Source organism: Lagenorhynchus albirostris, chromosome 13 (genome assembly GCF_949774975.1).
Source record: "Lagenorhynchus albirostris chromosome 13, mLagAlb1.1, whole genome shotgun sequence".
Classification (NCBI taxonomy): domain Eukaryota; kingdom Metazoa; phylum Chordata; class Mammalia; order Artiodactyla; family Delphinidae; genus Lagenorhynchus; species Lagenorhynchus albirostris.
In genome coordinates this window covers 72,344,309-72,488,487 of record NC_083107.1, presented here as the reverse complement: position 1 = coordinate 72,488,487, position 144,179 = coordinate 72,344,309, and positions in this window count along the sequence as shown.

The following is a 144,179-nucleotide window of genomic DNA, read 5'->3' as shown; positions in this document are numbered from 1 at the left end:
AGCTCTGACCTGATTGGGATAGTGCCCATTGTCAGCCCTCTACATTCCACCTTTCAGATGTTTTAGTGGCTTCTGACAATGGCAAGTTACCCATGTTCAAGTGCATTCATTCTGATTCTTATACTCTTCCTTCATATTTATGGCTTCTGCCTTAAGATTCCATTCCAAGACAGAGTACTATGTCTTAACTCAAGCCACTGACTTCAGAATATCCTTCATATACTTCCCAGACTCCAGAGGGGAAAGAGCCTTTTTGGAAAGCATACATGAGAATAATAATTAGTGGCTGAGTTCCCATTTTATCCATGGCTACATGCTGGGTTTATATAATTTAAAAGATCAAAAAAAAATGTCGGTTGTGGTAAATGACTATTCTCTCCTCATTACCCAATAATCCTAGACCTAAAGGTTTAAGAGTGATGTGAATCCATAGCTTGAGATTCTGATCTTCCCCGTGAGCTCAGCTTCACTTCAGATTAAATATGCGCCCAAGGATTAGACAGTAGCCTGGCCAAATGGGAACACTGGGATTCTGCAGGCAGCCTCTCATCTGCAAGCCAGGGATTGTGCTGGGTAGAAATATCTGCACATGGTCAACTTTGTCCTTACCTTCTTGTAACTCCATCTCTAGGATACTAAGGACTTCTAGAAAATATATACTTCTGATACCTGACTTTAAGCTACTGCCCTACCTTGCAATCTCAGAGACAACTGTTTTTCAAGTATGACCCTTCCCCCTTGTAACTCCTCCAAGTTAATTTCTCTCAAATTAACCACGCACCCCCCCACTACTATATCAGTACCTGGCACACAGTCGGTGATTAATAATTATTAAATTAATAAATCAAAAGAAGAAGGGAAGGGGCTTCCCCAGTGGCACAGTGGTTAAGAATCCGCCTGCCAATGCAGGGGACATGGGTTCAAGTCCTGGTCCAGGAAGAACCCACATGCAGTGGAGCAGCTAAACCCGTGTACCACAACTACTGAGCCTGAGCTTTAGAGCCCTCGTGACACAACTACTGAAGCCCGCGCGCCTAGAGCCCGTGCTCCGCAACAAGAGAAGCCACCGCAATGAGAAGCCTGCGCACCACAATGAAGGGTAGCCCCCGCTCGCTGCAACTAGAGAAAAACCCACGCACAGCAACAAAGACCCAATGCAGCCAAAGATAAATAAATTAATTAATTAATTTAAAAACAAAGAAGAAGGGAAATGTTACAGTGTGATAAATGCATCATTCAGTCCTCAAGTGCTTCTTAAGTACGTATGTCCAAAAAGATCTCTGCCTTCATGGAATCTAGAGTCTTGGGATGAGGGAGTTAGAATAGTGGGAAAAGACATAGGCAGCTAAACAAATAAGTAAACAAGACAAGTTTATAAAGTTCTGAATGATAGAAAGAAAGTGAATTTTGATGCTGTGATAGAAAGTGAGTAGGGAAATGGGGAATTACTTTATAAAGGATAATCAACGATGTCCTCTCTTAACATTGGGATGATCTGAGAAAGATTATTCCAAGCCAGGGGTCAGAAATTAGGAAGATTTCCAAAGATTAATGGGTAATGTTGTGTCCAGACATGGAAAGACACAGTCTGTACCCTCCTAGAGCCCCGGGCCTACTCTGAGCTTCTCCCATAAGAACTGCCTGGATTACTTTTGCACATGGCTGTAGCAAACAGGTCTTGCCTTGCTGCTTGGCTTCCTCAATTTCTGCTCTATTCTTGTAAAACATTTAGAAAAATAGCTTCAGATGAAGAACAGTCTGATTTCCTCTGTGTCTGGTAGTGAGAAGAGGGCATTTCTGATGACAGTTCAAGGTGGACAGCCATCGTGCAGGACATTTCAATGGAGCTTGTTCTTTCTCTGCTCCTATAAACAAGTCTGAAAATCATCATTCTGGACTTGCTATTAGCCAAAGTTGAATGTAAATGATGGGATGTTTTTTTCACTACTGCATTCATTCATTCACTCACTCATTCATTCACACATGCCTTCATCAGGCATTTGGTCAGTTTCTCAAACACAATTCTGGGCACTGGGAATACAAAGAATACTTCCCTTTCAGAGGTGTACACACTAGTCTAGGGATAGACAGGTAAGCCCAAATCACAGCAATGTGATGTGTGCTCTGAGAGATTTGCAGAGGTTGGTGTGGAAACACAGAAGCATAAGTACTTAATTCAGCCAGGAAAGGTTATAGCAGATTCCTGAAGGAGATGATGCTTGGCCTCTCAAAGGCCACATAGAAGTGTGCTAGGTGAGCAAAAAAATGGGAGAGGATTGGTGTTCTACAGAAAGAGGGTGTTGTTTAGGCATGCAGGTATGACATGCATAGTGTATTCAGGGAACTAGAAGCCTGTCAAGGAGCAGTAAGAAAATTTAATAGGTGAGGGAAGGATGGAGTGGGAGTTTGGGATTAGCAGATGCATACTAATATATATAGAATGGATAAACAACAAGGTCCTACTGTAGAGCAAAGAGAACTACATTCAATATTCTGTAATAAACAACGATGGAAAAGAATATGAAAAAATATAAATTCAGTTAATATATATAACTGAATCACTTTGCTGTATAGCAGAAATTAACACAGCATTGTACATCAACTATACTTCAATAAAATAAAGCTTTAAACATTTTTTTAGAAAAGAATATTTCATGAATTAGAAGGGGAACATTGCCTCAAACGTCAGTTTTCTGTGGCCATCAATTTTGCACCCCTTGTTCTAACAGTTCATTATTTTTTTAAGACAGTCATTTCACTAGTTTCCAGCCTTGTCTGGCTGTGACACTGTCTCTTTTCCCTTGGGTGCTCACCAGCAACCTTAGCTCTTCTCTGCTCTCCCAGGAGGGAGAGGGGTGCCTCCAACATACCGGGGAACATGGAAGGGGCTTGACAACCATCACCTCATACTCTAACTGTGCAAGGTGGTTACCATTCTTAGAATGGAGGTGAGGAAGGGTTGGGCCACCTTGCTTAAGGTCACAGCACTAGGAAATGGCATGGTTATGATTCAGCCTCAAACTTGGTGCTCCTCAGATTACACTGGAGCAGAGCTGGTCGTAAGTCAGGCTGGCAGTCCACTGAGCCTGTGGTTTTGGCTGGTGTGAAGATGTTGAAGGAAGGTTTGTATTAAGATGCTCTGTGATTTTGGCACAAGAGCTGTGGAAGCTTATGGGCCCCTGGAGACGTTAGCAATATGAGCGAGAAATAGCAGGATGAGATTCAACTGGAAAAATGCTAACGAATACATCTGGAGACCAACAAGTGGAAACACACACAGTTAATGGGAAGAAGAGCGGCAGGGACCACAAGGGCTTGGAGAAAGTGGACACTTCATCATAAAGACATTGCCAAGAGGAGATGGGAGCAGACGTGCAGGAATCACTTGGGCTGTGAACAAAAAAGACTTCATTGAACCCAGGCAAAAGAAAAAAAAAAGTCTTCTGCGTGCCTGATATTTTGGACCTGCAATGGCATTTTCACTTTGGGTCTCTGTATTTTAAACAGGCCTCTACTAATGCTGGGGAATTCAGAGAGAGAGAATCATACATATGATTTAATACCAGAGTGGATGAACTCAAGAGGAACAAACAAATAAGAAAATAAGATCCTCTTACATCTCTTCAATTCTGAAAAAGGCAACTGTAAAAATAGCTGAACTGAGAATGTGCAAATACGAAGGTTAACAGGGCTCCTACCAGTACCAATTAAGGCCCTGGGTCTCCTCCGTTATTTGATCTTCTGCCAAAGATAACTGGGAAACTGTCTCCTAAAATGTGGGTGTTCCATGACTGAAGTCTGGCACCAGCCCTGTGGAAGCTCATTTCATGCCGATGCCTATAGAGGGAAGGCACTCAAGTCCTTGGAAGGCAGCCTGTTGCATTTCTGACCATCTCTTAATCTTATTTAATGACAGCTCACAAATGATGCCTATGGATGCCTTGCAGTATCTTCTCTAGATGCGATGCAACGGACCTCCGTTCCTGAGATACAGCCACAGGGCAGGGAATGACACCATTTCCCAGTTTTTACTCTGTTTTTTTCTCCTTCTGTTAAAGAACACTGGGTAGATTGGAAATGACCCAAGTGGCTGTCTTAGTAATTCCTCAACCAAATGTTGTTTTTCAATAACCATCTATCTTAGAAACCGTCTCTCCCATTATCTTTATCCTAACTGCTTGAAACAGATGGTACTTTGTACCTTAAACTCATATCCAAATCGTTTCAACTGCCACTGCCCTGTGATTTGGGACTCTAGACCTGAGAGGGGGAAAAGCACATTATAAAGTGTGAAAAAAATGCTTCAGTTTTGTAGGGGAACAGAAGGTACTAGTGATTTTGGTGTATCATGTTATGGGCCTCTAAGAAATAAAGGGTCATGTTCTTGGTGAAAATTCCCCATGTAAACCCTATGAGTACTGTGCTAAATTAGAAGATTCCCGAATGGAATTCCGGCATATGCTGATGTACCCTGGATGTGACGAGAAAAACGTTGAACTGCCACCCTACCGTAAGTTTTAGTTTCTTCTCATTCATTCAAGATTCTAAAAGGCAATATTCTCCTTTTGAACATAAGAAGTGCTTCAGAAACATTTGCTCAATGCATGGATGGGTGACCTCAATGATGGAGCAGAGTCAGGACTTGGCTGGTTTTGGTGCAGTGGAAAGTCCCAAGTTTGGACTTTAAAGTCAGACAGATCTCATTCAAATCTTGCCCTCACCACCTAAAAATTGTATGTTTTCAGAATAGTAACTTCAGTTTTATGTCCTTGATTTCCTCGTTGCTGTTGTTATTTTTGTTTTTAAGGGACCGTTTTACCTAACTCACAGGGCTCTGGTGGGGATTAAATGGAAAAAACAAAAAACAAAAACTAAAACATGTCTGATGATTCGCGTGATTCCTGGAGTATAGGAGAGGTTTAGCTAAAGTGCTTTTGCACCTTTTGTCACTGCTTTGGGGACCACCCGTGACAGTTTTCTGGCCAATATCTCATTTACTCCCTTCCTATCCATGGTCCAAAGCCCCAAGGGAACTTTCTTGACAAAGCTTCCCCTTCCCCGTGTGCCTTTCTCCTTTCCCAAAGCTCTTTCAGCAGTCAGTGTCTACATAATTCATTGAGACACTATGCATATCTAGCTGGCCGCACCGTATTCCTTATTTAATTGTTACTTTACAGATTACATGTATCAGTTATGTGTCCTCGAATTGAAAACTTGAAAGCAGGGGTTGCAAAAGGCTGAGTCCTAACGCAACGGGAACTTCATGGGATATAAATTTAGATAAGCGTTAAATGAACACAATATGTCACTCTTAAACCTTTTGAACCGGAGATTCATTTGTGAAGGATATAATATGTACTCTACTTACTTTTTAGTTGGGTTATAAGGATGAAATGAGATGATGTATGTGAAAAATTTTGTAATTCTTAAAGATTTCAGAAATGTATATAATTCTTCTCTTATGATTATTTTATCCTATTTATCCTTTAACTACAATTTCAAGTATGAAAAGATGGTTTCAGACTTGACTTTGAAGAACCAAGCCCAGAAAGTGTAGTTAGGTAGGCAATATCAAATCCAGTACTAATAGCTGGCTCCCCCATGTCCAAATACCTTCTTTCTACTACCTATGCTTATAGTCACCATATTATTTAATTAAAAAGCAGGATATGGGATTTTTTTAAAGACATGTCAGCACAATAGGAAGATATATGTATTGCCTATTCCTTCCCTCTCTACAGCATCCATTGCATATCTCTATTAATGGATATTATTTTATTGAAAAGATCCATGAAGACCTTCCAGCTGTGGCCCTGATACAGCATTTATGAACACACACACACAAACATTACCAAGTTGAAACAGTACTAGAAATTCTAAATTTCTCAATGCTCTGCCAAAACCCTGGAGGAATTTCTACTAACCAAAGCACAGATGAAGCTTTGACGGAATAAAAAGATGACTAGCAAGGGCAGATGTGGAGACATGGGAAATTGATGAATTTTCTGAATTGTAATTTCTGCATTATGGCAACAGAATGATCGTAGATTACATTAATTGTTCAGAAATAGGAACTCCTCTGTACCATCAGTTGATCAAACAGTGAAAGAAGATATAATTTTAAGTAAAGCCCAGGAATGGGAATAAAATAGACCTAGATTTGCAGGCCAACTTGCTACCTAGTAGCAGCAGGGCTTTGATAACCTTACTCAATAGTTCTAAAATTCAGGTTTTTTATTGATATGTAATTGACATATAACATTGTGTAAGTTTAAGATGGACAACACGTTGATTTGATACATTTATATACAGTGATATGATTACCACCACGACATTAACTAACACCTCTATCATGTCACATAATTGTCATTTCTCTTTTGTAGTAAGAATATTTAAGGTCTAGTCTTTTATCAACTTTGAAGTATGTAATAAACAGGGATAGTGTTAGTGATTCCTTTATACAGTCACTATGGAAATATATGTAACGTTGCTAGTATGGTGAGTAGAACAAGGTGAAGTTCAGTAATATTAGTTTTATTATTTATATTACTACTATGTGCTGGAGATTGTCTATCTGTATTCAGGCCTCCTCCCCCCAGCAAAAAAAAAGAAAGTTATACACATACATACATTCACACCCACACATACACATCTAAGCCTCACAAAGTCTGGAAGCCTGGAAAGCACCTTTCTCAGATTCACGGGTTCTGACTTAGATTCCATCAATGAAAGTCACCTACACAAAATTAGGAAGAGAGAAGAGAAAGAAAGCCATTATTCTCATCGTCCAGTGGCAGGTAGACAAAAGGGCAGAAGCAAAAGTGGGATTCACAACTTTCTGGGTCTGCTCCTATGAATCACCCACCCTAGAGCTGTGGGTCTTTGAAATCATGTGCACAAATTCCTGGAATTCCTACATTTCTTGATTTGCACAAAGTCAGCTGCTTTAACTGACCCTCACGCTTGGCTTCCCCAGCTTTCCCCAAGTTTTGTAAGTAGCTAATTTCCTATATTAAATCCTTCCCACTTAACATATCTAGAGTGAATTCTATCCTTCTGACCACATCTTGCATAATACATATTCTTTCAATACTCACAACTGTTGTTTGATTCAGCTGTGTCTACCAGGTAGTTCATGGGCAGGTATTGACAATTTGCACTTGAGCTGGCCTCCATCTCAATCTCTGAAGGAGAAAATCTCACTCCAGAGGCTTATTTCTCCCTAGACCTAGAACAGCAAGCTTGTAATGATCTTTCCTCATTAAAGGAAGAATAAGGAGAAGACAACAACAACCATAACAAATCAAGAAGTACAGCCAATAAAAGGTGCAGCAACCTTGCAACCAAGATGTGAACGAAAAGAATAATTTTTCTGATTGTTACAAAATTTTCTCCAATAAGCTTCTACTACCGACACAAAGGAAGGATAACACATTTCAAAATTAAATAATAGCCCAGGAAAAATAAAAGTGAAAAAAGACTTAGCTAATAAGGTTTGTACTCCTCAAATGATCTGAGAATTTGAGGAGGAGAGGAGGAAAAGCAGGAGGAAAACAATCATGTTTAATTGATATTCGTGTCCCAAGCACCTTGTGTAGATTCTGACACACATTTGCTGAACTGAAGGGAAGTTGGAAATCAGGATTAGCCTGTACTTCAGGACACAGGGAAGTTGGTGTGATCTGGTTAGTTCCAGACCAGCTGCAGAGCCAGTTTTCTTCCTCTGGGCTTTCCCTGCCCACCTTCCCCAGCTTTCACCCCTTTTAGACAGAGGTCCCTCTCTGTGTACAGAGCAGCGCCAACTCCAGGCTCCCTCTCCAGGCCCGCCCTGTGGATTTGCCTTTCCCATCCCCCCATCTGGGCAAGCGGGTTTTAATAAAGAAACTTTTCCAGATTGGCACCCCTACTTCTGATTCAGTACTTTTGGCATTCTGGGTTAGCTAAAATAAAAAATAATGATAATAAAATTCCAGAAAGCTTAATTATTTAAAAGATGTGCTTTAATTTTACTAGAAGCTTACAATAACATTTATTTCCCATTATAACTGACAAAACAACTAAAAGTTGTGAAGAGTGTTACAGCGTTTCTGATGAGATAAATCTTTATTCTCAAGGACATAATTAACTTCTCTGAGAAGGCACGCTAAGTCGAAAATTCAAGCACGCTTATTTTTAAATTTCCGAAGTTCTGAGATTCCACATCATCAATTCAGGCAATGCGTTTTACCTTCTGTTAAAATATTTTAACCTCCTCCTCCCATACATGAATTTTTGGTTCCAATGGTTGTTAGACCTATCCTTGAGAAACTATGGATTCTTTAAAGCTGACATACTTCTGGCTACAAGAGCCCAGAAAACAAATCCTCCATGGGTTTTTCATGACACTTGTATCTGGGAGATGGGTGAAGTTATCAGGTTATTAGTAAGGTTCTGTCCATCAAGGACAGAATGCCACTGACCCATGGCTATTTACTAAGCTTCCTGTGTACCTTGGGGGAGGGAGTGGTGGTAGTTTATCTACTTTTAAAAATATTTTCTTGGGCACAGAAGCCCAGACGCCACTCTTTGGCTCTCATTCCTGATACAGAGCACTACATTTAGAATGTCCATTCTCCACAGAGGTGACAGGGCACCTACTGCCACAAGACTGTTTTTTATAATTTAGAAAAAAAAAAACAACACACATCTTGCAGCTGAGTATTTAAATAAAGGAAGAACCATGAGGATAAGGGTTTCAAGGTGATGGATCATTCAATAATTATGGCAGCCAAAGCTACTAATGACCCCCCAAAAAACCTGTGCATAGACTACTGGTTTTATGTAACTTCACTGAATTCCGAAAAAAACCACAGTTATCATAATGAAACAGAAGATTAATGTGGCATTCCTTGGTCTCAGTGACAAAAGGATTGAAGGCATCAGTCAAGAAAGAAATGTGGGATATATAATAGATGCAGCCCAACTGCAGCTGTTGATGTCAGGATCTCTGAAATGAGGCTATTCTTCACGCAGATGCAATTCCATTCAGAACGTAAACAAGTGAACCATTTGGATTCAGGTGAGAACTGGAATTTCGCACTTCTAACGTTGCCATAATCCATCCCTGCTTGCTGCATGATTCATATACTTCTTGTACATGAAGTATAACCGTTAGAACTAACAACTTTGATGTTCACAGCTTCAGAATGCTTTTCAGTTTCTTAGCTTGAGATATAGTCCAATCTTAAACAAGCAGAATAGGAGTTAAACTTTGCATCTTTTAGTAAGGGATCCTTGTATTTTCTTTGTCTCATGGTGTACTATAGATTCTCTAAGTCAGGCATAGAGAGGGTGGGGATACTCTTGGCTCAAGAAGTTTAAAACTAGGGCAATATTTTTATGGATTAGAGACCCATCCTCATCTCAGATACATCCAGTGAATTCAGAGTTCCCTATAAGAAATTTGGGGAATTCTCTGTTTTTTCCAGTGTAGCCTGATCCCCCACAGAGACGGCTGCTGAAATCTCCATACTTTCGTACCCACTGAGCCCCAGTGGAGGCTACACGGATAGCCTAGAACCTGAGAGGATACTAATCCAAGCCTTTCATTTTGACGTCCCAAACTGGGGCCACGATCTGGGCCCACATGGGGATTCTGTGGGCTCTGAACGCTTGCCCCATCACTAACACTATCCTGTAAGTCCTGATGCCCATGTGAGAATTGATCCTGCTCTGCTGAGGATTTAACCGAGCTGAGATGAGCAAAAATCTGTCAATCACTGGGACAGATTGAAAGAGCTTGGGCATACCAGAGTGTGTTGCCACTGCTTCTGTATTGTAATGAAAATGACAATATATTCTACATTTTACACTGCAGTATGTCCTCTTCCAGAAGATATTTGCTATTGGTGAAAGCTACATAGGTCATTCAATGTCAAACTGTTTATATTACTTCAAACTGACAATTTCCCTTTCTTCAGCCATCAAAAAATAAAAAACATCCTCAACCTCCTGCTAAAAATGCAATGTCTAATTATAGCACCATTCATACAACCTCTGAAAAGACAGCCAAATCTGATAGTCACCAGACGTATTGCTTCCTATATTTGAAGTTATTGTTTCCTAATTCTATAGCTCCATCTCCCTTATTACAGGTATAAGGCATAAACTAAGTGAAATGTGCTGTGTGTTCTGGTCATGGCATAAGTCACCAGCTTGGCAGAAGCAGTTATTAGGAAATCAAAGATTATCATAACATCTTCAAAATAGCAACCATCTAGGAGTTCCCTAGTGGCCTAGCAGTTAGGATTCTGGGCTTTCACTGCCGCGGCCTGGGTTCAATCCCTGGTAGGGGAACTGAGATCCCACAAGCCGAGCAGCATGGCAAAAAACAAACAAACAAAACAGCAACCATCTGAACACTGGTATCTGGAAGTAAACCCTAAGGTAAAGGCAGCAGGAAGGGAGGACCTCAGATATTTAAAACCACATTTAATTATAAGAGCATGTCAGATCCCTGGTGGGGAGTGGTGCTGGGAGGTGCCAGGGGAGGGCTCATGACTTGGTGGCTACAGGATGTTTCCTGGAACCAGTGATTGTATCGTGAGTGTTACAGTGCATTACTCAGGGAGGAAGGAGGCTGTGGGACCTGAGAGTGTTCACGGTGGGTGGGCAGCATGGTGGGGGAGAGAGAAGAGTGCAGTTACAGAGAAAAGAGGATACTTAAGAAGTCAACACAAACTGGGTGAAAATATTCACAATATAAGTGGGACAGTGTAACAAAGGACTTGAATCACAAATATATAAAGAGCTCTGACAACTCAATAATAAGGCAACTTTTTACTTTTCATTTAAATTAGGATAAAATTTGAAGAGACACTTTAACAACAACAACAAAATATATGAATGGCCAATAAAGATATGAAAAGTATCTCAATGTCATAAGACATCAGGCAAATGCTAATTAACACTGTGATGAGATATTGCTTCACGCCCAAATAGAATGTCTCAATTTGAAAAAGATTTCTAATACTACGTGGTGGCAAGGATGTAGAATATGGCACTAGAATTGTCATGAATTTCTTGTGGGAATGTAAAATGCTACAATTATTTTAGAAAACATCAAGCAATTTCTTCTCAATTTTATAATATACATACTATAGAACTTAACAATTTCAGCCCTGGATATTTACCCACAAGAAGTGAAACAGCATTTCCACAAAAAGTCTTCTACCTGAATGTTCATAGCAGCTTCATTCATAATAGCCCCAAACTAGAAAATTCAAATGTCCATTGATAGGAAAATGGGTAAACAATTTGAGTTGTGCTTGTACCATGGGAAACTACTCAGCAATAAAAATGAGACATAAAATATCATGCTTGAATCTCACAGACATTTTATTGCATCCAATAAACCAGATATAAAAAGTATATACTCTAGGATTCTAGTTTAAGTGAAGTTCTAGACTAGGCAAAACCATTCTATGGTGACAGACATAAGATGAGTGATGGTTTGGAATGAGGAGTGTGGGATTAACTACACCTAAAATATGTATATTTTATTGTATGTAAATGATATCTCAAAAGTTATTTTTTAAACAGAAAAGCAAACCAAAAAAATACTACCAGATATTTCATAGGTCACTGTAAACAGGAAGAGTAAATATTTAGAGTCAAAGAACCAAGAAAGGGGGGTAAGAGTAGAAGAGATGGATAGTGAACTACCAAGTGGAGGGTTATATGTGTGGCTGACCTTTCTGTGCTCTCTACACCATGTGTGAGCAAACCAGCTATGTATGGAGGGGACAAGTCCAGGCTGGTGCAATATCCCCTCACATGTGCAACTAGCATCTCAGAACGTTCTAAACTGGACTAGATTCGAACTCTGGCTATGACCTGCTTAGCTGTATGATCATAAGACAATTGATTTTAAACTCAAGGAGCCTCTATTCTCTCAATTGTGAAATGAAAAGGATATTGGTTCTTAGGGTTATTAAAGGATTAAACTAAGAGAAGATATGTAAATTACTTATATACCTCAATACACTTAAGTATTACTTTTATCCTCATACTCAACCTACTGATGGGGCAGAGAGCAGCCCAGACTGAGATGGCCAAGAGCCCCGTGGGCAGTGTGAGCAAACCCAACAAACACAGTCTGAAGGACTGTGAGGCAGACTCAGACCACCGATCTTGCTCTTCTTGCTTTCTCTGATCTGTCCAATGATTGCAAGACAATTGGACACAAAGACACGGTGATATTGGAACATAGAAAAAAAAATCTTACTACTGTCCTACAAAAGAAAAATGCAAGCACATCATAGAATAATATTAAGCTCAATTTTATCTAACTGAAAACAATAAATTCAGATGTAAACATAATCAGCCGAGCCATTCTAAAAATAACCACAAATCCATCTGTCATTTACCAATGACTGGAAAATACTTAGAACATATTTGGCAATGTTTTGGACACCTTGCTCGCAGTCTTCATGCCTCTGGTTCCCCAGAGTGCTTTATGGTGCACGAATCACAGGTCCAAGGTAACAAAGCTTCTGTATTACCTCCTTTTAAGACCCTCTTAGAGCTATAGCAAAAGTTTGCCTGCTTCCCTCTGAGTTTTCAGCATTAGCTGTACTGTTTACCTCATGTCAGTTTAGTCATCCCAAAGCAAACAAATAAATCACTTCTCCCCCTATTACTTCAACCATGACCAAAAAAATAAACCATACATGTGATTTCAAAAGTACAGGTTCATTTCAGAACGTGGCTGCAAGGGGGAAAACCTAAGTGTGTAAACTATTATTAATTTGAAATGTTTGTAAATGTTGCTGAGAGTCAAAGTGCCTAGATTTTCCTACAGCCTCAATTACTCAGCCAAAGCATGGTGACCACAGCTCACTAAATCACAGGAAAGGGGGTACTTTTGCCTCTGAAACATCCAGAGGTTACCTCTAGGTTGTCCCTGGGATCAAGAAGAAACATGGAAATTAAGACACATTAAAAGGGGTTCTTCAACAATGAAGCCCATGGACATCATCCAGGAAGAACCCCAGACCAGCCCTACTGTAAACACCCTCTTTGGGGGCTTGTGAGCAGTCTGCCCAAGGGAATGGAGATAACTCTTATAAGAGCACAGAGCAGATAACTCTTATAAGAGCACAGAGTCACAGACAGAGGAGCCAAAACACAGGGCATTAAATAACATTTGGTGGTTTATCATCTCATTATAAAAGTAATAAGAATGAATTATAGGAAATTTTAATACAGAAAAATTTAATAAAAGAAATAAAAACCTGGCATAGGCATACCATCCAACATTAAATATTAATAGCCTCATCTAATTTTTTCTACAGATACACGTACATGCTTGCATGTACAGAGTATTTTTTAAAAGATGGATTAGGCTGTAAATATTTTGTACACTGATTTTTTTCACTCCTCATATATAATAAAAGCTCTTCCATCTAGTGCCTTCAGAGTTAGTAACTGTCAATTAATCAAAAAGTTCTGTAAAGCAGATAATCCTTAAAAAACACACACATTGCTTAAACATATTATTTTCACCTAAGATATACAAATGTGCATTTATTAGCTATGCTTATGTTGTAGGGCCAAAGTCTTTTCTTTGTGTTCAAGTCCTCTATGAGAGTTCCACAAAATTTTCTTACAAAAGCAATGTTCATGTTGCATGCTCTACAATTCTCTTTTTTGATATCTTTGAGAGTGAGAATGCAAAATCTCTGGAGAGTCAATCTGAACCAAGAATTCTAGAAGTTTACAGCTTCCCTCATCTTTTATAATTGTCTAACTATACCTAATTCCACAAAATTTTTAGCAACTTACCCTCCTAGAAAAAACAATCTGAAACATTTTTTTCTTGCACTTATGGCTCATTGATTTGCATAATATTTAATAGAGTTATGCAATTACAATGGCAAAGGCAACCGGCATAAACATATTTACTGACTCGTGATAAGCTCCCCAGCAGTGGTGGGAACAGACTGGCACAGGAACAGGGGTGAGGAGCCCGTAGGCCATGAGATAAGCATGCCTGGACACTGCTCAGTGTGTTTACAAACGGAGTGCGTGGCTAAATTATTCTGATGAGTTGGTTACGTGAAGGTTGGTTAGACATCTTCTGTAATGATCAACTTCACTATGTTTCAACAATGAAAAAGTTCCCAGACTCTTGAACCAAACGGAAATGTTGTATAGGGGTTGGAAGAGATGAGTAATTCTACACTTAGGTTTATACTACCTCTAAGTGGTCCACCTGTGGATTTGGTGATAGTGAAACCTAGCAGCATCAATCTATGAACTCCTTCTTTAAGAAGGAAGAATACAGTTAAAGTCAGGGAGAAAAGTGAAGCTTAACTCACAAGCAGCGATTCATCTTTTTGGCAAAAGATCAAGAGACCTGCTTCTATCCCATTTCGGTATCAATAGTCAACTTAACTTGATGGCTTTTGCATAATAATTCAGCAAGGGATGATGACATCATCTTAGATTAGGGGGACTTCATAGGCTTGCTGTTTTTCTAAAAGAAGCCTGATATTTCTACTTTTTGTTTTGTTTTGTTTTGTTTTGTTTTGCGGTACGCGGGCCTCTCACTGTTGCGGCCTCTCCCGTTGCGGAGCACAGGCTCCGGACGCGCAGGCTCAGCGGCCATGGCTCACGGGCCCAGCCGCTCCGCGGCATGTGGGATCTGCCCGGACCGGGGCATGAACCCGTGTCCCCCGCATCGGCAGGCGGACTCTCAACCACTGCGCCACCAGGGAAGCCCCTCTACTTTTTACTGCAATGTATGTTCTCACAAGAGTCAGCAGTGTTCTAAGCAAGGTGCCTGGGCAAAGTGCTAACAAGGAATTAACAATGCACTCATTAGTAAGGCAGTTAATGCCTCTGATGACCCTTAATCACATAATGAAATGTTTATTAGAAATGTTTTATTCCGCAACTTTTTCCAATCATTATTTATTATTAATTAGTGAGGAGTTGTGAGTGTTATCTTTTGATAAAAAGGAATTGTACAAAAGAACTAAAGAATTGCATGATTGGCAATCTTTCAATTTAATGCATATAATGTTTAATTCTATGTATCTGGAACCTTAGCGACATGACTCTTTTTCTCAATACAGGTAATTCTGTCTAAGACATAAATGCCGTATGTTTAAATATGGTCCAATTATTGCATTTATCCATTTTCCATTTAAAACTAATGCTCTCTTGGGCACCTTAGCCTGGGGCTATACATCTGTTAACCATTTAAGAAGTCAAGCTCTGTGACTGGGCCTCTTTGAAAGAATGCAGACACTCTGCTTAACTGGCACAGTTTAAAATTGATCAGTGTGGATATATATGTAAAATATATACTGTGTGTGTGCCTATATGCTATATATGTAGTATACATGTGTATTTTATGTGTGTATACTTAGATGTATATATATGCCTTTAAATAACTTTTAAAATAACTTCTCTCCTTTACCAGTAATCTTTGTTAATGGCTTCACCATCCATAGACTCAAACAAGCCAGACCTCACAGAGGCATTCACGATGCCTCTTTTTCATGTACCATATTTCATAAGTCAAGTCATTAGAATTTTACCTTAGAAATATCTCTTACATTTCTACTCTGCTTTTGTTCTGCTGCCATCATTTCTCATTTCTCATCATTTCTCTTAAAGAAAACATTTGTATCTTCCCTATTTGATATTCTTTCTGATTAAGAGAAGAATTAGAGCAGGTTGTGAATAGGGATGATGATGAGAGTAGGAGACAGTTGGGCCATAACGCAGGAGGTCATGTCTCAAGTTTCATAGGGGAAGATGGTGCTTGCTGGCCTACCCAGTGCATGCAAGAGAGAGAGAAAACAAGCTTCCTAAGAAAGTCTGATTTTCAGAAGTCATAGGTGAAACAAGTCCTAGAATCAGAGAATACTACACTTATAGATCTAAAAGGGGCCTCACCCATCATTCAGTCTAACCCCGAAAACACTTACACTTTGTTATGGGCTGAATTGCATGAATTCCCTCAAAATTCATAGGGCTTCCTAAATCACAGGGCCTCAGAATGTGACTATTTGGAGATCAGACCTTTATACAAGGTGATCAAGTTAAAATGAAACTAGGCTGGGCCTTAATCTAATCTGTCTAGTGCCATTATAAGAAAGAGCAACTTGGACACATAAAGAGATGCCAGGGATGCGCACACAGAGGAAAGACCATGTGAGACACAGGGAGAAGATGGACATCTGAAAGCCAAGGAGAGAGACCTCAGAAGAAAGCAGAGCTGACAGTACCTTGAACTTGGACTTCTAGCCTCCAGAACTGTGAGAAAATAAACATCTGTGGTTTAAGACCCCCAGTCTCTGTTATTTTGTTATGGCAGCCCTAGTTGACTAATACACTTTTATTGACTCCAGAGAAGGAATGCTATCCTTTCCTACATCTCAGCACACTTTACTTTTTCAGGCAAAACAATATAGGAAAGAATAATTTTCATACTGGAGAGCATTTAGGGCTGTGTAAATCTCATAGGAAAGCATGATAACAAGAGATTTGCAGCAATTAAACTTTAAAAAACCTCTCAAGATCTCCCAAATGTAATGTGCACATTTCAACAAAGCCAAGTGCTAACAAACACATCCCCTGAAGCAACACCACTAGAAAAACACCTTCTCTACTCCCTCGTGATTCTAATCGGTTACTTGATAACTTCTTATCTCAACCAAATTCCCAGCGTGGATTCGGACAGTGGCTGGGTTGAAGCTGTAATGTGCCATATTGAAGGTATGAATCTAATGTGAAAAAGGGAAGTCCTGTAGTTCAAAATGACGTATCATCAGTACTTTTAACACAAAATAGACAATCATCAGACACAAAACATATTTCACCCCAAGCCATTCTTTCAAGAATCTGATCTCTAGTCTGAATTATTGCTGTACTGAATAACTGGGTAAGGAATTGATTCTACTCTGAGTCATTGCTATCATTGTCCAAGGCCACCTCTCCTTCCCGGTGGCCAGAGGCTCAGAGACAGAAATATGTCTTCCTGTGATGTCTATTTCTGGCCTCTGGCTCTGAATAATATATGATTCAAGGTTCCCATCAGGGCCTTAGTGGCCTGAAGAGCCGTCAACAGAATGTACTGAGCATCAATCTGTACGATTCATTGATGACTAAAGAATCAAAGCTAAGTTACTCATTGGTGGCCCTTTCTGATATTTTCTCCTTCAATTTTGTAATTAATTTTCTAATCCAAGTAATATTCAGAGGTTTTTAAACTGAAGACTTTTGGACTCCTTATGGCTATAGATTAGTTTGGAAGGTACATTTTTTATTTAAAATAGATATGTATTTGTATATAAACATCAACACTTAGATGTGGATTATACACACTCTCGTTTGCCACAGTCCTCAGGGTCCTCACTATACTTCGCCCTCTTCATAAGATACTTGAAGGGACCCTAAAGTCATCTGAGTTTTTGTGGCCTTTGAGAGACATTTTGAGATCCCTTATCTGTAATCTAATTGGAGGACCCAAAGGTAAAAGTACTGTCTGAAATACAAAACTTCCAACAAGCAAAGCTGTTCTAAAATATTAATAAAACACAGGGACTGGTTAGGGCAAGCTCCTTGGATGCTGTACCACCCAGTCACCAAAAGCTGGGCCGTCTTCTAAAATCTGACTTCTATTCTCTCAGCAGCAAACTGACTCCAGTGTGATTTTCCCTAAAATTCCTTTCTAAAAAGAAAATATATATTCTGAAAAGAGTAATAAATTAATCTATGAGATCAGGGATCTTATTTCCCAGAGTATGAACCTACATATCACTTTTTCATAATATAGGACAGGAAAATACTGATTGAGAATTGAGGAGACCAGAATAAGAACTTCAGGGGAGGGATGACAGTGAACATGAGGGTAGAATTCACAGAGCCTGAGTGCAGAAAAGGGGAACCAGAGACAAATCACCTAATTCTCTACTAGCCTTGAAGTTAAGCTTTGTGTGGAAGGTGACCCTTGACTTCTGTAGACAAGGCAACCCTATAACTTGAATTTCCCTCTGATATCTTAGGGTTAGTCACTTTTATTCTTTAAGAAAAAGAAATACATGTTGCTGAATAAATAAATTATATACAAATTGAATTTAATTTTATGTCTGAGACTTTCTATAAAAGCAGATTATTATATCAGGAATAATAATTGATAAAATTAGATGTTTCTATTCAAGAAACATGCCCAACATGTTCTCATCTAGAAAACAGGCAAAATCATCTTGACCTGTTTAGTATCATTAAGATAATGCTAGGGAAGTACTTTGATTTATACAGATTTAGAAGGTGTTACCTTTACTGCTATCTTGGTTTATGGAAAGTACATTGAGTAACACAATGAAGATTAATTCATAAGAGAACCTAGTACTAATCTTAAGGGAGCATTAGGTGAGATTACAACCTTCTCTCTCATGCATCCCTGTTCTAGCATCTACACTGCTATCTAGATCTTCTTGCCTCCATTCCTGAATTTCCCTGGATTTCTAACTCCCCTCTTTCCTGTATGTGGAACAATTCATCTCTGTCCAAATTCTGACCAGCAGTCCCTCCTTATCTCCCAGTACCGAGTGAAACTAATGCTGTCCAAATGGCGGCTGCCACTCTCCTTAGAAAACTGTTTCATGGCTGTCCTTCACTACTTGTGTCCTCTTGTTGAATATCACCTCCCATTGCAAAATACTTAAGATATTTCTCTAAATTCTCACAATGCTCTCCCTAAGAGTAACCAAGGTGACTAAACTGTCCTCCATCTAAATATTTTAAAGTGCAGACAACCTCCATCCGAAGAGGGGGTACAGCCACTGGGAGCAAGATGCCAAGAAGATCCCAGAAGTGGGCAATGTGCTCACCCTCAACATGCCTTACCGTCCTCGCCACAGACTTCCTCTCACATCGAAACTTCAAGTCGTACACCTTAAACATATGCAATTTTTATTGTCAATTAAACCTTGATAAATCTAGGAAAAAAAAAAAAACAGCTCAGAAAACTTGACCCTGCTTGAACTGGAATGCAGTGGGGATTCCTATGGACTGGAAAAAAAAAACTGAGTTCATATAGAGATATGAAAGCTAGGAAGAGACAGGACCCATTCTGAGAACCCCCAGCACAGGGCAAGTGATGAGTTAAAAAGCCAGCTCTGCACCATCACCCAGCATTCCAGAGAATGAAGATGCCTCAGTACACCAAGGCTTCCCAAGATGTTTACTGTCTGAGCCCAAGCTCAGGGCTCACCGTCACTAATGCCAGTCCTCAGCCATAGTGAACCCTGTTCTGCTCTTCCAGTTTCCAACTCCTCATAACCCAGCATTAAAGTACACCTTTGAACCACACAAACCAACGGCTTCAAAATGCAATGTCATATTCTCCCCCTTTACCAGTGAGAGCAGAGAAAGCACTGTCCCTGGGGGCTTGGGAGAGAGGTCCTTCAGCCTCAGGACTGACTCCCAAAGGCTGCCACAAATTCATTCCTCACATAGTCACAGAGCCCTATAGCAAGGATGTTGTCATGGCAACCAAGAGACAGCCAGGAGCCGAATGGATCTTATCACCCCACAAGTGGTGCTTCAAGTCTCCCATCTCATCCCTCTTTCCATCTGACAAACTGCGTCATTAAGAGGCCCCAGACAGCAATTAATTACCAAGTGTGTCTCCTCGACTCCAAGTTTGGTCATGCCAGAATCACCCTGAGGATGAGTAAAAAGCAAGTTGCAGTTGCAAGGTCTAAAATTTCAGATTGGGATGCAAGGGAGGATACTAGGGAGAGAGATCCAGGGAGGGAGAATCCTGGAGGTCATGTCCCTCAGTGCCCACATTGCAGCCCTCTGTGTGAGCATGGTGATGAAAAATCATGCACTGTAACATCTGATTGCCCTTTTCAAATTCCCAGAACGAAGCAATATGAATCAGCAGTGTCCCCTGGAGCATAGGAAAGAGGCCTCCTGAGACAGTGGCAGAATACTGGCCAAGGTCTCTGAAAGTTTATTTATTCCCTGGCTCAGCCAAGGCAGGATTGGAGTGAAAAAACTGGGATAGCTAAGTCATCTGAGGGCAAGTTATTTTAATAAGGAACCCATTTTGTATCATTTAATAAATTCTATGCTTTGTCACTTGCTTTTTTTTCTTTTGCTTTCTATTTTTCCCCTCATTATCCTCATAAAAAAAGAGCCTCCTTATCTTTAGAGGACAAATGGAAGGTTCCTCTTTCCATGACTCACCCAGTAAAGCTTGAAGGTTCACAGTGTTATACAGTGTTATAAGAAGCCTGTTATCATGGCAGCAGGGATGGAGGGCCTGCTGAAGCAGGGGGTTGGGAGAGGGATGCCTACTGCCCCTCATCCTTCCAGGCAGAGGAAATAACATATTGGCATCCTAGAGAGTGGCAAATTGGTGTATCTTCACATACATCTAAATGGCAGAAACATATGTAATAGTAGTGAAATATTTGACAGCAAAGATAGGCAGAGTCTGGTTATTAAGCTTTATTGAGCTAAATAAAGAGTTTAGATTTTGTTTTAAAAGTATCAGTAGACAGTGATCAGATTAGTCTTAGCTAAACCATGCCACCAAGGCGAGGAAGGCAATTAAACCTAGGACTGGTATTCATGATGTCCCGAAAAAAGAGGAAAAAATATGATGGTTTTGAAGAATTTGGACAAAGACATTATTATTACTATTATTGTTTTTTTATGTGGTACGCAGGCCTCTCACTGTTGTGGCCTCTCACTGTTGTGGCCTCTCCCGTTGCGGAGCACAAGCTCCGGACGCGCAGGCTCAGCGGCCATGGCTCACGGGCCCAGCCGCTCCGTGGCACGTGGGATCTTCCCAGACTGGGGCACGAACCCGTGTCCCATGCATCGGCAGGCGGACTCTCAGCCACTGCGCCACCAGGGAAGCCCACAAAGACATTATTGAGAAGACTTGCTTCTATAGTGTTGTCTGAAGGGGTAAAATGTTCTCCTTACAGGTGAGATCAGAGCCATTTCTTAACTGTGAAAGGTCAAGTACCCCAGGGAGAAGGATGAAATAGATCCATTGAAGGTCAGAGTCACAGGACTGAGCTGGTAAGGGCAGAGGAGTCACAAATGAGAGCGGAATCTGCTCGTTTCCTTCTTCCTTGCTCCAAAGCAAAGCAACAGAATCTAGTCCAAAGTCCTAGGCTACAGATGGTGAAATAGCACAGCATATGTTTTGCAAGTACTTCCAAGAACCACCTATATCTTGGCACCTAAATACTTCACAACACAAAAAAAATGTGCTGATAATTCATATATTCAATACATGTTCATGTGTGTATATGTCCAACACACACACACAGAGACAATGCTTAGCAAACTGCACTCCTGAAACTCAGCTCATGAACCCTACTTCTCTTTCTTATGTTTTCCTTATTCCTAGTACCTTCGCACTCTCTTGGTGCTCCAGTCTTCAGCCCTGCTCTTGGGAAAAGTTTTAAAAACAGTTTCTTATCCCTCCAGAAGACTCCAAGCTTCCTAGGATGCTCAATTGTTAACCCCTGCCATACGAAAAGTTGCTTCCTACTAGAAAAATTTAACACATCAGTAAGCATGAAAGGGAGGGCCACATATTGACCTCACAGTCTATAGTCCACTACCTAAAGCCAGGAATACACACGTATGGGTACACGGTGTGTGCATACCCCATAGATACCAGGATCTATTCAATAAGCATGTGAAAATGCCTCATTCCGTTCTCCCCGTGTTTCCATCTTTAGTCTCCAGAGGCTCTGGCAAGTAGGACAATGGGCACCATTGTACCACATCAAAGCAGATAGAGAAAGTGATGCTGAGAGTACCCCAGATGGGAATTGTTTACCTTCCAGTTTTAGACTTCTGAATCTAATCACAACTCTCAGAACCAGCATCACTCAGTGGACTTAAAAATGTATTCATTCTACATTTTCAGAAGTAGTTTGTATTGTGTCTCCATTATCCATGTGACTCTGAGTAGGTCACCTCTTCTTGCTATGACCTCTTCTCCAAAACATCCCTAAGATCCCTGGGATGACTGCATTTATGGTAATTAAGTAGACTAGGCAGCAACTGCACAAATCTCTGGCTGTGTCAATCCTTTGTTAGCAAATGCTTGCCAGAATAACTGTGCACATGACAACCCCCAACTCCTCCTCACACACTGATACACATACCCACTCAACACACACTGCATAGACCCACACAGCCACATCCCCCCAAGACCTCCACAGCTATGCCCATCCCCACACAGATACATCTGCGTACATAAATGCACGCCCTGTATGCAAACACGATCCCCACATATATTTATGCATGTGCTTTATAAACAGCTAAATCTTGCTAATGCACAAGCCTCTTTGGCTGGCAGATTACTGGAGTGTGAAGATTAGAACTAAAGCAAATGATTACAAGGTCAAGGATAGCCCATTGCCAAACACATTCTGTTATTTTGCTTAGCATTGTAGTTTTGCCTTAATTTATGGTAATCCTGACCACGCTGCAAGTTAACGTACTGCTGGTTCATAAATGGAGTGCAATCTACTACTCCATTTTGGCTGGGAAGGAAGAGAAAACCGCCAGGTTTTTAAACAGTGCTTTAGAAAATGAAAATTACAGTTTTGCCACATATTAATGTGAGAATAGTTGAGATTCCTCACTGTACATATAGATGGTGTGTGTGGACCAATATATAAACTTGTAATGAAGTTCCAGTTCTGCAAGAACTCAGAACAGATGTTGAGTTTAATTTCTGTCATAACATATGATAGTTTGGTTCAATAAAAAAGAATTTACAGGCTTCAGTAACTTCATGTCCAAGGTCTATATTCTTTGCACCAACTGTCATTACCTCATCTTCTCTCTCCCCTTCATGCCATGTTGGACTTCAGACCCCACATTCAGTCCTTTGGCCATTTACCCTTTCTTCTCCAATGTAGGATCTGATCAAATTTCTTCAGTGTCTCTCTGTATGTGTGTGTGTGTGTATCTATCTATATCTATATGAATATCTATCTATATCTATGTCTTATCCGTATCCATATAAATATCCACATCCATATCTATATCACCTACAACATTCAGTACAGACTCCTTAAATTGGAGTTCCACCAGAACCGCATGTCAGCTACATTTTCCTCCAACTTCTAATCAGCCTTGTTTATATCTAAATCCAGGAACATATCCATAAATAGTCTACTTTCTTTAGTTTCCTGATTCTTTTTCACTGAGTTCAAATCTATTGATGCATCAATTTTTCTTAGCGTGAACTTGTTCCTTGACTTGGAACAAGTCATAATTTCTCTTTCCCATGCATAGAATTTCTGGTAAATAGAAAGTATTTCTACTCACTAAAAGGAATTTCCATCATTTCTAAATCCCAAGCCAACTTATGGGATAGTATTTTTTAACTTTTGTATGGAGGTGTAATATACATACAAAATAGTGCATGCATCATAAGGGTTCAGCTAGTTGAATTTTCAGAATTGAAATACATCTTTGTAACCAGCCACCTTAGCTCAAGAAGAATATTAGTAATATAACAGAAGTCTCCCCATGGCCCATCATAGTCACTACCTTCCAGCACAGGAGGTAATAGAAAATTATCTTATCTTCTGTAACCCCCAATTAATTTTCCTGTTCTGGAATTTTACATAAATGAAATCATGTGATATTTATTCTTCTGTGTCTTCCTTCTTTCAGTCAACATTACATATGAAAGGCAACCACCCTGTTGCATGTAGTTGTAGTTTGTTAATTCTCATTACTGTGCAACATCCCATTTTGTGAATAAACCACAATTTGTTATTCCTCTGTTGGTGAACATTTGGGTAATTATTCTATGGTATTATGAATAGTTCCACTGTGAATTCTTTTGTGCATGTCTTTGGTGAATATATATATATGAATTTCTATTGGGAAATTCCAGAAGTGGAATGGCTGAGTCCTAGAGTCTGATATGTTCAAATGCAGTAGATTCTACCAAATGTTATTTTAAAGTGGCTGTAGAAATTTATACCATCCCGTCACTGCAGGAGTGTCCCAGTGGCTCTACGTACTCACCAACATGCAGGTGTTTATGGTTCTATTTTATTATTACTGCAATTTTGATGGGAGTATAGTGGTATCACATTTTTATTAATTCACACTTCCCTGACTCATCACATTTTCATACATTTATTCATCATTTGGACATCTGATTTTGTGAATTGCCTAATGATTAATGAAGTTAAGTACCTTTGCATTTGTTTTTTGGCCATTTGGATATCCTCACTTGAGGATTTACTGTTTAAGTTTTTGCATATTTCTCTACAGCACTGCCTGCCTTTTTTCTTATTGATTTGTAGGAGTGCTCTATGTATTCTGGATAGGAGTCCTTATCGGATAAGTGTACTATGAATAACTCTTCCCAATTGAGGGTTGCCTTTTCTCTCTCTTAATGGCTTCTTGTGTTGATATATTATGAAATAATCATAATATAATTCAATTATCATTTTTTCTCTTATGGTTGGTGCTTTTTATGCTCCATTTAAGAGACCATTGCCTAATTCTAAGACAGGACATTTGTAAATTCTTTTGTATCCTTTAACTTGATCCTCAGAATCTACCTGTGAAGTGGGCAGAGGAGATATCATGATGCCCACATCAAAGAAGATGAACATACACTCAGAGAGGAGACCAAGTGAAACAGTTCTCAAGGTCAAGTCTTCTGACTCTAGCAGTTTGGCCTCTGAAAAACTGGACACTAAATTACATCCAAATCTCTTGAGATTTCTGCACTTGGGTCACTGTTCATACCAAACCCCACCTCTCCATGGCCTGAAGGGTAGCTGTTTGGGAAATATAATGCCAATAAGAAGGTGATGGTTATGAGTATTCACGGCAAGTGATTCACATTAAAACATGACAATGTTCCTAAACCCAAGGTCTCTTCTCCTCCACGAGGGTAGAGTAGAAGTTTTTAGGAAAAGTCCAAAGTCCATTTGGACTTACCATTTTCTCTTACCATTGAATGAGGCAGAGAGAAGAGAGGTCCCTTCTGGTTTTGGTTCCCATCACAGATATTCCATTATAAGAAAATAAGGAAATGAAGGAAGAAATAGAGGAAAAAGAGCGAGAAGAACAAGGAGGAAAATGGGGTGAGAAAGCACAGAAGGAGAGGCTGAGAAGAGAGAGATGAAGAGGGTTGAGAGGCAGAGTGAATCAGAGGAAGATAAAGGAAGTGAGTAAAAACAAAGAGAGGTGAGGTAGAAAGAGACAGAGAGGAAGTGAAAACAGGGAAAAAAAACATGAAAATGAAAGACAAAGAGCACTGTTATCGGTCCACACTGTGATCTTGGCCATGTTGTTTTAATCGTTTCAGTTTTCATCTCTGCATTTTTTATTATTTTTATACATCTTTATTGGAGTATAATTGCTTCACAATGCTTAGTTTCTGTTGTACAACAAAGTGAATCAGCCATATGCATACATATGTTCCCATATCCCCTCCCTCTTGCTTCTCCCTCGCACCCTCCCTATCCCACCCCTCTAGGTTGTCGCAAAGCACTGAGCTGATCTCCCTGTGCTATGCTGTTGCTTCCCACTAGCTAGCTATTTTATATTCACCAAATATATGTGTTATATGTGTTATATATATGTGTTATATGTGTTATATGTTGATGCTTCTCTCACTTCCCCCCAGCTTCCCCCTCTGCCCACCGTGTCCTCAAATCCATTCTCTATGTCTGCAAAAAATAAAGATATTTCTGCCCTGCCACTAGGTTCATCGGTACCATTGTCTTTAGACTCCATATATATGCATTAGCATACAGTACTTGTTTTTCTCTTTCTGTCTTACTTCACTCTGTATGACAGACTCTAGTAATCTCTATCTCATGTAATCTCTATCTCTATCTCATGTGGCTGCTATTGGAATAAAATGAGATAATTCAGGTAATCATATTTGCTTATCTACCCCTTCTCTATGATGGTTAAAATTTAAAAAAATAAACATCACATTGAAAAAGGCTTCAGGTGTGGCCAAATCCTGAAGTTAATGATGGGTAGTATGTTTACACTCACAGCCTACCAAATAAAATTCTTAGCTTTACCATTAAGAAAAAGAGATTTGATGACTCACTGTAGATGTGAATTGACTACATCTAGAGGTACCTGGACTCTCCAGGCTGAGCTTCAGGGATGATGAACAACTTCAGATTGAGCACCAAAGCTCCATAATGAGCTGAGTTTCAATAACACTCTTATTAATGATCAGATCACATGTTAAACAGGAAGATAATTACTTTGCTTGATGATAAACAGAGAGATGTCATAATCACCACGTAAAAAAAAAAAAATACCCCACAGCAAAAATATATAAAAAGAGGACCAAAGTGTAGCAATTTCCTTCTTTAGGTTCTTTGAAGGAAGTTTCAACTCAGCAAAGTTTGGCACGTGTGCACACACACAAACACACAACATATATATATATATTACTCCAGGAGATATGCCTTCTATTACAGGGGTTTAAAATAATTATGACATCTAGGAAATTTCCTAGGAAGAAAATACAGTGAATTTTCTATTCATGATCACAATGTCTGTTTTTCTAAGACTTGACATTTCCTCTAACCCTATTTGGTTTTACTATCCTGCCCCCCCTATATTTGCCTTTTCTATAGTTAGCACTCATCTCCAGCACTATCACCCAAAACATACTTGGTTAAAAATAAACCTGAACACTGCTGGAATTGAAAATATAAAGATAGGGGTAGGCTAGGAAAATATGGCCAATTTCTTTTGTGGAGCTCAGAGCCTAGCTCAGTGATAAAGAGATAGAAAAACAGATTCAAAGACAAGGAAAAGTCCTGTTGATATTTTGCAGCTCTACAAATGATGGTGACCATGAAGTGTTTATGAAAGTTGTCTCAGAAGCCTCAGAAATCATATTAAGACTTCCATAAACATTACAGCCATGGTCCTGGAGCCTGGAGCAACAAAAATTCCCAGAGATTCCTCTCTTCTATGCTCAGGGTAAGGTAATGTCAGGTTATTCTGAAGCACAGAACAACAGAGAAATTTCTCTGCATTGACTTCTTTCTGATGCTTACAAAATCTTCTCCTCTTTCTCTGCTGGTTGTATTCTCAGATGATGGAAAAAAGAGTTTCTTTCTTTCTTTCTTTCTCTTTTTTTAATAACATCTCTTTAAACTGCCAAGGGAAAGCCTAAAAAACTGGAAGCATTTTGAGGGTAACCTGTTGCAATACTTCAAAAAGTACAATATAAAGGAGATAGATGATGGATAGATAGATAGATTAATATAGATATTAGGAAACATTCAAAATATACAACACCTCAAGATAGCTATAACACTGAAGCAGAGGGGCGTTTTGAAATGAGAAAGGAAAAGAAAACCCGCTGTGCTCATGGGATACATTTGGGGAAAGATAAAGTGATTCAGATAGTACTGCTATGGCCTGAATGTTTGTGTCCCCTAAAATTCGTATGTTGAAATCCTAATCCCCAAGGTGATGGTATTAAGATGTGGCATCTCTGGGAGGTGATTAGGTCATTAGCTCCCTTACAGAAGAGGTCAGAGAGCTCCCTAGCCCCTTCCACCACGTGAGGCCACAGTGAACAGTCACCATCTGTGAACCAGAAAGCAAGCCCTTGCCAGACCTGATCTTGGACTTGATCAAGCTGCCAGCACCTGGATCTTTGACCGCCCGATCTTCAGAACTGGGAGAAATAAATTTCTTTTGTTTATAAGCTATCCAGCCTGTGATATTTTGTTATAGCAGCCCTAACTGACTTAGACACGTACTAGATACACTGATCCTGAATGTCAACTTAGAAGTGCGATTAGAGGCCTGAAGCTCAATGATTCAGGCTGGAAAAAAGCCAGACAGGGTCATCTTAGGAGTCGTGTTCTGTCTGATGTCTAGGGAGATGCTTTCTGTGGGAGTCTAGAAGTAATTCATTTCTATATGGTCCCATAAACTGATGGGGAACCCCATGATGAAGGAGTGCTGCCCAGAGTGAAGCCAGAGGGAGGATCTGTCCTCCCTGCCAGGCCCTTGTTGATCTCCTGTATCCCCAACCCACACAGTACAACCTACAGTGCTCTCTCTCAGGGCAGTCCTGGCTTCAGGCTCAGCTCTATGCAGACAGCACCAGAGCAGAACGCTGGCTCCATTCAGCTCTCCCTAGAAATTCCAGAAACTGACTCTGAATTTACAAAGGCCTGTGGGGTTGAGATTGAAGTTACCTTGGAAATGTCTCAGTGATAAATGGAAAGGATTTGAGTGGAAATCTGGGAGACTGAAGCACAACATTTGCTTAGGTATTGCTTGTCTATTTGCTTTGTGCTGTTTTGAATGCACAGTGCTCTCATTCCCAAACCTCTAGGGGGCCCATACAAACTCACAACTGCATCCCCTTTATGTGCATAGACACACAGAGAACAACTGTCCACTCCAGACAAAAGCATCACATTACAAAACTCTTAACTTCGTCTTTTTCTACCAAATCATGTGGTGGACAAGTTGCTGTAACTTAACTCCTTGTCACATACTTACTGATAATTTATTTTGATCTAACAATGCTTTTTAGTTTTTAAGCAAACATAATGCCTCTCGGTGGGGAATTATAGTCCCTTCTGGTTCCACAATGAAGTGCACAGCATATTGTCTTTAAGGGGACCTAACATCACCTCGTTTAAAATACAGGAATGGGCATCTGGCATGGAAAATAGGGATTAAATGATCCAGAAACATCATTTTCCAAGAATTAAAAAAAAGTTTCCTAAATTAGGCAGTGAAAAATCAGGCAGTGAAAGTCAGTTTCCTAAATTAGGCAGTGAAAATCAGAACCCCAGAAGTCCTTGAGGGTTTGCCTAGCTTGGATGCTTCTTCAGCACGGCAAGCTTGCAGTCAACTAACCAGTCTTTCTACCCTTAAGGCTACACCACCTACAATCACACTATGACAACTTTCTTTCTGAGATGTTCACAGTCAAAACCATCCCTTTTCTTAGGTCTCTCCTCTACAGAGTTTCATCTTCCCAGAGAATCAATTCATATTTCCCTTTCAATCAAAATGGAAGCATTGCCATCTTGCTTACTAATTTTCACCAGCAAAGGGGATGTGAGATTCTTCTTGGAAACTTAGGCTGGGGGTGGTAACAGGTGCAATCTAGGAAGCAGTAAAAGGTTTGCAAAGTACAACTAGTGTTGGAGGCAGATTCAAGATTACCCCAAGGCCTTCAACATATCCAAGTGTCATGCACATCTGAGCCTCTACTGGCCTTCTCTTCACACAGCTGTTATCAGAGAAGTCATATGGGCTTAATGTCACTTCTGCCAGTAAATGAAGATCCCCAGACCAACACTCTAGAACCCAGCATTACTACTGAGTTTTGATTTTGGAGCCCATGCTAGTGACTGGGCTGCTGCTTTGTTCCATGTTGAACACTAGTTGGATAACTGGATCCTTGTCTAGCAACTACCATCAGAGTCTTTGTGTGTGATCCAGACAGAGTCAAGGGCTCCCTTCTCTGGCCTATTTGCCCTTCTATCCTTCTTTTATCAGGGAGTATAATGCAGCTTATTGTCATTGACCTTTTTTTAAATCCTTCTCTAGTAAATTCTATATGTGAAGAAATGCTCCTTGCTCATCTCTACCCTTGGTCCCCAGACTGTTTCTCAGATAGGATAGTCTATTACAAATCACTTTATACAGTAACTTTTAGTTAATCTGACCTGGCCTACCCACCATATTTTGAACTAATTAAGAGAAGGAGTTGGGTCTTATTCATTTTCATTTAACTCAATTTAACGTCATGTCAAAAATGAACACACTCATCTCATCTAGTAAAACACCTTATGAAAACACATATTTTAAAATACATTTAGAAAATATTTGTGGTCAGAAATATGTGTGAAAATTAGATATGTGTTACTTTGTTAATTTATTCATTCATTCATTATATAGTTATTGAATCCTTACTACATGGCAGATATTGTGAATAGTACTTAACCGATTTAAGCTACTCACTTCTGGACCTTTCAATAGCATGATGTACTTATTGAAAATAAAATAAATATTTATAAGAGAAAGAAGCCCCTGAACATTTAAAATATCTCATTATCAATGGCAAATACGTCAACTCACTTTGATCAAAATCAAAGTATGAAAACAGATACTATCATGGAATCCCGTTTTCCATTCTACTTCAGACCAAATCTACTGTGTTATACTCAGGTATAGTGAACGCTACCAGAGTTGTCACAGTTCACAAGTAAAGCCTCTCCCATTCAGATTTCACTGGAATTGGAATCTGCTCTATTGTTAGCCAAGGCAATAATGTTATATCATGGTTGGAGAAAAACACTTGCTATAGTGTCCTTAAGGATAAGAGAAAGGCTTGTCTAAGTTGGCTCCCTTTCTGGAAGAAGGGATATAAGTACACAGAGTTCAAGTGCACAGGACACATCCTGACTCACCAAGATAGGGCTCAGCAGTAGAACTCACATGGAGGCCTGGCCTGTTGTTGCAGGAAGCCCTCCAGGAGCAGCCTCCCAGGCAACCAGTCCTTCCAGTGAAAATGGCCAAAATAATCAGTCTCTCAGTAGCCATCCCATGGCATGCCAGGCTCAGAGAAACAGTTTCACAGGACACTAGTCTCTCATTGGTCAAGTCAAATTAAAGCAGGCTAACAAGAACTGGCAGTGATTCATTCAAAACAAGGTGTTGGGAAAAAATCAAAGTTGGGGCTTCTTTTTCTTTCCTCTAAGCGATATAGACTTCCCTACAGCCTGTAATATATTAGAAGTAGAAGGAAAAGTGACCTTATCAATAATCAATGAAAGAATGATGAATGTATTCCCTCAGGATTTAGAAACCTTTAATACCCCCATGCCATCAAAATGGCAATGCAAACACCTGCAGCTATTCTTAGTCTATGGGCTCTCCACAGTCTCCACCTACTCCCCCAAATTCAGTATGAAGCACATGAGTCATCTCCCTAGAATGTGTCTCCCCTCCGTTCTTTATAATTTTCTATGTTCCCTTTGTTAGGGGAACCACTGACTGAAACCGCCTGCCCTTGCCAGGCAAGATAATAGCACCTGCATGAGTTATTTTACAGGAGGTCCTGGTAAGGAACGTGGAACTAACAAGCTACCACCGATGGGAAGAATTCGGGAAAGGTAAAAAGAAGAGAGGGGACACCAGTCCATATGTCCTACCGGAATCCATCTTGGCTGAGTGATGCAAGCGCCACCAGGAAGGACCCTGAGTCAGTGATTGGACAGAGACAACCGGCAAATAACCCCATCACAATAAAACCCAAGACTGCGAGCCACGAGGCAGAGCAGTTCTCCTGGGCTCCCTTACACTGCTGCTCTCCACCTGGGTGCCCCTTCCCAGTAAAGTTCTCGCTTTATCAGCACGTGTGTCTCCTCTGACAGTTGATTTCCGAGTGTTAGACAGGATCTCACTTTCAGGCCCTGGAAGAGGTCTGCCTTCCTGCAACACATTTAGCTTTAAAAGTCCATCCCAAGTCATACCTTCCCCTGGTCACTACACTGACCACACCGTTCACTGGATTCCCTTCCCCAAACTGGCAGAGCCACACCTAAACTACCAAGGCAGCCTTTGCCTAGTACTAGGTTTTGTAGGTATGCTATCCCCTCACAGAAAGCACAAGTCTTTCAAGGGTGAAAGCTTACGGTAGTTTCCTAGGGGTACTGTAAAAAATTATCACAAATTACGTAGTTTAAAACAGCAGAAATATATTCTCTCACAGCTCTGGAGGCTAGAAGTCCAAGATTAAGGTGTCGGCAGGGTCATACTCTCTCTAAAGGCTCAAAGGGAGGCTCTGCTCCATTCCTATCTCTTAGCCTCTGCTAGCATTCTTTGGCATTCCTCGTCTTGTAGCTGTAGCTACTCTAATGTGTGCCTCCATCCTTGCATGGCCATCTTCCCTCTATATTAGTGTGCTGTGTGTCCTCTCTTTTTCTTATACGAACACCAGCCATGTTGGATTTAGGGCCCACTCTGATACCGCATGACCTCCATCTTAACCAATTACATCTGCAAAGACCCTATATCCAAATAAGGCCGCATTCTGAGGTTCTGGTTAGAAATAAATTTGGGGGAACACTATTCAACCCAGGGCAGAGATGTACCCTCATCCTGCTTTTGAAGCTTAGTGTCTTCCTTTCACCAGGAGAACTGCAGGACTCAGCTGATAATTGTGACATTATACTTATGGAGCTTGCTTTGTATGAGGTGATATGCTGAGTTCTGCAGGGGACCCTTTCTGCACTGACTCAGCCACAGAAAAGCAGTAAAATTACTCTTCCTATACATCTTGGTTCTACTAAGAAAAAGCCAATCACTTTGTAATGGTAATTGCTTTTGACCTGCTCTTCTGGGAGGCCACTGATAGATACAATGGAGTTCACTTAAGCAAAGCTGTAGTATAAGAGATCAGGAATAATTAAGGCAGGGAGGGTGGGGAGAGGAAGCAATCATGAAGAAGCCTCATCTTAAAACATGGAAAATGCCAAGTGGATTCACTCTGTGTAAAGGTCAGCCTTAACATGCCAATCTTTTTGAATTTCATTTGAAGGGCTCTGTTTAAAATATCATGCTACAAATTTGCTAAAAAGCCATTCACTCTAGAAAAACATTTTATGTAGCCACAGAAGACAGAGTTACCACGTTAGAGTACAAAACTAAATAAAAACAATATAAAGTCCCTGAATTTCCAGGGAAACAAGTGAACGAACACACAAAACTTTAAATATCCAGGAGAACACTCTGGTAGAAGGGAGGCAAGCAAATGATAAACGAACAACACCACACTAGTCTTGGAATCAGAAAAATTTGTTTCCAGTTCCAGGCTGCTATTTTCTGGCTTTGCGACATTCAGCAAATTTAGACATGCCACCTTTCTCTAATATGGAGTAATGCTTGGTATACTTACTATAAATGATTACTTTGCAAAACAAAATAAAATCTTATGAGTGAAATGTTTTGTGAAGTCATTAATCACAAATATTTGTGATTACTCTGAGACCTTCAGATAAGCAGTTATATGTTACTTTAATGGATATCAAAGTTACAACCAAATATCGTCTGCCATTTTGAAATAAAACAAATTTGTTCTTGAGTAAGGTCCTAAGGGATCAACCCAAACTGGTTGCCTAGGAGAAGAGGCATTTAAGTAAAGGTTACGCAAAATTGAAAACGGCAATCAGAAATATAAAATTAGAGTTTTTAAAAGGTGATCTAGTCAGCAAACCAAAAAACATGCTGATTGAACACCTACTATATGTAGGTGTACTCTAAGATTGAAAGAGAATCAAAACTGAAAATAATTAGTACTCCTCACCCTGAAAAGATAACAAAGCAGCCATACACTATTAAAAAATATGTAAAATGTCAAGGTAACACATGAAGAATACAGACCCATGGCTGAATAAGAGCTGAGTGGCTTCAGGGAAAGGAGAGACCCCTGTGGATATACAGGTCAGGAAAACATTATGGAGGAAGAGATGGCGAACTGGACAATAAGAGACTTCTCGGTGGCAATTTTGAGTCTATGTTATGGCACAGACATTTAAATGTCTTGGATGGAGTGGAAGTTGGAAGGTTTGAGAGTGAGGAAGAAGGAGAAGAAAGAAAGAAATTTTTGTTTTAATCCAGGACTTTGCCATTTTAAGTATTCTTTTGTCACTGAGGTTATTATCTACAATATCAGTCTGGACCCTCATGTCAGACTGAAACAAAAGGGATTTTAGCAAATTAGCTAGACCTAGGAGAAGCCTTAATTTGAGATAGTATAATCTGCTCTGTTCATTCCAACAGGAAAAAAGATGAGGAGGTAAAGACTGAACTTATTTATCTTTAGGGTTCCACAGACACTTGGCCAGAATTCCCACTATTTATAGACAAATGAATCCATCCATTTGCTTTAATCTCCTTAATGCAAAAATATATACATATATGAAAATTCTTGTTATATACATATATATATACAAATAAGATATGACTACACTAGTATCTTTTGGAAAAGGGGAAGAGGAAAAGAACAACTTAATGAGAGATGAAGTATGAAAAAAAAATCAAAGTGGAATTTAAAGTTGCAAAATGGATGCTTTTTTCGAGGACTGAACGGGAGAAAATGATCAAACTGAACTTAGCTGGATTAGAACAATGCTTTCTAAAAAGTGACCTATTCAGAGATGGAAAGATCTTACCCCTTCAAGAAGAGACAATCAGCTTTTGTGTGCTGTGTCAGTGTAAAAGCTGCTTCCAGTGGAGAGGAGCACAGCCCAGCACTTGCTTTTGAGAGGAGATGGTTAAGATGACAGAACGATGAACTTTAATGGGCTATCAGATATTTTTTAATAGCCTTTTCCATTTTAAATGTGGATCCAAACCCAGTGCTTATAGAATGAGGGCTAAAAGCTTCCATTCAAACCAGCAAGGCCATCACCAGTATCTGCACCGAAAGCTCTCTGACAAAAATACACTTGATTTCCAACCAGCAAGAGACTAGTTATTCCATTTAGGGAAATGACATCGTGATGACCTAAAATTACCCTTGCAGTTTCTGCAGACTATAGCTTCAGCAATGCATCTATTCCAGGTTGTACAGAAAAGTTTGCTGAGGCATTTAGAGAACTCTCTCCAGGGGGATCATGCTTTCTCTGCTCCTTTGCTAAAGGTGATATGAGTATCTGTCGACATGGTGCTTACCAACCACCCAAGCTGGAAATTCATTCATTTAGGAACAGTTAGTGAATGCTTATAATGTGCCAGGCTCTGTGTGAGATGCAGGTGACACAAAAATTAAAGACATAATGCCTGCCCTCAAGATTTTATTGTCCTTTGGGGAAGACAACAAAGTAGACAAATAATCAGAATACAGTAAAGAGAGATGGCCGGTTAATTCCTTAAAGGGTGGTTGACTTTTGCAGCCTTCACCCCCTGCAATCTGGCCCAGGCCCTTTCCTGATATTAATCTCCCCAAGATCACCAGGACGACTCAACATTCCAATCTGATGGCCAGTTTAATCCTTACCATACCCACTTTCCAACAGCATTTTTCATTCTGTGTTGCCCACTAATTTTCTGAACCATCTCTTTTATCTGTTTCTAGGACTGTGCAATATCTTGATTTTTCTCCTTACCACCTTGAAAATTCCTTCTAAATTTTCTTGAGTAGTCTTTTCCATTATTTGGTCCTCAAATGTTAGGGCTACATAGAATAGGATTCAATTATCTCTACATGTGCTTTACTTATACAATCCCATCGCTCAGCCTCCCACACAAAACCAAACCTCCAAATCTCTCCCATATATAATCCATTGTCAATTCTGTTCATTAGATTCTGGAAATGTTTCCAAGTTTCCATTAGAGATGGTAAACAGAGCCCGTATATTTGACTACACCATTGCTAAATTTTCATTTATATTTACAATGTTATATAAAAATATGTATGTTTTAGAAAACTGTATCGGTGTGACCAAACAGGGAAGGATGCGATTCACATTCTCAATATTGTGAGAACATTTTCCCAAGATATAATATAGGCTTGAATTACTAGATAGAAAAATTACTTACTATGCTTAGATTCAATACATGGAAGGCAAACTCCCCAGTTCTTTGAAACACAGAGGCAGGGACTGAAGGGATGGGGGGGACCTGGGCAATCATCAAGTGAGCCTGAATCTCACAATGTGAATGACTTCACGATCGACGGCACGGAAAGGACTGAGGGCACCAGGCTTGGACTCTCCCTCCAGAGTGCTTTGGCAGCCACTCACGAAACACCAATTAAAATAGGGAAATTTCCTCAGCAACACATTAACAATGACTTGGCTGCTTCGTGCTCTTTTCTGCACTTTTATTTTGCCAGATAAAAATACGAGTTGTAAGTGAGGAGTGGGAAGGAAACTATTACTACATGCATTTGTTCAGCGAGAAAGTTTTACTCTTCTGACGTGAGCTTGTTTCTCTGTGTCTGTTTGTCATTTATGCTTGTTGTAGCAGCTCAGTAGAGAGCTGGTCCTTGTTTACTAGGTGGTGCAAATGTCCAGGTTGTGAGATGGTCTCAAGGCCTCCTTCTTACCAGGTGTACATCCACAGCAGGCTCTGTGCATCTCTGCCCTCGGTATACACCAATTCCATCTCCAAAAATTAAAATTTGCCCCAGTCTCTCCAACCCTTCTCCTCCAGCCCCTGCTGCCTGCCCTGATGAGTGCCTCTGCCTGATTGCATTCCAAAAACTGGAGAGAGCAATCTATGGTTAAAACAAAAACAAAAACAAAAAATCTTGCTGCTACTTGCAAAAACTTGGATGTATTTCCCTCTCAAGTTGGTTGTGACACAATGAAGTTAGTGGGGCTACTCCTCCCTCTCGTTAATGGACATGACTTTGTACATTAACAAATCCTCTTTAATGCCCTGCTTTAAACGGCATGTGTGTCCCATGCCGAGTATAATAAGGGAGAACCCGTGGTGTATCAGTAAATTGTTGCCACAATAATTTTGTGCGACAAGCAGCCTCAAGATCTTAATACGTTACCATAGCAAGCACTTATTTGTCTTACTTTTGTGAGTAAGCTATGGCTTTTCTGGGATAGGATGGGCTTGGCTGCAAGTCAGACTCAGATTGTCCTAAACATCCCTTCCTGGGACAGCAGATATCTGAGGTATGCGCTTCCCAGGGTGAATCACAGGACCACAAGATGGTGAGCCAAAGCAGAAGATATCAATACTTCTTCAGGCCCAAGCTTGAAACAGGTACACTGTCAGCACTGAATACATTCCATTGGCCACAAGCCCTATGGTTAAGCCCACCGAGGTTGAGGTGGATAGGACCCCAAATGAAGAAGAATAAAGGAGACAGGAAGGGGTAGGTAATGATCGAGGTGGTTGGCATATAGTTCTAACTTTATGAATTATTTTAGGAAAATAACAGATGTCTATGCAAGTTGTGGTTGGCCATGTATGATAAACTTATTTATTATTCCAAAACGTTCCCTTTGTCCCAGTTATAATCCTTTGTAATATGGCTTCCAATTATTGGACCTTGGGTTTATCAGTCCAGCCTTCAATTTGATACTGTCAACATGACACTTTGTACACAATTCTTTCTTTACTTATCCATGCTGAAGCAAATTTCTCTAATGTGTGTTTGTGTGTGTATATATACATAGACATGTACACATACACATATATACACATTTATATTCACTGATAGTTGCCTATATGCATATATGTATATATGCATATATTATATATATATACACTAACTAGATCTATTATATATATATATTCATATAAATGTGAATTTGGCAGAGAATGGAATTAAGTTAAATGCATAGGGCTCAAATTTTCATCTTGAACCAGAAGACTTATACGTGTGTTTTTTCCATATTTGTTTAAGTGTGTTTCTCCCAAAGGGACTATGCATCATTCTTGTATCCTAAGCATGTAATATTGTTCCTGGAAGAGTCATATAGTAGTATGTGCTCAACAAATGTTCAAACTATTACTTAGTCACATTAATGATTTGGTTCTTCTCTGTCCAAACATTTCATGATGATAAAAACTTAAACCTTGTACGGCAATCCTGCATTTCTTCATCTCCAGCCATTCTCTGACTCAGCAGCTTGATCCTGTCTCGCTCTCCCTTTACGTTCTTCAGTTCTTTGATGCTTCCTTTGAGATGGGATGAAATTTGGGCCTAATAACTTAGGTGTAAATGAACTGTTATCTGCTAACAAGGCAGAAGCCTTTCTGTGAGTTTCCATCACAGGTGGTGCACAGGGAAATTTAACATCAGTGGATAATGGTTCTGACTTTTCTGCCATTGTTATAGTTTTGGAAGCCACTTCACCTCTCTAGTCCTCAGTTTTTCCAGAAAAAGTGGAAATAATTTTTTAAAAGCTCCCTTCTCTTCCTTCCTTACCCTGCTACAACAAATGAACTGATGTTTGAGAATATGCTTTTTAAAAAAGTGTTACACAAACATGATCTGTGATTATTAAAACAGAAATGTAATAAATCTAAGAACTATTATTTAGAAAGTGTGTATGACTTGTACTTCTCAGGGCAATGAGAGGAGAGCAGAAGGAAAAATATGGAGAAGCTATTTTTGTCTGCCCCACCTCGATGAAATGGCTTTAAACAGTATACAATTGCAGAAAACGTACAGCTCCTCAAGATATAAAATGCTCCCCATCTTATCTCACCTACCACCCACATCAAAAAATCCAGAATGGAAACAGGCAAAGGGAAAAAGGGATCAGAAGCTACAAAAGGGCATTTATTGGGGAGTGGTATTTCAGAATCTGTCAGCCTCACTCAACCTTCAGCATGCCATCTGATGTATTTTAACAGGGAAGACAGCTTACCCTGATTAAAAGGATACGTTCATGTAGGGAGGTTTGGGGGAGCAGTGCAGAGAGGGAAAGACCAATAACCAGGACTTCCACAGTGTACAATTCTGGGCTGATGCTCCATCTGACTCCATAGAATACAGGGCATTTCTTTCAATGCCATCTGTACTCTAGGACTAGAAAAAAAATCACTTCAAAGATTAAACTCCATGCTGTGGAGCCAATTTCTCATAACAATAGCTAATAATGAGTCTTCTAGAAATCCCTTTTCCAATCAAAAGACAGGGATTGTCAGAACAGATATCACTATATTAAGGCCAGACTAAAAGCCCAGTCAGGACTTCTATGCTATGGATAAACCCACTAATAAAAGCAATTCTAAGATATTTCTGTGAGAGTTTCAGAAAGAACACTAATTAACCCAGACAGAGAATCTTCCAAAGATGCATTCCTTCTGTTGAAGAATATCCTGTATTGGCATTTTTGTGAATCATTCTTGACATTTTGCCAGTTCTGCTGTCAACTTTCAAGGGATACAGAAATACTCAGTGGATTTTTAAAAGCAAAATCTATAAAACAAAGTCTGATTACAAAACTACTGGCTAGCTTAAAAATAAAACAAAACACAGAGATGATCATTAAAAAACAAAACTTCTAGGAAAGCCTCTTGCGGTGAAATTGCTTCATCTAGTAGAGTAGAACTATGTCTGAAAGGGCCAACTTGGATTAAATTAGAGTGTTCCTCAGGTTATAGACTAAAATTATTTTCAGTTTTTGAGTGGTGTGTATGCAGGAGTGAGCAGACACTCATACATATACACACACATTTAGTCAATAAATGTTTATTCAATACCTACTATGTGTCAGCCACTACTAATAAGCTCTTAGAGCTACTGTTATTGTTTGATAAAATACTAGTAATTATTTTAAAAAATGTAGTTTATAAGTATTTAAATGTTATTTTATGTTTTTAGTAACTGAATTCTTTTAAAAAAAATAGAATATGTTTAGAGCAGTTTTAAGTTCACAACAAAATTGAGCACAAGGTATAGAGATTTCCCATTTAGTCCATGTCCCCACACATGCATAGCCTCTCCATTATCAACATTCCCCACCAAAGTGGTACATTTGTTGCAACTGATGAACCTACATTGACATCATTATCACCCAGAGTCCATAGTTCACATTAGGGTTTACTCTTGGTGTTGTACATTCTGTGGGTTTGGGCAAATGTATTATGACACGTCTTCACCATTACAATGTCATACACAATATTTTCACTGTTCTAAAAATCCTCTGTGCTCTGCCTATTCAGCCCCCACCAAACTCAGATCTTTCTATTGTCTCCATAGTTTTGCCTTTTCCAGAACATCATATAGTTGTTACACAGTATGTAGGCTCTTCAGATTGGCTTCTTTTACTTAGTACTATGCAATTAAGTTTCCTCTATGCCTTTTCATGGCTTAATAGCTCATTTCTTCTTAGTGCTGAATAATATTCCAATGGCTCCATTATCCATTCACCTACTTAAGAGCATCTTGGTTTCTTTCAAGTTTTGACAATTACGAATAAAGCTGCTATAAACATCCATGTGCAGGTCTTTGCCTGTATATAAGTTTTCAACTCCTTTGGGCAATACCAGGGAGGTCAATTTCTGGATCCTATGGTAAAAGCATGTGTAGTTTTGTAAGAAATCCCAAACTGTCTTCCAAAGTTATTGTACCATTTTGTAGTCTCACCAGCAATGAATGAGTGTTCCTGTTGCTCCATATCCTGGTCAGTGCTCTGCATTTTGTCATTCTAATAGGTCTGTAATGGTATCTTGTTTTAATTTGCCTTTCCCTAATGACATATAATGTGGGGCACTTCTTCATATGCTTATTTGCCATCTGTATATTGTCACTGGTGAAGTATCTTTTAAGGTCTTTAGCCCATTTATCGGGTTGTTTGTATTCTTATTGTTGAGTCTTAAGAATTCTTTATATATTTTGGATAATGCTCCTTTATCAGATGCATCTTTTGCAAATATTTTCTACCAGTCTGTGGCTTCTCTTTTTATCCTCTTGATCTTTTTTTATATATAATATAGTATGTGTAAGTTTTATGTGTGTGTGTGCATGTGTGTGTAGTGTACATAAAGTAGACTGTCTACTATTAAACCGGAAGTGAAGTGTCTATTCACTCATCCCAAACTGTCCCAGCCCCACTCACCACTTTCTGTAGAAACTCTAAAGTTTGATTTGAAGAACATTATGCTCAAACATTATTGTCACTCAGAATTTGCTAGTGGCTTTCAAAATTGACATAAATAACTTTTCACATATATACCCTTTCTCTTTACTCACATGGTATTTACATGACTCTGGAAAACAGTTTTCCTGCCTTCCTCACTCTATCCCATCCATAAGCAAATGCAGTAAAGACACAAGTTTCTAGATCATCAAAAAAATCAATTAGAGAGACAACATTTTGACTAAGAACTCAAGAAGTAAGCAGAATGGAGGACATGGTGTTTTTCTTTGTAGCTTGGAGAGTGGGGTCTTTGAGAAGCTACTACACAACCAAGGATAGAAGATTTGGGTATTAAAGTAGATCCTTGCTCAGCCAATGGCAGATGGACTAGAGAAGCTGATCCAGAAGGCTAGAGCCTGAGACTTGACCCTCATATGCTGATTCCACGTCTGTTTTTCTAAAGCAAACAAAAGGCAAAACAAACAAACAATAAACAGCCCAATATTGACCTACCACATGCTACAAACCACGGGTGTAAATTAATGAGTGAAAGCAGAATGATTATTTTTAATATGTTTGTATAGCATTTGGAATCCTCAGAGGCAGGGCCTGGGTAAAGATAACACAAATAGTGAGATGCCCCACAAAGCTCTGTGAGACGGTGGCTGCGGGGCCCCGCTCTCCCCTGGGTGTAACTGCCTCCTGTGGAACCCTGCATCACAGTCTGATGCGGGTGCCCCACCCTCGTTCGCCCTTCCTATCTGATAACCTCAGCAGGTGCAGAAGGGAATGGGGACTTCGGCAAGGTGGAGGACCTCTGTCCACCTCACTGCTTAGGCACTCAGCCCTTGGTCATCCACTAAACTCTCAGAGACCGTTGCTGCAGAAAAATGGCTCCTGGGCAGAGCCTGCCAGCAGGAGGTTTGGCTGAGGCAAAGAATGAAAAAGTTCCCTTTGAGCATCATATTTCTTCCTCTGCCTCAGTAACAGCAAGAAGAGTAAGTGACTGGCTGAGTAAGTTGTTTCTGGAATAAATGCGTCTCTCTCACTGTTCCTTTGTGTTCCCTGGCTGCCCCCTCCCCCCCGGCTCCTCCCATCCCTCCGCAAGCAGGAACACCTCCCTCCTCTCTTTCAGGTAAGACATACCTACTGACAAAGCTCTGGAACAAAACATCTATGTATATAATTTTCCTCCTAGCACATCAGGATGTAGCCTCCAGCTTTCCAGATCATGAGGTAGATGTGGTCAAGATAGAAACAATGTTCATCTTCAGATTCACGCATCCTACCAGCATGCAGGGGTCACACTTGCTTGTCACTGACCAGGTAATGTGGTCTAACTCCTGAGGCTTTTCCACAAATATTAGCTTGAAGCCCCTTGGCTGCTGAAATATGACCCCATACTGAAGAGAGAGTTGAATTTTCAGGCTGGGTACGTTCCACAGGAGGAAGTCGTTTGCTTTGTGGCCACGATGTGCTTTGCGACTGTGCACTCATGCCTCCTCCAGGTTCTCTCTCATTTCCAGCCTAGGTTCTGCTCTGGGAAAGCTTTCTCTAGACCTCTTCAAACACCCTTCTTATCAGCCACACAGATCCTGTAATCCAACCTTCTATGAGCTTGGCTCTCTCCAACTGTGGTTGAAATTATGCTGAGACACATCTTTATCTGGGAGATACTGCTGTGAAACTTCCTTTTCACCAGGGAAACCATGTAACTTATAAAGCAGGGTGTCTACTAAATTAATGAACACAGAAGACAAATGACAGAAGGTGGAATTATATGTGTCCCCTCTCTCTTCCACCCACATACACAAATGCCCCTTAACAAACAGCCTCTGCTGCCAGTTAACTCAAGACCTCAGGACTTACCTCATCTGAGATCCAGCCTTCAGGGACCTCTCCATGCTGGTTGCCTCATAGGATTGAAAGAGATTGAGCTTAACTTTCTGTGCTATTATTCTGTTTCCTATTGCCTGCAGCTCAACTTACACATGTCTAGGTGATGTGTTACTCCAGTTAATAACAAATTAACTGAGGTACGGAACTTATGCAAATTTTTTCCTTCCATCCCCAGTATTCAACACAGTACCTTTTTAGGCATCCATAAATGTTTGCTAATTAATTGATAGATTTATGAAATGACTATAACTGGGAATAATAATAATGATGATAAAAATCTCCTTTAAAGAATATTTATAGAATTGCCAGAAACGTCAATCGATGTTATACATTTAATCTTAATGATTAATTTAATTTATACAAAACGCTTATGAAAGAGAAAGAACATTCTCTCCACAGAATAAAACTGAATTTTAGAGAAAAGAAACAAAGAAACTGCCTCAGGGCTATGCATATAAGAGGTAGAAAAATTATTATATTTCTGCCCCCTAATCTCCAGAATGTTGGTCAAAGTGGGATTTTGAAGGCATCCTTTACAAGATTTTTCAATGCTCAGTAGGGAAGATTGAATTTTGCCAATAAAATTGATCTCTCCTTTCATAATCTCATCCAGAATTTCTTTTAGTATATATGTGAGTAATCAAGATTTGCAATGTGCATATCCAGGTGCTCACAGATTTTCAGTAAACGTCGTTTGTATATCACAGAATGCCTGAGTGAGAAGGACTCTAAAAGAGAATCTAATCCAACTTGGTTACTTTCAGCGTTCCATTTGATGTCTTTAAAAGCCTGTAGGTAAAAATGCTTTACAACTTGAGTGGATGGCACACTTCAAATGCTCCTGGGCAAAAACGATGCCATTTGGTAGAAGCAGTTGCATTTTGCTCTAAAGTCTACTATATGCATGCCTCCAAATATGTAGGCTATGTCTACTAATTCTCAATTGTTGGCTTCCTTTTTAGACTGTAACTTTCAGGATCACTTTTTTGCGGATCTTGGTGTCCCCCACTGTTACCCAGGTCAGGTCTAATCTTATCTATTGACTACAGTCTGGCAGCTAGTTTCATGAACTACTGTACTCCTCGCTTCCAATGTGGTTCAGTTATGTATGTTTCTGAAGCTTGGCAAGATAAGTGATTTGTTCATAAATTTAATAAGACGTGGGAATCAAACTGGATCTTCAATCCAGAAGTCATATTTTCTTTCTGTTGCACTATGCAGTAAAATGAAAGTTTCTTTGCCAGTGGAGAAGCTCTGTATTGATAACTGAATTAAGCACTAGATGAGAGGAGATATGGATGGATGGGATGAGGGAACAGAAACACATGAGCTATTTCAGGTTATTAGATAGTATGATATAATCATAATTTACTTGATGAGAATAAGCTAAACACCAGAGGTTTGACATAGTTTCCTACCTGGATTTAATTATTCCCAGGACCTATAAAAAATTCATAATTTGGGGGATCTTGACCCAAAAGAAAGAGGAACAAGGATACACGAAGATTTCTGGGGAAGTAGAATAAATTACCTTGACTATAATTAGTACTTTAACAAAAACAAAAAAATAAGCAACTGAACAAAACAAAACATAAAAACAAATCCAGAAAACCCTGGGCTGGTGCCTATTATATGAAGTCAGCTCAAACACGCACCATTATCAAAATGTAAGAGTGGATGACCCTCCTTATACATATCTTTTAACACCTGCTGCTCGCTCCCCTTCAAAGCTATTCTAATATCCATATAATATTCTCCCCTATGAGTGTTCAGAAGATGCACGGCCACTTCTGAAGACTAGAGGCACACCTAAGTGCCTTCAGGCCTCCTTGGTGGCCGTGGATCCACTCCCCCAAGCCACAACTCCACCTATTTGCCCACATACCAATCCCTTAACCAAACTGAAGTGTCTTTAAGTAATAAAAGATTACAGTTCTTTACATTGGCAGGATAAATAAATAGTTGTTCAAACATATGCTAACTTCTTTTCCTTTTGCAGATATTAGCCATTGTTTCTTTTCAATTTGTGGTATCTATGGATCCAGTGCCTATAGATTTTGAATAAATGAATGCAGTTTTAGCTGTTCACATTAAAAGTGAAACAGGGCTTCCCTGGTGGCTCAGTGGTTGAGAATCTGCCTGCCAATGCAGGGGACACAGGTTCGAGCCCTGGTCTGGGAAGATCCCACATGCCGCGGAGCACCTGGGCCCGTGAGCCACAATTACTGAGCCTGCGCGTCTGGAGCCTGTGCTCCGCTACAAGAGAGGCCGCGATAGTGAGAGGTCCGCGCACCGCGATGAGGAGTGGCCCCCGCTTGCCACAACTAGAGAAAGCCCTCGCACAGAAACGAAGACCCAGCACAGCCATAAATAAATAAATAAATAAATAAATAAATAAATAAATAAATAAATTTAAATCATATGGGCTTCTAAGAAGACCTCTGCCTAAAAAAAAAAAAAATGTAGAAAGGCAATGAACGTTTTGGCACATGACTCTTTGAATTATGGTTTTCTCAGGGTATATGCCCAGTAGTGGGATTGCTGAGTCATATGGTAGTTCTATTTGTAGTTTTATAAGGAACCTCCATGCTATTCTCCATAGTGGCTGTACCAATTCATATTCCCACCAGTAGTGCAAGAGGGTTCCCTTTTCTCCACACCCTCTCCAACATTTATTGTTTCTAGATATTTTGATGATGGCCATTATGACCGGTGTGAGATGATATCTCATTGTAGTTTTGATTTGCATTTCTCTAATGATTAATGAGGTTGAGCATTCTTTCATGTGTTTGTTGGCAATCTGTATATCTTCTTTGGAGAAATGTCTATTTAGGTCTTCTGCCCATTTTTGGATTGGGTTGTTTGTTTTTTTGTTATTGAGCTGCATGAGCTGCTTGTAAATTTTGGAGATTAATCCTTTGTCAGTTGCTTCATTTGCAAATACGTTCTCCCATTCTTTTGGTCTTGTTTATGGTTTCCTTTACTGTGCAAAAGCTTTTAAGTTTCATTAGGTCCCATTTGTTTATTTTTGCTTTTATTTCCATTTCTCTAGGAGGAAGGTCAAAAAGGATCTTGTTGTGATTTATGTCATAGAGTGTTCTGCCTATGTTTTCCTCTAAGAGTTTGATAGTTTCTGGCCTTACATTTAGGTCTTTAATCCATTTTGAGCTTATTTGTAGTGAGGTGGATGGACCTAGAGTCTGTCATACAGAGTGAAGTAAGTCAGAAAGAGAAAGACAAATACCATATGCTAACACATATACATGGAATCGAAGAAAAAAAAATGTCATGGAGAACCTAGGGGTAAGAAGGGAATAAAGACACAGACCTACTAGAGAATGGGCTTGAGGATATGGGGAGTGGGAAGGGTAAGCTGTGAAAAGTGAGAGAGTGGCATGGACATACATACACTACCAAACATAAAATAGATAGCTAGTGGGAAGCAGCCGCATAGCACAGGGAGATCAGCTCGGTGCTTTGTGACCACCTAGAGGGGTGGGATAGGGAGGGTGGGAGGGAGGGAGACGCAAGAGGGAAGAGATATGGGAACATATGTATATGTATAACTGATTCACTTTGTTATAAAGCAGAAACTAACACACCATTGTAACACACCATTGCCCACTCTCACCACTCTTATTCAACATAGTTTTGGAAGTTTTAGCCACAGCAATCAGGGAAGAAAAGGATATAAAAGGAATTCAAATTGGAAGAGAAGTAAAGCTGTCACTGTTTGCAGATGACATGATACTATACATAGAGAACCCTAAAGATGCTACCAGAAAACTACTACAGCTAATCAATGAATCTGGTAAAGTAGCAGGATACAAAATTAATGCACAGAAACCTCTGGCATTCCTATACACTAATGATGAAAAATCTGAAAGTGAAATTAAGAAAACACTCCCATTTACCATTGCAACAAAAAGAATAAAATATCTAGGAATAAACCTACCCAAGGAGACAAAAGACTTGTATGCAGATAATAATAAGACACTGATGAAAGAAATTAAGGATGATACAAATATGTTCTTGGATTGGAAGAATCAACATTGTGAAAATGACTCTACTACCCAAAGCAATCTACAGAGGATATGGGGATATCAGCCTCAGAAAGACATTTCTCCAAAGAAGATATACAGATTGCCAACAAACACATGAAAGGATGCCCAACATCACTAATCATTAGAGAAATGCAAATCAAAACTACAATGAGGTACCACATCACACCCATCAGAATGGCCTTCATCAAAAAATCTACAAACAATAAATGCTGGAGAGGGTGTGGAAAAAAGGGAACCCTCTTGCACTGTTGGTGGGAATGTAAATTGACACAGCCACTATGGAGAGCAATATGGAGGTTCCTTAAAAAACTAAAAATAGCACTACCATATGACCCAGCAATCCCACTACTGGGCATATACCCTGAAAAAACCATAATTCAAAAAGAGTCATGTACCTCAATGTTCATTGCAGCTCGATTTACAATAGCCAGGAGACGGTAGCAACCTAAATGTCCATCAACAGATGAATGGATAAAGAAGATGTGGCACATATATACAGTGGAATATTACTCAGCCATAAAAGGAAACGAAATTGAGTATTTGTAGTGAGGTGGATGGACTTAGAGACTGTTATATAGAGTGAAGTGTAAGTCAGAAAGAGAAAAACAAATACCATGTGCTAACACATATATATGGAATCTAAAAAAAAAAAAAAAAGGTTCTGAAGAACCTAGGGACAGGACAGGAATAAAGACCCAGATATAGAGAATGGACTTGAGGACACAGGGAGGGGGAAGGGTAAGCTGGGACAAAGCACGAGAGTGGCACAGAGATATATACACCACCAGATGTAAAACAGATAGCTAGTTGGAAGAAGCCACATAGCACAGGAAGATCAGCTTGGTTATCTGTGTCCAACTAGAGGGGTGGGATAGGGAGGGTGGGAGGGAGACACAAGAGGGAGGAGATATGGGGATTTATGTATATGTATAGCTGATTCAGTTTTTTATAAAGCAGAAACTAAGACACCATTGTAAAGCAATTATACTCCAATAAAGTTGTTAAAAATATTAGAATTGAAATAAATAAATATTCATTAAATATAATAAATAAATACATACATAAATACATAAAAGAATGCAAATTTGAGGATGAACTATGTTCTCTGTAGAAAGAACACTGGATCTGGGGTTTGGAGACTTACGTTTAAGCCTGGCTTATCCTCTTACCAGATGTTTCACCTAACCCTTCTGAACCTCAGTCAATTGATTTTTAAATTAAAAGGATCTTGTAGTAAAGGTCCCTTCCAATTCTACAATTCAATTATCAAATATGTCACAAACTCATATACCTTTCTGAAGATCAAATAAAGTCTTAGAATAAGTTATTCCTCTTCTATATTCAGTATAAGGTAAACCTTTGCTGGATTTTTTTCAACATTTGTATTATAAGTACATGATGCCTGTCCCCAAGTGCTTCCCCAAAGTGGTTAGTAATATAACTGAAGATAGAACTCTACATAGAAAATAATGACTTATTCTATCACCTTGAGGAAGCAAAGCTAGGGATCCCTAAGAGGCATTTAGGGTCACTCAGTACTATCTCTAATCTAGGGTGATGCATGGGTTATTGGTCTGTGGATGACACTTCCTATTAGAACGTTTGTGCCACACACCTCTGATTTCTAAATCTCATGCTTCCTTGTTTCTCACCATCACTTACCTCTGGTTGGATTCCACTTCTCTTTATTCATCTTGCCAATTATGTCTACTCTGTACCTTCAACTGAACAATAGAGAATGAAAGCACAGTGTTTTTAACATATGCTGACCTTAGCCCATTACATAGCTATAGTAGCGCATCAACCCTGGCCTCTGTCTGCTTCTCAAAGTAGACTACTGATAAAGACACAAATTATCAATATCAGAAATAAAATAAGGGTCATCAATACTGATCCCATGAACATTAAAAAGAAAATAAATACTATGAACAATTCTATGTCCATAAATTTGATAACTTAGATGAAATTAGCGAGTTCCTTGAAAGACACAAACTGCCAAATCTCACACAGGCTCTGCCCTCCTAAACCAGACTAGATAAGACAAGTAGTACAACATCGGCCTCAGCCCGTTAGCTGACGAGAGTAAGGGTTGGAGGTAGTGCAATGCCTATTAACAGTGAGTTTAGGGAGCTCTGGTCACACACTTTCACTCATCATCACCCATGTTGGTCAGCTTGCTTTCATGTCTAGTAACCGAGGTTCTCTCTGTGCCTACAATCTTGGCAAATGTCAGCATTATTTAGCCAAATTTTGACCTTCTCATCATCCTGTTCTCATGAGAAGGGTGCTCTCTGTACCCTTAGCTACTGATGGAGGTCCTGTCATAGCAGACTAATGGCCAGACCCCAGATGCCTTCTGTAGCTGCGTTCCAACAGCTCTGCCTCCCCACACCGTCCTAGTGCTGTAAGTAATAGATCCTACCACCATAAGACTAGACTTGCTAAAAATGGGTTTCTGGGATTTCTCCTCAGGAATCATAGCTTCCAACCAGATCGATTTCTCTTTTCATCCTCCTTATCTTTCGTTACTGCTTTCCTTTGTCCTGGTCCATCATGACAATTTCTAGATATTGCTTTTGTAATGACATAGTGTCTCTTTTTCTAGCTTTAAGCACAGTAGGAAGCAAAAAGCAGTTTAACACTTCAGCCAATCGGAGGTATGTCATAGTCATCAAGAGAGGCACAACATTAGAGGTAGACCTAGCTTAGATATCTGGTTTCATTATGGTATAATGAACTTGGACCATCACTCATTCTTTCTATTTCCTCAAGTCAAACCTGAGGATACAAATATCAACTTCATAGGGATGCTGTAAGATTAAATGAGATGACATATATAAAAAATGTAGCACAGAAGTTGCCATAAACACTCAATAAATAGAAATTAAAATAAAATCTGAACTATCATTTGTTTTATAGATACCTCTATCATCTAGTAGAAGCATCGTCCTTATTTTTTCTTATTCCGAAAGCACAAAACTATTTATCAGAGAGTTTACCTTTACGAGTATGAATGAACTTGGATCATAATTCTTGCTTTAAAGTACTTGTTTCAGTAGTTTTCAAAGTCTTTATTTTTTTAATTAATTTTTTTTCCAGACCAGCAAATATTTAAGTATTTTTAAGGTTCCATTTGTTACATTAAGATCAGATTTGTCTTGAATTTACTTTGATACAAGGTGTATGACATATAAACGTGTTCATGGCTTGCATATGCACTAATTTATTGATAAGGCCATCATTTCCCTACTGGTCTGAAATGCTGATATTATCATGCATGTACTTAAACATACATGTGAATCTACTGAAGATCTTTTTTATTTTTAACTAGAAGCATTTTAATTAGATCAGTCCTACTCCTCCCATTCCTCCTATCTTATATATGTAGAACTGAAAAGGCTCTCAGGGACCAGGTCTTCCCCTTTACTTGAGAAAATATTGCTTAATATTCCATATTTTATTGAAAGCAGAGTCAGGACTAGAGCTCAGGTCTACACTCCCAGGGTAAAGGATCTGGGAGGCTGGTTTGGGGTGGGGGACATGAGAGTGTTGAGGACTAGAGCACTCTTCTCTTCTGTGTGGAGCTGAAAGGAGGGCATAGGTCCCCCCAGTCCTGTTCTTTGCTGGATCTCATGTAAGACAAGAGTAGGAAGTAGCAGAGAGTCAAAGGGAGAGGAAAGTCCCTTGGTTATGAGTGCTTTAATTTCACAAATTAAAGGAAGCAGCAGAAAATACAGTCCCCAATGCAATATCCATTAATAGAGTTCTGAAATATATTAGCCAATTATACTTTTCTCAAGCAGCCTGGGAAACTTCTCCAAATATCCTTATCAACACAGTCAGGTACTAAGAAAAACAGCTGTGCTAGAGCCAATACACCTTTGAGTATGAAGGGCTGAAAATTCTCAGATTTAGTCCAAGACTAACTTAATTGTTTTTTTGGCCGCATTTTGGGTTTTCTTTGCTGCGCGTGGGCTCTCTCCAGTTGTGGTGAGCAGGGACCACTCTTAGTTGCGGTGTGCAGGCCTCTCATTGTGGTGGCCTCTCTTGTTGCAGAGCACAGCCTCCAGGCATGCAGCCTTCTAGTTGTGGCCTGTGGGCTCAGCAGTTGTGGCTCACAGGCTCTAGAGTACAGGCTCAGTAGCCATGGAACACAGGCTAAGTTGCTCTGAGGCATGGGATATCTTCCTGGACCACTGCTCCAACCCGTGTCCCCTGCAATGGCAGGTGGATTCTTAACCACTGCACCACCAGGGAAGCCCCCAAGACTAACTTTAATCAGGGAACTAATTTTACTTTTAAAATGGAAATCATGGAAGGAGAAAGGGAGAAAATTTAAGTTGAATGGTTGAAAATTAAATAGGATGTTGAAGGTTATAGAAAGCTGGCAACATGGAATTGACTTTCATTTCACACACAGACCAATTGCCTAAGGTCAGAATGAGTCTTCAGTGGCAAAAATACCTTGGTGCACCTAGCGTTTCTGTCTCTGGTTGTGTCTGGAACCCATTCTGCAATGATCTTCATTATGGCTAAAGTGCAAAACTGCCTCATGATTAGCTCCCCTGCGTGGGCCCCCTCTGAGTAGGCTGAGTAAGATGTTGTTGTCAGAGAATCAAGGTTATTACCATCATTCTCACCAGATGTGTACCAGAATCTTATTAGAGGGAACTACCTAGTATCTTTCCCACAGCTTTTTCATCACATATTGGCACCCTTGGCTCCCACATGCCTGCTCAACACTATCTTAGGCCTGAGAACAATCCTGTCCTATGGTGGAGAGAATTGATGAGTTCCCTATCTAGGAGCTTGACACTCACACCAACCCAGCCTGGCATCAGTTTTGGCTTTGGACTTGGACCCTAGTCCCAGGAAGACCTTTCACTATTTCTGTGGGCCAAGGTCTCCTCATCAATTTTAGTTCCACTTTTAGTAATGCCTCAGTTTTCTCTCCAGCTTGAGACTTTCACCCCCACTTTTCTAACTATAGAAACTGGCTTTGCTCTTACCAGTCCTTCTGGGGAACGGTCCCTGGATCTGTGGTCAGGTCTCTCCAGTAAGTACCACATTCCTCCCCCTGGACTGTCAACCCAGGACTGGATTCCACTCCCCATCAAGCTGTTCACCATCTAGTTGACCACCTACCACCTCCAATAGACCTCCCAGGCTCCAGTCTGCCTGAGCCACAGTCTCTAGCTGTTACCACCCTCCTTTCTCTTCCTGCTTCCTGTTACTTTCTCCTTTGATCTTCTCCTGATCACCCATTTCACCTGTCCAAAGCCCTCCATGTCCCACTTATCTAGGGATCACACGCTCTGATACGAGCCTCTTCACATCCAACTTTTCCTGCCTTCACAAAGGATAAATAATAAATCCTACTGCATTGTGATAACACCTGTAGGGGTGAGTGGGAGAGAGCCATTAGCTACGAAAATGAACTAACTTGCCTCCTGGTCTTAGAGTCTTAGCATTTCACTGGAAAATGTGGCAGCAAAGAAGTAAGTCACAACCTAAGGAAGCTCATACTAAAAAGCAATATAGGTGGCAGGTCAAAAATGGGCCATGTTCATAGCTTCCAACTCCTCTCCTCCTTTCATTTCCCCTTTGTATATGGCAAGTTCCGAACACATTTGTTTCATGAGATTATTACAGAACTTCCCTCAGCATCATTGCCCACCTCAACCCTGCCCATGGTACGATACTGAGAAAACTAGCTCGCAAGAAACATGAAAAAATCACATCTTTGACATCATGGCATAGCCTTCCTTCCCCTTTATTCAAAGTCTGGGATCTACATGCTGGGCCCAAACCCAAATATTACATATTTGCTTCATATTCTTTTGAGTGTTCACCTCACCTTGTGAGTGCTAAAAGCACCTCCTCTTCTTCCTCTCTTTGTATAATGTAGGACAAAACTTATTTCCATGTTCCATCTGATGTCTGCCCTCTACAAGAATCTATGCTCATCTACTCTACAGAGACATACAGAAATTTGACTTAGGAATGCGTCATGGATTTCTCTTTAAGCGTTAGATCAAAGGAGCCTGGAGAGCCTGGATTATCAGGGCATGTGTACAGAAAGGATACTCCAGATATAAGACAGCAGGTTTATGGTACAGACGCAAGAGGCTAGAGAAGGGACCTGGGTCCTTCATGCCTCTTCCACCCAAGGGCAGCGGTAGTTTGGAAGTGACAAACTATAGGGTGTCATAACCATATAAACCTGGAAGTGTGGGAGAGGGGGGCATGCAGGAAGTGACAAATGTTTAAAAAAATTTAAAAGGACATCAACAGCTGCTCTTAGCTGTGATCAGCCACTCATGCTTCCCATCCCTCCTCTGAGAGCTACATCCTCAAGGATAACCCATGGCTTGGAATTTTCATGACTCCATTGTCAATAGATCAGAGTCCTTTGTGTTTTTACCATTTCTTGTACAAACTTCTAATTCCTCTGTAACATAACCATCTGTTTCTGTTCCAGTGCCTCTTATTAGATTGCAAATTACCGGAGGGCAGGGCATGTGTCTCAGTAACCTACGCAAATGGGTACCTAGGACAGTGCCTGATGAGTGAGAGATGCTCATTAAATGATCACTTAATGACTGAATGCAAGGATAAAGAATGTGGTGTTTATTGGACTCATTCTGCATGAATGGAAATTTAGAGTTCTGGACCATAATGTTTTACTGGTTCTGAAAGGTCTCTGTTTTCCTAAGGAAGTGTCAGGAGTGAAGGGAGTCATAATTACTGAGACTTCTGAAGCTCTCGGTTCCCCCAAAGAATGTTTTCCTGTTACATGTTCCTATTACGTGGGGGAGTTTAACAGTTTACTTGGTTTCTATAGGGAAATTTACTTGATAACTAAAAGGAAGACAGTCCCACTAATCACTTGTCATTATTGCTAGTTGGTGACTTTAAATGAAATAACATTTAAATTTCTTGAACACCTACTCCTTTTTTAGGCACTTGCTAAGCACTTTATAAATAAAAACTCATTTGATTTTCCCCAAAACCCTGCAGTATAATTATGTCTGTTTTATAGGTGATGGAATTGAAGTACAGAGAGATTTTCACAATCACACAGATTTTAGCTACGTCTAGTAAATGACAGCCAGAATTTTTTTTAATGGCTCATGTTAACTAGACTCTTGACTCAGAGATTAGACTGAAAGTTTTGAATGATTGTCAGTGCAAACACATTTCCTGCTAATGATCTGTCACATTGTTTTAAATGAAAAATACTTTCTTTGACCCCAGGAATTAAATACTTAGTATTTGTTGTGATCAAAGGCTTGGGATATAAAATAAAAATATTCTCAGATATCAGTCATGACTGGGAATGAGATGATTAACATGTTACAATCAGAGATGGGAAAGTTGGTAATTACGATGCCATCTGACATATAATAATACATATCAGGACTGGACCCTCACTGATTTGGGGATGGCCAGGTAGTAATGATAATCACAATATTAATACTAACATATATATATTACATGCCATATTTGTTCCTTCATCTAATAAATATTTTTGGATCACCTACCTCTTATGTGCCAGGCACTGTGTGAATTGCTGGGGAATATATTCATTTAACCTCCTTAATGTTTCTATAATCATTTATTTGCTTCCTATACCCTCTGTTCTTGACGTGATCTGGGTTTTTAATTTGCTCTTCATTGGACAAAAATCTTCAATTTTTGGTTATAAATCTCTACTTGTTCTTATTGTATTCAGATTTGAGCCCAATCTTTCTCCCCCACTGCAAAAACCCAATTGTACTAGTCCTTCTTGAATAAAGTCTTCCTTACCATCTTTAACAAGTGTCACAAATAATCTTTTTTAAACACTACCCATTGCTCTTTGGATGACAGTCTGAACCTGTAACACGGATTATAAGGCTCCTAATAATCAGTCATCCTCATCTCCAAGGAGACCAAAGACCTACCTAAAACCTAAAGCTAGTTTAGTCAACTCTCTTTCTACTCATATACCCATTTCATACTATGCCAGGCTGGATTACAACTCCTAGTTAACTGTCAGTTTCCTAACCTCTGAACTTTTCAAGGAAGGGATTTAAATATATCTATCTTTGTTTCCATGACACCTCTTACAACACTTGGAGAACTACATGATTTTCAAAAGTCTGATGACTATTTAGACATGATCTTCACCTTTAGGATTTGTTCATTTAAAGTGATTTCATAAGCTCCACAAAGATAGAGGTATTTGATGGCACTGAAGCTGATGGTTATATGCCTTTTACAAGGTGTTATTTTGACTGAGTGATTATTTCAATGCACTTACTTCAACTGGTCACACTCTAATTTCATCAAGATGCTCTAGCCCTTCTGCACAAAGGCTTAGACATGGAAATATGCAGAATTCGTAGCAGTTAACTTCTACCCTCATTCCTTAGTCTGTTCACTTTTCTGCCTTCTACCTCCCTTTACCCTCCTTCTTGCTCTTTTCCATCCTTTTCTTTTTCCCTGTTAAGATTACTTGACTATTTGATTATTATGATAGAGTTTTCCGAAGATTCACCATCAGAATGATTCATCTGACATTTAACATATTATTAAGGAAGTAGGACATTGCTCGAAGGTCATAGTTTGGATTTGAAGCTTAAAGGTTTTCATAATGTTTAGTAAAGGTAGCATAAATGTCATCTCTCTCTAGAACTAGCTCTCCCATAGTCAGTGCCAATTGGATTTATTCAGGACTTAGATTTCTTGAGCTTTCCCAAGAAGCATTTGTCAAAAATGATTGCAGTTTCCAGGAAGTTATTTTGTTCAGCACACTTACTCCTTTAACTAACATGGTCAAACACATGATACCCATAAAAATACTCAACCATACAACGTGCTGTCAAACCAGAGGGAAGAGAAAAAGAGGTGAGAAATATGACAAAGATCTACCATGGTCCTCTCACCAGTGTTCATTAATTTCCATATCAATATCTACATAGGAGGGAAGATTCATAGATATCTAGGTTACCACAAGGATATAAAGTGTAACATATTAAATAAAATTGGAAATAACTGAAATATACAAATATTGTTTTGCAATCCATCATGTTTACAAAGATAAAGCCATCAAGACACCCAATAAATTAGTCTTGATGAGATTTGTAATAAGGCATTAAAGATAAGCTAAGTAAACTATTGAAATGTTAGAAAAATATATTGCTACACAACATATCTAGTCATACTCTATATTTTATGCAAATAATCAGACAAGAAATATTTTTAAACAAATAGAAATTTAAATCTTAAACTACACAAAGCAAATTTAATATTTTTGATTACCTAGTAGAGTTCAAAGCCATTAAACCCTGAGTAGGGATTATAATGGCTGGAAAGAAAACTTTTTTTTTTTTTTTGGTACTGAAATCCTTTGGTTCTGTTTTTATCACCAGTGAAAATTAAAGACTTTTAGTATAAATGAAGTCATATTCAGCTTTTTAAAATTCCAGGGCAGTATGGAGTTTAATATACTCCTTTGGTTTCTGGAGAAAGCTGCTCATTACAAGAGCTAAAAGAAGAAAAAAATAATTATTCCTATTGGTGGTTCAGTCGTGCACCCAGAAATATCATTTTGTAGAACTGTCAGAACTGTTGATAAGATTTTTAAACAGATCACAGAGGATCACTTTTTGCTCAAATATTCTCATTTCTTTAAAAAAGCCAAAGTGATTTTATTTTTTATAACTTGATAGAATTGCATAGGATAGCAAGCCTCAACTCCGTGATAGCAAATAGTTGCAAGAACAGTTTGTTATTTTGGGACAGAGTCTACCCCAAGTATCGTGGCCCTGTGGACTCACCACCACTCAATGAGGACAACCGCTCTGAGATGGAGTATGAAGGCTCTATACATTTCTGTAAGAGGACACAGAGGCAGTACAACCCCTCCCCCACCAAGTCACTGTTTTCAGGAAGGTGTCTGCTCTCAACATCTTATCTCCAAAACCTCATGGTATGCATGGGCATCCCTTTCCTCTGCCCACACAAAGAATGACATTTGCTTCACTTCGTTTTCTGCACTTCATTTTCCCCAGCACAAAGTTAATATCACAAATGGCAATGGGGAGCTGAAATTTTAGAGGGGAAGGAGGACAAATAAACTTTGGTCTAAGGTCTTCCTACATCATGGCCCCTGTTCTGCACAGCTGGAACTCATATTTTCCAGGAACAAAATTCTGGGTTTGGCAGAACTTTACAAATGTGCATATCCTTTGTGTATATTTGAAAATGCCAAAAGCGTCTCATTTTGTGCAGACTTTCCTGACCTCTGAGTCAGTTTCAAACCTCTATAATTCACGATCAAACCCAGTGAAAAAGGTAAAGGTTTAGAAGCTTATTTCCAGCACCCTGAGATTCAAACCTCTCTAATCAACCAATCTGGCCTCATATCTCAGGATAGCAAGCATCCTTGTGAGACTTTACAATGTTTTGCTCCCAAGTGAGCTGAAAACACTATAAGAATATGAGAATCACTTTCTATTTTTCCTCTCTCCCTGTGTGTCTGTATGTATTTTCACTGGATTTTGTAACTTTTGTCACTTTTATTGCAGATCATCATGAAAGATAAACATACGTTGCAGCTGGGGTGGAGAAACTGAAGGAGACAAACACAGAAGAGTCTAGAAATTTGAAAAAAACGGGTCTAAATGGGACACTAATTTTTTGCAGGTCTAGTGTTTCTTTTAAATTAGTTAAACTAAAATGTGCATGGGGAAAAGTAAAGTGAATTTAGGAAAAGAAAATGAGTGGCTTTGTTCTTACATGTTGGGAGAGGGGTCCTGTGTTGGAAATCTCCCAGACTGCCCTCCAGATGCAGTGATCTGCTAGAAGTACTTATAAAAAGTTCAAACTAGGGCTTCCCTGTTGGTGCAGTGGTTGAGAGTCCACCTGCCGATGCAGGGGACACGGGTTCGTGCCCCGGTCCGGGAAGATCCCACATGCCGCAGAGCGGCTACGCCCGTGAGCCATGGGCGCTGAGCCTGCGCGTTTGGAGCCTGTGCTCCGCAATGGGAGAAGCCACAACGGTGAGAGGCCCGCGTACCACAAAAAAAAAAAAAAAAAAAAAAAAAGTTCAAACTAGCAAAAGTATAATTCCAGGGGGCTTAGAGGAGCTCCAAAAATTTGGAACTCCCTACCAGACTCCCTGTTTTATATGCATGGTGACCAATGGCAGGGCACAGCCAACTTTATTAAGCCACTCTGACAGGGCACACTAATTTTTCCACCCACACTTTCGGACCCCAGGAATCAGAGGATAATGAAGTTCGTGCCAAGGCTCTAGTGTATTAATGCAACTTCCACTCTCTTCCCTCAAAGATGAATGGAAACAACTTTGGCCACGCTCTCCCTTCTCATTTCCATTCATCTGCCTAAGCTCCATTTTCTTCTTTTCTAAACTAACTGATTGTGGCAGAGCTTCTTTCAAGAAACCTTCCCCAAGTCCCTGCCTGCAAGTTCCCTTGCTCCTTTGAGTGCCCTGCCTCTCTTCTCTGTGCTTCAACTAGGATGCTTAAGACTGGTCACCTTAAAGGATCACCATTTAGGGATATGCAATCTATTCCCAAGTAAATATGCACTCCTGCAGGACACAGGCTCCCTGCAAGTGTATCAACCTGCCTGGCTGAGATAATGGCCTTTCAACTGTCACCTACTAAGTAACTCAGAGAAGCCATCAGCAAGAGAAAAAGAAAAGTTAAAATAGTTAAAAAGTTAAAATAGGTATAAACAGGAAAGCATGAGCAGACACCACACAGTCTTCTGAAAATTCGGACTTAGAGTTGGGGCAAGGAAGAGTGGAGTACAGCTCAACACAGAAGCAGATGGCTTTTCTAGGGCAAGCATAGAAACTCAACTTTGTGGGCAAAATCTGAGATCAAAACTACAAAAACAGATAAGAAACCAAAACAGGAGGTTTTACTTCCTAATATTTCCCAACTGATCTATGAAACATAGTCCTGTTTCAAGCTCCTCAGAAAAGAAAAGAAAAATTTCCATTTCCAGATAAGCTTGGGAAATATTCTATACTATATCCCCTACTCACAGCTATCTCAGGAATTATTTTAAATGCTCCCAGAAGACCTGCAATAAAGGTTAAATCTTCTTGACTAGAAATGCACCATCTTTTTGTTTAAGTTCTGTACTTTCATTGTTTTATTAACACAAATTAATGTTCCCCAGATCTGGGTTCCATGAAACATGCATTGGGAAACAGTATTATCCATGCATTCTCAGAAACACTATGCTGCTGTCCTTGGTCTCTATGAAATGTCAATCTATCAGCTGACTTATGTCCATCTTGCCTCAGAATTCACTTATTTCTCAACACGTAGTTGTTTTATGAATGAAATAATTAGTGACCTGGTGTCATGAGTACAGTGGCATAAAAAAGTCAGGCTCAATATTTAGACAATCTGAATAAAAGGATGGGTGAAAAGCAATCCCAAGAAGGAAAAAGAAATAAATTTGTTTGTTAGAATCTGTTCAAGGGCTAGAATGACTAACACTGTCAAAACCACTCACAAGTGATTAAGAGAGAATATCATCAGGTCCACCTTATCAGATGCCTGTGGGTCCCAGGTGGTGTAACCACAGTCTGACCCAGGTGTTCTTTCCCCAGCTTTGTGACTATTCGCTGTGAAGCCAAGTGTAAGCTACTTGGTATTACTATCTTTGGCTTACGGATCTATAAAATTAGGCTAGTAGTGCACACCCACGACAGGCATGGGAATGAAATTAACATAAATGATTTCAAGCTCTTTGCAAATTTGAAATACTAGTGATCTGCGCTAACTAGACTAACTCTGTCTTTATGCTCCATTTATCCTTTCCCTTCCCTCAGGGAGACTTGTGCTTGTCTAAGGGCACTGAAAAAACCCATCTTACTGAGAGGTCATTCTCTCTTTGTGTGTGTCCAACCAAACGTGAGGTCCAACTAGAACTCTGGCCTATTCAAATTGAGCATTAAGTAAAAACAAGGTCTCTCATATAGCCATTCGTATTTCTAGTCTCTTAGATAGCTATTTGCTTTTCCATGGATTTCAAATAGGTTTCAAAGTCTTTCTGCAATTATGACAACTTGATCACCTCAACAGCTTTGTGATTTGGGTAGAACCAGCATTAGATTCTTAGAGATTTGTATTTGTTTTTCAGAGAAGAAAAAATAAACTCAAAGGAGTTATGGGGATTAGGTCAGCCAAGAGTCAGGAGTACTGGCCTCAGATTTGGCTCCTGAAAAAGAGACACTATCTCATGCACACATGTACCTGTAAGTGGTCTTACAGTAGTCCCATTCCACTTTATGAATGGACCATCAGGGCACATGAGTGAGGAGAAGAGGAGTCATTGCTTCTTAAGTATCTAAAAATATATCAGATTCCTGTTTCTTCATGGCTCTGCAGAACAGAGATCCCACAATCCTAATCTGTCACAGTCAAAACTAGCTGAAACAAAGGTTTTTGGAAACGTTAATAGAATCATAGACTCCTATATTTGAAAAGAATCTCATAGGTTATCCGTGTAGCTTTCAGGCCAAAGCATCTTATATGGTACCAATGCATCTTATATGGTACAAATGCATCTTATATGGTACCAGTGCATCTTTTATGGTACCAATGCATCTTTTATGGTACCAACGCATCTTATATGGTACCCTCTCATTCACTCAGCCTTTGCTCCTGATCTGACAACATTATCGCTATCCCACCATCAATGGCCAAAGTTATATGACAACTGTGCATGCCTAACCCCCTCAATAGGCAGCATGCTCTTTAAAGGTACTCATTTTATATTTTGCCTTTGTATTTCTAGGAACCAGCCAATGTCTGGCCCAGAAGATGTGTCAATAAATAATTTGACAGCTTCTCTTCTCACCCAAACTAAAGCAATAGCCTTCTATTAGTTCCCCTACTTACACCTAATGGTTGCCTTTAGTTCAACCGTATTATCCACAAAGAAAAGGAAGGAAGGAAGGGAGGAAGGGAGGAAGGGAGGAAGGGAGGAAGGGAGGAAGGGAGGAAGGGAGGAAGGGAGGAAGGAAGGGACTTTATAAAAGTAAACCAGACTATGCCCCCAGTCCCTGCTTAAAACCTATATATTTCCTTGAACATACAAACATAAAATCTAAACTCAGTACTACTATCTAGAAGCCATATCCTTTATTTTATTTATTTATTTATTTTTTGCGGTACGCAGGCCTCTCACTGCTGCGGCCTCTCCCGTTGCGGAGCACAGGCTCCGGACATGCAGGCCCAAAGGCCATGGCTCATGGGCCCAGCCGCTCCGCGGCATGTGGGATCCTCCCAGACCGAGGCACGAACCCGTGTCCCCTGCATCGGCAGGCGGACTCTCAACCACTGTGCCACCAGGGAAGCCCTAGAAGCCATATACTTTGAAGCTGAGATTATTACCTCTTTTGCTTGGTCTCTTCCCACCTTCCCATCACTGATGATGGTCTAGTCAGAGGGGCCACCTTCCCGCAGATAGAACACGCTACACTTAAGCCAATGGTCCTTTCATTTCTGGTTCCCTCTGCCAGAAACTCTCTTCCCCCAGTTCCCATAGGACTGGATGCTTCTGCCATACAGATCCTTGGCTAAAAAGTCTCTTGCCGGGAGAGGGCTTCCCCACCTACTCTAGCTTATATGCCTATTCACAAATACCTCATCACATTCTATTACGGTACTTGTTTTATCTTAGTGAAAAAAACTTATGCTTTTGGTTTGTTTTCTTGTTTATTGTATACTTCCTGCAATCTGGTAGAAGCCTGCTAAGAACAGAATCTGGCCTGCTCATTCACCAATCTCTAAATCTAGGCATTAAAATCAACTCTAAGCTTATAAAGTGGATATTCCACTCACTCTCTTCTGAAACAATGACTAAAGGAATTAATAATTCATTTAATGCTTAAACTCTCTCAAATACACTTACTGTTGTCTTAACCAAGTGTTACTCTTATTTTTCCTGGAGTAGAACATGATAAAAAACAAAACAAAAAAAACAGTGGTTCTCTACTTTATACCAATTGTTACCTAAGATTTCCCTTATGCAGTTGATGTTTGTCTTTCTGAAATATTCTTCTTATTAATGAATATTCTCACTCCTTATAAACAAAGCCAGTCGACGTTCTTTTCTCCATCACAGTTCTTTGATTACTGCCTTCAAATCCTCTGTACAGATTCTTTTATGCAGGCTAAGAACATCAGATCTTTCTTCTATTTCATACTTTGTACTTTCAAATATACCTAATTTTTCTTCTAAATATATTCCAATTTGTATTTATTTCTTACAAAGTATGGAGCTTTAAGTTGATAACAAAAATCAGAAGTGTGTTTTCATTGATACAGAATAGACTGTGTGTGTGTGTGTGTGAGCTCATATGTGTATTTGACGCCACTTAATATCACATAAACTTTGTTGGCAGCTACATCACACCAAAGACTTAAGCTGTTTATGAGCTAAAAAATCCCCAAGCCATTTTTAAAGACCTGCAGCAAGTCATGTATGATGACGGACCTCCAAGATGGCCACTAGTGATCCTGGCCTCCTAGTATTTAAAGCCCTATTGCAGTCCCCTGCCATATTGTATCAAGGCTGGTCTATGTGATCAGTACAATATGGCAGACGTGATGGTATGTCATCTCTGAGACTATGTTATAAAAGACATTTTTGATGTCTGCCTTGCTCTATCTTAACTCACTTGCTCTGGAGAAAGTGAGGTACTATGTCATGAGGACATACCATCCTCATGGAGAGACTCCAGTGGTTAAGGTCCTTCTGACAACAGCCATGTGAATGAGTCATCTTAGAAGCAAAACCTCCAGGCTCAAGTAAGCCTTGAGTTCAACTTCATGAGAAACCCTGAGCAAGAACCACCCAACTATGCCTCTGCTGGATTTCTACTCTCAGGAACTATGTGAAAATATTATTTTTTGTGTTTTAGCTGCTAATTTTAGGCTAATTTGTTATACAGTAACAGACAACTAACACATCATGTCTCCACCATCCTATACTCATACAGTTGTTTTTCAGAACTAAATCTGCATCTGTACATTTATTCTTAATAATTTCATAGCTTTATATCTGGTTTTCTCCAGTCTGTTTAGATATTTTTCAGTAAGTGTTTAGATAATCAACATATCTGACATAGACACCATCTTATAGAATTTTAAAAAATCTATTAACTTTCAAATTACTATTGCCTTTCAAGTTACTGATAGACAGGCTAAAATGGAAAATATGTTGGACTGCATCCTGGTGGCTTTCACCAATCTCTCTGGATTTATACTTTTACAAACTCTTTTCAAACAGACCTTCTACCACCTAACACTTCTCTTTATTTTCTCCTTTTCCATCCTATGTATCTCTTATCTATAAGGATATTAAAACACTTGAGTTATGTCAAGTTGCATCTTCTTGCACTGCCAGCCTTAGTATTGTTAAGTTAAAAAAGGAAAAAAGACTCTCGTTTGGACATGACTTCTTCTTAGAGAGCCCGTTTGATACCTGGAGATATTATTTTCCTATTTGTTTCTCTTTTAGGGGCTCAGAGGCCATTGTTCTATGGCTTCATAATAATGCCATAAGTTGGGATAAAGGTCATGCTTGTCAACTTACTATTCTATCTTCTTCCTTTTATTAAATATGAATATTCATTTCCAGTCCTGTGTCTACTCCCCCATTCTGCACTGCTCATCAAAGATCACTGTTTGCAACTCTCAGACCAGGACTCACTGGCAATCTCTTCATACATTTTGCAATGGTCACCTTGCTTCCCAAGGTAGTTCATTCCATCTATGCATATTTATTTTTATATTTCATTATATTGAGCCATTCTCTATTTCCTTTTAGGCATCTCCTTAACAGAATACCAATCTACAAACAAATAAAAAACAACAACAACAAAAGGAAAATACAAGGAAAGATAATATACTAACCACTCCATATTTTATAACCACTACAAACCCTGAGGAGTCACATCCGTTAAATTAGTGAATGAATGAATGAATGAACCAACAAATGTATGAAGTATCCTCAACCAGAAAATCCAATTCTGTTAATCAACACTAAAAATTCAAACACTTATATTTGAATTCAGTTAATATACTCTTTGCTTTAACACATTACGAGAAGGTGATAACATTTATTTTGCTTCACTTTCCCCTGAAATATATTAACATTTTCTGTCAAGTTTTAAAATCAATAAGCAGAATATTTCTTCAGTTACTTACTGTGCATGAAAAAAAGCAAGAAGACAGAAATAGAACACAGTTTTGAAAATTAAAGACTGATTTAAAAATATTTTCAGATATGATTATATTTTCCATTATTAGCTTTAAATAGATACCATCAAAAAAAGAAGCGTTCTGCCTGTAACCAAAGAATACTGTTATATGCAGGTAATAAGCCAATCTGAAGATATATAAAATAAGTTATTATGCAATAAGTGAGACATTCACAATTAATGTAGAAGGATAAGAACAATAAATAGAGCTGGAGTAATAAAAAGTTTATTAAAAAAATAGATCCTACTCTTAGACTATACCTCCAAACACATTACAGATGCAATGGGGAGCTAAATTCTAAAAAGTAAATAATAAATATATAAAGAATCCACTAATTAAAGGAGCAATTGATATGAAAGGATAGTTTGCCAAAATGGAAATAGAGCATTTTAACAAACCTATTGAAAGAAAAGTGTTTACCCTCATGTGGAACCAAATAAATAAATAAAATAGCAATACATATTTATTAATTCCAACAAATTAGCAATCATTTAAAGTTAATACACACATAGAAATGCCAGTTGGTAGAAGGTGAAAGAGGCACATTTATAGCAACAGAAGTGTGAATGCACATTACTTAATGACCTTATTGAAAAGACATCTGTCAATATCTATTTTCAAAAAGCCTTAAAAATATTCATTTCCTTTAACTCACTAATTCCATTTCTGGAAATTGCAGGAGAATTCTCTCCCCTTTTCTGTTTGGGGATATCTTGGCAAACAAATGTGTCTTCTTCCACACCCAGCCCAAGCTTCATTCCTCTTCTGAAGCTTACTGTCCTAGCACAGGAAATGTCTTCCTCCACCTTGTTCATGATGATCTGGCCTTGCAGGAGGGGAGGGCTCTGATTATTTAGAAGACACATCTCTGCGTGTGTGTGGCGGGCACAGGGAAAGGGGAGACAGGACACAGCAAGGAACTCACATTTCTATCAAGAGTAAATGAGATGCTCTTTGAAATAGTGAGAGGTCCTTAGGTCTTATGAGCAATATAATCCTGAATTACAGAAAAGCAAGGTCAAAGCTTACATAGAAAAGAGGAAAAAGGAGATGATAAGAAAGGTAAAAGTGTCTGTGTTGGTGCGGCAGATAAATGAGAAAGGCCAAGAAGATGAAATCAGGAATGAAAAAGATCCAGGTCAAAAATGTTGCTTCCAACTGGAGTGGTGAAATAGTATTTCAGGGCCAAGCTTAGAAAGGCAGGCAAGATTTTAATCAGGATGACTTGGTGAGCAGGAGTTAAGTTCCAGGCCATGCTTTTAGTGACACCAAGTGAAGGGTCTGATTCCAAGCTTCACAGGTTGGAAGAGAAAACTTAGACAAACGTCAGAAAAATTTACATAGGCATGGAAATGACCTGAAGCAAAATAAACGCAGGCACGCTTGTACACACATATACACACAAGTGTATTCACAGTTCTTTATTTCTTTGGTTTTTCACCTTTCTGGACCTAAGATACACAGAATTGAGCTATTTACACTTATTAGTCACTAGCACACTCTAATTAGCAGTCCAAGTAAGACCACTCCTTTCATCGTGTTATTTTTTTTAGCCTTTCATGTCCTATCACCAAATCCATTCCACTCTGCAGCCCCTTAAAACTCCCTCATATACTGATTATGTCCTTCATGTCTGTCTTCCATATGTTTATTTAGATATAGATATTTCCTTGAAAATATGAATCTGTTACTTCTTATCTTTAAAACTAATCTGAGGGAATTATTATAAAACACTAATTTTATACGGGAGATGCATAGATAAATTGATATTGTATTGCTCTCTATAATTTCCTGTATATTTGTATTATTTTAAAACTAGATAGATAGATGATAGACAGAAAGACAGTGGCTTACTATGGAGAACAGTATGGAAGTTCCTTAAAAAACTACAAATACGACTACCATATGACCCAGCAATCCCACTACTGGGCATATACCCTGAGAAAACCATAATTCAAAAAGAGTCATGTACCAAAATGTTCATTGCAGCTCTTTTTACAGTAGCCAGGAGATGGAAACACCCTAAATGTGCATCACCGGATGAATGGATAAAGAAGATGTGGCACATCTATACAATGGAATATTAGCCATAAAAAGAAGCGAAATTGAGCTATTTGTAATGAGGTGGGTGGACCTAGAGTCTGTCATACAGAGTGAAGTAAGTCAGAAAGAGAAAGACAAATACCGTATGCTAACACATATATATGGAATTTAAGAAAAAATAAATGTCATGAAGAACCTAGGGGTAAGTCAGTAAAAAAGACACAAACCTACTAGAGAATGGTCTTGAGGATATGAGGAGGGGGTAGGGTAAGCTGTGACAAAGTGAGAGAGTGGCATGGACACATATACACTACCAAACGTAAAACAGATAGCTAGTGGGAAGCAGCCGCATAGCACAGGGAGATCAACTTGGTACTCTGTGACCACCTAGAGGGGTGGGACAGGGAGGGTGGGAGGGAGGGAGACACAAGAGGGAAGAGATATGGGAACATACGTATATGTATAACTGATTCACTTTGTTATAAAGCAGAAACTAACACACCATTGTAAAGCAATTATACTCCAATAAAGATGTAAAAACTAAAATAAATTAATTAAAAAAAAGAAAGACAGTGGCTTTTTAATATACATAAATGGTATTACGCTACAATTCTTATACTTTTTTCCTACCCTTTTAAAAATGAATTTCTATGTTTTGGGGAGTTTCCCATGTTGGTTTACAGAAATATGTTCCTTGGGACTGGTACGTTATATTCTGGAGCATGCATATTGCATATTTTATTTATCAATAGCCAAGCTTCCAACCATTTTCTACAAAATATCTTGCTATGGATTTATGATTTTCTCTGTAATCTCGCTGAGCTCCCAGGTACATACATACTCAATTTTAACAAACCCTGCTAGGATGGCTATACCAGTTTATACTCTTAGCAGCATTGCATGGAAGTTGCCACATGATCTTATGCCCTTAATATTATGAAGCTTTGATTTTTACCATTTGGAAGTAAATAAAGTAACGTCTCCTTGTTTTAATCTACATTTCTCTGGTTACTAAGGGGATGAACATTATCTCAAGTTATTTGGATTTTTCTCTCTATTCGTATAGAATTGGCTTTTTATATTCTTTACTCAATTTGCCCTTTTCTTGCTTATTTATTGTTGTTTTTTCCTTTTCTATATAAGAAATAAATTGCCAATTTTACACTTTAAAAATATCATCACTTAGTTGTCATCCTTCTGTTAACTTTTCCCTGGTAGTATTTGTTGATTTCTTTTATGATGTATATATGACTTTTTTTTTAACGTTTTTAAAGATCTTTATTTTTTCCCATCCAAAGATGAAGAAATATTCTCCTACGCTTTTGTTTTATTAGCTTTATAATTTTTCTCTTTCACATTTAGTTTCATTTTATTTGATATGTTCTTATATAGGATTCTGTGACGTTGTGATTTGTAAAATATATATATGGTCTTCATCCTTGTTCCTGGCCAGAGCTCCTAAACTCTTGGTATTTCCTGAGTGATAAGAGTGATAAAGATTCCTTCTGTTATTAATTACAAACTCCTTTTAATCATACCTGAGTTTATATTAATGGGACAACTTTTGGAAGGTCCCTAAGGATGGGGGCTGGTTGCCAGGGGAACCAACCATGTGATTAGAGTGTTGGAACTTTCAGCCGGATTCCCCTATCTTTAGGTTGGAGAGGGAGTGCTGGAGAATGAGGTTATCACTAATGGCCAAAGATTTAGTCAATCATGCCTACGTAATGAAGCTGCCACAAAAATTTAAAAGGATAGGGTTGGGGAGCTTCTGAGTTGATGAACACATGCTGTTCTGGAAAGGTGGTGTGCCTGCAGAGGGCATAGAAGCTCCGTGCCCCTTCCCTCATACTTTGCCCTATGCATCTCTTCCATCTACCTCCTTTTATAATAAACCAGTAATCTAGTAAGTAAACTCTTTTCCTGAGTTTTGTGAGCCTCTCTAGCAAATGGTTAGAGGAGGGGTTTGTGGGAGCCTTCAATTTATAGCCAGTTGGTCAGAAGCACAGGTAACAACCTGGACTTGTAACTGACATCTGAGGGCAGTGGAATGGCAGTCTTTCATGTCCAGGTAGATGGAGTCAGAATTCAGCTAAACTGTAGGACATCCAGCTGGTGTCTACAAATTGCTTAGTGGGGGAAAACCCTGGCACATTTGACGACCAGAAGTATCAGTGGTGTTCTGGGAAGTGTTGAAAGAGAAGTAGGGTGTTCTGTGAGTAGATAGAAAAACGGGAGTTTTTCCTTTTCAAGTTCCAGTATAGTTTCACTATATTGTAAATCTTAACTACAATATATACTAAGCAACTTTTCAATACCATCGTCTAAATAATTCATTATTTCCTCACTTCTTTGTGATGCCATTCTGTACCACCTGTTCCCACATATATGTAAATCTCTCTCTGGGCTTCTAATGTGTTCAGCTGATCTACTTCATCCTGTGTCAATACTACACTCTTTTTATCACTATGCCTATAGAATAAGTCCAAAAAACTATGAGAGTTTACATTTACCCCCCAAACTAGCTATTTTATACGCTCTATTAGTCTATGTACTCCTTAGAATCTTCTTGTAACGTCCTCCCCAAATCTTGGTAGAACTTTGATTAAAGTTGCATGGAACTTCTATAGAATAAATTCAGGATAGTGACATCTTTCTAAGGTTAAATTTTCCACCCGTAAACAAATATATCTCATTATTCATTCAGGTTTTCTTTTATCCTCTTTAATTAAGTTAAATTGTTCCTTCCATGAAGGTTTTCTTTCTCTTTCAATCTTTATTATTTCTTGCCCTTGTCCTAGCATTTGCCAGGGGCTTCAGTACTACACTGAATATTATAGTATAAAAGTTTACAATCTATTTTAGTCCTATTAGGATCTGCTATAGAAAACATGAACTAAAATTTATCACGTAAGTTTACAGAAGGACAGAATGTCCAAATTCAATCAGAGGTGGTCACATTGTCTTTTGTATGACTTGTTCAAATCATAATTGATTATATCACCTGGATTAAGCATGCCTAAGGGAATACAAATGGGGAAATGATTTTTCAAATTTTTCCCAGCCCTGAAATTATACAGTTGAAAGATCATTGACTGTATTTTCTATATATCTTGAACACGGCTCATAACATGGCAGAAAACAAATCCTTATACACAGAGAAATTAGGGAAACTTTTGTTATTCTTGAACTACTTCCCCAAATTACCCTAAACCCTAAACCCATCCCTAAAGGGATAAAAATTCATCAACAAATTTCAGTCCTCTTCTTTTCAAGTTGTAACACTTATTTCCTTTGACTGGAGAATGGGAGCAAGCATTGAGCATTGTGGATGGGCAGATAAGACTGATTCTGAATGGCAAGAAACCCAGATGAGAAGATTTAGCCAAATGCACTTTTCTAGGCAATGTCCCTCCACCATGTTTTAAAAAGAGATCACTAGATTTTTGGCTAATAATTTCATCACCTTCAGAAAAAGAGACAGCCTTAAAGAGATCTCTGTGCAAAGCTGCAAAAGTTAAGTGGCACTTGAAATTAAAGGAAAGGATAGCATTCTTCTGGAATCATTTATGAAATGAACCCATGCATTTATTTGTACTTTCTAAAACAGCATCATTCACGGAGACTGAGACTGGCAACTTAGCTCAGGGAAGCCTAAGGAAAGGAAAGCTAAAATTGATTAATAAGGAAATAAAAGTTTACTCTTAAGAAAAAGAATCACTTTTTCAAAGCAGGGATGGATCCCAAAAGAACTATGGTTCTTTAGAGTTACTGAAGATTTACTAATGTATAGCCAAGGAAGTAACATTCTAACAACCAAGGAAATTCTATTATATAGGCTGCTGGTTCTATTTTTAAAGAGTAAAGTTAGGCAATACCATTAGGAGAATGTGATCCCTAGATTATACTGCTATGCAGGGAACATTCTCTCTTGGTATAACTTTAAAATGCAGCCTCATGCATCGCAAAAGACAAGCCAAAGGCCAAGAAAGGGCAATTTCACACCAGAGCAAGTACTCAAGTGTTCTCTCCAGGCACTGTGTCTACTGCACGTGGTCCTCCTAAGGGAGAGATGCTTAAATGGAATGGCTTCCTACATCACATCTGCAGGCCTGGGAAAAGCTACTCCTAAATTGATCAACTCAGTGGTGGATAGAATGAAGTTTTGATGTGAGTCCACCCGATTTTACTTTTTTAACCACAAAGCCTGGACTCCATAGCTACAGCCTTATTGTTCGAATACGTGTTCTCTACGATCGCTAAATGACTGCTATTGCCAACGCTTTCCCATAAGAGTGACCAGAAGCCAAGAGATCACTGACCTTGAAATACACCCTCTTCAAATAAGTGTGTGTGTGCTTAATATTTAATTAATTTTGAATTTCTTCCAAATGGCCAAAGAGCAAAATTTCATGTCTCTGTGAGGCACCCAGCACTGTGCTAGGCGCTGAGGTTATGCCGACGTATACGACAAGCACAGTCCTTGTCAGCAGTGAAAACAGATATTTAAAACAGTGGCACTAACTACAAATAAGTTCTTAGATGATTCAAATGAACAAAGTGCTGAGAAAGAGAAATACGGGATTTCTGGGGCCCATTATGTGGCCTTTAATCATGGCTGGAGGTAAAAGGAGCCAGAAATGTAGTCCTGGCCACTTCCACAGACACTGAAAGCTGGGCATGTGCAGAGGAGAGGGAAGAGTATTCTAGGTACCCAAGAATCCCACTTGTGAAGACCCAGAGGTCAAAGAAAATGAAATAGTTGTCATGGGGTTTCATAGATGCTGTGCTGCCTGTTCCAAAAGAGAAATCTGATTCTTTCACCTTTACCCAAGATTACTCCATCCCAGGCAAATTTTAATTGACATGATCCATGTCTCAAGGATTCAAGTTCTAACATAAAACTTTATGTTCGGATCAAATTCATTATTTTTTAACTCCAAAATAGCTTTTCTTCTTATTCCTTCTTAAATTCATTTTATAATTTCCCTAACAGAGCCCAATTCTTCTATCTTAGCATAACTCCAGATCAACCACCTAGGATTATCCAATGGAGTTATCTGCATGAAGTAATTACTTTCTTCTTTTGTGACCCCATTTTCATATTCCAAGATAAGTCTTTAGACTTTAAGGCATGCACTTACAGTTTGCAAATTTTCTTGGAAGTTAAAAGTGAGGAGTCAGCAATTTACTTCACTGACTAAAAAAGAAACTTGAAAGAACCATCCTACCTATGCATCTTTAGACACCTACAAAATCGTGATTAATTTCTTAAGATGTCAAAACTGGCAGCGAAGTGTGTGCCTTTTGTTGAAGACGAGGAACCTTTGTTCAGGGCATTTGAATAATAGTTTTATGATAATGTACAACTGTGGTGAGTACAAGTCACATTGAATCATTCACTCCTGAGGTGAAAACTAGGGAAGTGTCCTGCCTGCTGAAACAATAGCAAAGTGACTTGTGAAGTGATACTGAATGTAAGGCATTTTATTAAAAATCCCTCTGATAACAAGAATAAAAGATGGAATATATGGCTGAGAATACATTTTCTTTTTCATCAGTAATTCATAAGTGCTTACTAAATTGACATTTGAATTTAGATATGCAGGTGTGTCTTGTTTCACACAACAGATGTCTTCCTAAAAGGATACACAGAAATTACTGAAAAGGAACTCACATTTTATATGTGCTGGGGAAACTTCCTATTAAAAGGCAATCTGATAGACTCTCCTCTGCAAATATAAGGATGTTGCTGATATGTAAACAATCCCTATTAATGGACTTGTTTCATGAGTTAATAGGCTTATATATTAGGCTTTGTTTAAAGTGTGCATAAACAGTATGGAATGTCAATATGATACAAATGTTTCAGGTTTCAGAATTTACATAGACTCTAAGAAAAATACACTTTTGTTAAAGAAGAGGGAGAAATGAAGGGGGAGAAGAAAAAGAGAGAGACAGAGAGGAGGAGGACAAAGAAAAAAGAGGTGGAAATGATTTAAGACATTCTACTTATGCGTTGAGCTTTAAAGCAGCCACAGGTACCGTTCTCAGATCTGTCTAGAATCTGTTGGCGCTCATTTGTTTTTTCTTCACATGACATCTTTGTGTAGGTGTATGTTTGTTCAGAAAAGCCTGATACACATTTTCAATAGCTCAGGATGTCTGAGCTGGGCCAAGAGGTGGCATACACAGAAATGCTTATCAACTTCGTCTGAAGTAACCTGAAATTACCTAAAATCCAAATCAAGCACACATACACACACAGAAAAAAACCATGATGAAAACAAATCTCATTCTAAGACTTTAGAAGCTGCCTGTATGGAAGGGGAAGGGCACAGAGCCATAGAGATTTCCCTGCCTTTCCATTTGCCATTTTCTTGACAATGGCCAATCCCTTTGTGACAACATTGCACTAATCATCTATAATCATCACTCTTAATAAAAAGCTCTGATACTCTCCAGCCCTTTCAATCCCTGTGTTTTTAAGTAATCATCTTGTTGTCCCAGGTAGGCTGTGTGCCTTTGATAGTAAGATTCAAAATATACCTACAATTTTCAGACCCCAAATTATGCACCAAGAACATCATTGTGCTTTAAACAGTGCAGTCATTCATGTAATGCTCACAAACCTAAAAATAGGTATATGTGTATTGTTTTCATTTTTAGAGTAATTAACTAAGGCACTGAGAATTTAAATAACTTGTCCACCCTTTCATAGCTAAGTGGCAAAGCATGTTGCATGTTGGAAACATGATAGAAAAATGAGTCTATACTTGAAGGAATGAATACATGAGTAAAACAAAACAAAACACCAAAACACTGACTGCTACTCAGCAATTATCAAAAGAAGGAATCAAAAGCAGAATTATAAAACTTCCATGTGTCAGTGGAGGAAAAAAAGAGATAATAATGGTTTATCTGGAAAATAGTGCCCTCCCTTCCCAATCTCATTCCACAAATCCCCCAACCCAAGTGATGACTCAGGATGGGAACAGGCTTTACAAGCTTATCTTTCACATACCTTAAACCTCTCTCTTATTCCTGGCTTCCTTCCCTAACCTACAGCTCTCCCCAGGCCATCCGAATCCCTGCCCTTTGTTATGTATTCTCCTAGTTAGCTCCTCAGTTCAGTTCTAAACTGAACACTCATTTAAAACAACCACATTTTATTTTTATTTGTGTCCACTTTCTATACTATGTCCCAATAAGGTACTTCCCTCTCAGAAGAGTCTTAATGAATATCTGTCAAATAAATGGATAGGGAAATAAATAACATATTGCTTAGTCTTTCTGTGCTGCCTCGTTGTTTTTTTTTTTAAATTTATTTATTATTTATTTATTTTGGCTGCAATGGGTCTTAGTTGGGGCACGCAGGATCTTCATTGAGGCATGTGGGATCTTTTGTTGCGGTGTGCGGGCTCCTCTCCAGCTGTGGCATGCGGGTTTTCTCTTCTCTAGTTGTGGTGCGTGGGCTCTGTAGTTTGTGGCACACGGCCTCTCTAGTTGAGGTGCGCAAGCTCAGTAGTTGTGGTGTGGGCTTAGTTGCCCCACAGCATATGGGATCTTAGTTCCCTGACCGGGGATAGAACCCATGTCCCCTGCATTGAAAGGCGGTTTCTTTACCACTGGACTACCAGGGAAGTCCCTGCCTTGTTTCTTAGAGTGTTGTGCCCTCAGAGAATCTGCAAGCCTCACAGGGCAGAGGGCACATGCATCATGCATTCTTTTTTATGTCCCTCTCTGAACCTAGCTCATAACTGGGTGCAGCGTACACCTGGCTGTTCTATAGACAAGGTAAGTGCATGTTGGTGGATAGGTAGGTTCCATATTTCAAGACCTGCAGGAACACTATCAGGAGGTCTTTAGTATGGTTTTCAGTTACCAGGATCTCCTTCTGAGCCCTTCCCCACTCTCTGATAACCCCCCAGAGGGGTAGCCCTAAAGGGCTCCTGGACCCTTTACCCTACCAAAAGTCACTTGGGAAGGGTTTTCATTAGTGTAATGAGTGGAGTTGGTAATTTCTCTTGAGCAAGTTCCCACCTATGATCTTCATGGAAGGAAGGGCCTCTCTCCTTTCTCCTCCCAAGAGAGACATTTCCAGATCTATTCAGAAATAATGGAATACTCTGGGGGCGTGGATGACCCTTTGCTGTAGTCCTGAAACACAGAATAAAGGGCCACCAGCTACAGTCACCTGTAATTCTTCTTGATTGAATTAACTGAGAGGAACAAAAGTTGTCACCCAGACCTGAATTAACCAAGAAACTGCATATACACTGGCAACCATGTTTCATTTGCTTTGTTTGGTTTCTGTCAACCAAGCCAGTACCCACCCTGAGTGTCTGACAGCAAGAGTGTACAAGCTCACAAGACTCAACTGTGAAACCAAGGCAAGAGGCCAGCAAATACTTATCTCTAATAGGCTTTGCAAGGCTTAATTAACTCCTGCACTAGGAGTTCTTTGTGATGTGTGCAGATTGCCTATATTCTCAAAGGTCAAAGATGATGAAGACGGAAAGGAATAATGACTTACTAAACACTCCTCAACTGGCTCAGAAGGACACTTCTAATACTTTAAATCTTAGTTACTGTTTTATTACTAAAATTCTAGAATTGACTGATTGCCTGTAGAAAATATATCTTGTAAGTGGTAGTTTTTTTTGTTTGTTTTGAAGGTGGGTGTAGATGTGTCTGTAGCACAAGGAGGGGTGCTAAGAGATCCCTTTTTTTCTCTTTCAGGTTGTTTCCATAGATGGGGACTCAGAACCCCAGTTAACATATGTAATATCTGAGCCTGGATTTCCGAGGTCTTTCTCACTATACAAGTGAATTCACAGTGTTACAGAAGAACCTGTGTTATTGCAGTGTTCTGAAAGTTCCCACTGACATCACTGAGCTTCTGGAGCAGGCTGAAGGAGCATTCTGAAAAGGATTTACATCTGTTATTTAATTAATATCATTTTCTTTATTCATTCATTTCAGTCAAGAAAATACATCTTATTCAAGAAAATAAATACCTGGTCATGCCAAACTCTGGGAAAAGAATGGTAAGGTAGACACAATCTTCCCTACAGTCCTCCTAGCTCCCTAGGAGACTGAGAAGTGTGATACATGTGATGCAGGGAAGTGTGATATGTGATATGGGAGTGCAAAGCGTCATGCTGAGGCTCATTGAAAGCACAGGTCAATGAAGTATTGGTGAGAAAAGGACATGCTACTCAGATGAATGAACCTTTTAGCTGAAAACTGAAGGAAAAAGAAGAAGCCAACCTGATAAGAGAGGACTGAAATCACTGTAGTCAGAATTCAGTTATGCAAAAGCCTTAAAGTGAGAGAGAGCATGGGACTTTCAGAAACTCCAGGAAAGCCACTTGCACCAGCTTACAGAGAGCCTGTGGCAAAAAGAGAAGGAGCTAGAGAAACAAATAGGGACCATTCACAAGGGCACTTCATCTTGAGGCTCCTTGGGGTCACTTCAATAGTTTAAAATTTAAAAGTAAACACTTAAAACAGCACTTTAGAAGACCAGTGATGGCTTTGAAGGGAGTGGTGGTGGGTGGAGAAACCCCAGAGGCAGTGAGGAGACCAGTGAGGAGGTGATAAAGGACTTCTGGAGGAAGTTAGACTTTTGCCTGAGAAAGTATAATGCAGAGGGAGGGCACAGGAGAGGAGGTCGGTTTTAAGGATGTCAAGATATAGAATTAAGGGGATGCTCTGTTAGACTAGACAGAAAGGAAGATGGAAAGGGCAAAGATCACTCTAAGTCTCTGGCTTAGGGCTTCTACTACTAGCCGTTGTGGTGCCAGTCACTTGGGCTGGGCGTATAGGAAGATGGGGGAACTGCCCAGGTGGTGCTGGTGGTGGTGTTTGGGCAGTGAAAGGAGGAGAGTGAACGTGTTCAGTTCTGTTGAATTTTTTTTTTTTTTAATATTGATCTAAAACATGAATTCCACCAAATTCACCCTTCTCGCATATTAGCCTCTGGATCCCAAAGCCCTAACTCAGCACACCATCTTCTATCAGGTAGTAGTTTGATCAGTAGAGTTACTCAATTAGACCTTGTTATTTACCACTTATCTTAAAATACAATTAATGTACAGTTTATTATGTCCTTAACAGCTATTATATGATTAGTTTCACTTTTTAAAGGGGCTAGGATATTTTCAATAATCCAGAAGTAAAACTCACCGGAGTGTTTATTTTTAAATTAAAAGCTACATATCAATCTTAATTTAAATTCACAAAAGCTCTGTGATGAAGACAGTGTATTATATTATATCATTGTACTGTATTATATTATTTCGAGTTATAGTGGATGAAGCCCAGCATCTAAAAGGTTAATGACTTGGCGAGGATGATCCACATCAGTGTTCTTGCCTCTGGAGCTCAGCCTTTTTGCTCCCAGTCTGGGGCTCACTACTCTCCCCCAGTGGCTGCAAAGGGCATGCCCAGATGTTGAGTTCAGCAAAGATGCATATTTCATTGGTCATTAGAACTTAGCACTATTACTATCATCATTATTATTTTGCCTAGGAAAGTTCACTGCTCTGACCAATCTTCTGGCGAATGGAATTGTCCTTATATTTTAAAGCACAATGCGTTTTTTTTTTTTTTTTTTTTTTTTTTGCGGTACGCCGGCCTCTCATTGCTGTGGCCTCTCCCGTCGCGGAGCACAGGCTCCAGACGCGCAGGCTCAGCGGCCATGGCTCACGGGCCCAGCTGCTCCGTGGCATGTGGGATCTTCCCGGACCGGGGCACGAACCCGTGTCCCCTGCATCGGCAGGCGGACTCTCAACCACTGCGCCACCAGGGAAGCCCCACAATGCGTTTTTTAAAAAGGCATGAAAAGAAATGTTATCAATGGTTTTCGTGAGTGTTTTCCCCTCAAATGCACTTTAGAGCCTGGTTCACCTACAAACTGTCCACATTGGGAATGCATTCTAATAAAAGCACATGCATTATGGAGGTGAGAACACTTGAAACAGTATTTGCATCTGCTATAAGACTTATAATGTAATGGATTTCTAACTAATTAGCATGATTTCCCAGACTGAATTATGCCACATGTAGGAGTAGCTGGATATAAAAATAAATTTGATTATAATGTGCATAAATTGCTCATTTCTTACAGAATTATGGCTTTTTCTTAAGTGAATGCCCAACTTCACCAAATTGTCAATGAAAACGTGTTTACAAATGGCTGCTCTTTTTGTGGCCGTGCTGCTTTCCGGGGGTTTGGGTACTCATGGCAGCTGCTTTGTTGGAACATGATACACACAGCACATCAGGCAATGACTGTGACCTACATTCAGGATGTTTATGAGTTCTGCAGAAATTGGGTAATTTCACTCACTATTTTGTTCTTCTGCTGATGTGAGAGGTCTTTGAGCACCATTTTGGGCAATAAGCCCTTGGATGGAAAGGGGAAAATACAGGGCTTACAGAAGGACAAGATAAAAGGCACAAATCCATAATGGCATATTTTTCCCAGTGCTGTGTCAGGTTTTGTTAGAATGGGATAAAATCAATGACAAACATGCTCCTCTATTCCTTGTAGCTGCCATTATATACAGACAATAATAAAACAAAGCAAGACAGAATAACCAAATGCTAAATGGCAGGGCACCAATAGTATATTCTGTAAGTCAGAGGAAGGGACATTCCTTTCTCTGAGGGCAAGTATATGGATGGCACTTAATCTGGGAAGGAGAATGGGTGGAATGTGGATGGCTGAAGTGTAGGAGACATCCTACATCTGTAACCTAGAATGAAGGTGAGCAAAGCATGTTTCTTTCATGCACAGATTCATCCATTCACTATTAGGCTTCTATTACATGTGGACTGTAGTGATTCTCTACGTGTGATGTATCATAAGTATAACATCCCACATGCAGTTTGTTAATAGGTATAGTAGACACACACACAAATGTTCCTTTGTCAATATGCCTGGAACGCAATGAGTAAACAAAGTTAAAGGTGACTATTTCAAGACTTCTTGGTATTCAGTGTTTTCCAAATTTTCAATGAGGAAAAGCTTGTTTTAAATTTTCAACCTACATAGATATTCAAGGAATTTTTAAAAAATCATACATAGCTTTTGTATAACCAAAAAAAAGTTATATAAGAGAGTAGTAAAAATTTTATGATATTAAGGGAAGTTTGACACCCTTTTCATCAATCCCAAATCACAATAACAATATATCAACTGTCGTTTACTGGTTATCTGTGCCAGGCATTGTACTAGGTATTGCACATGATTTTTGTGTAGCTGTCACGAAAACTTTCTGGATTATCTATAGCTATTTCTATATACAGATGAGAAAACTAAAGCTCAGAGAGATTAAAAATTTTATAGAAGGTCGCAGTTTGTAACTGGCAGAATCCATGCTGTCCACTTCTATATGTGGCATTTTGATAAATCATGCTTTATATAATTCTTTGCTTTGTGTATAAATAACTTGGAATGGAAGTTCCAAGAAGGACAGATATAGTCATGGAAATTTAATACAAGTGGTAGTTGAGCATCAGTCCATAGACAAGTTCAATCAATGTTTTTAGAGGGGAATGCACTTTTACATCCAAAAGGGGATATATGTAAGGACCAAGTAATTTTGCTTCCCATTCACCTGAGGAAGTTACTTAGGATAGGAGTCAATAGGTAGATAGGTAGATAGGTAGATAGGTAGATAGATAGATAGATAGATAGATAGATAGATAGATAGATAAGGATTACTCAAAAAAGAGGAAGACTTTGGATCCAGGAATAAGTAGGCCCAGCAAGGTCAAACAATGTAGAGGCCTGTATTTACCTTACTAAGATTCTACCTCCAACTTTAGGATTTTAGCCCCAAATATAGCGCTAGTAAAATTCTGCTCCTACGGGAATGACTGACTCATTTGCTCCAATCTTTTTTTCCCCAAACTAAAAACATTTGGTATTTTGTTGGTAGATGTAAAATGAGATCACTTTCTTACCCATTTCTTACATATCAGTTCTCATAAATCCCGATTCACTATTAGGAAATCAAGGTGAAGCTTGAGATTAGAGATCACAGTACGGATCACACAGGAACCCAGGACTCTTTGTAGCATAGAAAGACTAAAGTAACTGATCCACATGACAGGACAGAACAAAATTTGGTCAAATACCCCTTATCACAATAGCAGTACCTCTTACTCTAAATTGGGCCTGGCAAGCCCAAATAAATAGTTGGTTCTTTGGTGGGCCTCAGCAACAAAACCAAAAAGAAAGTTTGCCTTCAGCCTGGAGTGGGCAGCCACAATCACTGTGTAATTAGTGGTGACCAGCAGGAAGTTCAATTGTGTTTTTTACATGGTCTGAAGAGGCTGATTTGCCCTCATTCAGCTAACCCAATGGGGAGTGTTAGACACAAAAAACCAACTGATTCCCAAATCCCATTTTAATTATTTGTTGTAGGCCCTAGTGGCCAGTTTCATCAGAGAGTTTGATCCATTTTGGCAAGAATGCTTACTCAGAGTACCACGGAGACTTCATTCCAGAGGTTGCAAAAAACTGTGTACTCCTGAAATGAAACCTCTCCGTTATTCACAGAAAATATAAAGTCACTGCTTCTATTAACTTTCCAGCTATCACTGATTTCCTTTAAACCAAAATATTAGATTTGATCTATTCACAATACTGTGTTCACAACATAGTTATTGCTTTGAATTGCTGGTTTTCTACCTACTTCATTTTAGTACTTAATTTCTTTTATTTTTAACATGTTACACCTCAGTATTTTAATTATACTCAGCCAAATGTATCTGAATGCTCTCAACATGCTTCATTATTTATATTAGTAGAAAAGCACATAAAATCAAATTGCATGCTGACATTCTATAATTTGTACTTGCATATCTCTAAAGTAGATTTCTATAGATACAGCAACTATTCAACAGTGGCTCAAGATATGCTATGATTTTAAAATTTAACTGAATTTTAATGTATTCGGAAAATAAAATTTATGAGATTTTGCTAGAAAATGTCTTATCTGATTATCCATATTCTACAATTATTAACTGCTCCTATTCTGCATTTGATTGAATTGTAAAAACGATGAATTCCTTCCCTTCTTCCCTCAGGCATTAAGCTGTAATTTCTGCACATTTTGAGTTTTCCATATCTAAACTGGAAATTATGTTAGATCTACTGAAATATCAAGTATAAATGAAATATAAACCTTTTTTTAATTAGAAATGGACATTACTATTTAATTTACTAAGGAGGTCTATGGTCACACTGCCTTTCTCACAATAAATTTTTTCTGGGTTAAGGAGACACTCTTTATCAAAAGTTGGTTTAAATTCTCCCCTTTTTCATTTGGAATTAAGAGTCAGAAGTCCCGGAAAGAATTATGAGAGCCTATGCTTTTATTTTTAGTACCACTCTGAGAACTCAGCTATGTTCTTGAATCTGGCAAAATTACCTCTCCATCAGCTTCATCTGAGACTAGGATTCCCCAAATAGATGCTTTGATTTGGTTTTTAGGCTTATTCTAAACATAGAAAAGGCAGATTAATAGCAGAGAAAGCTGACAAAATGTATGCTTCTTCTTTGAATGATCAGGGGCACAGAGGATATTAGTATAAATTTTCTCTCTTGTTAGAATCTCCTCTAACATGCCACCCATTGTGAGAGAAAGAGGAGAATCCATTGAGTTGTGGATTTCAGGGAGGAAACTGTAAGTCCTTAAAGAATGAGGAAAACAATAAGAGGCAGAATTAGCAATATAATAACATTTTAGGTGAAGAGACTACCTGAACAATTTGCTGAAAGAGGCTGAAAGCATATTGTAAATTAAAACAAACAAACAAACAAACAGTACAATTGTAAGGGAAGTATTAAAATGGTCTAGGTATGGTTAAAACACAAAGCTAGTATCTTGAGTAAAGAGAAATAGAGCTTATCACCTCAGAATAGAGAGCCCTTGCACTGGTGAGGAGCATGGCCACATCTACGTAACTTGAGAGGTGGTGGAAGCTTTTGAATATTTGTGTTTGGAGGCTAGAGCTGATCAGGATGGTGTTACAGGAAGGTGGATCTGGCAGTGCTTGAAGGATACTGGGGATATTAACTGCAGGTAGAGCAAACAAATGAGAGGCTATTAGAGCAACCCAGGAAATGGCTGATTCAATTTAAGTCCAATACAGCAATTCTGTAAATGCCTAACTTGAGAAGGGCACAGTGCTAGACACTATGTAGGCATCAGTGATAAGACAGTCTTTGTTGCTTTCTCAAGTAACAGAAAGTTTATGTATTTAGGTGTTGGGAGAAACAAGAAAGCAGACAGATCAGGAGGCAGGAAGCAAGGTAACATGGAAGAAGAAGGAAACATGGAAGAGAAGATAAAAACCAGGCAGAAAGTAAGGAACGATGGGTCTGAGGAAGGTAAGAAAAGGACGTAACCATAGACAGAAAACAATAAATAAAAAATAATCCATACAATTCTCCCCTAACACCTCTAATTATTTTAAAGCATCATATCATTTCCTAGAAAAATAGAAATGATTAAATTAATCCATTTAACAGAGAATATCAATGTTCATAAATACCTATGTTCTCCTCTTCTTTCTGATCACAGGGATGGATTTGAGCATTACCTCGCGGCCCATAATAGCCTCCCACAAGTGGTTCTCTGTCTCCTCACGAGCTAGCTAAACAAATCAGTTCAGAATCTATAAGAGGGCAAAACTACACAGTGGAAGGAGCACAGAACTCTGAATGACAGGGGAGCACAGTCTCCCCCACACTGATATGCATCATTAGATAGTGACTTGAAGGATGATTAAATGCTTGTTGTGTTAAGCTCTTCCAGTACATTAGCCTACCCTGACTGACACGGAAAAATATGTCCAAGAACTACCAGTGAGACACTGATTTGATCAGTAAGATAAGTCTGTTCTGCTAAGTCCTCAAGAAACAGATAATTCTGAATAATAATTAAAATGCCTAGGTTTTGAGAAAATACCCCAATCAATTATAAAAGCTACCAAAGGCTGACAATATATTTATATGTGTTTATGAAACAATATAATTTATTAACACAGGTGTTCATAAATGTGATATAGCTATAATTTTATAAATAAAATTTTAGGGATGATAATTTACAACTGTAAAATTTATTCTATGCAAGAAAGGATGGTACAAAATTATAAAATCTAAATATATTTTATTACCTTCTTATTAAATAAGAACTACAATACCATCTTAAAGAAGATCAAAAGAGAGAAGAAAAGAAGATTAAGATATGATAGAAGATAAAATTTATCACTTAATGAAAAAAAATTCTCTTAGTAAAAAAGAACAGGATGCCATTAATATGATAAAGAATATATACATGGTACTAACAGTGAATATCACAATAGAGTCACTCACATATATTTAAGTCTAAAATGAGATAAGGGTGCTTCTTATCACCATTACTATTTTGTAACTTTACGAATTTTCCAGGTGAAAAAAAGATAAATAACACAAGAAAAACCAGAAGATCAAATTTCAATATTTATAGATATGATTGGTATCCTATACAAGATAATCAACTGAAAAAATAAATGAAATTCCTATGTAATATTTCTGGACACTAGTTGCTTAACAATAATAAATTCTTCAGCAGCTGACTAAGATATACACATACATGTACCCCCCCCAACACACACACATACACACAAATAAACATGAAATATCCAAAATCATTTCTAAAACAAAAAGTCTATGTAGGACACTGAAGTTTACTGAAGAATATATTAAAATGTATTGTAGGGCTTCCCTGGTGGCGCAGTGGTTGAGAGTCCGCCTGCCGATGCAGGGGACACGGGTTCGTGCCCCGGTCCGGGAAGATCCCACATGCCGCGGAGCGGCTGGGCCCGTGAGCCATGGCCGCTGAGCCTGCACGTCTGGAGCCTGTGCTCCAGAACGGGAGAGGCCACAACAGTGAGAGGCCCGCGTGCCGCAAAAAAAAAAAAAAAAAAAAAAGTATTGTAGGGCTTTAGTAATTGAAGTAAAGAATGGGTCATTTCAAATAAGAAAGGTAGATTTTTAAATGATTATTATTGACATAAATAGCTGATGTTTAGAAATAAAATAACATCCCTACCTCATACATTATTTACATGTAAATTTCTAAATGAAGTAATATGTAAATGCAAAAATGAAAGAATCAACCAATACAAATGCATTCACTAGTGTAGGGTATTTCTATAATACTCAGGATGGAGCGAAAAAGATAAAATAATAACATAACAATACTTTAGAAACTTCTTCAAATTAAAAAAAGACAGATAGGAGCCTGAACCAAGATGGTGGAGTAGAAGGATGTGCTCTCTCTCTCCCTTGAAAAAACACCAGAATCACAACTACCTGCTGAACAATCATCAACAGGAAGACACTGGGAACTCATCAAAAAAGATACCCCACAACCAAAGAAAAAGGAGAAGCCACAATGAGACGGTAGGAGGGGCACAATCACAATAAAATCAAATCCCATAACTGCTGGGTGGGTGACTCACAAACTGGAGAACACTTGTATCACAGAAGTCCACCCACTGGAGTGAAGGTTCTGAGCCCCACGTCAGGCTTCTGAACCTGGGGGTCCAATAATGGAAGGAGGCATTCCTAGAGAATCAGTCTTTGAAGGCTAGCAGGATTTGATTGCAGGACTCTGACAGGACTGGAGGCAACAGAGACTCCACGCTTGCAGGGCACACACAAAGTAGTGTGCGCATCGGGACCCGGGGGAAGGAGCAGTGACCCCACGGGAGACTAAACCAGATCTACCTGCTAATGTTGGAGGGTCTCCTGCAGAGGCAGGGGGGTAGCTGTGTCTCAATGTGAGCACAAGGACACTGGCAGCAGAAGTTCTGGGAAGTACTCCTTGGTTTCAGCCCTCCCAGAGTCCTCCATTAGCCTCAAAAAAGAGCATGCAGTCCCCAGTGTTGGATTGCCTCAGGCCAAACAACCAACAGGGAGGGAACACAGCCCCACCCATCAGCAGACAAACAGATTAAAGTTTTTCTTCTTTTTTTTTTTTTTTTTTTGGTGGTACTTTGCGGAGCAACAGGCTCCAGACGCGCAGGCTCAGCGGCCATGGGTCACGGGCCCAGCCGCTCCTCTGCATGTGGGATCTTCCCGGACCGGGTCACGAACCCATGTCCCCTGCACTGGCAGGCAGACTCTCAACCACTGTGCCACGAGCGAGGCCTGCAGATTAAAGTTTTACATAGCTCTGCCCAACAGAGCAACAGCCAGCTCTACACACCACCAGTACTCCTGTCAGGAAACTTGCGCAAGCCTCTTAGATAGCCTCATCCACCAGAGGGCAGAGAGCAGAAGCAAGAACTACAATCCTGCAGCCTGTGAAAAAAACCCCACATTCACAGAAATATAGACAAGATGAAAAGGCAGAGGGCTATGTACCAGATGAAGGAACAAGATAAAATCCCCGAAAAACAACTAAATGAAGTGGACATAGGCAACCTTCCAGAAAAACAATTCAGAATAATGACAGTAAAGGTGATCCAGGACCTCGGAAAAAGAATGAAGGCAAAGATCGAGAAGATGCAAGAAATGTTTAACAAAGACCTAGAAGAATTAAAGAACAAACAAACAGAGATGAACAATACAATAACTGAAATGAAAACTACACTAGAAAGAATCGACAGCAGAATAACTGAGGCAGAAGAATGGATAAGTGACCTGGAAGACAGAATGGTAGAAATCACTGCTGTTGAACAGAATAAAGAAAAAAGGATGAAAAGAAATGAAGACAGCCTAAGAGACCTCTGGGACAACATTAAACACAACAACATTCACATTATAGAGGTCCCAGAAGGAGAAGAGAGAGAGAAAGGACCTGAGAAAATATTTGAAGAGATTATAGTTGAAAACTTCCCTAACACGGGAAAGGAAATAGCCACCCAAGTCCAGGAAGCACAGAGAGTCCCATACAGGATAAACCCAAGAAGAAACACACTGAGACACATAATAATCAAATTGGTAAAAAATAAAGACAAAGAAAAATTATTGAAAGCAGCAAGGGAAAAAAGACAAATAACATACAAGGGAACTCCCATAAGGTTAACAGCTGATTTCTCAGCAGAAACTCTACAAGCCAGAAGGGAGTGGCATGATACACTTAAAGTGATGAAAGGGAAGAACCTACAACGAAGATTACTCTACCCGCAAGGATCTCATTCACATTTGATGGAGAAATCAAAAGCTTTACAGACAAGCAAAAGCTGAGAGAAATAAGCACCACCAAACCAGCTCTACAACAAATGCTAAAGTGGGAAACACAAGAAAAGAAAAGGAGCTACAAAAACAAACCCAAAACAATTAAGAAAATGGTCATAGGAACATACATATCGATAATTACCTTAAACGTGAATGGATTAAATGCTCCAACCAAAACACACAGGCTTGCTGAATGGATACAAAAACAATACCCATATATATGCTGTCTACAAGAGACCCACTTCAGACCGATTGACACACACAGACTGAAAGTGAGGGGATGGAAAAAGATATTCCATGCAAATGGAAATCAAAAGAAAGCTGCAGTAGCAATACTCATATCAGATAAAATACACTTTAAAATAAAGAATGTTACAAGAGACAAGGAAGGACACTACATAATGATCAAGGGATCAATCCAAGAAGAAGATAACAATTATAAATATATATGCACCCAACATCAGAGCACCTCAATACATAAGGCAACTGTTAACAGCTATAAAGGAGGAAATCAACAGTAAGACAATAATAGTGGGGGACTTTAACAGCTCACTTACACCAATGGACAGATCATTCAAAATGAAAATAAATAAGGAAACAGAAGCTTTAAATGACACAATAGACCAGACAGATTTAATTGATATTTATCAGACATTCCATCCAAAAACAGATTACACTTTCTTCTCAACTGTGCATGGAATATTCTCCAGGATAGATCACACCTTGGGTCACAAACCAAGTCTCAGTAAATTTAAGAAAATTGAAATCATATCAAGCGTCTTTTCTGACCACAATGCTATGAGATTAGAAATGAATTACAGGGAAAATAACATAAAAAACACAAATACATGGAGGCTAAACAATACGTTACTAAACAACCAAGAGATCATTGAAGAAATCAAAGAGGAAATTTAAAAATATCTAGAGATAAATTACAATGAAAGCACGATGATCCAAAACCTATGGGATGCAGCAAAAGCACTTCTAAGAGGGAAGGTTATAGCTATACAAGCCTACCTCAAGAAACAAGAAAAATCTCAAATAAACAATCTAACCTTACACCTAAAGGAACCAGAGAAAGAAGAACAAACAAAATCCAAAGTTACCAGAAGGAACGAAATCATAAAGATCAGAGCAGAAATAAATGAAACAGAAACAAAGAAAACAATAGCAAAGATCAAGAAAACTAAAAGCTGGTTCTTTGAGAAGATAAACAAAATTGATAAACCATTAACCAGACTCATCAGGAAAACGAGGGAGGGGACTCAAGTCAATAAAATTAGAAATGAAAAAGGAGAAGTTACAACAGACACAGCAGAAATACAAAGCATCCTAAGAGACTACTACAAGAAACTCTATGCCAATAAAATGGACAACCTGAAAGAAATGGACAAATTCTTAGAAAGGTATAACCTTCCAAGACTGAACCAGGAAGAAATAGAAAATATGAACAGAAAAATAACGAGTAATGAAATTGAAACTGTGATTAAAAATCTTCCAACAAACAAAAGTCCAGGACCAGATGGTTTCACAGGTGAATTCTATCAAACATTTAGAGAACCACTAACACCCATCCTTCTCAAACTCTTCCAAAAAACTGTGAAGGAAGGAACACTCCCAAACTCATTCTATGAGGCCACCATCACCCTGATACCAAAACCAGACAAAGATACTACAAAAAAAGAATTTTACAGACCAATATCACTCATGAATATAGATGCAAAAATCCTCAATAAAATACTAGTAAACAGAATCCAACAACACATTCAAAGGATCATACACCACGATCAAGTGGGATTTATCCCAGAGATGCAAGGGTTCTTCAATATATGAAAATCAATCAGTGTGATACACCATATTAACAAATTGAAGAATAAAAACCATATGATGATCTCAATAGATGCAGAAAAAGCTTTTGACAAAATTCAACACCCATTTATGATAAAAACTCTTCAGAAAGTAGGCATAGAGGGAACCCACCTCAACATAATAAAGGCCATATATGACAATCCCACAGGAAATATCATTCGCAATGGTGAAAAACTGAAATCATTTCCTCTAAGATCAGCACCAAGACAAGGATGTCCACTCTCACCACTGTTATTCAACATAGTTTTGGAAGTCCTAGCCATGGCAATCAGAGAAGAGAAAGAAATAAAATGAATACAAATTGGAAAAGAAGAAGTAAAACTGTCACAGTTTGCAGATGACATGATACTATATATAAAGAATCCTAAAGATGCCACCAGAAAGCTACTAGAGCTAACCAATGAATTTGGTAAAGTTGCAGGATACAAAATTAATGCACAGAAATCTCTTGCATTCCTATATACTGATGATGAAAAAACTGGAAGAGAAATTAAGGAAACACTCCCATTTACCACTGCAACAAAAAGAATAAAATACCTAGGAATAAACCTACCTAGGGAGACAAAAGACCTGTATGCAGAAAACGATAAGACATTGATGAAAGAAATTAAAGATGATACCAACAGATGGAGAGATATACCATGTTCTTGGATTGGAAGAATCAATATTGTGAAATTGACTCTACTACCCAAAGCAATGTACAGATTCAATGCAATCCCTATCAAATTACCAATGGCATTTTTTACAGAACTAGAACCAAAAATCTTAAAATGTGTATGGAGACAGAAAAGAACCCAAATAGCCAAAGCAGTTTTGAGGGAAAAAAGGAGAGCTGGAGGAATCAGACTCACTGACTTCAGACTATACTACAAAGCTAGAGTAATCAAGACAATATGGTACTGGCACAAAAACAGAAATACAGATCAATGGAACAAGATAGAAAGCCCAGAGATAAACCCATGCACCTATGGTCAGCTAATCTATGACAAAGGAGGCAAGGTTATACAATGAAGAAAAGGCAGTGTCATCAATAAGTGGTGCTGGGAAAACTGCACAGCTACATGTAAAAGAATGAAATTAGAACACTCCCTAATACCATACACAAAAATAAACGCAAAATGGATTAGAGACCTAAATGTAAGACCGGATAGTATAAAAATCTTAGAGGAAAACATAGGAAGAACACTGTTTGACATAAATCACAGCACGATATTTTTTGATCCACCTCCTAGAGTAACGGAAATAAAAACAAAAATAAACAAATGGGACCTAATGAAACTTCAAAGCTTTGCACAGCAAAGGAAACCATAAAGAAGACGAAAAGACAACCCTCAGAATGGGAGAAAATATATGCAAACAAATCAATGGACAAAGGATTAATCTCTAAAATATATAAACAGCTCCAAAATATATAAACAGCTCCAACAGCAGTTCAATATTAGAAAAACAAACAACCCAATCCAAAAATGGGCAGATAACCTAAGTAGACATTTCTCCAAAGAAGACATACAGATGGCCAAGAAGCACATGAGAAGCTGCTCAACATCACTAATTATTAGAGAAATGCAAATCAAAACTACAATAAGCTATCACCTCACACCAGTTAGAATGGGCATCATCAGAAAATCTACAAACAACAAATGCTGGAGAGGGTGTGGAGAAAAGGGAACCCTCTTACACTGTTGGTGGGAATTTAAATTGATACAGACACCATGGAGAACAATATGGAAGTTCCTTAAAATCTAAAAATGGAATTACCATATGATCCAGCAATCCCACTACTGGGCATATACCCAGAGATAACCATAATTCAAAAAGACACATGCATGCCAATGTTCACTGCAGCACTATTTACAACAGTCAGGTCATGGAAGCAATCTAAATGCCCATCGACACACGAATGGATAAAGAAGATGTGATACATATATACAACGGCATACTACTCAGCCTTAAAAAGGAACGAAATTGGGTCATTTGTTAAGACGTGGATGGACCTAGAGACTGCCATACAGAGTGAAGTAAGTCAGAGAAAAACAAATATCGTATATTAACGCATATATGTGGAACCTAGAAAAATGGTAAAGATGAACTGGTTTGTAGGGCAGAAATTGAGACACAGATGTAGAGAACAAACATATGGACACCAAGCGGGGAAAGTGGCAGTGGGGGGGTGGTGGTGGTGTGATTTATTGGTCGATTGTGATTGACATATATACACTGATGTGTATAAAATTGATGACTAATAAGAACCTGCTGTATAAAAAAATAAAATAAAATTCAAAAAGAAAGAAAAGTAATAAAAGAATAAATTAGCTATACATGCAACAAAGTGGATACATAAAAGAAGTGCTGAGTGATAAAAGCCATATACAAGAATACTTCATGTATGTCTCCATTTATATGAAATTAAAAATTACATGAAATCTTAAAAAAAGACAGACAATTGAAATGAAATGGAAAAATACTATTTTCCATGTAAAAATTTTGTAACATATATTCAGTCCAAGGAGTTTTTATGTTAATACATTACTGTATTATTATAAAGATGTATTGCTAAGACGTAAGATAAATGTAAACAACCCAAAAGGATTAAAAAGTTTAAAAAATAGAAATATTCGTTACGCAGAAGACCTATAAACATATAAAAACTATACCAGTGCAATCGTAATAAAATGAATGCAAATTAAGACCATAATACACTATTTTTCTCTGTCAAACTGTCAAAGACAAGGAAAAAATAACTGTCAATGCTGTCAAGGGTTAGAGAAAAACAGAAATGCTGCCATAGTACTGAGGTGTAAAAGTCATCACAACATTCTTTTTTTAAATTTATTTATTATTATTTATATATATATTAACATCTTTATTGGAGTATAATTGCTTTACAATTGTGTGTTAGTTTCTGCTTTATAACAAAGTGAATCAGCTGTACATATACATATAGACCCATACCTCCTCTCTCTTTCGTCTCCCTCCCACCCTCCTTATCCCACCCTCCCTATCCCACCCCTCTAGGTGGTCACAAAGCACCGAGCTGATCTCCCTGTGCTATGCGGCTGCAGGCACAACCTTCTTGAGTGGTCATGTGCAACACAGTTTTTAAAAGACTACGAATGTATAGTCTTCTGATTAGCAATTTTTCACTTCAGTTGATTAGTGATACAGCTGTAAGTAATAATTTACAAATACCATGACAAGGTTTTTTCTAGCAACATAGCTTATATAGCAAAAAAAAAAAAAAAGGAAACTTATTACATCTTCAGTGTTACCATTGGTTGAATAAATGTTGGCATATCATGTAATGGGAAAATATGCAGCCATTAAAAATGGTATTATAGGGCTTCCCTGGTGGCGCAGTGGTTGAGAGTCCGCCTGCCGATGCAGGGGACATGGGTTCATGACCCGGTCCGGGAAGATCCCACATGCCACGGAGCAGCTGCGCCCGTGAGCCATGGCCGCTGAGCCTGCGCGTCCGGAGCCTGTTGCTCCGCAACGGGAGAGGCTACAACAGCGAGAGGCCCGTGTACCACAAAAAAAACAAAACAAAAACAAAAACAAAAATAACAAAAATGGTATTATATAAAAAATACTTAAGGGCCTGGAAATATTCTCATGATATATATTTTAGGCTTAAAGATTTGGGTAATACATATCATAAAATGAAATGCTCTCAATTTGCATGATGTACACAGGTGGAAGTATAAATATATGCATACACACACACACACACACACACACACACACACACACACACCCCTCATATGTACCAAAATGGAATCATAATGGAAGGAAATAATTCTGTGATTAGTTCTGGGAAGTGACTTGTAATATTTTTTAAAAAATATATTTTGCTAATGTCTATTTTATAAGTTTTCTAAAGTACACAAACTAGTTTCACATTTAGAATAACAAATACGTTATTTTAAGAAACAAGGCCAGAAAAGATGTTCTAAGGGAACAGTTATTATGTTCTCATATGGTAAAAATACCTGACTTGGGAATAGAAATATCTAATTCATTGGTGGTCATGAATTCTTTTTTAACTGGATCAAGTTAGGTTATGCCCTCTGGCAAATCACTTCCTGTTTCTAAGCCTCAGTTTATTCTTTTGCAAAAGGAGAAGATTCAGCTAGATAATCCCTGAAATCCTTTGAGAGTCCGTGATTATTAAAAATATTTTGTGAATAGGCTATATTCCGTTATAAAATAAAAAGTTAAAATAATATTTTGTGCACACACATAATTTATTTGTATTGGTTTAAATCTTCTAATTTTTTTCCTACTTCCATTGTAAGCTCCTATACCCTGATTCTTAGATGATGGAAAAATTATGCTTCCTGTTTTATGATCATATTATAAGACCTGGTTATATAGGAGGGTCCAAAACAAAATTTGTGAGCCCCATCTCCACTGTTCTAGTCAGACAGTAAAGAGAAGAGTCACACAGAGGATCAGGGAACCTATGTGTCTGTGAATGGCAAGCTCAGAGACTGGTGTGTTATAGGAAAAGGAAAGCAGAGATGTATTGGGACCAGAAGAACTGAGCAGTATAAATTGTATGACCATATATTTTATGCTATGAACAGGGGACTTCTGAGAATGAAGGAGGACTTACCAATAATTATGCTGAAACAACAGGTAAAATGAGACTGTCCAAGGAAAAGCAGGACTTATGGTCATTCCAAATATAAGTCCTGGAGTTTGGAAAGAGAATGTTATTCTTTCTGAATCAAATCTAAGAAAGGAGGTAGGTTATATTTGGGTGACACAGTCTATCAACTAAGAATGTGCCATCCTTACAGCAAACTGGAGATCTGTTCAACTTCCCAATGATGTTGGGAATTCTTGATTCTATTCCATGATCATAAGGAGGCCTGCTTGCTTGAGCATAATTCACACTTCTGGTAAAATTTTAAGAACTCGAGAATGATGTTGTTTACTATACTATCATACTACATTAGGTCACAAATGTCACCCTTAGCAGTGGTTGTCGGGTATCCAGCACATGATGCTGGGTGACCAACCATTCTGATTTGAGAACTTTTCCAGGGTATAGGACTTTCGGTGCTAAAACCAGGCACACGAGGAAGGTTGGTCACCCTACCAGCTGATCAGGACCTCTCTCATGTAAGGTATTCAATGCATCCCCCCTCTATTCATTTCTGTATTGATATTTTTGTTGCCTAAATTGTGTATAATTTGTGCATTGAACATTGTTATGGACTGAACTGCATTCCTCCAAAATTTGTATGTTGAAATCCTAATCCCCAGTACCTCAGATGTGACTGAATTTGGAAATTGGGTCCTTAAAGAGGTAATTAAGGTGAAATGGGGTCATTTGGGTGGGGCCCAAATCCAGTACAGCTGGTGTCCTCATGAGAAGAGGAAGGGACATCAGAGACACACAGAAAGAAGGCCCTGTGAGGATGTCTGAAGGACAGCCATTTACAAGCCAAGGACACAGGGCTCATAAGAAACCAACCTTGCCAAAACCTTGGTCTTGGACTTCTAGTCTCCACAATTGTGAGAAAATACATTTCTGCTAAGTGCCCCAGTCTTCGGTACTCTGTTATGGCAGCCCTAGGAGAGGAATACAAATATACTATAAAAGTAATTTTGTTCTTAACCTCATTGCCCAGGAAACTTGAAAATCTAAATTCTCTAGAGGAATGGTTTTCCTGGTTGTTGGAAATATAGTAATCTATCTTGCCTCAATGTAATTTTTTTCAGTAATTTGTACACTAGGAGTAGCTATCCAAATTTTGCATAGGGCTTTAAATTGCATTTCATTTCTCTTTCATTAAGAAACCCATCATGATTTGCATTCTGTCCATCTGTACAACTTCACTTCATCTCTCTGAGGAGCTGACTGTCACTTTATGTTTAGTACACATAATTATTTTTGATGTCCATGTTAGATCAAGTTTAATTATCAGGTGGCCAATAGTCCCCAATGGCTTACTTATTTCAAGTTTACTCATTTAGAATATATTGTTATTCCACAACACATCAGGACTGAAATTATCCTAGTTAAAGTCTGTCATTTAAGCCTTTACAAATCACACCCACAGTACATTAGGGTTTTGTTCACTAATTACTAAGTATATTATGAAAAAGCAAATTAACGTTTTGAAAAAAAGTAGCATTATACTCTCACAAAAATGGAAAAAATACATTTTTTTCCCAATTGGGAAGATTTTAAATTTAATCCTTTTATTTTTCCTTTAATATTTAAAACTTATAGTGAAATAGAAACAAAGGTTTTTGGTCTCAGGAGATGAGAGAATCCCTTACTTCACTGAGAACCATCAGACCCAGACCAAGGTAACTAGTGACCAGGCCTGGTGTTAGTTCTATTCTCTGCTTCCACATCTAGTAGCTGAGGTCTCCTCAACAGGTGGGGTGATCTCAGGCATTCACTCCCGATATTGATACCTGCTGTTTTTTTTCCTCCCAGTTCACCATTTGTTGTAATAAGAGAAATTTCTCTTTCTTTTTTTCTATGAGAATATTCCTTAAAAAAAAGGTCATGCACTCAGACAAATACTTGCTCATCTATAAAATGGGGCAACAGAGGTTCACATTATTTAAGTGTAATTTCCAAAAAAATTAGAAGGGTGTTAAACATTGGGTTGACTGGTTTTTAACATGGACTTGAATCCTTTCTCTGGGTTATTTAGACTGTACAGACCCAATAGATCCCAACCAGGGCCTAGAATAGCCCCCCGCATGCACTAGGCCCTTGATATACACTTTCTGAATCCACTTAGCTAGTATTTTAAGAACAAGTACTGTAAGAAAGTAATTTGGCAGAGGAGACCATCAACCTTAGATGTCACATACAGTCTGAACTCTTCAAGTGGAACTGAAGTACAAATGACAGTTAGATGACCGTGAGGGAGAAGCACACTCAGTTCCTCATAAGGACAACATTGCAGGAGATGAGGTCAGGGTAATAGACTACAGGAATAGGAGACCTGTGGGCAGCTAAAAGTGAGCAGGCAGACAGTTTTGAAACCTCAAGAGTGCAAGCAACCAAACTCAGGAGAGTCAATGCCTGTTGAATATGTCCATTTAAGGCTCAGCTTTGATGCAAGTTGCCCTCAAACGTCGGAACTGGCACAATTAGCCCTGCATGCCTCGGCCTGTCCAAAGGAGCCAGGAGTTGAGGCCTGCCTTATAGGCAGTTGTGATGGTGGGGTCATTTCTTCTGTTGCAGGCTCAGGTATTAGGCTTTTGATTCAGAAGCAGTTTGAAAGAAAAATATAAACATGATCTAACTGTGAACTCCCCCTTGAGCTCTTCAAGACAACATGCTGACTTTGTGCAGGAGAACATTTATAATCACATGACATTATTCTTCAAACTCAGATGACACGTTCTCTTTCATATTTTAAAAAATGGTTCATAACATAATGCCTTAGAATCATCTAATGGAATCATCTATACTTTCAATTTGTTTTGTTTTGTTTTAAATTTGATTTTTTTCTTTATTCTTTACATATTTAGTTATGAGATCATTTTCATAATACATAATTCATACTACACTAAAAGATGGAATAAATGGTCTTAAATGGAAATGAAAGTCTCCCATATATCAAATTTGTTTTGGTGAATACTTTTATTTTGAGAACCCTATTTTATGAATTATACCTTATTTATAGAAAAGTTTGCCTTAAAAATCACTTACTCGATTGGAAGACATTTTATTGGCATATGTGGTTTCTATTTTGATGTCTTCTGAAACCAGAAAACTTGCTAATGTTTAAACATCTTTATTTCTTTTAGGACGGGTATCAGTTAGGATTACATTTGGCAGCAAGTAAGGGAAAAAAAGACGCTTGAGGAAACAACGGCTTAAATAAGAGAGCAATCATTTTTCTCTTTAGCAAAATAAGCTCAGTGATATCCAGGGTTAGCATAGTTGCCAGCATGGACTCAGGCTACTTCTAGAGTTGCACTAGGCTGTGGCATTTATCCTCCTGCTCCAAGATGGATGCAAGAGCTCAGGACCACATCCACAGCAGGACAGATGCAGAGAGAAAGAAAAGCATGCCATCTCTCTCTACCTTCTAAGAGGGGGTCCCAGAACTCCCATGCAACATTTCTCCTTACATCTTATTTACAAAAATGGGTCTCAGGACCACATCTACATTCAAGGGAGGTTTGGAAATACACTTTTGGGTAAACACATAGGCAGCCAGGAAAAATCAACAGTACATTTCATGGAAAATCAGAAGAAGAGATACTGAGAGGCAATTGACAGTTTCAGATACAGGAGACTTAAAGAGATGTCTGTCGTCATTAGGAGGTCACGTTGAATGATCAGGGCAACAGCAGCAGATGGAACCCAGGTCAAAATAAGAGAAGTAGGCAGTTACGTGCATGAGAGATAATTTCTGAATGAAGAAATGAATGATAAAGTAATGTCTTGCAAGTAACAAATATTTGACTTGACCCTGTTCTGTTTCGAGAACTCCATGACCAACCCTCACCCTATGATTGTTAAATGCCATGAGGTCTGGCTGAGATTTCACTGGCACTGGAATCAATAGTTGTTAGTCTGGTCACAATTCTGTCCCTACTTGCTAAGTGACCTTGAGTTGTTTATTTTTATTGAGACTGGGTTTCCTCACTTATAAAATAGGCATAAATAAAATACATATTTATTGATGTATCCATTCATTCACCAGATATTTATTGACTGGTTATTAGGTACTACCCCTGTGTTGGATACTAAAGACATAAAGAAAACACAGTGCATGCTCTCTTGGAGCTTAGCAGAGAAGATAAATACTTAAAATAATGTACCAATAAATATATTTTTGCAAATTATTATAAATGAAATGTAGGGTGCTATAAAATATAACGGGAGTCCTTAACTCACAAGGCTTTTGTAAGGATAATATGTATTATAATATGTAACTGTTATGGGACCTGATAGCTAATGAATGTTCAATGAATGTTTGTTCTTTCTCTTCTTTCTTTAAGTTGGAGAAGTAAAAACAAACACAACTAATAAAGCACAGCATTATCCCTATGGCAGGAAGGACCAACACTACTGTACTGTATTCAATTGTTTTCAGTGTATTCAGTTGAAGGATTGAGTCTACCTGGAGGAAAAAGGGGAGTAAAGGAGGATTTGAAATAGGATAGTACATTTAAAACAGGTCTTTAAGAATGAAGAGTATTGAATCAAGAAGAAGGAAAGGAGAAGAATTTTTAAGAGAAGGAAGAGCTTGAGGTGCTCCAGTCTGAGTGTTTCCTGGCCCCCCCTCCACAGAAATGGGAAGTCCATGACATGAGTAGCTTCTCTCTCATCCTGTCAGGAATTAGTGCCCTCAGATTTCTCCTTCCTTATCCCTTCTCAGAAAAAAAAAAAATCTGATTGAACCCAATCACACTACAAAGTTCATGATATACCCGCTTGAAAACTCTTTAATGGAACAGCCTAATAATAGTTCTAAAATCCAAACCGAGGACCTAACAAAGTCAATGCTATTTTGAAATTAAGTGCTGAAAACTTCAAAATAATTATAAGCTAAAAATTATTACTTTATTTGCTTATTCTTTCCTAAAAGCATTGCAAATCTCATGTCCTATTTAAAGTGAAACATGACACATGTATCAATTGAATAAAAATCAGACAGTTCAATTACAATTATAGAACCCAATAAAATGTTGAAACTATTACCTAAGATGATTAAACCTAATCTCTTAGGGGGAATGAGTATGTGGCTGTATATTGTTTTTTAAGAATTATAAGAATTAAAAAGTATTAAATAATTTATTAAAATCAAGGTTTCTATCTAGTGGGCCAATTTTGTAAGGAAAAAAAAAGCACATATAAAAATAAGGCATTCGTCCACCTACATGTGATGGAGTAGCTTAAATAAATAGGGATGAAAATATATTATAAAGGGACAACATGCAAATGAAAGGAGTAAAGTCAAAACAAGGAATGGGTTCTGAGTTGGATGCCAGAGGAATGGTGTAGGAAGCCAAGGGGTAGTCTGTGAAAGAAATTAAAATTCCAGGCCATGTTCAGACAAGATTAGTTAAAGAGTTGCAGAAGTTTGGGAATTTAAAGCATGAGCGAGAGGACTGAAGAGATGTTTGGAGAGCAATGGGCCTGTGTGTCCCAGAAATCATGTTTACATTGGTCTTCTCCCCCCGTGAGGCTGTGAGCAGCACCACATTATAACCATTGCCTGTGTCCTTGTTTATTAAATAATTTATTAAAATCAAGGTTTCTATCTAGTGGGCCAATTTTGTAAGGAAAAAAAAAGCACATATAAAAATAAGGCATTCATCCACCTATATGTGATGGAGTAGCTTAAATAAATAGGGATGAAAATATAGTATAAAGGGACAATATGCAAATGAAAGGAGTAAGGTCAAAACAAGGAATGGGTTCTAATTCCCCATCAGACTTTAAGAAGGTGCTCAGAAACATTAGATGAATGTGTGCACGATGCAGAATATATCAGACACCAGGGACCCTGGGACATGTATCTGTTACACCTAAACTCCATTACGTATAGCCCACTGCATTAGTGCCAGAACTTGTTTGGTGTTATGTCAAAGGATGCCCAGGAGTTTGAATTGGTGCTGTTTGTAGCAACCGATTTATTAAATGATTTGAGTAAGACTTCCTTAATTGAGTATGTACTGGACATAGAGAAAAATATTCATCACTATAACTGTGTTCTACAAATTTCACAAAACCTTTAATTCCATACAGTGCATACCAGAATGCATACTGCTGCTCAACCAAAGGGCGTTTTTCTTCTATCTTGCTTGTCAGGCAGAAACTTTACGATTCAGTTTATTAGTGAGTAAAACAGATTGTGACAAAATATTTCCACAGGCCAAGGACAACTGGGCATAATCACCATTTTTAGGAAATCTTTCTCTTGTCTCAAATACTCCCAGAGGTCCTTATAGAGATCAGAACAAATGATTATTTAAAAAAATAAAAAATCCTAGAGAGAACCAAAAAGGATAGTGCTGGCAGTGCTATGAATGTTTAGATAATGATGGCATGAGAAGAAATATATGAAATAGATTTTCTAAAATAAATTGAAGGTAACATAATCTAATTATAACCTATCCTACAATTGCACCTGAAAGGCAGTTTAGAGCTCTTTGATATCTATTAATTTATGTATGTGTTCAATTTCACTTATTTATATAGTTAATGAATTGACATATAGAAGTAGGTTTATTTTATTCCCCTTTATCTGTTTCCTTCAAATTCTGAGGGAACCATCTGGACTGAGTACAGTAATTCATTAGGACAAAAATGATAATGATTTTGATGAAATGAAATAGCATGTCCTAATTAGGATTCTTTGTCAGTATAATTTTATATACTACCCATTAATTATTGCTTATGTTCTTTAAAATATATTATCCAGAAATTATATCCACAGAATGCTATGATGATGTACAGGCAGCATCACCAGCTCTTACCTCTTCTTAAAACCATTTGAGTTTGGGTATCTTATTTTGGTCTCATTCCAGAAACACATTGTTTCCTAACTGGCATGCTAGTATTCTCCTGGCACAATTCCTGCATTCAACGCCATATCTGTTTTTCATATCTGAGATTTCTATTTATATATATATCAGATCAGATAACTGATTTTGTGTTTTGCTATTATTTTGTACATTCTGCTCCATTTTGTTAGGCACCTCTAAAACTTATGTTTTTAATCTTAATTTTTTAATCCCTCTTACTTTACCTCTTTATGTGATTTCATTTTTTTTTTTTTAACAAAATGATTGTCATTGAATTTTCTCTGCTGGTATTATCATTCAAATATCCTTGAATTTTAACTTTCATAAATTTTTAAAGTATATCTGGTTAATAAATTATTTATGGCCTACTTTTTAGCTGGAGCATCATTTTCACAGACTGTCCAGCTATTCCTTGATGAACCTATAGTGAATGTATCATTTATAGGTACTATGGCTCAAACCTGAGTGATATTCTCAGCAGTGGCCTTGAATTCCCTGCCAAAGGGCTGCTACCTTGGTTAGAAGAAGGCTTGAGAAAATATGGAAAAGATTACCCAAGGATTTCTGAAATATCAGCAGGCTACCATCATTGAACTGTACTAGCCTCAGCATCCCCAGATACAAAGGAATGATAACATTAACAAATAACAGAGTATTCCCGAGGACATGTGTGCAAATTAAAACTTAGAGCAAATATCAACTTGAAAATGAAAAACATTTTGTAGCACAAAAGAATAACAAGAATGGATGGACCAGAGCTAACTTTCACCTTGGAAAGATTTTCCATACTATATACAAAAGACCTTAGAGATCCTCTGAAATCTATCTTAAAGAAACAAAAGAACTCATTGGCACTATTCAACAAGAGAAGGCAATGCATTTTTACAAATAAAAAATATGCAATAGAACAATTAGCATAATCATTGGAAGCATCAAAAAGTATAATGAGAAGTACAGAAAAACAATAGAAAGAAAAAAGGAAAATGCCAAACTTTAAGTCATGGAGAAAAGAATGTGGGTGTCTAACTCATGAATAATACAAATTATTTTAAAAAGAGAAAAAAACTAGAGAATTAATAATCATAATTAGTTATTTAAGTGTTCTTTGCATCATTTTCATAAAGGATTTCAGGCAAAATACAAAGGTATTACATACTAGGCTTTTACATTAAACAACATGACTGCTCCAGTTATGTGTCTGGTAACTTACAATTCCATTTTTACAGCTGTATTTATACTGTTCTCCTGCATCTCTTATTAAGAGCATTTTCATGTATTTTACATTTTTGTTGCTAATGTGAGTGAAATATCAGTTTCCTATTTTTTCTAGCAGATTGCTGCTTTGGAATACGTATCATACGAACTTCTTGATATATTAAACCCATTGCAAAACCCAATACATTTTAGCTTATTCTTGATATTAATTTGACATACTGTACTATTTAAATCATCCTTTTGAAATTTATCATTAGTCTTTCCATGTTTTAATCTAACAATTAAAAATTTTTAAAGAATTCAATAAGAATAATGAGACTAGAAGTGATTTTTATGCGTCTATTTTCAAAAGGAATGCTTAGGATTTTACTCTACAAGTTAAAAAAAAAGATTCATGATTTAACATACATCAACTTTATCACCTTATATAAGTAATGTATATCTTTCAGATGAATTTTTGTTGTTAACAGCAGTTAAATTTTACCAAATTATTTTGTACTGGAATGTGTATTTTTCTTCTAGAAGCTTATTAATTATTAGCATATTAGTAGATTAGAGATATCTCTAATTTACTATTTTGTATTTGAAGTATTTAGAAATTGAGCACAGTCCCATTAAAATCCTATAGGTACTTTTACTTGCTTGTTTTTGTCTCTTTTACATGAATAGATAAAGCAAATTTTATTTTTATTTGGAAAAGATAATCAGATGAGAATGTAAACATGAAGGAAGGTAAAGTAACCTTCAAGCTTATATTGTAAAAGTATAATAAATACATACTAAAATATATCATAAAAAATAAATAAAAGTATATAACAAGCACAAAAATAACATGACAGTGAGAGAAATTAGAATAAAAATTGGATCATGTATGATAAATGATAACTAAAATAGTTAGAAATACATTAATAAGATCTGCTACAATGAAATAAGAATAATACTTTGTTGTGAAACTGCTACCAACCCAAAGAATTCTCCAGGATCTGAGTTACCTATTTCTTTCTCTGACAGTTCTGCACTATCCTTACTAGCTAAAGGGGTTTATTTTTTTTTAATTCTAAGCAATAAAAAGTGTCTTCTGTAAGCTTGTTTTTGTATGTTCATGTATGCTGTGTTTTCCTTTCTGATAGGGGGTGTGTGTGTGTGTGTGTGTGTGTGTGTGTGTGTGTGTGTGTGTTTGAGAGAGAGAGGGAGAGAGCTCCCACCCATGTGTCTGGCATCCAGGCTGCCTAACAAAACTTCTTACTCCTATCAGCTTTTCTATTTCTGAAGGTCTTGCAGAAATAGAGGTTATAATTTAGACTTTAGTTGTTATTCTTTAAATGCCCTCAGTCTAACTGATCTCCATCTCCAATTTTATCTTCCCAATGGATAGTCTCTTGTACTAACTTGGCATCCTCTGAAATGTTCATATTAGCAGTTTGATCCAAAAGGAAATAAGCATGTATCTATTTGGAGTAAACCAGACACATCAAGTCTTCTGGATTATTTACATTGTTTGCTCCTGTTTGAGGGTGATACCTAAGAGTGGGAAATAGTGCCACTCACTAAACGTAACAGTAACAGTTGAAACAGGATAGGGTGGGGGACAAACAAACATGCCATGAGTAAACACAGGTCCAGTAAGGTCTGATGAAATTTGAAGGTGCGTGAGTGAGGGCCAAGAGGAAAGGAATGTCTTTGGTAAATGTAGACTTAAGCTATACTAGTTGGGACAAGAGAAAAGAAGGGTTTGCAAAAGTACAGAGAGAAAAGCACTGGAAGTTACCCCTGTTCTACCCTTTCTCTTCATTGAAAGAGAGATTTTCCTTTCAAATTTAATTACTTAATATTTCTTAAAGATATTATGGAGGAGATAAGAGTGAAAAATTGGACGAAGTAAACAGGAACACTTGAGAAAATATAGACAAAGAGGGGATGAAGAAAACAGTAAGAACGACCAGTCCCTAAAGAAGGGAGGAAGACTTGGCTGAGCTGAATTAACCTACTGAAACATGGGGCAAAACCTCCTGTAGATATTTTTCTCATGTTACAGGGTAAATTCCCTACAAGCAGGGGTTGTATCCTTCTGTGTCATTTTGGACAAAGACATGACACAACATGCACGCATTCATTCTTTCAGCAATACTGAACACCTGCCATGTCTCAGGGACTGTCCAAGAAGTTCTAGGTACACATCAGTGAATGGAATAGATAGAAACACTTGACCTTGTGAACTATACATTCTAGAGCTGGGAAACCTACAATAAACATACTCAGTTACATAGTATGTTAAAAGGTGCTCACTGCTATGGAAAAAAAATTAGATCAGGTTAAGAGAGAGCCAGACTTGCCAAGAACAGGGATACAATTAAAATATGGAGTTTTTAGGGAAGATCCTATTGGGAAGGTGATATTTGGGTAAAGACGTGAACATGTTGAGGGAGTAAAGTGCAACTGTCTGAGGAAATTTAATTAACTATCTTTCCAGGATGTCAATTTCCAAAGTAAATTGTATCAATTTTTAAAATAAAATAACTGCTATACTTAAAAAAACAGAATGTGTATTTTGAAAGAAATCACTTTTTAAAAGTCACAGTAAAGGCATACTAAAATCTGTCTTAAACCTCTTTCCTTGGGAAAATTCATGCATTTTTCTCATCTGAATAATGGGCTTTCAAATAGGATCCACCATTTAGGTGTATGACACATGAAAAAACTCTCCTCACAAGGCTTGGGAAACAGTGCATATTAAATAAAAGTGAGTTTTCCATTCATACAACAAATATTTATAGAATGATAATAATGATCATGAATTAAAATAATTCTGTTCATGGTACTCTGATCTTTTTCCTTTTCAGTAGAAAAATTCTAAATAGTTTGAGAGTTTCTAACATGACCATTACATAACAAGATACATTCTCTTGTCATGTTTTAATGTACCAGTCAGGAATTTATCATTAATTATTTAAATTTATTTTAATTCTAATTTTGTTCCAATTCAGATACAGTATTACCCTTCATGAAGAGACCCATTCATTAGTCCACTTATTCAATCAGGTTTTATTCATTCTACCAATACTGCTTCAGTGACCTCTACCTCCACCAGTCCCTTACTGGTTGATACCTACTAATCATCCTACAGTCTTTAATCTGTTCAACCTTCCGTTCTGCTGGAAATTATTGTCCACATTCTTCTAACACGGAAGATTAGATCACCAAGGTTGACTTCTCCCAGTGGATAAAGACTTTATGACCTAGCCTTGGAAGTCCATGGCACCGCTTCTGCCACATACCCTATTGGTCAGTCACTAGCTCACCCAGATTCAAGAGAAGGCCAATTATAGCCTTTTCTTGACAGTAGGAGTATCAGAGAATTTACAGGCTATGTTTTAAAACTTCCAGTCTGGCCTCTGGCCATCAGTTATTTATATACCTCTCACACACAAAATACTCTCACCCCCTGAGGACGGTGGAACTCCTGGCACAGCACGACTCCATTCAAACCTCTGCATTAAGAGAGGACCGAGCATAAGGCTGTGTCCTAAGATGACCGCAGGCTTCCAGTAAAATGCCTGCCTGAGAAAGCACAAAGCTGTGTCCCTGGGATGGCCCCAGCCCTCCATTAAAATGCCTGCCTGAGAAAGCTCCAGGCTGCCAAGAGAATTTACTGCTTGTCCTAGCCAACACCTGAAGATAGGCCCCAACCTCAGTTTCCGACAGCATTTACTAGGAAGGGCTCACAGTAGTGAATCCTTCCTGTCTTCCTTTGAGATGGATATGCATCTCTTACATCTCAGGAGTGCCTTCTGCAAGGACCTGAAAGAAGCCGCTCCTTTGAAAGGTGAACATCAGGAAGGATAGGGTCTCTGTCTCCCAGTCTCTGTGGGAGGGCAGAATTCCTAACTGCAGAAATTGCAAGGTTAGCAGGCACAGCTGGCCTATGAGTTTTCACTTGCGCCCCTGCTCTCTCCCTTCCCTATTCCCTCACTATACCTTTAAAACACCCCATCACATCTGCACACATGGGAATGGAGCTCAGTTCTCCTTAATGTCAGCAGTGACTGAATAAAATCTGTTTTCACCACTTTAATTAATGTATAGCTTTGTTTATCTTTGACATCCCTCCTTCAAGATCCCAAAGTCTCATCCTATAACAAATTCCAGGATCTTGTCATTTAAATCAGGTCTAGATACAATGAGGCATTTAGTACTGTAGCTCTCAATTTGAAGAACTGTAAACTAAAAAGAACAAATCATTTTATGCATTCACACCCAAAACACAATGTCGGAGCAGACCGAGGTAACTGCTGTACACACTCTGTGGGATGCACGCGACAGTCACTTGTTCAAAGCAATTCTGAAATTCAGCTGGACACAGGTCTGTTCTTTGGATAAGGCGCAGTCCTCCTACCAGGAAGTTATTTGCTCTGATCCTTAGTCCCACATCTTGGATTCTTGGTTTCATCCCCTGGGCCAACTTTTTTTTTTTTTTTTCCCATAAGAAAGAGCCTATGTTTACTATACCAGGTAGACTTCTCTGCCTGCATCCTGCATGTCAAAAGCTGAGAAGGGTGGTATCCCAAGTCTTCTTTTTTTTTTCACCTTGTACTGTCTTTGTCTCTTTTAGTTCAAACTGAGTCTAAAAATACCTTTAAAAACGTTGTGGATATTTTGTGTATCCATTTATAGTCCACTCCATCAAACAAAACTCATATCCACAATTCTCTTATCAATAGGTCCTTCTCTTACCTTGGGCTTCTTACGAGGCAGTTGTGGTGTAATGCCTTTAAGGTTCTTTGAAAGTCTACTGTTGAGAGGCTAGAGATCCTTAGAAGGCCATTTATTTAATTGAAAGGGTTTATGAAATCTTTTCGTCAAATCTTTCTGAGGTTCTAACAAAGAGTTTTACAGTTATACCTTTGCTTTATCTTTATCCTAAGATATATTTCTGATATCACCCTGGGTTTTATTTTTTCCTGAAGTCCTTTCTAACTTTGAAGAAAAAAAATTTGGACCCTAGGGACCTCCTGATTCCAGTCTGGCATGTAAGAAGCAGGGAAATCACCACTCCATCCTAAAAATTTTTAAGTAAAAAGTTTAGCAAATTGAAAAATGACTGTATCTGGTACTATAATGTTGGATGCAAGTCATTATATATTTGTCCAAATCCATAAAATGTGCAACAGCAAGAGTGAATCCTAATGTAAACTATGGATTCTGGGCGATTATGATGTGTGAATGAAGACTCATCAGTTGTAACAGATGTACCACTGTGATGGTGGATGCTGATAATGGGGGAAGCTATGCATGAGGTATGTGGAAAATATCTGTACCTTCCACTCCATTTTGCTGTGATGATAAAACTGCTTTAAAAATAAAGTCTATTAGAAAAATTTGCTGAGAGAGGGGGTGAAAAATAGTTTTGTTTCTGAGGGTAGCAAGTCTTAACTCCATTATCCTTGCTCTAAACTTTGCTTGAAAATGTAAAGAGTTTCTTCTTTTTTCTTCTCTCTCCCCTCTATGTCTTCTTATACCCAGCTAAAAGAACTCAGTGGGTACTCTCAATAACTGCCTGAAAATTTACTGAGCTAAAGCCATTGATTAATATATGTAAATATTATATTTTTCACATCAGCACAGATGATGGTTTTGCTAAAATTTCTGTCACTACTTCACAAGGGTCCTTTTATTTTCCACCCTCCAATAACAATTTACTCCCTATCCTAACAGCCTTGACTTCCAATCTTTCTGAGACCCTTTTAGATGTGATGAAAGGTCTTCTCAAGTTCCTCCTTGTTTTAACTAACTTACTAACTTGCATAACTATAATTAAAGGAGCTTTCAGCCTATACCAGGTGCCCAGCTCCAAAACCAGTACTACATGTTCTCAGTTTTGCAATAGCACAATCCCACTTATGGTACTAAATTTATATTTTAAGTTTATAATAATTAACTTAGCAGCTTAAAATAATTCTTTTTTCCTTTTTTTTTTTTTTTCTTTTTCTGGCCATATGGCATGTGGTGTCTTGGTTCCCTGACCAGGGATTGAACCTGGGCCCTCAGCAGTGAAAGCCTGGAATCTTAACTGGGGAAGTCCCCAAATAATTATTTTTTTATGGTCAAAGACTTTGTAAGACAGGAATGAAGACAGAGCTCAGTGAGATTTGTTGATCTCTGCTCCGTCATGTCTGCGGTCTCTGATGGGAAGCTATAAAATCGGGAGTGACATTACAGCTGGGGACTAGAATCATCTGAAGGCTTGTTTACTCACATGGCTGGTGCCTTGGCTGGGATGGCTTGAATAACTGGGATGCCAGTCAGTGTGCCTACACATGGCCTCTCTATGTGGCTTGCCTTCTTCACAGCCCAGCAACTTTAGTATTGCTGGACCTCTTACATGGCAGCTTGAATCTCTAAGTGTGAATATTCCAGGAGTTAAGGTAGAAGTTGTGACATCTCTGATGATGAAGTCTTGGAAGTCACATAGCTACACTTTTACTGTACTCTTTTGGATGAAACTATCGCAAATCCACCCAGATTCCAGGGAGGGAAATTAGATCAATTATTAATAGACGTCACATGTAGAGTAAGAAATATCATTATGGCCATATTTGGAAAAAAATAACCCAATAATTCATCAATAAATTAGTCAAGTATGTGGTTAGTAGAAAATTAGCTTATTCATATCATACACACACACACACACACACACACACACCCATCTACCACACACTTAGCATAATGTAAGTTGCCCTAAGATATGTATGAGATTTATATTCAGATTGCCTTGAATAAATTTACAGATTAGTTTGTATTTTCTTATGTCAAACAGTCAAGGAAATTTTCAAGGAAAAAATAAAATTATAACATATAATGATAAATAATTTCAAGGAAGTAATCTACAGTAGCTAAGAGCATGAGCTTTGTAGTTCTAAGTCTGTTATGAAGCTATGAAACTTTAATCAACTCATTCAGACTCACAAAGCTTCAGGGTTTCTTTTGAACAACTTTACTGACATATTATTTATATAGAGTAGACTGAATCCATTACAAGCATAAACTTTGATGAGTTTTGACAGATATATATACCCATGAAACCAATGAAATTTATACTCTGTGAAACCAATGTCACAAACAAGATACAGAACATTACTTTCTGCCTCCTAAATTTTCTTATGCTTTCTTTCAATCCATCCTTTCTTCCACCCCTGGTTCTTCAACACCTGGCTCTAAGCAACTACTGATCTACTTTCAACAACTATAGATTAGTTTGCATTTTCTAGAATTTTTAATAGATAAAATCTTACATTTTATATATATATATTTTTACATCAGGCTTCTTTTAGTTAGCATATTGATTTTTGAGGTTCATCAGTGTTATTGTGTGCATCCATATTTCTTTCCTTTTAATTGTTGACCAGCATTCCATTGTACAGACATAACACATTTGTTTATCCACTAACTTACTGACAGACATTTGTGTTATTTCCAAGTTTGGGTTATTATGAATAAAAATTGTATGAATGTTCATATACAAATTTGTGTGTAGATACATATTCTCATACTTTTCCATAAATATCTAGAAGTGGAAAGCCTGAATCATATGGTAGATGTATTTAATTTTTTTAGAAAATTGACAAACAGTTTTCTAAAGTGCTTGTATCATTTTTATATTCTCACTAGCTGTGGATGAACATTCTAGTTGCACAAAATCTCAAATTTTGCACCTGTAAAATGGGAAATATATTGAATCTCAGGTTCTTTGAGAAAACTATGTAAATTAACATAATCAAATTGCTAGCACAGGGCTGTGTGCACATAGGTGATCACTAGCTGGGGATTATTTGTTCAGTGAGACTGTATGTAATAATTTAATCTGAGGTAGGAATTCAAAACAAGAAGGATACAAATAAGATAGGATGAATCAGGAAGTCTTCAAGGAGAGCTGGGAATTAAAGTTCATATTGAATACCATTACTATTAAAACAATGGTTCAAATGGAAACACATGAAAAGACACAGCAATGATTTAAGCAGGAAGTTCAGAGAGTGAAGATAAGAGGGTCTAGGACCAAACTCCAAGAAACCCAACTTTCTTTTTTTTTTTTTTTTTTTTTTTTTTTGCAGTACGCAGGCCTCTCACTGTTGTGGCCTCTCCCATTGCGGAGCACAGGCTCTGGACGGGCAGGCTCAATGGCCATGGCTCACAGGCCCAGCTGCTCCGCGGCATGTGGGATCTTCCCGGACCGGGGCACGAACCCATGTCCCTGGCATCGGCAGGCGGACTCTCAACCACTGCGCCATCAGGGAAGCCCAGAAACCCAACTTTTAGAGATAGAGGAGGAGGAGAAGCCAGCAAAAGAGGCTCAGAAGGAGTATCCAGTGAGGTAGTAGAAAAACCAGAAGAGATTTTTGTCAAAAGAGCTAAGATAGGTGAATATTTCAAGAGAGGATCAAACAATGAAAAGCTGAGTATGGTAGAGAGAGGGAAGAACTCTTCTAACGTGGAAATTACTAATGACTGTACAAGAACCATTTCAGTGGAGATGTGGTGGAAGGCAGATTAGGGTATATGAATAGTGGGGGAATGAAGAAAAGGACCCAAAGTGTGTATGCAATAAAAGCCAACATGACCATGGAAGGGAATAGAGATCTGCTAGAACTGTGTGACTCTGAACCCAGCTTCCAAAGGGCCCTGGAAGCCAGGGAAGGAGGTTATAATCGTGTTCACTAGGCAGTGAGAGAGCTATGATATTTTCCTGAGCAAGGGGATAATGAGGTGAAATGCTTGCAGTGTGTTAGTTTGGTCTACTTTTGACCTTGAGGTGGAAGAAGAAGAAAATAGAGAATGTGGCCACTTAGGAGATAAATGCAGTAATCCAGGAATGTCACAAGGACCAGGAGTTGGTGGTGGCTTCAGGAATAATGAGGGAATAAGACTCAAGAGATAGTTTCATGTACAGACTAAAAAACGCTGTTGATTGAGCAAATTTTATAGATAAAAATACAACTCTTTGTGTCCTGGAAAAAGCCCCTATCACCAGAAGAAAAGCTGGTTTAAAGAAAAGCATATTACATATTTGTGTGGGAAGCTATGACTGTTTTGTTAGTTTCTTTCCACCCTTGAAGACTTTCTAATGATCTGCTACATAAAAAAGCTGACCTTTGTGATTAAAAAATGTTAAATAGTCCTCTCCTCACTTCACTTCTCCCTTTGGTGTCACTCCCTTGAATAGCTCAAAGACAATTTAATCTGTTTTGGTTAATTAATTCAGGTTCAAAACACTAGGTGCAGTTGCTGCTCCCAATTAGTAAATCAGATAGACCGTGAGCTATAGGTTCTCTTCTATGTTCAGGTATATTAGAAGGTACAATAATGGATATTTACAAGCGCTCATGTGAAGCACCGTAATTGCCAAGGCAGTTTCCCTTGATACAAAAGACAGTTTAAAGTTAAGCTATACCTGGTCCAAATTTAATTAATTTGGGGTCCTATTTTCTCAAAGAAGAAATCAAACACATACAGAACTGACACTTGACTAGGTAAAGACATGCTTTTCTTCTTTCCTCTTTAAATGTTAGTGAAATTAAGAAAAGATAATATTGGTGAACCTAAACATGTCCATAGCTATTCTGCTGCTGCTGCTGCTGATAACAATGACAATGATGATGATGATGAAGACGATGATGACAGCCATTATGATGATGGCAGTGGTGGTAGAGATGGATTTCAGAGTGATAGAATATAAGATTTAGGAATCCAGTGATGTTAAACAAATTGTATTGTCAGCAGTGACTCACATTAATGGAGTCATTATCAGAAAATTGCATATAATTCCTGTTATTGCAAGTCCTCAGGATAATATGGCTGTTCTGCTAGGAGATTTAGAAGCTGCCTGCCCTGTGTAATTTTGGAAATTGCTCTAATCTAGCTCCTGTGGATACAGAGCTCAGGGCAGACCCATCACACGTGCTTGGGCTCCTCAGGACAGCACTCTTTGAGGAAGTCACCTGCCTGTTTGGCAGCACAGGCTGGCTCTTGTCCTCTGATAATAAATTCTCTCATTTATTTAGTACGCCCAAGTCTCTTGCCTGCATTTAACAGTGCAGAAGAAGTAACATGCTCATTTTACTCTAATAATGCTTTAGAGAATTGTCCCATTTCAAAATTATAATGTCAGAAATTACCTGCCACCAGGTCTTTGGAAGGAGAATGGTCAGCCCTCACAGACTTCTTTCAAATGCCAGCACCAGGCTCTCTGATTCTGTTTGTCAGACACTGGGCTATGGCGGTCTCTTAAAATCTTTTTTTTTTTTCTCTCTCTTTCTGAGATAGTATCTCCTGTTAGATAAATTCTGGTTGCAATATTTTACTATTTTTAATCTTCCAGGAGGGAGGCAGTAATGCCCTTCTCCCTGTCCTTCACACTGATTTGTCTTTGCTTTTCATTATAGAGAGTCTGCTTAAGTCGTGGTGCCTGCTGCCAGTTCTATTAAACTGCAGAAGGAACTGCCAGGTCACAATTTATGCTACAATATCATAAAATTAACTTTCATGCAGAAACCCTTTTTTCCATCTCTCTTATTCATTTTTATGCTTAAGAAATCCTGATGATTTCTGTTAGAAGGATTAGTTGTCTTTTTCTTTGGAATTGACAAATTGGGCAGAATTTTGGTCTTAAGAGCAAAAGAAAATAGAATAAGAGCTTAATTCAAATTTCCTTCCTAATGATTACCAAATTCTTCCTGCCTTATTGCACAAGATTTAAAATAGAAATGTGTGCTATGGAATCTGGTGGGGTGGGGGAAATGAGTCTTATTACGCAATGTGTCTATTACTCAATCTCGAATTGAAGATCTCCACCCCTTGTGTGCCTATTTCTTCCTGCTGCTTCAGGACCCTGTGGGAACTATTCTTCATTAACTGGGACCTGGGTGTCGTGCTCCTACTTCCTATTACATCCAGTGGAACCTGTGCTGAGTAGCATGTGTTCCCAACTGTCTTCCACTCCTCTCTTTTATCAGCCTGCAGGCTCAAAGCTGGAAATGCAACTTGGTAAGTCTAGGCCTTGAACTCCAAATGCACCCCATGATGTCTCCATGACATCTGCTGGGCCAAAACCTTGGACAGGGTTTGAGGAGTAAAAAATGGCAGATTTATGATTTTACTTTTCCTATAAGAACCTATTATTTTGCTCCTTAACAAATTATACTCCCCCTTCTCCAGTTCCCTTTCTTCTTAATCAAATAAAATATTATCTTGCTGGATATAGGATGTAAAAGTAAGTATGCTGTTGTCATCAAAGGGCTTTCAAGGAAGAAAATCCTTTTCTGATATTACAGATATCAATAAAAACAAAATGATACTTGTTCTTATAGCCAATCATAATAGTTCAACCTTAGAGTTACTCCTCAGCTATGAACAAAAATTTATCATTTAATTTGACAAATTTTTGTATAGATATTTTCTGATATTACAGGGTAGAGTGGAATAGGGAAACCTAATCTAAGTTGTCATCTTTACAGTTAGCATTTCTTTCTAATACAAGAAGAATGTTTTATAATGAATAATGACTATTGCAAAACTGATATCATATTTCCATATTGTATCATTCTATTTATTTTTTCTGAACGGTGGAAGAAGAATATCTACATATAAAAATATTAAATGGGGGCTTCCCTGGTGGCGCAGTAGTTGAGAGTCCGCCTGCCGATGCCGGGGACATGGGTTCATGCCCCGGTCCGGGAAGATCCCACATGCCACAGAGCGGCTGGGCCCGTGAGCCATGGCCGCTAAGCCTGCGCGTCCGGAGCCTGTGCTCCGCAACGGGAGAGGCCACAGCAGTGGGAGGCCCGCGTACCGCAAAACAAAACAAAACAAGAAAAATAAACAATTAAATGAAATACTGTTACAGTTGTGAGTGTTTCACACTGAAGGCTGTCTTGGGAAGCAAACTTTTAAATTACCCAGAGTCTAAAAATATAGCTGAATGTGATATAGTTGCTAACCTGCTTGGAAAAGAACATTCTGTAATGTTATGAGAAAAGTACACAAGACATTTACCCCGTAACAATGAAGGACCATTGGACACTAACCACATGACTGTTCTCATTAGCATAACATCCCATTTAGCTAATCTCTGCTGAGCTTTCATTCATAGTTTATGTACAAAAGAAAAGCATGCAAAATAAACTGACTAGGAAGGAAGTGAGTGTGAGATGTCAATGAGCGTAAAAACCCTGGCACCTACTAGTTAAGTATATGACCCCAACTTAAAAAAATGTAGCAAGTGAGCATTATATAGAGTTCTCAGAAAGAACTGCTTGAATCAATCCTGTGCCATTCTTACCAATTAGATAAACATTTCCCTGAGCTGGGCTTTGATCTAACGGGGGTCTCAAAGAAAAACAATGACTTGTACTAGGTGGCATGACTGTAGCTATTTAAAAACAGAAATAGGTAATATCTCATTAATTTAAGTGTTTCTGAAAAGGTTCTAAATCTGGTGTGAATTATAAAGACTCTATTGCAGTTTGAAGCCAGAAAATAAATGTTTTCTGCCAAATGCACTTAAATAGTGAATTGCCAGTTATTTAAATTATAGGTCCATGCTAAATTTATCCATTCCTTTAATATAATGAAGATAGCAAGTCTACCTGAGAGCATGTAGCAGAAGAGATATGAGTCTTTCTTCCATTTACCACCACTGTGTTGCAGCCACAGGCTATAATTGTGTCATTTTAGGACAGGGGAGGAGACATATGACTAAATGCATGCTGAGCTCATTCTCAACTCTAGATAATAAGTGATCATTACACAAAAAAAGTTGTCTCTTTCTGACCTCCATAGGTATATCTTGGCAACTGAAGCACCTTATAAACTTCAGTCCAGGATATATAAATATGAATGGGATCCCCGGTGGCGCAGTGGTTAAGAATCTGCCTGCCAACACAGAGGACAAAGGTTTGAGCCCTGGTCCAGGAAGATCCCACATGCTGAGGAGCAACTAAGCCCGTGTGCCACAACTGCTGAGCCTGCGCTCTAGAGCCTGCGAGCCACAATTACTGAAGCCCGTGTGCCGCCAACTACTGAAGCCCACATGCCTAGAGCCCATGCTCTCGCCTCAAGAGAAGCCAACGCAATGAGAAGACTGCACACAACGAAGAGTAGCCCTCGCTTGCTGCAACTAGAGAAAGCCTGTGAGCAGCAACAAAGACCCAATGCAGCCAAAAATAAAAATAAATAAATAAATAAATAAATATGCATGGGTGTTTGTGCCTCTGTATGTGTGTGTATCTCACAAACAATATCATAGTCTTGACTGGTTATCTGTACTTCACCCATGCATGTATTTCCTTTTCTTGTACATTGGTTCTTTTCAGTGCTGTTCCTGTGGCTTTAAAGGGCTGCCTTTCCCTTTTCTCCATTTAAAAATCTCACTAATTCTTTAAGCTTTACATAAATACCAGTTGTTTCATGCAGCTTTTTAGACACTCCCTGACCCATTAAATTGTTCCTAATTAGAAACTCCCATAGCCTCCTGTATGTTCCTCTCCTGGAGAACAGGGTTCATTCCACTTTGTATCAGAGTTACTTTAAAAAAAAAATACATCTATTCTCATAAATACACAATCAGTCCAAGGAATGCAAGGTCCAGAACTTACTCATCTTTGTATTTTAGCTCACATAATGACATGCACATCCTAAATCCAAATTATATGCATATTAGAATTAAACTGTATTAAACTTTGGTTATTTTCCCTGTGAAGAAAGAACATTAATGAATCTATTAAAAACTTTGCAATCTCAAGACTTGCAAAATAAGGAATTACTACTTATACAACGTCTATCTAAATCACAGTTATTGAGGACAAAGTGTGTTTCATCAGCCTGATTGACCAAAGTGAACATACAAGCTGTCATGTACTGGGGACACATTTTAAAATTGTTATTTTAAACATTAACTCAGAGACTAGATAGGCCAACAAAAATAAAGTCTGAGTTTGCTCATCGATGGTTTTGGTGAAAGACTTGCCTTACCAGCTGTCTGACACCAATTTGTTGGGTGGTCTTAGGCAATTCATGTCTTGTCTTTAGACTTCAACTTCCTTGATTTATTATTTTTTCTGACATCATTACAATGCCTTGTTTCACTTAATCAAAATGGTAGAGAAGTCCTAAACCAGAAGAGGAAATATGCATTTTGTCCCATTTCACCATGGGCAGACTGTGTCATTTGGAGTAAATCCTTTGCACTCTCCAGGATGCTCTGGAATTTGAGGTTATTAAACTAACATGTATGAGTGCACCCATTGTTCACCATAGGATGAGCCTCTCATGATATAATTTCTGAAGTTCAAATGATTCAAACGAAGGACTAATTCCCTGGATAGTCTATTTCATTTTTACTTCCTTGAGAATATATATGTTCCTACCTAGCCAAAAATTATTTTAAATTTTTTAAAAAGTGAGTTTTTTCAGGGCCCTGACCAACAGTGAACAATGATTGACCTCACCAGCATGTTATCCTGGACACACTGCATGATGGTTTCTTTCATGTGTCAATTTGCTGGGTCCAACAGGTACCATGATTAAGCATTCTTTCTCAGTGTGTCTGTTAGGGTGTTCCCAGATGAGAGGAGCATTTGAATGAGTGGGGACTCCTTCAAGTAGATTACCCTGCCCAGTATGGATTAGCACCATCCAATCCCTTGAGAACCTGAGGGGCTAGGAAGGAGGAATTTGCCTTTTTTGCTTCCTACCTATCTTTTGAGCTGGAACATCTGTCTTCCCCTATCCTTAGACTGAGACTTACATCATGGGTTCCGCTGGTTCTTAGGCCTTCAGATGCTGACCAGATGTGCACTACCAGCTTGCAGATGGCAGATCATGGTACTTCTCAACCTCCATAATTGTGTAAGCCAATTCCTCAACAGGAGATAGATTAGATAGATAGATAAATAGATAGATAGATAGATAATCTCCTTGGTACAATTTCTCTGGAGAAACCTGACTAATACACTCTAAGACATAAATGAAAAGCTGAATTTCCAAACAGGGCTCAGTTGGGAAAATGTTAGCTTATTAGAATCACAGACATAAGGCCACTGACTCCTCTATATCACCTGCTCTTTCAATATCTCCTTCTCATTCATACACACAGTCATGTGAAAAAATGCCTACTCTTATCATCTGTCATTCCTAGTCATTTATTCACCAAAAGAAAGATTCCTCATCCCTCAGTACTTCTACCTGAAAACATGTAACTCCTCCACAGCTTTTTGCATAAAAACTACTGGGTTTTAGAGTAGAAAATCCTCCTGTTTCCTGCAAAAATCAGAGGGCTGATTTCAAACAGTGTAACAGCGACTTCATTTTATTAATTAATTCATCAATGGGATAAAACTTGTCATTTAAACTTGTTTCTGAGATTCCAATCAAAGCCTAATTACCATAAACATTTCAACATGTGTCCTATATTAGCAGCAGCCATCAGGAAATGAAGACTTCCAGCATGCAGGGGTGAGGAGGCTGAAAAGGTCATCCTTGTAGCCATTGGATATGTTTTTGTTAAAAATGAGCATCCAAGAAAATGTTACAATTTGATGAATTCTAACAGCAGCCCTTTGTATGGGCTTGATGAATCAGTAAATTTGCAAACTTTTGCTCTACCAGCAGGGAAACCTTTGTAATAGTCAGACCTGTCCAAAGATGATGTGAGCTACTCTAGGGACAGTGAGATTCCTGACATGGAAAGTACTTATAAACTAGCCCAGGAAGCAGGGGCAAGCCTGATAATCCCAGTTGGAAAACTATAGTGGATACAGATGACAGTTGAAGAAGAGAGAATAAATTCTGTCTTTGAGTAGCTTTCCCAAGGTCAATTGGCCATAGCAGAATTCAGCTAGATGTTGGAGGCTCTATCTAGTTCAACTACCTTGAACTATCACCATTCCAAGCACTGAAAAGACCCTAGGGATATGAAACTTTGCTGACTTGAGGTAGGTTAGATAATTAACAGCTCATAGCCAATACAGACTTGCAAGAATATTAAATAGATTGGATACCTGGGAAGAGCAGAGGTTTGAAGAATAATACTTGCCCAAAGAATGGTAGAGAGAAGGACCTATATGCCAACTTCCCAATTTTATCAAGACCCGGACTAGGCTTCCAGATACCATGTCACAAAATGCCAAACAGTCTGGCTGCTAGCAAAGAAGCATGAGAAGTACAGTTCTCCAAGTCAGCAGACATCCCAGCTCTGCCTTTTCAAGGTAAAACCAAAGGAGTGCTGGACACTTGGCTCCCAGCTCTGCCATGCATTTGTAACAATGGTGTCTTGACTACATTCCCTTCCTCAACTCTCTGGTCACCCCGTTTCTCTCATGGCTTTAGATAAATCTGAAAGAAAAATTCTTCCCTCCTTCACCATCTCCCCAGCCTGGGCTGTGGCTACCAATTTCACAGTTTTTCCTCCAAGCAATGACAGGTTACCTCAGTTTCATTTCTGAGTTTGATGACCTCAATTGCTGCCCATTTCCTATCTATGTTCATGCAGAATTGTCTATTTACATTTGAAGTTTTTAGAAACATGGAAGAGAAGGCTGAGCCTTTTCCTTCAAATAACTGCTTCGACAGCTTTATGGATGGCTAGTTGGTTTCTTCCTGACCTCCCTGAGAGGTCCCATCAGCTCTAACCCAGTTTCCTCTAAATTCTATATTCCTGGCTCTGGGACAGCAGCAGACAGTTGTATCTTGTTCCACAATCCATAATTCTCAACTTCAAAGTTCAGTGCCAAATAAGATCGCACACTGTTGGATAACCTTTTGTACCAGCCCTTCAGCAGTAATTAAATCCTGCTCATTCCAAGCTGCCTAGAGAAAACCTAGGCCCTCTGCTTGTTTTCAAGTGCAAAAGCAAAGCAAAACAAAATACAAAAAGAAAGAGCAGCCACACAAGCATCGGAGATTTCCTCTCCATTAACTGCAAAGGCAGGGCACAGAGAAAGGCCTCTGGGTGAGAAAGAAGGAGGTGGCTGAGTTAAAGGGGATGTGTCAGAGCCCTTTGAGGGGCTTCTGCTAGAGCATAAGTGAGAGCAAAGTCTTAGTCTGTAAGTGGCAGGCTGATAAATCCTTTAAAAACCTTAAGTAGGCATGACTAGTCGGATCATGTGAACCGGGGAGACTGTGTGAGGCCCTGAGGTGACAAGTGATCAGTGCACGAAGCTTCTCAACCATTAAGGAACAGACAGGACTTACTGAGCTACTAGTGTGTGCCTCGGAGGTCATTATCACACCGACCATACACTGAACACTTACTACAGGATGTACTTACATGATATATAATCTTAATTGCATGCCTGGATCTATTTCTGTTTTACAAATAAAGAAACAGACTGAGACTATTTAAGAGACTTATCCAAAATTCATAAATAGTAGAGCTGGGATTTGAACCTGTTTCTTAAGTGAATTAAGTCAGAGAAAGACAAATATCATATATCACTTACATGTAGGATCTAAAATATGACACAAATAAACTTATTTACAAAACAGAAACAGACTCACATACATAGAAAACAAACCTAAGGTTACCAAAGGTGGAAGGAGGGAGAGGATAAATTAGGAGTTTGGGATTAGCATATACAAACTACTCTATATGAAATAGATAAACAAGAAGGTCACACTGTATAGCACAGGGAACTATATTCAATATCCTGTAATAAACCATAATGGAAAAGAGTATGAAACAGAATATATATGTATAACTGAACCGTTCTGCTGTGCACCAGAAACTAACACAACATTGTAAATCAACTATACTTCCATGAAAAAAAAAATTTTTTTTTTAAAGTCTATGCTCTCTCTACCATGCCATGTTCCTGCACCCTACCCAAGGAGCATCCTTTCTGTAGGCATCTATGTTGAACACTAACTCTCACAGGAAAACACTACTCAGTGGTTTGCCAAACACTGGCTAACACTTACCACACTGAAGTTGACAAAAGTCTGTTGAACCAGACATTGTTCTTATCCCCACCATGGCTCATCTCTGTAACCATCACAGAAGGGAGGTTCTGTGAAATGAAAGACACACAAGAGCCCTCAGAAGCTGGCAATCAAGTTGGGATGATGTGCAAAGATTCACAGAGAGAATAACACCACCCTAGGACAAAGACATCCACATAAGAGATGTTGGACTGAGTGAGTACAAATTCTTGGTTAAGAGCCCAGGAGAAGGAGAACAGTTTGAGTTAGAGGTTAGAGTGTCCAGGGAATGACGCATGGATGAGAATCTTTGAACAGGTCTCTGAAAGTTGGTTATTATTTGGGGAGACAGAGAGAAAGTGATAGAATCTTCAGAATCTTAAGAGCCACAAAGGTCAGATGGCAGAAGTGGAAAAAATCATGGTGTTTTCAAGGGACAGTGAGGACGTTCCTTTGGCTGAAATAAGTTGTTAATGCTTTAGGACTAATGAAAGAGACAGTCCAAAAAGTAATGATCCACCTAAATCAGAGATCTCGTTATCTTAATTGTACAGTCCATCAGTAGAAAGAATTTAGCTGGAGCCCCAAAAATATGTACATTTGTTCACATCTAAATTATACATATGCATTACTGTCCAAATAGACTATTATGTAAAGTGAATATGTCAGAATATTTTAAAGGATAAGACAAATAACCAAAATTATAAGTTCTAATATTTATTTTTTTCATTGACTGGATTTTGGGGGGTATTCATGCTCTATTTTAGAGCTAAATTCCTGCCCACATCCTTTTTATTTCCCCAGCTTTACTGACGTATAGTTGACAAGTAAAATTTGTACATATGAAAGGTGTGCAACATGATGTTTCAATATACATTATGAAATGGTTACCACAATCAAGCTAATTAATATATTCATCACCTCACACAGTTCCGTTTTTAAGTGTCTATGCGGTGAGAACACTTAAGATCTAGTTTCTTATCAAATTTCAAGTATGCAATACAGGATAAGTATAGTCACTGTGCTGTACATTAGATCTCTGGAAATCATTCATTCTACATAACTAAAATTTTGTACAGTTTGAGTAACCAACATCTCTTCATTTTCCCCCACACCTCTTCTTCTAGCAACCACCATTCTACTCTCTGCTTTTATGAGTCTGACTTTTAAAAATTCCACATATAAGTGAGATCATGCAGTATTTATCTTTCTGTGCCTGGCTTATTTCAATTAGCATAATGTCCCCCAGGTTCATCAATGTGTTCACAAATGGCAGGATTTCCTTCTTTCTTAAGGCAGCAAAATGTTTCTTTGTGCCTTATTCATCCACTGACAAGCAATTAGGTTGTTTCCACATCTTGGCTATGGTGAATAATACTGCAGTGAACTTGTTCAAGATCCTGATTTCATATACACAGAAGTGAGATTACTGGATCATAAGATAGTTCTAATTTTACTTTTTGAGGAAACTCCATATTGTTTTGCATAATAGCTACACCAATTTACATTCAGTTGTGTACCAACAATGTGTAAGGGGGTCTCTTTACTCTACATCCTCACCAAAACTGGATATGTTTTGTCTTTTTTTTTTTAACATCTTTATTGGAGTATAATTGTTTTACAATGGTGTGTTGTTTCTGCTTTATAACAAAGTGAATCAGCTATAAATATACATATAGACCCATATCTCCTCCCTCTTGCGTCACCCTCCCACCCTCCCTATCCCACCCCCAGGTGGTCACAAAGCACCGAGCTGATCTCCCTGTGCTATGTGGCTGCTTCCCACTAGCTACCGATTTTACATTTGGTAGTGTATATATGTCCAGGCCATTCTCTCACTTCGTCCCAGCTTACCCTTCCCCCTCCACATGTCCTCAAGTCCATTCTCTACTCCTGTGTCTTTATTCCTGTCCTGCACCTAGATTCTTCAAAACCTTTTTTTTTGTTTTCGGTTCCATATATACGTCCTAGAATACAGTATTTATTTTTCTCTTTCTGACTTACTTCACTCTGTATGACAGTCTGTAGGTCCATTCACCTCACTAAAAATAACTCGATTTCATTGCTTTTTATGGCTGAGTAATATTGCATTGTATATATGTGCCACATGTTCTTTACCCATTCATCTCTCGATGGACATTTAGGTCACTTATCCGTTCTTCTGTCTCAGTTATTCTGCTATTGATTCCTTCTAGAGAATTTTTAACTTCTTTCATTGTGTTGTTCAGTATTGTTTGTTTGCTCTTTAGTTCTTGTAGGTCCTTGTTAAACATTTCTTGTATTTTCTCCATTCTGTTTCCAAGATTTTGGATCATCTTTACTAACATTACTCTGAACATTTTTTCAGGTAGACTTCCTATTTCCTCTTCATTTGTTTGGTCTGGTGGGTTTTTTCCTTGCTCCTTCATCTGTCGTGTGTTTCTCTGTCTTCTCATTTTGCTTAAATTACTGTGTTTGGTGTCTGCTTTTCACAGGCTGCAGGTTCATAATTCCCGTTGTTTTTGGTGTCTGCCCCCAGTGGCTCAGTTTGGTTCAGTGGGTTGTGTAGGCTTCCTGGTGGAGGGAACTGGTGCCTGTGCTCTGCTGGATGAGTCTGGATCTTGTCTTTCTGGTGGGCAGGTCCATGTCTGGTGGCGTGTTTTGGGGTGTCTGTGACCTTATTATGATTTTAGGCAGCCTCTCTGCTAATGGATGGGGCTGTGTTCCTGTCTTGCTAGTTGTTTGGCATAGGGTGTCCGGCACTGTAGCTTGCTGGTTGTTGAGTGTACCTGGGTCTTAGCGTGGAGATGGAGATCTCTGGGAGACCTTTCACTGTTTGATATTACATGGAGCTGGGAGGTCTCTGGTGGACCAATGTCCTGAAATCGGCTCTCCCACCTTAGAGGCACAGGCCTGACACCTGGCCAGAATACCAATACCCTGTCAGCCACACAGCTCAGAAGAAAAAGGAGAACAAAAGAAAGAAAAAAAAAAAGAAATAACAAGAAATAAAGTTATTAAAATAAAAAAATTATTTTTTAAAAATTAAAAATAAAATAAAAAAGAAAGAAGAGAGCAACCAAACCAAATACAAATCCACCATTGGTAACAAGCACTAAAAACTATATTAAAAAAAAACAGAAAACAGACAGAACCTTAGGACAAATGGTAAAAGCAAAGCTATTCAGACAGTCACACAAAGAAGCATACACATACAAACTCCCAAAAAGAGAAAAAGGAAAAATATCTATCTATCTATCTATATAAAAGGAAGAGAACAACCAAATCAATAAACAAATCTACCAATGATAATAAACTCTAAATAGTAAACTAAGATAAACATAAAACCAAACACCAATCACATACAGCAAACCCCAAGTCTACAGTTGCTCCCAAAGTCCACTGCCTCGATTTTGGGATGATTCATTGTCTATTCAGGTATTCCACAGATGTAGGGTACATCAAGTTGATTGTGGAGATTTAATCCACTGCTCCTCTGGCTCCTGGGAGAAATTTCCCTTTCTCTTCATTGTTCGCACAGCTCCCGGGGTTCAGCTTTGGATCTGGCCCTGCCTCTGCATGTAGGTCTCCTGAGGGTGTCTGTTCCTGTCCAGACAGGACAGGGTTAAAGGAGCAGCTGATTAGGGGGCTCTGGCTCACACAGGCTGGGGGGAGGGATGGGTAGGGGATGCGGGGTGAGCCTGCAGCAGCAGAGGCCAGCATGACATTGCAACAGCCTGAGATGTGCTCTGTGTTCTCCCAGGGAAGTTGTCCCTGGATCACAGGACCCTGACAGTGGCGGGCTGCACAGGCTCCAGGGAGGGGAGGTGTGGATAGTGACCTGTGCTTTGCACACAGGCTTCTTGGTGGCTGCAGTAGCAGCCTTAGCGTCTCATGCCCGTCTCTGGTGTCCGCACTGATAGCCACAGCTTGCGCCCATCTCTCAATCTCATTTAGGCGGTGCTCTGAATCCCCTCTCCTCGCACACCCTGAAACAATGGTCTTTTGCCTCTTAGGCAGGTCCAGACTTTTTCCCAGACTCCCTCCCAGCTAGCTGTGGCACACTAGCCCCCTTCAGGCTGTGTTCACGCAGCCAACCCCAGTCCTCTCCCTGGGATCTGACCTCCGAAGCCCGAGCCACAGCTCCCAGCCCCCACCTGTCCCAGCGAGTGAGCAGACAAGCCTCTCAGGCTGGTGAGTGCTGGTCGGCACTGATCCTCTGTGCGGGAATCTCTGAGCTTTGCCCTCTGCACCACTGTTGCTGCACGCTCCTCCGTGGCTCCGAAGCTTCCTCCCCCCACGTCCACCCTTGTCCACCAGCGAAGGGGCTTCCTAGTGTGTGGAAACTTTTCCTCCTTCACAGCTCCCTTCCCAAGGTACAGGTCCTATCTCTATTCTTTTGTCTCTGTTTTTTCTTTTTTCTTTTGCCACACCCAGGTACATGGGGAGTTTCTTGCCTTTTGGGAAGTCTGAGGTCTTCTGCTAGTGTTCAGTAGGTGTTCTGTAGGAGTTGTTCCACATGTAGATGTATTTCTGATGTATTTGTGGGGAGGAGGGTGATCTCCACGTCTTACTCCTCCACTATCTTCAAGGTCTATCTTTTGTCTTTTTGATCATAGCCAGTCTACAGGTGTAAGGTAATATCTCATTCCGGTTTCGAATTGCATTTCCCCAATAATTACTGATGTGAATACCTTTGGACATTTGTATATCTTCTTTTGAGAAGTATATATTACAGTCTTTTGCCCATTTTTAAATTGGGCTGGTTATTTATTTATTTACTTACTTACTTACTTGCTGTGTAGAAGCTTTTCAATTTTATTCACTCTCGTTTATTTTGGCTCTTGTTGCCTGTGTTTACAGGTCACATCAAATGAAAAAAAATATATTGCCCAGACCAATTTCAAGAGATTTTTCTCTATGCTTTCTTCTAGTAGTTTTAGAGATTCAAGTCTTATGTTTAAGGCTTTAATCGATTTTGAGCTGATTTTTGTTTACGGTGTCAGATAAGCATTCAATTTCATTCTTCTTCATATAGATATCCAGTTTTCCCAGCACCATTTAATAAAGACACCAGCTTTCCCCAGTGTATGTTTCTGGCACCCTTGTCAAAGATCAGTTGACCATAAATCCATGGATTTCTTTCTGGGCTCTCTATTCCATTCCATTTGTCTATGTAATATCTTAAGAAATCAGGAAGTGGGATCCCTCCAGTTTGTTTTTCTTTCTCAAGATTGTTTGTCTATTCAGAACCTTTGTGGCTCCACATGAATTTTAGAATATTTTTTTCTATTTAGATTAAAAATATCATGGAATTTGTGTAGGAATTACACTGAATCTGTAGATCTCTTTTGGAAGTATAGGCATTTTAAAAACGTAAATTCTTCCAACCTATAAACAGGGAATGCTTTTTTCATTTATTTGTGTCTTCTTCAATCTTTTTCATCAATGTTTTATAATATTCAGTGTACAGATCTTTCACCTCTTTGGTTAAATTTATTTGTAAGTATTTTTCTCTTTTTGTTGTTATTATTGAATGGGATTGATTTCTTAATTTCTTTTTCAGATAATTTGTTGTTAGTGCAGAGAAACAACTGATTTTTGTATGTGATTTTGTGTCCTGAAACTTTACTAAATTTGTTTATTAGTTCTAGCAGGTTTTTGGTGAAGTATTTAGGGTGTTTTATATATATAAGATCATTTCATCTGCAAACAGAGAAAATTTTACTTTTTCCTTTCTGATTTGGATGACTTTAATTTCTTTTTCTTGCCTAATTGCTCTGGCTAGGACTTCCAGCATTATGTTGAATAGGAGTGAAAAGAGTGGACACCCTTGTCTTGTTCCTGATCTCAGAGGAAAAGCTTTCAGCCTTTCATCACTGGGTATGATGTTAGCTGTGGGCTTGTCCGATATGTCCCTTATTATGTTGAGGTACATTCCTTCTATACCTAATTTGTTGAGAGTCTTTTTTCTTTTTTTTTTTGCTTTTTTTTGATCATGAATGGTTGTTGAATTTTGTCAAATGCTTACTCTACATCTATTGAGATAAAAATGTAATTTTTAATCCTTCATTCTGTTAAGGTGGTGCATTAAGTTTATTGATTTGTGTATGTTGAACCATCCCTGCATCCCAGGAACAAATACCAATTGAGCATGGTGTTTGATCCTTTTACTGTGATGTTGGATTTACATTGCAAGTGTTTTTTTTTTTTTGAAAATTTTTGCATTTATATTCATCAGAGATATTGGCCTGAGGTGTTTTATCTAGATTTGGTATCAGGGTAATGTTGACCTCATATAATAAGTTTGGAAGTGTTCCTTTCTTTTCAATTTTTTGGAAGAGTTTGAGAAGGACTGTCTTTAATTCTCCTTTAAATGTTTGGTAAAATTCAGCATTGAAGCCATCTGGTCCTAGGCTTTTTCTTTGTTGGGAGATTTTTGATTACTGGTTCAATCTCCTTACTCATTATTGGTCTGTTAAGATTTTATATTTCTTAATGATTCAGTCTTGGTACATTGTATGTTTCTAGGAATTTAGCCATTTCTTCTAGATTATCCACTTTTTGATGTATAATTATTCATAGTAGTCTTGTATGATTTTTGTATTTCTGTGGTATCAGCTGTAGTTTCCTCTTTCAATTATAATTTTATTTATTTGAGTTGTTTCTCTTTTTTTCTTGGTTAGTCAAGCTAAATGTCTGTCAGTTTTGTTTATCTTTTTTTTTAAAAAATCCTCATAATTTCATTGATCTTTTTTATTGTGTTTCCAGACTCTATTTCATTTATTTTGGCTCTAATCTTTATTATTGCCTTCTTTCTGATAACCTTGGGCTTATTTGTTCTTTTTCTAGTTCCCTGAGGTATAAAGTTAGATTGCTTATTTGAAATCTTTCTTTTTTCTTAACATAGGTATTTATCACTATATATTTCCCTCTTAGTACTACTTTTGCTGCTTCCCATAACTTTTGGTACGTTGTGTTTCCATTTTCATTTGTTATAATGAATTTTTTACTTCACTTTTGATTTCTTCTTTGACTCATGGATTCTTCAGGAGTGTGTTGTTTAATTTACTCCTATTTGTTCATTTTCCAATTTTCCTCCTGTTGTTAACGTCTAGCTTCATATCACTTTGGTCAGAAAACATGCTTGATATGATGTCAATCTTCTTATATTTGTTAAGACTTGTTTTTTATCTCTTCTCCTAATACTATTAAGTTTTACAAGGGCAGAGAACTTGTTAAACATGAATTGATAAGTCCTCCCACATAGAGCTAAATGTTATTTAGAAAGCTAGAGTTTATTCAAATATGTTGTGTGATTGGGAATATTTAACCCTAAGGAGTTAAGTAAAAACTAAAGAGATAAAGAGTTGAGTAAAAAATTTAAAATGCATGGGGACAGCAACATATTACTTCATCTGAGGGTACACAGTCAAGGCTTAAAAAGAACTGGCAATAGAAAATATGCTTCTGGCAATGTGAGAGGGAAGTATCCCCAAAGTGAACACATCAGCATTCCACCAAGCCCCCACCTCCAGGATAGCTGCAAAACCTAGGGCCTATGGGATTTTCACACAAAACCATCAGTTCCACAAGAGATCAAGAAAGAAGCCAGACTGACTCACAAGAGAGCTTCCTACAATGACAGACAGGGGACTTTACCAGAGATCAGAAAAAAACAACAGTCTTAGATGATAGCTCTGAAACCTCAATGAATTAGATAAAGCACCTTGGGAGGTCAAATCGATGACCTTGATCTAGATCCATCTTAGAATAACCCAGTAACTGAAAAATTAACAAGGTTGCATGTACACACTAGCATACTTCTAAGTAGTAGAGGTCTGAGTAGGAGAAACAGAAAAGTATTATTAAAATCTTATATAGTAAACAATATTTGACAAAATATAAGCCACAAAATTCAAATTAATGTGGATAATGATACACAGTTCTTTTGCAGTTATTTCTTAGCCTTACAATGATTAAAAAGAATTGGGTATTCCTGTTTTTATGTATTACATTTGGATTGTCTTTGAGTGTTTTGTAACAGACTAATTCAGAACAATCTCAATTTTTGTTTTTGCATGGATTACAACTTGTAACCGTTAGTTATAATTTCATTTAGAGCATTGATAAAATCTCTTCCTTGGTTTCTGTTTCCAATACTTGCCCCTTAAATCAATTCAAGTGTTGTTTTAGTATCAGGGCCAACTTATACATTAGGCTCAGAGGAAAAATGTTTTAAGCTCACATTACTTTTAGGGGCCCAGGGAAACAGTTTAATTTCCTTTGAAATCAGAATTTTAAAAAATGAACTTTTAGGTCAAAGAAAATGTCTTAATGTATAATATTAATATGTTCACCTTTATACCAATGCAGTCATAAAATATAAATTTAAATTTTTTTAATCTTTAAACAAAAATTTTAACAGAAGGAAATGCCCATAAGGCAAAAGTGCCTAGAACTCAAGAAATTCATAATACCGTTCTGTTCCGAAGGACTCTTTCTGAAATCAAAATCGTATCTCTGCCACTCCACTATTCCGAGGCCTTAGAGTTTTATTTGCTGAGAGTGGATACAAAAGACAAACATAACACATCTTAGAATCTGGTCCCTACCAGACTTTTCGGCATCATCTTGCACAAGACGTCATCCCAATTTGTGCCCGGATATTAGCTGTATGAATCTACTCTCAGCTCTATTCCCTTAAGTCGCTGCCTCCTCCTCTCACCTCTAGATGTTTCCCTCAATAAATGTAACATACCTTTTTCTGGATGCAATTATCATTCGGATAATATGGAGAGAAAGGCTATTTACCAAGTTTTCCACTCAAAGGAAATATTTCTCTCTCAATTTTTACCGAAGTTCTGCCTCTATGCAAATTCCACAGAAAATGCCATCTCCTCTGAGAAGTCTCCCCAGATTCCCCTCCATAGCATGATCTTTATATCTGTTATATTCTTTTTGCCACCCTCTTCATGAACTCTTAGATTGTACACAGCCTAATCATTCCCCTTACATAATTTAATATTGAGCACATGTCACTCTTCCACTGGTATAAGAGTCAGAAGTACAATTTCCCCTCTAGATTGTAGCTATTAGAGGGCAGGGGACATTTTTTTTTTTTCATTTTCGTTCCCTTATTTAACCCTCCACAGTGTCTTATTACATATGCTCATTGTAAGTGCTCAATGTGTTCCTTATAGTTAAATGCAATGTAGGCGATATTTGCAGTATTTCATCAGCATTACCCGCCTAAAGCTGTTTTACTAAATGGAGAGGCAACTACTTTGTGGCCAGGATAATGTTCTCTCATCTCTGATAGTTCCTGCACTTCTGTGTTTGTTACAACAGCATATTTTAATAGACAAATTACTGGACCGAGTGTCAAGAGTCCATGTTTCTACTCTTCACTTTTAAATTAGCTAAAGGCATCTTATATCACTTTATCTCTCTGGGATTATTTCCTCATCTATAGAAGCAAGGGATGGACAATAACTGATCTCAGGGAACTTCTGGCTCTGGCATTCTACAGTTTTACGACCTACTGATGCTAGTTCTAATATGATCAAATATGAATTAGTACTAAGGGCTTCCACAAGATACAAGAAGGGAATACATTTCATGTGGCTGCTGACAACTCTACCTGAGCAGGCTGGTAGTGATGTGAGCCTTCAGGTACAGTCCAAGAACCATGGCAAGTTCCCACCAGTGGGTAAAGCTCATTCTACCTCTCAGTGTGCCTAGCCCTTAAGTTATTTTTACTCCTAAGTGTAAGGAACATGAGTTCCTAATCTCCTGGGGAACTGAGATCAGTGTAAGAGGACACTAAGTGAGAATTCTCCGAACAAAAGCAATAGTTTTTCACCTCTCACCAAAGACAGAAACAAGGTCTTATTAAAACTCACACACAGTGCATGAAATAACTACATGGCCAGTGAAAAGGACTGTTAAAGGGCCTCCTTCTGCTTGCTTTAAATCTGTATTTTCAATTGAATTTTAGAGATTTTCTTTGTTCTATTCCTTTTGCTTCAGTAACACCAAAAGAGAGACAGCTGGGGACCGCAGAGAATAAGATAGTTTGGAAGAATAGTTCCTAGTAAGTCCCCCAGAGCAGAAATTTGTACGGTTAATCTTTTAGAGAAACTTGCAGTTCTCTGAATTTGCGTTGGTTTTACTCACATTTTCCAGGTGTTTACTGCCAACCCAGTGTCACCAGCCTGAGTTAACTCAGATTCCATGGGTTTGCTGTCCTAAATTTTCTAACCAAAGAAAAACCCTAGTTGTTATCCATAGCCATGGGTTTTTAAGGCTAAGTTGAAGATGCCCTGATTCATCCATAATCTTCATTCTTGCTCTCTTGAGAGGACTAAACACGGCATGGCAGACAAGTCTGACCTGGAGTCACCAAAAGCCTCAAACTGTGACCAAACCTGTAATTGGAGTCTCTTTAACCATTTGTTAACCTGAATACCAACTAGGAAATAATTATTTAGCACCTACTACAGGTAAGACCTTTACCATGCATTTTACATTCGTTAGCTCATTTAACATATAAAATCACCCTACAGAATAACCGTTAATTTTACCATTTTAAAAATGAAAAAGCTGAAGAGCAGAGCAATGACCTCTCTGTAACCACAGAGCTAGGAGGGGGAGGGGCAGTGCCCCACAACATCCCTATTGTGACCCCAGGGCATCCTATCCACAGGTACCTCTGTTATTACCACGTTAGCTGCTGCCTCCCACAAGTAGTATCATATGTTTTCTTCTTTGCACCTACAGTAGCTAACACAAGGCCTTTCATGGAACTGCTACTGCTTGTCTCTGTGTGGACTTGAGAAAGGAGAGACAGGTGGGGCTGGGGCCATCAAAGAAGGCTTCCTGAATGTGTGGGGAGGGGAGGAGGTGTAGATGTGTCTAGAAGAATGGATGGGTTTGGGTTGACCAACTTAAGCTGCACAGCATTTATTTCCATAAGGGAAAGTTTTCCTGGGCAAAGGCACAGGGGACTGAAAGCATGTAACATGACTGCGTGTGAACTAGGATGGTGCCGTTAGCCAATACTGGATATAAGAAATGAGAAATTACTGACTGATGTGATTAGCCTGGGCTCAGAAATACTGCCTCTTTGAAGGTCTAGGTTCTGGTCTTGCAATTTCTCAAGCTTGCCCAAGGGCAATGATTGGTCTCACCCACAGACCTCCTCCCATTTTCCATTTCCACTAAAGAGAGAAAGCTTAACTTTAAGGTGAGCTCTTTGCCTTTGATATTCTGACAAGAAATGCACATTGCTGTTTGTCAAAACTACCCCACTGAACTGCCCTTATTCTTGGAAGAAAATAAAAAGGAAACAGAGGACATTAGGAAGGGGCTGATTTCTGGTACAGTTGTTCATTTAGAAAAGTCATTTCAAATTGCACGAGGTGCTTCAATTGCCCTAATTTCCTGAAATTAATTCTAAATTTTATGGGTACAATTTGTTTCCCTAAGTCTCTAATTATGCTTTTAACATTCAATCTTTCAAACTCAAGCCATTAGTGACTTAATATGGTGTTATCAGGAGATAAAGTGGAGTTAGGAGTGTGGGTGGGAATTACAAGAGCAGAAGTTGCACCTGTGCTTGTGATGGTTTGAAATTGATGTCCCCTGGAGGAAGGCTAAAAGAAAAATCTAACAAGTCACCAAAACAGACTAAAGTAAAGTCTGAAAATTAGTATTTAAGGTATTAGGACAAGGGGCTAGGAAGGGCTTGAGAGGTAATCACAACGTTCCATTTAAACTTATTGAACATGGGTGCTAGTGTGGGATTTCAGGTCAAATAAGAATTGTAGGAAGTACAGATATCATCAGACAGCAAAGCATGCACAAGATATAAGTGCTAAGGTTAGAGGAAGACTTTCAAGGACATAAAAATTAAGGAAGGAGACAGGTAATAAGTGGCTCAGAGACAGGACAAAAAAATTGAAAGTTGAATCACTGAATATCTGGGAATAGCCTGTTGGAGAAGCAAGACAAGATAATCAGTAAAGCAGAATCATCATTCCTTAAATATTCCATCAATATGCATCAACTCAGCAGCCACAGGGCTGCTTCTATTTCTTAAAAGAGGAGGTTTACCAGGTGACCTGTACACCTTAACACCCCAAACACACATAGTTCCCATCTGTGCCAACACAATCTGCTCTGTGGTTCTGATGACAGTATATGATTTAAACCCTAACATGCTGTAGAGTTTTAGAAACAGGGACCAAAGGGAGCTAATATAGGCATGGATGTTCAAACAGAGGAGCAGGTGACCCAGATTGTACTACAGAGAATTCACAGTTTGAGAAACTGAGGAGGAAGGGAAAAAAAAAGACCTGACTTTCAGGAAACTGACAGACTAAACCCACCGGAGTTTGGGAAGACCCAAGTCCTGCCAGGAAGACCTTGGAAAGGAGACACAAGAGAAGCCCAGCTAGTTATAGGCATTCATCTCTTGAAGTCTGGGAGTAGAAAAATAGGAGACATTGTCTCTACAATCAACAAAATCAACCACTGAGTCAGGAGGAAGAAGGAACGATCACTATTTGGTGGGAGAGAAGAGAATCACACCCATGAAACAACAATGAGTTGTTTGGAACAAAAAAATTCCTCATCAAAAAAATATGTTCTGTAGAATCTTAAAAAGGTAAGAAATCATTGGATCTTGAGATGTCCAGTGAAATCTTTTCAGATGAGAGAAGTTCCTATCTGGAGTCAAAGGATGAACAGATATCGGAGAGATGGGAAAATTAAAACTCTTAGCAAGGACAGCGACCTGAGAAGGAATACAAAGTGAGTCAAAGATGAGTAGAGTAGATATGATGATAGTAAAGACCACACCTGACAGACTGCTTGGTGCCTCTGGGGATGATGGAGAGAGTTGGAGTGGGGTGATAAAACTAGGCTGTGGTCGGCCTTGAATTCGATGTCAAACATGTTAGACCTCCTGCAACCAAACAAGTAGATAATATTGAACATTTCTGAGCAGAAATTTGACATTAAGATGGATTGTTTTAATCTTTCCATCTTTTGCATATGATTCTGATCATGACTCCTCACCCTAAGATCCTGACAATTTTCAGATGTGGGGGAGATAATAGTAAAGGAAATATTTTCCAGAGTTTCAGAGTCGTAAGTGGTATACATTTTAGGAAATGTACATCCTGCACATTTTAGGAAGGCATGGACCAATTGCCCAACCAAAGCTCAGACATCAGGATCTCCTCATGTATCATCCACACAGAAATGTTTCAGAACAGATGTCTCCTAAAATCCTACCTGTACAAGTATGTACCATCCATTTGTTCTATCCACACAACTGCAACAAATCAGGTGTTCCTTCTGCACAGGTGTGCCATCTACCAGCTTGTGTCATGAACATAGGTGTGCAATACCGAACTAATCTGTGTTGTTAAATGAGGCATATGTAGCTCCTTTCTCTCCGATATCTGTCCACATGGAATGCTTTCCAATAAAGCAAGGTATATTGAATTCTCCTCCACAGCACTATGAGACACTAAAGGTGAGGAGCAATGTTAGGTACCAAACCACACTTTCTTCTTGACTCATCTTTCAAGTCCTAAAAGGAAGGGAAAAAATATTTCCTTCTAAGAGTCTCACATTCCAAACTTTTATTCTAAATCAACTGCAGAAATCAGCAACATGTAAATAACAAAGGAACAAACACAACAGTAAGCTTAACAAGTATGCATTTTAATAGATTTGTATCAACATCTGTGCAAATTTAAGGAAAAGGCAGTAAGTACAAAAATGGAGGAAGAATAATCTTCTCAATCTACTCTTACTTATCCTCTCTCCCCTTGCATAGGAAACAAATACTATAACTCAAGATTCACACAAAAAAAAACCTTTTAATTCAAAGTTTAATTTGAGTATGATCTCAGAGTATTCAGAACTGATGCTACGTTAGTCCTTTAATAAACTGGACTTGGAAATAACTGATCTCAAGGAAAATTCAATCAAAACCAAAGTCTTAATCTTTCTTCAAAAACAGGACAGTTGAGAACTGAATGTGATGTTCTGGAAAAATCGAAGAAGAAATAACATCAAACTAGTTTGTTCCTGGAAACAAGGCAACAAGAAATTTATGGCATTTTCACCTGTGGTTTTACTACAAAAGATTCTGGGCTTAGAAACCATGTCACTGGGCTCTCTTAAAATCCAACACAGAGATAGAGACAGAGAACAAACAGGAATCATGGTGGCAACATTTCTGGGGTGATTTTGAAGTATAAAGTCCAAGGAGCGGGGTGGGGGGTGGTGGTGGTGGGATGAATTGGGAGATTGGGATTGACATATATATACACTAATGTGTATAAAACAGGTAACTAATAAGAACCTGCTGTATAAAAAATAAATAAATAAAATTCAAAATTCGGATAGCATCACCCTTAAAAAAAAAAGAAAAAAAAGAATCCAAGGAGGTCCTAGAACCAATGACTATCAGTTCAGCACTTAAAGTGCTCAGTCTCTCTTCTCTCAACTTCCTCTTCCTTGAAGGCAATGAAGCAGAGCAAAGAATGTAAAATTAAGAAAAGGGAGAGACTTTGTAACTTCTTTCTCATATCCTACTTAGTAATATATTTTAAGAAGGAACAGAAATGGCTTGTCATTTCCTGTCTTTTCGTGACCTTAAAGATGGGTAAAGTTAAACAGGAAAGCCAATCTCTAAGGAACTGGAAAGGGCTTACCCATGTGGACAATTGTATCGCATGCCCAAGTAATTTTTACAAAGCAAGCAAACAAGCAAATCTAGCTATAGTACTAAATTCTGTCTTTGATTTTCCTTGTAAAATGAATTAGAACAGGCTGAGACTATGTTGAGTTCTATGATGTCACTCTCTTTCAGTTTAATGCTTTACTGAACACGAGAAAGTATGAAATTTTGCAAAACCCACACTCGCTCATCTATGTTACAGTCCATGAAGTATGTTATGCATATGAATGACATATATCTGTCATGTGAATCCTAGTAGGAAAAAAAATATGGCATGCTAACTTCAGTTAAAGGAAGAAGGACTGCGAAGGAAAACGGAAATATCTGTTACATAATAGCACAAAGAATTAAACACCCTCATCCACATCATAAAATTTGCATGTCAAGCTAGCAAAGATATAGAGAATGCTTACTAAGCTAGTTTAACCCCAGAAAAAAGTTTTTATCTAAAAGAATCAACTTCTGTTTTGAACTTGCACATATGAAGTCCATGATTTTTTAAAAAATAATCCAGTGAACAAGAAAAACTAAGATTCTGATTACTGAATAAAATACTAAATCATCCCATGAAATATCACTGCATTATGAGAATAAAGCTGCATTATGAGAACTATAGGAACCACTATTATATGAAGATGGAAAAGAAGGGATTTCTACTCTTGAGGAACTCACATTTTGATAGGGGAGACTAGTCAAACAAACAAACAAAAAATATATATATATATAATATGTAATATAGAGTAGGATACTCTAAGTCAAATTCAAAAAAAAGTTTATTTATAAAGGTGTATGCAGGGGTTGAGAAATGACGAGGGATAATACAGGTATCCCAGACTAAAGAAGCATAGGAGGAAGAAATAATTGGATTCCAGAAATAGAAGGGCTGCTTGAAATCCAGAAGACCTGAGACTAAATCTGAGGGTGCAGCCAGCCCCCTGCAAGGTTACAGGGAGGGAATCAGGAGGGTAAATACTCCTGACCTCACTCTTCACTCACCCCTGGTCTTCACTGGTTCCCCACCCTCCACGGTCAAAGCCTACCTGAAGCTGCAGGGCAAAGGAGCCGACTGACACAGTCTCTTCCAGTCAGAAACCCTCCACGCAGAACACACTAGAGAAGGTGGAGTGTAGGTCTGGAGGACAATCTAAATTACCCAGCACAGAGGTGTACAGACTGGGATCAGTCCCAAGAGAGGTAATCTCTGAATTATTTCATCGTTGAAGTCTCTGTTAATAGTTTACCTCTTCCCTGAAGCCTCTCCAGAGGATCAGTTACTACTTTTTGTGATCCAAAGAATGTTATTTTCTTTACATTTAACGCTTATTTCATTGTGACATGTTTCATGGTCAGATGGGTGTGTATTTGTCTCTGTAAACAGGTTCTGAGATCTTCTAGGAAGAAAGTTATGTGCCTGAGTCAGCTTTGCATTTCCAGTGCCCAGCGGGAATAACAATCACCTACTTTTTGTTAAACTGGATGTAAATAATTGCACCCATCATCTGAGTAACTCAGCATTTCAGGGAGCTATGCTGGGTGTGAAAACTACCCTGTACATTCTTACCGCTTTCAGTGTGTCCATATAACCTGTACCTGCACGCTCATGAATCTGAAAAGGAGAGATTATTTTACCATCCAGATGACACACAGCAGTAAGGTGCAACATAATTATCCAAGAACCAACGGAATAGCCAAATGTTTGCAGTAATAGAGATTTTTACCAGATAGCATCCTCTTTTATTGACTCTATAAATACCAGTATTCAAAACCTTTCAGAGTTAGACAACACACATTTTCTGAGTGACTATTCTGCCCAAGATGCCTGTGCTGAGCACTTTCACACCTGTGGTCTCATTTGATGGTCAGAAAAACTATGTGGGATAGCAGATTATTACCTGCATTTTAGTGACAAGGTTAACTGAGGCTGAGAAAGATTAAGAGACATAATTGTCAAGTGGCAGATATAAAGACAATTATTTTGATTTCAACTTGAGGTCCCCTTCTTACCACACCAGAGTAAATTCTTTATATTCTGAGAAATAAATGTAAATAGGATTTATTGTTTTTATTATGCATAACTTATATTTATTTATTTAATAATAATTACTATTTATAATAATTATTATATATATATGAAATGCCTAATAATATACAAGAGAATGTTTAGATTAGTGTCTCTTGGGCATGTTTCCACTAAGTTATAAACATCAAACTCTACTATTAATTGAGTTTTGTAATTTGAGGAAAGGTAGAAAGAAAATATTTTATTAGAGAATAAAAACAAGTGAGTAATTACCAGGACCATTCATATTATAAAAAAATAAACTATTGATTAATAAACACTTTGTAACAACCTTAGTGGTAAACATTAGGTTGATGTGACCTGGAACATTTTCTTGTTCATTTTACTAAAAATCTATGAAATTGCAAGCCACTGATTAGAGTTAATGGTAATGAGTTTTTATGGAAAAGCCTGAAAGTGATTCGGGGAAGCTAGAAACTTTGTTTACTAGCTAAAGAAAAACATTACAAAGCAAAATAGACTGTGGCAGTAAAAAGTAAAAATTGCATGATTTGTAGCTCTGGGTGCCAACTTCATTAATTAATACAGACTTTAAAATCCTTTCAAGAATACGAGCTAAAGGACCAGAATTACTGCTGGTGTAGATAGTAAATACAGATCAAATGGGTTTCATTTAAAATATGGTGGCTTCAGATAAGACTAATTAGCAGGATGACAAAAACAGTCAATAAAACAGAAGCAAATCTTATTCTTAAATGCTGGCAACAATTAGTGGAATTAATTGGAAACTGGTCCTCTTGCCCATTTTTATATAAAAAGTTTACACTAGTTTTTGGTTGCTGTTATTGGGGTATTTTTAATTATTTTCCTGTGTTGTAATACTATGTATCTTGCTCTATGTGAGCAGAGGTGCTAATGTCATCAGGGAAAGAGGGAAGTAGGGCAAGCTGGGGAGTCGGGGAGAGGAATGAAGGAGAGAATGTAGACAGAGGCTAAAGGAATATAACGCAGTAAATAGCAACAGGGTTTTTTTTTCTTTAATGCATTATTTTTTTTTTCAAAGCAGGGTTATCTGTTCTGCTTCTTTGGATGGCTCTCGATTTTCTGGTTATTTGTTGTTCTGGTTATATATTACTGCATAATTAACTATCCCAACCTTAGTAGATCTTAGCAACAATAATTTTATTAGTTTGCTACAATTCTACAGTTCGAGCAGAGCCCAGCAAAGGCAGTCTATCTCTGTTTCATGGGGCATCAGCTGGATTGTCCCGACTAAGGATAAAGACTCCACGTCTTTGATGACCTTGCACATGGGTGGGCTTCTCATGGCCTGGTGGTCTCAGGGTAGTTGAATGTCTTACATGGAGGCTGGATTCTCCCATGCCACAAAAGTGAAAGTATCCAGGTCTTAATGTTTAGGCTTGAAACAGGCATCACATGATTTCTTGCCACAATTTAATTATTAAAGTAGGTCATGACCCAGATTCAAGGGAAGGCACCACACAAGAGATGGATATTGGAAGATATGGTTCACTGGAGTCATCAAAGTAACAATCTACCCTGCCTGTCTAGAAAAGAGATGACTGACGTTTGACAAAAACAGTAGTTTTTCAGATTTTGAACTATGTTCAAACAGCAGTCTCTAACAGAGGCTCATGATGACCCTAAAAAGTAAACACCTTGCAACAGAATTCATGTCATCCCAGACTTAAAATTTACCGAAGAACACAGAGTAATAGTATCCACATAATGTGAAAGGTGGGGGCATTTTTCTCCAAGTTTTTGAAATGAGTGCTTTAGGAAGGGAAATTTACAAGCTAGAAGCTTATAGATCCACTTCAGTTTCCCTGCCTCAATACAGTGTTTACTTAACTTACAAACTCTCTCATTTGCTTACTCACCAAATGTATATTGCCCCTCTGCTGTGCAGTACATGGTACATAAGGTACAATGACGTGTGTTAAAAGGGAATCGTAACTAAAGCAGAGTCTTCAAATATTGATCTCGTGTGCATTTGAACTATCTGGGAAAAGTAGTTTAAAGAAGATTTCTCAGCTTTGCTTTCTCCTCAAACTAATAAAGCCCTCCAAGATTTGTGTATGGAATTATGGAAGAGGAGAGCTGCTCCAGTAGAAAGAACAAGTGGCCTTAACTGAGTTTCTGCCATAGATGTTTTTTATTCATCTCAGATGGGTCATCACCACCACAACCTCTAGGCCTCAGTTTCTCCATATTTGATAATCTAGATATAAGGATTAAGGGAGATGAAATAAAATAAGTAAAATAGGACAAAATAAGAAACGTGACAGATGGTAACTAGACTTATAGTGCTGATCACTTTGGAATGTATAGAAGTATCAAATCACTATGTTTTGTAATGGGAACTAACAGTGTGGTAGGTCAATTTTACTTCAAAAACTAACAAGCAAACTGGTAGAAAAAGAGATCGGGTTTGTGGTTTCTAGAGGCAGGGGTTGGGGAGAGGTGGAAGTGGAGGAAGGGGTCAAAAGGTACAAACTTCCAGTTATAAGACAAATAACTACTAAGGGGTGTAATGTACAACATGATAAATATAATTAACACTGCTATACATAATTGAAGAGTAAATTACGAGAGTAAATCCTGAGAGTTCCCATCACAAGGAAAAATACATTTTTTCTATTTCTTTAATTTTGTATCTCTATGAGATGATGGATGTTTCATAAGCTTATTGTGGTAGTCATTTCATGATGTATGTGAGTCAAATCATTTATGCGGTACACCTTAAACTTACACAGTGCAACATGTCAATTACAGTTCAATAAAACTGGGAGAAAAAAAAAGAAATGTGAAGTGCACCATATACTGTAAAGTATTACACAAAAGTACCATTTCATAATGATGGTCTATAATGATCTATTTTAAACTACTCCATCAGTTTTCTTTTGTTTTGTTTCTGGCAAATGCTTTGCCTGATGATCTCACACACTGGGACTGCAGAGTTCTACTGCTGTAACTCTTATTGCAGGTGTTTTTGAGTACTCTGTAAAAAGAAAAAAATCTAGGATTTTTACAGAGGATAAAGAAGTATCCACGATAAATGTTAACTGTGGGTGAGAAAAGCTAGTTGAGAGACGCTGAACGTGGAGAACAGTGTCTCCAGGCCACCTGACACTTTCATTAAGAAAACTGGTGCCAATGGTAATTATCCAAACCTCATCTGACCATGCCTAAAGATGAGAACATGTCCTTTTTCGTAAGCAATGTAGATTTAGCTCTAAAAATATCAAATTATGAAACCTTGACTAAGTCCTGTGCTTCACACATCCTTGGGCACTCTGGGGGATATAAAAGAAGCAAAAGCTCTATTCAGAGTTCTTGAGGAGGGTATGATCTGTTACCTCTTCAAAATAGCCTAAACTGGCAGTGGCGGGCTGCACAGGCTCCCAGGAAGTAAGGTGTGGATAGTGACCTGTGCTTGTACACAAGCTTCTTGGTGGCGGCATCAGCAGCCTTGGCATCTCATGCCCACCTCTGGTGACCGCGCTGATAGCCACTGCTCGTGCCCATCCCTGGAGCTCATTTAGGCAGTGCTCTGAATCCCCTTTTCTCGGGCATCTGAAATAATGGTCTCTTGCCTCTTAGGCAGTTCTACTTTTTCCAGGACTCCCTCCCAGCTAGCTGTGGCACACTAGCCCCCTTCAGGCTGTGTTCACGCAGCCAACCCCAGTCCTCTCCCAGGGATCTGAACTCCAAAACCGGAACAGCAGGTCTCAGCCGCCACCCGCCCCAGCGGGTGAGCAGACAGGCCTCTCAGGATGGGGAGTGCTGGTCTGCACTGATCCTCTGTGTGGGAATCTCTCTAATTTTCCCTCTGCACCTTTATTGCTGCGCTCTCCTCTGTGACTCCAAAGCTTCCCCCCCGGCCACCAACCATCTCTGCCAGTGAAGGGGTTTCCTAGTGTGTGGAAACATTTCCTCCTTCACAGCTCCCTCCCAGAGGCGCAGGTCCATCCCTATTCTTTTGTCTCTGTTTTTTCTTTTGCCCTAGCCAGGTACATGGGGACTTTCTTGCCTTTTGGGAAGTCTGAGATCTGCCAGCGTTAAGTAGGTGTTCGGTAAAAAATACAAACACATGGAGGCTAAACACTACACTACTAAATAACCAAGAGATCACTGAAGAAATCAAAGAGGAAATCAAAAAGTACCTAGCATCAAATGACAATGAGAAGATGACGACCCAAAACCTATGGGATGCAGCAAAAGCAGTTCTAAGAGGGAAGTTTATAGCAATACAATCTTACCTCAAGAACCAAGAAAAATCTCAAATTAACAACCTAAACTTACACCTAAAGCAATTAGAGAAAGAAGAACAAAAAAAACCCAAAAGTCATCAGAGCGAGAGAAATCATAAAGATCAGATCAGAAATAAATGAAAAAGAAATGAAGGAAACAATAGCAAAGATCAATAAAACTAAAAGCTGGTTCTTCGAGAAGATAAACAAAATTGATAAACCATTAGCCAGACTCATCAAGAGAAAAAGACAGAAGACTCAAATCAATAGAATTGGAAATGAAAAAGGAGAAGTAACAACTGACAGTGCAGATATACAAAGGATCATGAGAGATTACTACAAGCAACTACAGGCAAACAAAATGGACAACCTGGAAGAAATGGACACATTCTTAGAAAAGCACAACCTTCCCAGACTGAGCAGGAAGAAATAGAAAATATAAACAGACCAGTAATAAGCACAGAGATTGAAACTGTGATTAAACATCTTCCAAGAAACAAAAGCGCAGGACCAGATGGCTTCACAGGCGAATTCTATCGAAGTTAGAGAAGAGCTAACACCTATCCTTCTCAAATTCTTCCAAAATATAGCAAAGGGAGGAACACTCCCAAAGTCATTCTATGAGGCCACCATCACCCTGATACCAAAACCAGACAAAGATGTCACAAAGAAAGAAAACTACAGGCCAATATCACTGATGAACATAGATGCAAAAATCCTCAACAAAATACTAACAAACAGAATCCAACAACACATTAAAAGATCATACACCATGATCAAGTGGGGTTTAGCCCAGGAATGCAAGGATTCTTCAATATACACAAATCGATCAATGTGATAAACCATATTAACAAATTGAAGGAGAAAAACCATATGATCATCTCAATAGATGCAGAAAAAGCTTTCAACAAAATTCAACACCCATTTATGATAAAAACCCTCCAGAAAGTAGGCGTGGAGGGAACTTACCTCAACATAATAAAGGCCATATGTGACAAACCCACAGCCAACATCGTTCTCAACGGTGAAAAACTGAAATCATTTCTTCTAAGATCAGGAACGAGACAAGGTTGTCCACTCTCACCACTATTATTCAACATAGTTTTGGAACTTTTAGCACAGCAATCAGAGAAGAAAAAGAAATAAAAGGAATCCAAATCGGAAAAGAAGTAAAATTGTCACTGATTGCAGATGACATGATACTATACATAGAGAATCCTAAAGATGCTACCAGAAAACTACTAGAGCTAATCAGTGAATTTGGTAAAGTAGCAGGATACCAAATTAATGCATTGAAATCTCTTGCATCCCTATACACTAATGATGAAAAATCTGAAAGAGAAATTAAGGAAACACTCCCATTTATCACTGCAACAGGGCTTCCCTGGTGGCGCAGTAGTTGGGAGTCTGCCTGCCGATGCAGGGGACGCAGGTTCGTGCCCTGGTCCAGGAGGATCCCGCATGCTGCGGAGCGGCTGGGCCTGTGAGCCATGGCCGCTGGGCCTGTGCGTCCGGAGACTGTGCTCCGCAGTGGGAGAGGCCGCAGCGGTGAGAGGCCCACGTACCGCAAAAAAAAAAAAAAAAAAAAAAGAAGTGGCTGACAGTAGTTTACAGACTTCAGTATGTTCTTGACAATCAAGATGCTCAGAGAGAGAGGTGCAGCGAAGGTATTTAAGATGGAGGGAGAAGCTCCTGATGAGGGTGACTAGAACAGAAGGTCCCTGCCTAGAATTTCAGGAGATGAAGTTGGCTAGGGAAGGGAGCTCCAGCTATGGATGGCTTCTGAGTCCAGGCCTAGGAGTTGGGACTTTCAACTGACAGGCAGTAAGGGGTAATTATTTTATGCTTTTAAGTACAATATTCCACTTTGTTAAAAAAAATTATGGAGTGAACATTTTCTGTAGTTCCATTTCCAATACTTAGAGTTCAAAGTCTTGCATAATTCTGATGTTCAGGAATAGAGAAAAACCTTAAACATTGAGTCATTTTTCAATGATGGAATTATTTGTCTTTGATTAATCATGAAGATATGTCATTTCTGATTGTCTCCTTTCATCTACTTCATACATTTCTTAGATACTGAAAATCGACTCCTTTGAAACCCTAACAAAAGATTGTTTTGTGTGCTGACTTCTTTCACTTTTGCATAAAAAAGCATTATGTTTATAAGGATGCTGTAATAATAGACACAGCGGTGAGTAAGGCCATGGGAAGCATGGTGGCCTCCTGTGACAGTTATCATTGTCTTGAAACAAATGCCTTATGATGCCTCTTTTAGGAATTTCAGTCAAAGGGTAAACAATCATTGAGTCACACGATCACCAAGTAAAAGAAAATATGGAAAAAGAATTATAGCTCATGCAAGGGTCTGTTTGGATATGAATTATGATAATAGGGTGACTTCTGATCTTTTTGTGTACATTTTTTTGTGTGCCTAATCAGCTCTCCTAAACTGTGAAATGAAAAGTGCCTTGTGCGTTCAGACTTCCGGAGCTTGTGGATGCAGAGAGGTAGCTCAGCTAGGAGATAACGTGGTGCCGGCAAAGCCTGGCTAAATATTCTGAGAAACACAGAAGTCAGGTGAACAATCAAGCCTCTGCAGCCCTCTGAGGCACAGCCAAGCTAGCCTTGCCTACTCCTCCATATTCTACAGGAATGCTAATGTTAATACCAGGCTGGGTCTGTACTTAGCAAATCTCCAAGCCTTGCACACAGATTTAGAATTGCACCTGACATATCCTAAAATGATACTTTGATTTTTCACTCTCAAACCATGTAATTTTGCTTTCTAAAACTTCAGCTGAGAATGAATGTATTTAACATTTGGCTTTGGCAGGAAGAAAATGTTTCAGTATAGAAATTCTTGTCTCCATGAACACAATTGTTAATTCAAACTCTGTCTATGCAATTAAAGACAATGGCTATGTAGCACATAGTAGGTATTCAGTTACATTTTTTACATTTAATTCCATGACCTAAGTAGTCAGAACTTAGAATTTTATGCGTAATTTGGACAAGTTAAATGAATTAAATGATGCCCCACACAACCAGAGACAGGAGAGAAATGACTAATGTTTCCACGACAAAATAGACAATAAGGAAACTAGAGGTCCTAGAGGATGATCCATAGAGAAAAGCATGAATCTCATCCTATTTTGTCCCTTGAGAGTGCAATGCCTAGGAACAGGCACCTCTCCTGTCCTCCCATGCTAGGAGATCATAGACAAATGGCCCCAGGAATTGATTCTAAGGACAGGCAATAAAGGGAAAAAACACCATATTGGAATTCTACCTCCGAATTTGACTTGCTGTGTGACAACAGGAAAATTGCTTCCCTTCTCCAGGCCATTAAACTGCTAAAGAAAGGTTTTGAAATAAATGGCTTAGGTAATGCCCTGATTATATTTAATGACACTAGAGGTTATTTCTTCTCCCCTATTCTCTACCATAATTCTAAAACTTCCCAGAAAGTAAAGTTTGCTTCCAGGTGAGCATTTTTAAAGGCTGGAATAACAGAATTATCAAACATGAACTACACAAATATCAAACTTAAATTCCTGGTAAGATGAAGGTCCAATTAGGAAGGCAGATGCAGCAGCTCTTTTGTCAGAGTGAGGCACTGAAGTGGCCAAATGCACAAGAATAAGGAAAATGAGGACGTTCGTGTGCTACAGGCTGCGGACATTAACTCAGCCATTTATCTGCTGAATGTGGTGTCAGAGATCATTCTAGATGAGTGCGTTCCATAGCAAACTAAACAGAAAAAGGTCCTGTGCTCATGGTGCCCAGTTCTAGTGAAGAGAGACAGACAATAAAGCAAAAATGAGCAGTGTGGGGGGCCAGGGTAAGTGACAGGAAGAGGAAGGGCGCAGGCTGAAGGGAGAGACAGTGAGCACCTGGGCTGCTTGGCACAGGCCTTTTTTTTTTTTTTAACATCTTTATTGGAGTATAATTGCTTTACAATGGTGTGTTAGTTTCTGCTTTATAACAAAGTGAATCAGCTATATATATACATATATCCCCATATCTCCTCCCTCCTGCATCTCTCTCCCCGCCACCATCCCACCCCTCTAGGTGGACACAAAGCACCGAGCTTATCTCCTTGGCAAAGGCCTTTCTGAGGAGGTGACATTTGAGCAGAGATCTGCAGGAAATGAGTAAGCAGCCATGTGGATAACAGAGAAAAATCATTCCAGCCTGGAGAATCAGAAAGTGCAAATTAAGCCCTGGACTGGAACGTGCTTGGTGACTTTGAGGAAACTTAAGGAGAGCAATGTGGCTCAGGGAGGTGGGAGGTCAGCAAGGGGAGGAAGGGGAACAGAGCAGGTGTCCAGCTTACACAGGACAATGTGGTGGCTCCACTGATGATGAGGGCCATGGCTTATGCTCTGAGTTGGGTAGGAAACCCTTACACTTCTTTTAGTAGACTAGCAACATGTTCTAACTTAAGTCTTAGAAAGACTGCTCCGGATGTTTTATAGAGAATGGATTTCACAGAAGCAAGAATCTAAGAGGAAGATGTATTTGGGGGCTATTGCAACATGCCAAGGCAGAGAAGATGGTGCTTTGGACTCACGAGGTAGTGATAGAGATGGTAAAGGACCCACCTGTGCACGTATTCTATAGGTATAGCTAACAGGATTTGATGGTGGGTTGGTATGGCACTCCAAAGAGTAAAGTTCTCTCCATGAGTATTTCCAGAAGATGAATGCTTGGCAAAGGGGGACAGCAAGTACCAGTGAAATCCCAGAAAATGTGATCCTGCCAGCACTTGGGACCATGGAATGACTAAGGTATTGGATTGCGTGTAAAGTAATGAAGGCACATCTGAAGAGTCTAACCTAGCAGCCTTCAGTACATATAGGTCTCAACGGTTGGTAAGTCATAAGGCAATTCCCTACAACACCATGGGAGATGGTTCACCTATAATTCTGTGTTTCCTTATCCAAGTCAGAAAGAAAGCCCACTGTACTTAGGGTACAACAGGCCCTGAGGCCATATGATGACAAATGTATAGTAAGGAAAACGCAGCTTTGCCCAGGCTGAGTCTGGGAAACAAGAAAATCTGACTGGGAACTCAACCCCCTGGAGTCTCAGGGAAATCATGAGCCTGACTTTATCCTTGGATGCTCTGACTGTCAGTCGTATTCAGACAATTGGGGGTAGCACCATGTCACCATAATTTTCTTTTCAGAATATGCCAGAATTGACAATGCTTGTTGGAACCATATCACAATAGCTCCTCAGTGAGCTTTGACTATTCCAGCCACTGAGCTGTGAGTTATACATCTTCTGTAATAACACGTGATGTGACCCCAGAAAACTCTGCATCATGTGGAGACACACACAAAC